At 42.7% G+C, this 143,141-nt stretch overlaps 8 protein-coding genes across 13 annotated transcripts in view; 3 read left to right on the top strand and 5 right to left on the bottom strand.

Moving 5' to 3' along the window:
* Positions 1–4,953: 4,953 nt before the first annotated feature.
* desmb (desmin b) lies at positions 4,954–20,529 on the top strand. The gene is made up of 9 exons (XM_033615962.2): positions 4,954–5,594; positions 10,029–10,089; positions 10,239–10,334; positions 12,637–12,798; positions 14,517–14,642; positions 14,730–14,950; positions 15,154–15,197; positions 15,494–15,582; positions 19,151–20,529. The coding sequence occupies exons 1-9, from the start codon at positions 5,017–5,019 to the stop codon at positions 19,190–19,192; spliced, it is 1,419 nt and encodes a 472-aa protein (XP_033471853.1). The 5' UTR covers positions 4,954–5,016; the 3' UTR covers positions 19,193–20,529.
* Positions 20,530–22,285: 1,756 nt separating this feature from the next.
* Positions 22,286–63,189, bottom strand: tmem198ab (transmembrane protein 198ab). 3 transcript variants are annotated; one of them, XM_033616084.2, is made up of 5 exons: positions 62,772–63,189; positions 29,129–29,392; positions 28,470–29,051; positions 27,370–27,569; positions 22,286–26,358 (listed from the first exon to the last, which is right to left on the bottom strand). In XM_033616084.2, exons 2-5 carry the CDS (start codon positions 29,283–29,285, stop codon positions 26,206–26,208), a joined length of 1,092 nt encoding a protein of 363 aa, XP_033471975.1. In that variant the 5' UTR covers positions 29,286–29,392; positions 62,772–63,189; the 3' UTR covers positions 22,286–26,205. The 3 variants fall into 3 exon arrangements, with proteins under 3 accessions (XP_033471975.1, XP_033471977.1, XP_033471976.1); XM_033616086.2 differs by lacking the exon at positions 62,772–63,189 and adding an exon at positions 52,557–52,632; XM_033616085.2 differs by lacking the exon at positions 62,772–63,189 and adding an exon at positions 50,345–51,169.
* A 2,174-nt stretch (positions 63,190–65,363) lies between these two features.
* On the bottom strand, positions 65,364–77,660 carry cyp27a2 (cytochrome P450 family 27 subfamily A member 2). Its single transcript, XM_033615678.2, has 9 exons — positions 77,391–77,660; positions 73,978–74,168; positions 73,490–73,689; positions 73,220–73,417; positions 72,960–73,123; positions 68,205–68,371; positions 67,928–68,009; positions 65,958–66,194; positions 65,364–65,766 (listed from the first exon to the last, which is right to left on the bottom strand). The coding sequence occupies exons 1-9, from the start codon at positions 77,628–77,630 to the stop codon at positions 65,650–65,652; spliced, it is 1,596 nt and encodes a 531-aa protein (XP_033471569.1). The 5' UTR covers positions 77,631–77,660; the 3' UTR covers positions 65,364–65,649.
* Positions 77,661–77,872: 212 nt separating this feature from the next.
* Positions 77,873–92,227, bottom strand: map3k2 (mitogen-activated protein kinase kinase kinase 2). Its single transcript, XM_033615676.2, has 17 exons — positions 91,880–92,227; positions 88,468–88,540; positions 88,057–88,169; positions 85,949–85,989; positions 85,711–85,810; positions 85,510–85,623; positions 85,329–85,425; positions 85,096–85,226; positions 84,899–84,978; positions 84,708–84,772; positions 84,312–84,404; positions 83,988–84,227; positions 83,746–83,894; positions 83,517–83,648; positions 83,258–83,387; positions 82,939–83,116; positions 77,873–82,714 (listed from the first exon to the last, which is right to left on the bottom strand). The coding sequence occupies exons 2-17, from the start codon at positions 88,520–88,522 to the stop codon at positions 82,495–82,497; spliced, it is 1,938 nt and encodes a 645-aa protein (XP_033471567.1). The 5' UTR covers positions 88,523–88,540; positions 91,880–92,227; the 3' UTR covers positions 77,873–82,494.
* Positions 92,228–94,683: 2,456 nt separating this feature from the next.
* sumo1 (small ubiquitin like modifier 1) lies at positions 94,684–99,869 on the top strand. The gene is made up of 5 exons (XM_033616100.2): positions 94,684–94,810; positions 95,184–95,258; positions 96,745–96,822; positions 97,016–97,087; positions 97,236–99,869. The coding sequence occupies exons 1-5, from the start codon at positions 94,799–94,801 to the stop codon at positions 97,302–97,304; spliced, it is 306 nt and encodes a 101-aa protein (XP_033471991.1). The 5' UTR covers positions 94,684–94,798; the 3' UTR covers positions 97,305–99,869.
* Positions 99,870–100,702: 833 nt separating this feature from the next.
* LOC117250092 (claudin-34-like) lies at positions 100,703–101,707 on the bottom strand. The gene has a single exon (XM_033616099.2). It carries the CDS (start codon positions 101,573–101,575, stop codon positions 100,838–100,840), a length of 738 nt encoding a protein of 245 aa, XP_033471990.1. The 5' UTR covers positions 101,576–101,707; the 3' UTR covers positions 100,703–100,837.
* Positions 101,708–107,446: 5,739 nt separating this feature from the next.
* On the bottom strand, positions 107,447–133,629 carry LOC117250071 (protein Shroom2-like). 3 transcript variants are annotated; one of them, XM_078165809.1, is made up of 9 exons: positions 133,266–133,629; positions 121,791–121,913; positions 118,970–121,244; positions 118,154–118,203; positions 116,205–116,780; positions 113,576–114,082; positions 111,829–112,003; positions 111,457–111,729; positions 107,447–111,375 (listed from the first exon to the last, which is right to left on the bottom strand). In XM_078165809.1, exons 3-9 carry the CDS (start codon positions 121,166–121,168, stop codon positions 111,103–111,105), a joined length of 4,053 nt encoding a protein of 1,350 aa, XP_078021935.1. In that variant the 5' UTR covers positions 121,169–121,244; positions 121,791–121,913; positions 133,266–133,629; the 3' UTR covers positions 107,447–111,102. The 3 variants fall into 3 exon arrangements, with proteins under 3 accessions (XP_078021935.1, XP_078021934.1, XP_078021936.1); XM_078165808.1 differs by lacking the exon at positions 133,266–133,629 and adding an exon at positions 127,445–127,617; XM_078165810.1 differs by lacking the exon at positions 133,266–133,629 and adding an exon at positions 122,953–122,966.
* A 6,804-nt stretch (positions 133,630–140,433) lies between these two features.
* The window catches only part of LOC117250072 (H(+)/Cl(-) exchange transporter 4), a 14,875-nt gene continuing 12,167 nt past the window's right edge, over positions 140,434–143,141 (top strand). For both annotated transcript variants that reach the window (XR_013490529.1, XM_033616052.2), the window contains exons 1-4: positions 140,434–140,623; positions 141,287–141,441; positions 141,536–141,635; positions 142,787–142,974. Coding sequence is in view for 1 of the 2 variants with exons in the window: in XM_033616052.2 (XP_033471943.2) it covers positions 140,608–140,623; positions 141,287–141,441; positions 141,536–141,635; positions 142,787–142,974 (459 nt within the window). In the remaining variant the exon portion in view is untranslated. The remainder of the gene's footprint in view (positions 140,624–141,286; positions 141,442–141,535; positions 141,636–142,786; positions 142,975–143,141) is intronic.

Here is a 143,141-nt window from a genome sequence, read left to right as displayed (position 1 = left end):
CAGGACATGGCTACAAAGAGGCATGAAATGGCTACAAAGACACATGAAATGACTACAAAAATACAAAACAACTACAAAGAGACACAAAACAACAAGAGGCATGAAATGACTACAAAGATACAAAACAACTACAAAGACATACAAAACAACTACGAAGACGCAGGAAATGGCTACAAAGACACAAAATGACTACAAAGAGACACAAAACAACTACAAAAAATACAAAATGATGATAAAGAAACACAAAATGACTACAAAGAGACACAAAACGACTACAAAGAGACACAAAACAACAACAAAGAGGCAGGACATGGCTACAAAGAGACACAAAACAACAACAAAGAGGCATGAAATGGCTACAAAGACACATGAAATGACTACAAAAATACAAAACAACTACAAAGAGACACAAAACAACAACAAAGAGGCATGAAATGACTACAAAGATACAAAACAACTACAAAGACATACAAAACAATTACGAAGAGGCAGGAAATGGCTACAAAGACACATAAAATGACTACAAAGAGACACAAAACAACAACAAAGAGGCATGAAATAGTACAAAGATACAAAACAACTACAAAGACATACAAAACAACTACGAAGACACAGGAAATGGCTACAAAGACACAAAATGACTACAAAGAGACACAAAATGACTACAAAGGGACACAAAACAACAACAAAGAAGCAGGAAATGGCTACAAAGACACATAAAATGACTACAAAGAGACACAAAACAACTACAAAAAATACAAAATGATGATAAAGAAACACAAAATGACTACAAAGAGACACAAAACAACTACGAAGAGACACAAAACAACAACAAAGAGGCAGGACATGGCTACAAAGAGACACAAAACAACAACAAAGAGGCATGAAATGACTACAAAGATACAAAACAACTACAAAGACATACAAAACAACAACAAAGAGGCAGGAAATGGCTACAAAGACACATGAAATGACTACAAAGAGACAAAACAACTACAAAAAATACAAAATGATGATACCAGGGCCACGTAGTCTGCACATAAAGACTTGCTGGAGGTGCTGCAGCTGAGAGTCAGTGTTATTCACGTTCACAGATCTGTCTGTCTGTGTGTCTGTTATTACAGTAAGAAAACACAGACCTCGATTCTCTCTGAATGAGTTTTAAACAGAATGTGTTTTAAAATGATTCTTGAAAATGCAGGTCAGCTGTTTTCCCTTTAAATATATGACTCAGAGCATATCTGAGACCAGTGTGTGTGTGTGTGAGTGTGTGTGTGTGTTTTGGCAGAGGGAAACCTCCCTTTAAATCCTGCTCACTGTCACACACTGGTCTCCTGATATCGTCATTAATGACACATATTGTTTGGCAATGTGGGCTTTCTCCTGCTCACGGAGCGCCTGCAGGGACACACTGTGCGTCTCCCACGATGGGATACTTTTCCTTTTTAAGGCAGGTTGGTCAGAGCTGCTCCACCCATCAGGCGCCGTCATTAACAACCTGCTCTGCCTCGCCATGTGAGGACGACGTCTCCAAGCCACCGTCCTCACATCCTCACATCGTTATGTCATGAGATCACAGGCGCAGGGGAAGCAGCTCTCTTCAACAAGTCTCCAAACTTAATGACTTTATAGGTCATTAGTCATCACCTCCCAGCACCGCCCTTATGAGTGCTCACTGCGGTCATGATGTGGTTATTAAAACACTACTTGTTCAGTTTAATTAGAGGCTCCAGTACACAAAAGTTAGAGCTGGATGCAATGTGAGGTGCCACAGCATGGAGGACAGACAATGACTGAAGCATCAATAAATAAATGTATAAATGTATAAATGAATACAGATGTACGGCTGGCATCACATCATTTCTATGTCTTTCCATCCTCGCTCTGTCTTCCTCTCTCCACCTCCCTATGTTCATTTTTCTAAACAAAAAACTACAGAGACACAAAATGATGAAAAAACACAAACATACTTCACAAAATGAATTCTTTCTGTTGTGTTACTTTATACCCCTCTGAATATCTTAGCTGTCTGTGATGATGATGATTTGTACACAGACTAATAGAAATGGTTGAAACAAAATACAGATCAGTGTGCCTAAAAATAACAATGTTAACCTGTCTTTGAGGTTGTGTTGTGTCTCTTTGTAGCCATGTTGTGTATCTTTGTAGTCATTTTGTGTTTGTTTGTGAAAGTTTTGTGTCTCTTTTTAGTTTCTACATCTCTTTGTATTCATTTGTGTCTCTTTGTAGTTTCGTGTCTCTTTGTAGACATCTTGTGTCTCTTTGTAGTTGTTTTGTGTCTCTTTGTTGTTGTTTTGTGTCTCTTTGTAGTTGTTTTGTGTCTCTTTGAGGTAGTTTTGTGTCTCCTTGTTGTTGTTTTGTGTCTCCTTGTAGACATTTGTGTCTCTTTGTTGTTGTTTTGTGTCTCTTTGTGGTTGTTTTGTGTCTCTTAGTTGTTGTTTTGTGTCTCTTTGAGGTTGTTTTGTATCCCTTTGAAGTTGCTTTGTGTCTCTTGGAGGTTGTTTTCTGTTTCCTTGTTGTTGTTTTGTGTCTCTTTGAAGTTGTTTTATGTCTCTTTGAAGTTGTTTTGTATCTCTTGGAAGTTGCCTTGTGTCTCTTTGAGGTTGTTTTGTGTGTATTTGAGGTTGTTTTGTGTCTCCTTGTTGTTGTTTTGTGTCTCTTTGAAGTTGCCTTGTGTCTCTTTGAGGTTGTTTTGTATCTCTTTGAAGTTGCCTTGTGTCTCTTTGAGGTTGTTTTGTGTCGCCTTGTTGTTTTGTATCTCTTTGAAGTTGCCTTGTGTCTCTTTGAGGTTGTTTTGTGTCTCCTTGTTGTTGTTTTGTGTCTCTTTGAAGTTGTTTTGTCTCTTTGAAGTTGTTTTGTATCTCTTTGAAGTTGCCTTGTGTCTCTTTGAGGTTGTTTTGTGTCTCCTTGTTGTTGTTTTGTGTCTCTTTGAAGTTGTTTTGTCTCTTTGAGGTTGTTTTGTGTCTCCTTGTTGTTTTGTGTCTCTTTGTTGTTGTTTTGTGTCTCTTTGAGGTTGTTTTGTGTCTCCTTGTTGTTGTTTTGTGTCTCTTTGTAGACATTTGTGTCTCTTTGTTGTTGTTTTGTGTCTCTTTGTGGTTGTTTTGTGTCTCTTTGAGGTTGTTTTGTGTCTCCTTGTTGTTGTTTTGTGTCTCTTTGTAGACATGTGTCTCTTTGTTGTTGTTTTGTGTCTCTTTGTGGTTGTTTTGTGTCTCTTTGTTGTTGTTTTGTGTCTCTTTGAGGTTGTTTTGTATCTCTTTGAAGTTGCCTTGTGTCTCTTTGAGGTTGTTTTGTGTCTATTTGAGGTTGTTTTGTGTTTCCTTGTTGTTGTTTTGTGTCTCTTTGAAGTTGCCTTGTGTCTCTTTGAGGTTGTTTTGTGTCTCCTTGTTGTTGTTTTGTGTCTCTTTGTATTCATTTGTGTCTCCTTGTTGTTTTGTGTCTCTTTGAGGTCATTTTGTGTCTCTTTGGGGTCATTTTGTGTCTTTTAGGGTCATGTTGTGTCTCTTTGAGGTCATTTTGTGTCTTTTAGGGTCTTTTGTGTCTCTTTGAGTCTTTGTGTCTTTTAGGGTCTTTTGTGTCTCTTTGAGGTCATTTTGTGTCTTTTAGGGTCTTTTGTGTCTCTTTGAGGTCATTTTTTGTCTTTTAGGGTCTTTTGTGTCTTTTAGGGTCTTTTGTGTCTCTTTGAGGTCATTTTGTGTCTCTTTGGGGTCATTTTGTGTCTTTTAGGGTCTTGTGTGTCTCTTTGGGGTCATTTTGTCTCTTTAAGGGAATTTAGTGTCTCTTTGGGGTCATTTTGTGTCTCTTTGGGGTCATTTTGTCTCTTTTAGGGTCTTTTGTGTCTCTTTGAGGTCATTTTGTGTCTCTTTGGGGTCATTTTGTGTCTTTTAGGGTCTTTTGTGTCTCTTTGGGGTCATTTTGTCTCTTTTAGGGTCTTTTGTGTCTCTTTGAGGTCATTTTGTGTCTCTTTGGGGTCATTTTGTGTCTTTTAGGGTCTTGTGTGTCTCTTTGGGGTCATTTTGTCTCTTTAAGGGAATTTAGTGTCTCTTTGGGGTCATTTTGTGTCTCTTTGGGGTCATTTTGTCTCTTTTAGGGTCTTTTGTGTCTCTTTGAGGTCATTTTGTGTCTCTTTGGGGTCATTTTGTCTCTTTAAGGGAATTTAGTGTCTCTTTGGGTCATTTTGTGTCTCTTTGAGGTCATTTTGTGTCTTTTAGGGTCATGTTGTGTGTCTTTGAAGTCATTTTGTGTCTTTTAGGGTCTTTTGTGTCTCTTTGTTGTTGTTTTGTGTCTCTTTGTTGTTGTTTTGCGTCTCTTTGTGGTTCTTTTGTCTCTTTGTGGTTGTTTTGTGTCTCTTTGTTGTTGTTTTGTGTCTCTTTGTGTTTTTTTGTGTCTCTGTTGTTGCTTTGTGTCTCTTTGTGGTTGTTCCTTTGTCTCTTTGTTGTTGTTTTGTGTCTCTCCAAGGTTGTTTTGTATGTCTTTGAAGTTGCCTTGTGTCTCTTTGTAGTTGTTTTGTGTCTCTGTTGTTGTTTTGTGTCTTTTTGTGGTGCTTTTGTCTCTTTGTTGTTTTTTGTGTCTCTTTAAGGTTGTTCTGTGTCTTTGTGGTTATTTTGTGTCTCTGTTGTTGTTTTGTGTCTCTTTAAGGTTGTTTTGTGTCTCTTTGCAGTCATTTTGAGTCTTTGAGGTCATTGTGTGTTCATTGGGAGGGTACATTTGTGTCATATTTGGTCATTGTTTGTCTCTTTGTTGTTGTTTTGTGTCTCTTTGAGTAAGGGAGGCAGAGAGAGATATGTGATATGTGGGGTTAGAGAGAGAGAATAAGGGAGTAGATGAAGGGGAGGAGGTAGGAAAGGAGAAAAGGAAGGTGACAGAGAGAGGGAGAGACACAGGGAGGAGGGGGTAAAAAGCGAGGGAGGGGGTAACTACAAATAGCCGGAGGCAGTAAGTTCTTCCTCAGTGCTCCCTTCTGCTGCAGCCCTCATCAGCCTCTCTGTGTCTTCCAACATGGCCTCCTACAGCTCCTCCGCCCAGTCCGCCTCCTCCTACCGCCGCCACTTCGGCCACGGCACCTACGCCTCGCCCTCCCTCAACCGCTCGCTGCTGGGCCACAGTGGCGGCGGCGGCGGGGGCCATGTCTCCTCCAGGGTCTATGAGGTGACCCGAACCAGCTCCACGCCGGCCTACCGGGTCTCCTCCAGCTACTACGGCAAGCCCCTGATGACCTCCCGGGCTTCCGTCGGCCGCTCCTACGCCGGCATGGGCGAGACGCTGGACTTCAGCCTGGCCGACGCCCTCAACCAGGAGTTCCTGACCACGCGGACCAATGAGAAGGCGGAGCTGCAGCACCTGAACGACCGCTTCGCCAGCTACATCGAGAAGGTCCGCTTCCTGGAGCAGCAGAACCAGGCGCTGGCGGTGGAGGTGGAGCGGCTGCGCGGCCGCGAGCCCACGCGCATCGCCGACCTGTACGAGGAGGAGATGAGCGAGCTGAGGAGGCAGGTGGAGATCCTGACCAATCAGAGGTCGCGCATAGAGGTGGAGCGGGACAACCTGGCCGACGACCTGGACAAGCTCAAACTCAGGTGGGAGGGGCGACACGGCGTGTGTGTGTCTCTTTAAGAGGAGGTGGATGAATGTGTGGATGGAGAGGTGGATAAACGTGTGGATAGAGAGGTGGATGAACGTGTGGATGGAGAGGTGGATGAATGTGTGGATGGAGAGGTGGATGAATGTGTGGATGGAGAGATGGATGAACGTGTGGATGGAGAGACGGATGAATGTGTGGATGGAGAGGTGGATGAATGTGTGGATGGAGAGACGGATGAATGTGTGGATGGAGAGGTGGATGAATGTGTGGATGGAGAGGTGGATGAATGTGTGGATGGAGAGGTGGATGAACGTGTGGATGGAGAGGTGGATAAACGTGTGGATAGAGAGGTGGATGAACGTGTGGATAGAGAGGTGGATGAACGTGTGGATAGAGAGGTGGATGAACGTGTGGATGGAGAGGTGGATGAACACTGTATGTAACCAGTCGTTTGTTAGCTGAGTGAGTTTCAGCTGTTTGTTGAGGAAACAGGAAGTATTTTTAAATCCTGTCTTTAAAGGAGCATGTCACTGTCTCTACATGTCTCTACATGTCTCTACACGTGTAATTTACATCACAGTTAAAGAGTCTGCTGCCTCAGTAAACTTATATCACAGTAATTTTGTGTCTTTTTGTTCCTCTTTGAGGAGGTTTGCAATATGTTAGTTCAGTTCATGTTTTTTTGTGGGGGATTGGTAATTTTTTTGGTCATTTTTTGTCTCTTTTAGGGGTTTTTGGAGGTCTTTTTGGTCACTGTGTGTCTCTTTGAGGTGGTTTGCACTCTATGAGGTCATTTTATGGTTTTTGGAATTGTTGCTCATTTTGTGACTCTTTTGGGGTCATTTTGTGTCTTTTAGGGTCTTTTGTGTCTCTTTGGGGTCATTTTGTGTCTTTTAGGGTCTTTTGTGACTCTTTGGGGTCATTTTGTGTCTCTTTGGGGTCATTTTGTGTCTTTTAGGGTCTTTTGTGTCTCTTTGGGGTCATTTTGTCTCTTTAAGGGAATTTAGTGTCTCTTTGGGGTCATTTTGTGTCTCTTTGGGGTCATTTTGTGTCTTTTAGGGTCTTTTGTGTCTCTTTGAGGTCATTTTGTGTCTCTTTGGGGTCATTTTGTCTCTTTAAGGGAATTTAGTGTCTCTTTGGGTCATTTTGTGTCTCTTTGGGGTCATTTTGTGTCTCTTTGAGGTCATTTTGTGTCTTTTAGGGTCTTTTGTGTCTCTTTGAGTCTTTGTGTCTTTTAGGGTCTTTTGTGTCTCTTTGAGGTCATTTTGTGTCTTTTAGGGTCTTTTGTGTCTCTTTGAGATCATTTTGTGTCTCTTTGGGGTCATTTTGTGTCTCTTTGAGGTCATTTTTTGTCTTTTAGGGTCTTTTGTGTCTCTTTGAGGTCATTTTGTCTCTTTAAGGGAATTTAGTGTCTCTGGGTCATTTTGTGTCTCTTTGAGGTCATTTTGTGTCTCTTTGGGGTCATTTTATCTCTTTTGGATCATTTTGTGTCTCTTTGGGGTCATTTTGTGACTGTTTGGGATCGTTTTGTGTCTTTTAGGGTCTTTTGTGTCTCTTTGGGTCATTTTGTGTCTCTTTGAGGTCATTTTGTGTCTCTTTGGGGTCATTTTGTCTCTTTTGGATCATTTTGTGCCTCTTTGGGGTCATTTTGTGACTGTTTGGGATCGTTTTGTGTCTTTTAGGGTCTTTTGTGTCTCTTTAGGGTCATTTTGTGTCTCTCTGAGGTCAGTTAGTTTTTTAGGGGCAATTTTGTGTCTTAGTTATTTTGTCCTCTTTGAGGTGGTGATATTTTGCAGGTGAAGGCCAGGCAGGCCCCTGATGCTCTGGGCTCCTGTTCAGTAATCCATCCATGCTTTATTGTTTCGTCATGATGCAGGAAGTTCGACTTTTTTATGATGAACACAGTTTCACACAGTGTCTTCAGCCTGTTTCTTGGGAGAGTTTGTGAACTGGTTTAGGTCCTAATTTTGGAGTTTGTGTCCAGCTGTCGCTCATCATGAAAAAGATCTTAAAAATAATTTGCACAGATTGAGGATGAGTCACTGTTGATGCAGCGACAGCAAACAACAGAAGTTTAACTCGCTCACTGACTCAGCGACTGAACAACACGCTTCATACAGTTTATTTTGGGACGGACGGAGAGACAAGGGACCAGAGGAGCATCACAGCTACCTGACATATAAACCTCAGACTGAGGACGAGAGGCAGAATGTGAAACACACGTTACAGTGACCTGTTTGAGTGTGTGACAGCAGGAGTGTGGAGGTGTTGGGCTGCTGCATAACGATGGAGGAGACTCCTACCAACACTGAGCATTAGATAGAGCATTAATGTGACATTACAGATGTGAGGTGTGTGAGTGTGTGAGCGAGACGCTGAATCCCAACTGACCTCATCAGCCCAACTCCAAAAACAGAAATGTCAGTGACAACAACACAAAGTCAAACAGTCTGTTTCTAATCTGGAATAATCTCTTAAAGATGATGGATGACTGTGTGTGTGTGTGTGTTACTGTCCAAGCCTGACCAAAGTTAGAGCTCATCACACACACACACACACACACACACACACACACACGGTGTTTACACTGCCGTCTTCTATAAAAGGAGAGGAAAGAGCTGCCACATATCTGCAGCAGCTCTGACGCTCTGTCCTTCCTCCGTCTCTCTCTGCGTTTACATTTAACTGCCACCTTCACACAGAGCTGCTGCAGCTCACATTAAAGGTCCTTACAGGGATTTAAGGGGTTTTCACTCAGCGAAATAAAAACAAAGCTTTTATCTGTTTTTTTGTTGCTGTCAGAGGCTGTTCTTTGTTCTGGAACATGAACTGACTCTGAATGTCCAGGCTGAATAAATGAAAAATAAATAAATACATACATACATACATACATACATACATACATACATACATACATAAATAAATAAATAAATAAATAAATAAATAAATAAATAAATAAATAAGGTAATTGGACCAGTCTGTAGTAAAGACAATAAAAGCTGTAAAAATAATCTTTAAAAAATAAAAACAAAAAGGTAATTAGGACCTGTCCATAGACAAGGCAATAAAAATGTATTTAATTAATTTGTTATTTTTTTTAATTAATGAAATACATTTTTAAGATAATAATTGGGACTGGTTTATAATAAAGATGATACAAGTAAATAAATAAATAAAATTTATTTATTTATTTATTGAGTTATTCTTAAGGGAATCAGAACCAGTTTATATTAAAGGCAAAAATGCCTCATTTTTATTTATTAATTTTCTATTTATATAATTTTTATTTTTTCATCTTATCTTTTTATCTAATTAGGACCTATTTATCATAAAGGAAATAAAAGCCCCATACAATATTTTTTTTTTTACAATCAATGAATAAATAAATAAATAAATAAATAAATAAATAAATAAGGTAATTGGACCTGCCAAAACAAAGGCAATAAAAGCCCCAAAAAATTATCTTAAAAATGTATTTAATTAATTTAAAAAAATGATAAATGGGACTGGTTTATAATAAAGATGATACAAGTAAAATAAATAATAAATAAAGACATAAATAAATAAATAAAAATATTTTGAAATGTATTTATTTATTTATTCTTAAGGGAATCAGGACCAGTTTATATTAAAGGCAAAAACATTTTCATTTATTTTTTTCTATTTACTGTATGTGTTTTTTATTCTTTATCTAAAGGTAATTAGGACCTGTTTATCATAAAGGCAATAAAAGCCCCACAAAAATATCTTTGCAATAAATAAATAAATAAGATATTTGGACCTACCAAAACAAAGGCAATAAATATACTGTATATCTTTAAATATCTTAAAAATGAATTTAATTAATTTAAAACAAATGATAATTGGGACTGGTTTATAATAAAGATGATACAAGTAAAATAAATAAATACAAATAAAATAAAATAAAATAAAATAAACATTTTTAAATGTGTTTATTTATTTTTAAAAGGAATCAGGACCAGTTTATGTTAAAGGCAAAAAAAAGTGTCTTTATTTTATTTTATTATATTTTCTTTTTGTTTATTTTCTTTTATTTATGTATTTTTTTTATTTTTGTTTAAAGGTAAGAAAATAAAAGAAAAGGTAATTAGGACAAGTTTATAAAAAAGGCAATAAAAAAAAACCTAAAAAATTATATTTAAATTTTTTTTTTCGGATCTAGGGTAATTAGGATCTGCATATATTAAATATATTATCAGGACCCAACATTTGTATTTCTTATTTTTTTTTTTGTGTGAATATTGTGTTTGAGCAGAGGTGGGGAATTTTACATTTGACAGCTGAGTATTTTTTAGACTCAGCATATTTACATTTGACGACCTCTGGGTCAATAAAACTATTTTCTAACAATCCTCTTGAAATGTTCGTGGACAGTGATGATGTCATTGTGTGTCATCACCTCCTCCAGACTCCAGGAAGAGATCCTCCAAAAAGAGGAAGCAGAGAACAACCTGGCTGCGTTCAGGGCGGTGAGTCCTCCATGCCTTACTGTGTGCACAAGTGTCTATAAGTGCTCTGGTTCTTCTCTCACGTTAACATGAGGTCACTGGTTTGACCTCTGACCTGTTGACTGAACTGTGTGCTGTGAAACCATCCTTGACTGTCCAACCTGTCGCAGGACGTGGACGCTGCCACTCTGGCCCGTCTGGACCTGGAGAGACGCATCGAGACGCTGCAGGAGGAGATCGCCTTCCTCAAGAAGATCCATGAAGAGGTTCGCTCCTCCTCCTCCTCCTCCTCCTCCTCCTCCTCTTCCTCTGTCTCTCTGATCATTTTCAGCTGCAATAAGCACAAATATTATAATCTATCAGTCATGTTGGGGCACAGATTTTGATTTGAGGGAATTTGTTGAGTAATTTAAGGCTAAATGTTCCTGATGTGCAGCTACACAAAGATCTGAGAGATTGTTTTGATTTGTTCCTGTGTGTCTGTTAGCATCTGTTGCTAGGTGTGTCTCTATGTGTGTGTGTGTGTGTGTGTGAGGTCGTCCCAGCGTACAGTTTGACACACACAGCTTGTACGCTGGCAGCAGGCCTGAGCAGCACTGCAGCAGAGCTCTGAAATCTCCCACAGCAGATGTACGACTAAAATTACTCTGTGTGACAGCAGTGGATGCAAGCTTACAGCTCTGTGTGTGTGTGTGTGTGTGTGTGTGTGTGCGTGCTCCCCTGACTCCTGGCTACATGATGCCAAAGCTAAGTGGACGCCACAATGGAGTCAGCAGTGTGATGATAGTGGGTTTAGATGCTGGTGTCAGGTGACACAGGATGAACACACACACACACACACACACACACACACACACACACTGCTGGGAGGTGACGCCTGGGTCAAAGTGTCTCATGGCCAAGGGCGGATGATGAGACAATAGGGCCCCTGGGCACAGACAAGGGCCCCACCACCTCTCCTACACAGGAGCAAGAGATTCACTCTTGGTGGTAGTTTTGCATCTTTATTATTGTTGTTTTGTGTCTCCCAGATGTCCCTTTGTGTGTTTGCAGATAATTTTGTGTCTTTTTTTTGATAATTTTGTGTCTTTTTTAGGTAATTTTGTGTCTTTTTTTATAATTTTGTGTCTTTTTTATAATTTTGTGTCTTTTTTTGATAATTTTGTGTCTTTTTTATAATTTTGTGTCTTTTTTTGATAATTTTGTGTCTTTTTTAGGTAATTTTGTGTCTTTCTTTATAATTTTGTGTCTTTTTTGATAATTTTGTGTCTTTTTTAGGTAATTTTGTGTCTTTTTTTGGATAATTTTGTGTCTTTTTTGATAATTTTGTGTCTTTTTTTATAATTTTGTGTCTTTTTGGATAACTTTGTGTCTTTTTTTTACAATTTTGTGTCTTTTTTAGGTAATTTTATGTCTTTTTTTATAATTTTGTCTTTTTTTTATAATTTTGTGTCCTTTTTATAATTTTGTGTCTTTTTAGATAATTTTGTGTCTTTTTTATAATTTTTTGTCTTTTTTTATAATTTTGTGTCTTTTTAGATAATTTTGTGTCTTTTTTATAATTTTGTGTCTTTTTTTATAATTTTGTGTCTTTTTTAGGTAATTTTGTGTCTTTTTTTTGATAATTTTGTGTCTTTTTTGATAATTTTGTGTCTTTTTGATAATTTTGTGTCTTTTTTTGATAATTTTGTGCCTTTTTAGGGTTCTTTTGTCTTTTTTTAGATAATTTTTTGTCTTTTTAAAGTAATTTTGTGTCTTTTTTTAGGATTTTTTTTGTCTTTTTTTGATAATTTTGCATCTTTTTTTGATAATTTTGTGTCTTTTTTTGATAATTTTGTGTCTTTTTTAGATAATTTTTTGTCTTTTTAAAGTAATTTTGTGTCTTTTTTTAGGATTTTTTTTGTCTTTTTTTGATAATTTTGCATCTTTTTTTGATAATTTTGTGTCTTTTTTAGATATTTTTTTTGTCCATTTTAAAAGTAATTTTGTGTCTTTTTTTTAGGATTTTTTGTTTTTTTTAAGGCAATTTTGCATCTTTTTTGATAATTTTGTGTCTTTTTTTAGGATTTTTTTTGTCTTTTTTAGGCAGTTTTGCATCTTTTTTGATAATTTTATGTCTTTTTAGGTAATTTTGAGCGACATTTTGCAGGTGAGGGCCTCGGGGGCCGCGGGCACTTTGGGACACTGGGCCTGTGTCTGGCAGGCCTGTTTCATAATCCATCCGTGCCCGTGGCCGCTGGGTCCTAGAATAGTGTTGCTGTACTTCAGACTAAAGATTGAGACGTTCAACTGATTCAGAAAATGTTTACTGAGAAGTGAGAAGTCTCATTTTCACATTGACTTCTGTTTGCACCCAGTGGAGATGATTGCTGCTCCCAGTCCCACTTGGACACGTGCACACACACACACACACACACACACACACACACACACTCTGTATGCAAACCTAATCCCTTTAATCTCCTCTGTGCTCTACAGACAAATGTACACAAAATCAACCACCCAAACCCCTGAGCCACCTCTCTAACCTCACCTTCCTCTCTCCTCCTCCTCCTCCTCCTCCTGCAGGAGATCCGTGAGCTGCAGATGCAGATGCAGGAGAGTCAGGTGCAGATCCAGATGGACATGTCCAAGCCCGACCTGACGGCAGCTCTGCGAGACATCAGAGCTCAGTACGAGGGCATCGCCGCCAAGAACATCGCCGAGGCTGAGGACTGGTACAAGTCAAAGGTGAGAGGGAGGTGGTCAACATCATTACACCATGCTGAGAAATGGAAATAGACGAGTGTTTGTCTTTAACTGGTCACTCTGGAGTAAATGATGCTGCACAGTGTGATGTCTGTAGAATAATTGTGATTGGGTTGTTGGATTGTTAATGACATTAATACATAGTGGACGCACTGAAACTTGTGGTTAGGTTTAGGTACATGTTCTAGCTTAAATTAAGTGGTTTTGGGGGCAAATCCCAGCTGGAAACGTAGTGATGTCCTGGTTTATGGCACATGCCCAGGGGAAAACAGAAACGGGTCGCTTAAAGACACCCCTGTTTGGGGGTTGGAAGGCCGCTGGAAACACAGTAACAGGTCACCGAAAAACACCTTCATTTTGGGGCTGAAAAGCTGCTGGAAAAACAGTGACAGATCCCTAAATATGTGCCCATGTTTGGGGACTAAAAACACCAACGTTTGGGGGGTGCAAAGCCGCTGGAAAAACAGCCATGGGTCCTTAAAAATTACTCACGTTTTGAGGGCTAAAAAGCCGCAAGAAAACACAGCAATGGTTCGTGAAAAAGCATCCATGTTTTTGGGCTAAAAAGCTGCTGGAAATACAGTGACAGATCCCTAAATACACCCATGTTTGGGGACTAAAAACACCAAGGTTTTGGGGATGCAAAGCCGCTGGAAAAACAGCCACAGGTCCTTAAAAATTACTCACGTTTTGAGGGCTAAAAAGCCGCAAGAAAACACAGCAATGGCTCGTGAAAAAACATTCATGTTTTTGGGCTGATAAGGTGCTGGAAACACAGTAACAGGTCACTAAAAAACACCTTCATTTTGGGGCTGAAAAGCTGCTGGAAAAACAGTGACAGATCCCTAAATATGTTGCCCATGTTTGGGGACTAAAAACACCAACGTTTGGGGGGTGCAAAGCCGCTGGAAAAACAGCCACGGGTCCTTAAAAATTATTCATGTTTTGGAGCTTAAAAGCAGCTTGAAAAACAGCCACTGGTCACTAAAAAACACCCACATTTTGAGGGCTAAAAAGCCGCAAGAAAACACAGCAATGGTTTGTGAAAAAACATCCATGTTTTGGGGCTGATAAGGCGCTGGAAACACAGTAAGAGGTCCATAAACAACACCTTCATTTTGGGGCTGAAAAGCTGCTGGAAAAACAGTGACAGATCCCTAAATATGTTGCCCATGTTTGGCGACTAAAAACACCAACATTTGGGGGGTGCAAAGCCGCTGGAAACACAGCAACAGTTCCATAACAAGCACCTAAGTTTGGTTATTAAAAAGCTGCTGGAAACACAGTGATAGGTTCCTAAATACACCAACATTTGGGGGCTAAAAAGCCGCTGGAAACACAGCAACAGTTTCATAACAAGCACCTACATTTTGGGGCTGAAAAGCTGCTGGAAACATAGTGACAAGTCCCTAAAAAACACGTATGTTTGGGGACCGACAAGCTGCTAGAAATACAGCGACAGGTCTTGAACTGTGGTCTGCAGCTTGGCAGACGTCACGCCAACCTCCATCCCCTCCGCCTCCTGATGACAAAGTCAGCTCAGATACTGCGTCACTTTAGAAACGGTGACACGACACATATGAAACGTGCAAACGTATTCGTGGTTGCAGAAACACACAATGGCAACATTTTCTTACAGTGTCTGGCTGTATTGGCAGCACCAATAGCATCAGTGTGACCTTTGACCTTTGTCTCTGCAGGTGTCCGACCTGAACCAGGCAGTGAGTAAAAACAACGAGGCGCTGAAGCAGGCCCGGCAGGAGACCATGGAGTTCAGGCACCAGATCCAGTCCTACACCTGCGAGATCGACTCGCTCAAAGGCACCGTACGTCTCACACACACACACACACACACACACGCTATACCTCTGTCCGAGCGCTGTCTCACCTCAGACCTGTCTCTCTGAGTCCAGAATGAGTCCCTGATGAGGCAGATGAGGGACATGGAGGACCGCCACGGACGCGAGGCCAGCGGCTTCCAGGACACCATCGCCCGGCTGGAGGCGGAGATCGCCAACATGAAGGACGAGATGGCGCGCCACCTCCGCGAGTACCAGGACCTGCTCAACGTCAAGATGGCGCTGGACGTGGAGATCGCCACCTACAGGAAGCTGCTGGAAGGCGAGGAGAGCAGGTGACGCTGGAGCCCAGAAGACAAGATTAAACTTTATATTCTGATTTGGTTTCAGGAGACTTGTTGTGCGTATAACGTCTGTACAAAGAGTTTTAATGTTAAATTATGTTATTTAAATAATTTACCAAATAAAATAAATTAATTACAGAACTATAAGTTAAGATTAAATACATTATTTAACACTTTAATTTCTGTGTTTGCAGGATCACTTTGCCTGTGCAGAGCTACTCCACCCTGAGCTTCAGAGGTACAAACACACCTGCTGTGACCTGAACTCACCACTAGAGGGCGCACATCTCTGTAACCAGCACAGCAGCTGAGAGTCTGAACTGACCCACAATGCAGTTCACCTGCAGATGGAGCTTTTACACCTGATTTATGACACACACATGAACAATATAAGAAAATATCACTGGTTATTTTAAGAGAATTTTTTTTATTATTATTTAATTGATTTATATTTGTTTTAGACAGATGATTAAACCTCTGCAGGATCTTCTGATCTTCTGTCATGATGATGAGACTTTCTTGGTGTTTCAACAGAGACCAGCCCTGAGCACCCGCAGCGCTCCGCTGAGATGCATTCAAAGAAAACTGTCCTCATCAAGACCATCGAGACCCGTGATGGAGAGGTAAAGACACAGCAGGAAATAAAGACGTGATATTTAAAAAATCCTTCTTTTCATCCCTTTTTTCTGTTGTTATAAACATATATAAAGTAAAGTGCCTCTAAAGAATCATCTATTATGTGACAAACAGCTCGCCATCTTTTCTGTTTCTTCTATCATCGACAAAACAAATGGAAAAAAATCCACAAAATTAACCTTATGAGGAAAATCTGTGATAAAAAAAATCTAAAATAAAAACTTTAAAGGACTCAGTGTGGATCGACACGTGCAGGGCCATAGCCATGGAGTCGACATTAGGGGGGACCAAATCTGGAGGTTTAACACTGTTTAGCCAAATATTATTGATTTCCACAATTAGCCTATAGTAACCTTTTCATGCACGTCTTAAAGGCGCTGTATGTAAGAATGTGGCCAAAACGGTTACTGCACTCAAATTCAAAATACTGCCGCGAGTCGTGTCCGCCCCCCCCCTCCCCTACAGATTCGAGGTTGCTGGACAGCGGCACGCTGGAGACTGATTTGTTTGCCCACGGGCGGCTGCCGTGGCAGGGCCGCGTCGCCGCGTCCTTGATCTTCAGTTTTCCAGCGGACCGTTGGAGCAAGTCCGGCTTCTCTGCTGCTAACGCTGCTGCCGGGATACAGCTGAGGAGGAGCCGGCTGCTAATGCTACGTACCGGGACACTGCTAACGCTGCTTGCCGTGCTGCGCAACAGACCAAAACACAAATTCAAAATATAAACATGATTTGCGGACTGTAAAAATGTGTTTTAAATGCGAATATTCTGGCTGTACTATTGTTGTCGGTGAGATCAGTATGTTATATGAACATTATTCCTTAGTCTCTGTGACATATTAGGAGGATTTTACGACTATTTGCTTTAGATTTCTTACATATAGCCCCTTTAACATGAGGTATTATTATTGGTATGTCACTAAACTAACTACGGGTCCTCAAATACAGCCACAGGTTGCTAAAAAGACTCATGTTTGGGGATGAAAACGCTGCTAGAAACACAGTGACAGGTCCCTTAAAGTCACCCATGTTTGGGAGCATAAGATCTGCGAGAAAAACAGCCACAGGTCACTAAAAAACACCTACGTTCGGAGGGCTCAGAAGCCACAGGATGAACAGTGTTGGGTCGCTATAAACACCAATGACGAGAAATCACCTACATTTGGGGGCTGAAAAGCCACTGGAAACACTGGGACAGATCCCGAAAATGCACCAACGTCTAGGAGCTAAAAGGCTGCTGGAAAAACAGCAACAGGTCCTTAAAAATCACCCATGTTTAGGAGCTTAAAATGCGCTAGAAAAACAGCCACAGGTCGCTAAAAAGCACCTACGTTTTAAGAGCTTAAAAAACCGCTGGAAACACAGTGACAGGTCCCTTAAAAATCACCCATGTTTAGGAGCTTAAAATCCGCTAGAAAAACAGCCACAGGTCGCTAAAAAGCACCTAAATTATTAGGGCTAATAAGCCGCAGGAAAAACAGTGTTGGGTCGCTAACAATACCCACATTTTGGGATTAAGTATCACCTTTATTTTGGGGCCTTGGACATTTTAAACACTCCATTTGTCCCGTATCGACTCAGTTAGTCTCCGTCACTTCTAAACTAATGGGCCTACATTCCTATTGATCAGTGTGAGACCAGGTCACTGCTCACTCTGAGTTAATGCTGCACTCAAGAGCCAAAGTGCTACATTCTCTGCACTGACACTGAACACACACTCCGTCACCTCCGCACAGAGCGACAGTGGGTTAAATACAAGCTGAACTCTCACTCGTGACCTTTGACCTCAACAAAACAGAATCAGTTTTCTAACTCATGTGAAAGATTAACGACCTGTCAGCACGCCACCGTGACGTGTGTTCATGTTGCTCAGGAGGCACTCGTGTTGCTTCCAGGAAAACACACCTACACACACACACACACACACACACACACACACACACACACACACATGTAGCGACAGGTTCAGCCCCAGACTGCCATCCACACATCCGGTCCCACCCGGGGGGAAACACGCTACACCCGCAGCCTCCTGGGAAAACACACATCACAGGCGTGTTGGGACACGTCGCGGCCGCTCTTGTTCTGTTTTCAACTATAGGCCTTGTGTCTCGTCGTCACATGCAGCTCTGCTGGAGGACGGGAGTCACTTATGTTTGTGTCTCTAAAAACAAGTCGTACACTGAGAGGTGTTCAACCAGTGTCCAACAGAAATCAACTTTAAAAAAATATTCTGGATATTAGAGAGACACAAGCTGCTCACTGGGTGAATATTTTGTAAAAGCAGAGTTGAGGTAGTTGGTAACAATTTTATAATGTTTGATTTTCTCTCTAATCGCCAAGCCTGAAAACAAATGATCTGATAAATAAATTAAAAAATGCATTTTGGAGAAAAAACATAAAAATAAACATATAAATAAATTAAAGAATAAATCAATAAATAAAAATAAAATAAATACACATTAACTGAAAAATTGATTAAAAAAAAAATAAATGTCTTGATGAATAAATTTAAAACAAATAAAACATAAATTCAAAATAAATACATTAATTGAAAAATTAATAAAAAATAAACTACAAAATGAATCAATTAATTAATAATATACAAACAAAAAAATTTAAAAAAAAATGAAATGAAATGAAATGAAAATAATTTAAAATTAATTACAAAAAATAAATCAAAAAATAATTTAAAATTAATTACAAAAATAAATCAAAAAAATAATTTAAAATTAATTACAAAAATAAAAATAAAAAATAATTTAAAATTATTACAAAATAAATCGAAAAAAATAATTGAAAATTAATTACAAAATAATAATAATAATAATTGAAAATTAATTACAAAAACAAAAAAAATATTTTTTTTAAAAATGAATTACAAAAAATAAATGTCTTGAATACATTTACAAATGCAGATACATTTCAAAATAAATTAAAAAAAACAACAAAAAGAATTAAAAAATGATTAATAAATACAGAAATATCTTGATGAATACATTCTAAGATACATTATTTTAATAAATCTAAAGCAAAGAAATAAAAATAAAAATAATTCAAATAATTAATTTAAATATCTAAATAAAAGAAACAAGAGAATTAATACAAAGGTGAATAAAGAAGCAAATTAAAACAAAATCATGAATCTATGTCACATTTTATTCATTAATTAATACCTACATATTTTTCATTATTATTTTGGTACCTTACCAGCATATTCATTTATTATTTATTTATAATTTTGACAGCTCTTGTCCTCCACATTGGCTGCACCGGAATAAAATATATATATATATATATAAATTTCGATATACTTCTGTCTAGTAGATTTTGTCCTTTATAGTTTTTGCAATTTACTTTTACAGAGTTAAATACTTAAAAATCATCTCATCAAACGTTGTTTCTCTCCTTCATTTTTTATACACTGAGAAACCCAACCGAACATGAACGTCACACACTAAAACACGAGACGTGCTGACCCTCACACACACTGTCTCTTCATCTCTCTGTTTTCATATCTCTGAACGTCGTCTCACTGTTTGTGTTTCTGCCCTCCAGGTCGTCAGCGAGTCGACACAGCACCAGCAGGACATCATGTAACCATCTGCAGAGGAGACGAAGAAACAAGAAACAACAACACATCTGCCCGAGTCTGAGTCGGACAGATGAAGAAAAGATGCGCAAATAAAACTAAAAGTAAAAAGACTTGAGTCGTGATTATGGCCTGTACTGTGCTGGTGTTAAAGCTCATATGTGAATTTGAAGCAGGGTGGTGTTTCATTAACTTTATCAGGGTTTATTTCTCTCTGCTTTGTGGTGTGTTTTAGCCAAAAGCAACGTATATGTGCAGCGAACACAACCCAGTCACCAGAAGACAATGTTGGCGCTGTACGTTTCTGCACACCATGAATACCTTTGCACGTTTCATATGTATCGCATCAGTGTTTTTAAAGTGACGTAGTATGTGAGCTGACCGTCATCAGGAGGTGAAGGGGATGGTGGATGGTGTGACACCTGCCAAGCTGCAGACCACTGTTCAAGACCAACAAACATCATCGGGTGTGATTTGGTGCCACTGCTGCGTTTCCAGCAGATTTTCAGGCACCAAATGTGGGTGTTTAGAAGCGACCCATCATCTGTATTTCCAGCAATGATGATGCCTCGAAAAGCAGCAGAATTTTACCCAGACGTCGCCACATTACTGGCCTCATGGTGCCTCAAAAAGCATTCATTTTTAGCTGCATTTCCAGCTGGGATAGCGCTACGAAAAGATGTTGTTTTATACCGAAACATTTCTATGTTTCCAGTGAGGCTAGTACCACAAAATGTGGTTGCTCTTTAATGAGACATCCCTGCATTTCCAGTGTAGATCTTGCTACAAAACAGTGGCTATTTTTTACCTAAACATCACTAGTGTCACGAAAAGCAGGTTTTTCTTAACAAGACATAGCTGCATTTCCAGCTGGGATATTGCCAAAAAGATGATTGTTTTTTTTTTACGTAAACATTACTGTGTTTCCAGCGGGAATAGTGCCACAAAAAGCAACAGTTTTTTACCAAGACATCGCCACATTACTGGCAGGGATAGTGCCTCAAATAGCATTTATTTTTAACTAAACACTGCTGCATTTCCAGCTGGGATGGTGGCACGAAAAGCAGTTGTTTTTTACTGAGGCATCATTACATTTCCAGCCGGAATTGTGCCTCCAAAAACTGTTGTTTTATACTGAAACATTTCTGTGTTTCCAGTGGGGCTAGTATCACAAAATGTGGTTGCTTTTTAACAAGACTTCCCTGCATTTCCAGCGGAGATCTTGCTACAAAACAGTGGCTATTTTTAACCTAAACATCACTAGTGTCACAAAAAGCGGGTGTGTCTTAAGAAGACATAGCTGCATTTCCAGCTGGGATATTGCCAAAAAGATGATTGTTTTTTTTTTAAACATAAACATTACTGTGTTTCCAGCGGGAATAGTGCCACAAAAAAGCAACAGTTGTTTACCAAGACATCGCTCCAATTTCAGCAGGGATAGTGCAACAAAAAATGGTTGTTTTTTACTGAGACATTGCTGCATTTCCAGTGGAGATCATGCCATGAAAAGTAGTTGTTTCTTACAAGACATCAATGCATTTCCAGCAGGGATATTGCCAAGAAAATTATTGTTTTTTTACCTAAACATTTCTGTGTTTCCAGAGGGGCAATTACCACAAAAGGTGGTTGCTTTTTAACGAGACTTCCCTGCATTTCCAGCGGATTTCTTGCTACAAAAACTGACTATTTTTTACCCAAAAATTACTAGTGTCATGAAAAGCGGATGTTTCTTAACAAGACATAGCTGCATTTCCAGCAGGGATATTGCCAAAAAGATGATTGTTTTTTTACCTAAACATAACTGTGTTTCCAGCGGGAATAGTGCCACAGAGAGGGTTTGTTATCTACTGAGACACTGCTGCTGTATTTCAAATCAAAACATGATCTTTTCCTACAATGCTGCATTTCCAGCAGAGATCGCGCCACCAAAATGGCTGTTTTCTAAAAAGACATCACTGCATTTCCAACACAGACACTGCCCTGAAAAGCAGTTGTTTTTTTAATGAGACCACTGCATTTCTAGCGAGGATTGTGCCACAAAAAGTGGCTGTTTTCCACCTAGACATCATGACATTACTAGCTGGAATTGCGCCTTGAAAAGCGTATGCCTTTTACGGAAACACTGCTGCGTTTCCTGCTGGAGTAGTGCCACAAATAGTGGTTGTTTTTTAACCCAGATGTAAACATTGCTGCTTTTCTCGCAGAAATTGTGCCCTCAAATTCAGGCGTTTTAAGCCAAAACATGATTTTTTCCAAACAATAACCAAATGATTTTTGTACCTAAACATAACCACACATCAACCACAGCGTTTTTGAAACAGAAAGTTGTGATATAATAACGTGCAAATGTATCTATGGTTTGCAGAAATGCCAACATTTCTCAACAAAAACGCCATCATTACGGTGGAGGTGGGTCAACAAGGTCTCGATAACAGATAAAAGATGGAGATTTTTTGTGGTCTAGTGGCAAAATATTAAAATCACAACATGCAAAACAGCATATTTGCATCTGAAAGAGGCTGCAAAGTGTAAAAGCATTTCAGACAGCCTGCTAAATAAAATATTCTGGTGCTGCATTCACTTCCTGCTCTGCAATCTAACTTAAATATCACAGATGTGCTGTTGTTTCACATCAACTGAGCTAATTTGCTTTCGCATCTCATTTTTTTTTAACCACTTCAGTTGTGCAGATGGCTTTACTCCCACTCTGAACATGCACTGCTGCCTTTTTCAAACTGTGTTATGATTCTGCTTCTGGTTTCTTCCTCAAGGTCAGAGTCACTTTTTTGTGCAATCAGGAGCTCTGAGGAGGACGAAGTGAACTGTATGTGCGAGTGCTTATCAGTGAGGGGACGCAGAGAGGACAGATAACAAGGAGGAGATGGAGGGGGAGATTAAAGGGTGTCTGGAGATGAAGGCAGAGATAGGAGGCTGTGTGAGGTAGAGAGGAGGAGGAGGAGGAGGAGGAAGAGGAGGAGGAGGAGGAGGGATAATCTCTTGTGACTTTCAAATATTATTTGCTAATAAAAGTAAAGTGTATTTCATGTTCCAGCTGCTTGATGTCTGCATGTCCTTGAGCGAACAGACGAGTCACACAGATGGATGGTGTACAGGCCCATAGGAACACATGCTTTAATAATCATAGTCATAATTCAATCTTTAAAAAAAAAAGCATGGAGTTACTGGCCTACAGTGATGACATTGCACTCTCCTTTACACAACGGCTCCAGAAATAAATAAATCAGCAAATAAATACATCCCACTGGAAAAGAACAATTAAATTAGAGTCCTAAGAAAAAGAAAAAAAACAGTTTAAATGAAATGATAAAATGGTAAAAATAAGAAAAGAAAGAAAGTTAGTAAGTGCTGTGTTTTATGTACAAATTTCACATCGATGCACATGGAAGGGGCGGAGGGTGTCTGGTGGGAGCCAAAACGAAGCCACGCAGGGCGGAGCGGGGACGGGACGGGACGGAGGGGTGAGATCATGCATTGTCCGTTTCCAACGGATGAATAAAAACATACATTCCCCCCCTGCCCCCCCCCCCCCCCCCCCCCCCCACATTTGTTTGCTTTTCCTTTAAAAAAGGTAAAGACAGTAACAAAGTATTCACATTTTCACTGGTGACAGAAACGTTATGTTGTCCCAAAAAAAGAAAATCAATGCACATGATGGAAGAAGTTGTTGGTCTAAGTACAAGTTGGTATGGCCACGAGTCCGAGTCTTTCATCCGCACGCTCTGAGCCTTGTTTACACTGACGTCTCAGCCTGGAGTCACTGTTTTAATATCAATAAACTATTAGCATTTTGATTACACACATCTACAGAGCCCCGGAAGTTCCTCAAGTTATTATCACGTGGGAACAAGTCATCATGTGCGCTCTTGTTCCCTCAAGATAATACTTCTGAGGGAACATGTAGTTATTTGAGGGAACAAGTTATTACCTTGTGTGTACACGTTATTATTGTGTGGGAACAAGTTATCTTGTGCACACAAGATAGTAACTTTTATCTTGTGGGAAATGTTATTACTTTGGGGGAACAAATTATTATCATGTGGGAACAAGTTATCTTGTGCGCTCTTGTTCCCTCAAGATTATAACTTAATGTTGTGGGAACAAGTTACTATCTTGTGAGAACAACTTATTTGTGCACACAAGTTATTACCGCATGGGAGCAAGTTACCCTGTACACACTTGTTCCCTCAAGATTACAACTTGTTCTCTCTAGATTAGAACTTTTATCTTGTGCGCACAAGTTACTATCTCGATGGAACAAGTTACTATTATGTAGGAACAATTTGTCTTGTGTGTACAAGATGACCTTTATCTTGTGTGAACCAATAACTATCTTGTAAAAACAAGCTATCATTCTGAGGGAACATGTAATTATTTGAGGGAACAAGTTATTACCTTGTGCGTACACGTTATTATTGCTATTATTGCTATTATAAGCTATCTTGCATGCACTTGTTTCCACTAGGAATAACTTAATGTTGTGGGAACAAGTTATATTGTGAGAACAAGTCATCTCATGTGCGCAAGTTATTATCTTGTGGGAACAAGTTATCTTGTGCACACTTGTTCCCACTAGATAATAACTTTACATTGTGGGAACAAGTTACTATCTTGTGAGAACCAGCAATTGTCTTGTAGGAACAAATTACTATCTCGTGGGAATTATCTTGTGTGCACAAGAGAATAACTTTTATATGGTGGGAAAAGTTATTCTCTTGAGATAACAAATTGTTATCATGTGGGAACACCTTATCTTGTGTGCACTTGTTCCCACAAGAAAATAACTTTTATCTTGCAGAAAAAATATTTTCTTGTGGGAACAAGATGATGTTGTGCACATTTTTCCTGAAGGTAATGACTTGTTCCCACTAGATATTATCTTTAATCTTGTGTGCACAAATTATTACCTTGTGGGAACAAGTTATCTTGTGCACACTTGTCACCTCAAGATAATAACTCGTTCCCACTAGATAATAATTTGTATGTTTTGTGAACAAGTTATTATCAAGTGAGAACAAGTCATCTTGTGTGCACTTATTCTCTCAAGATACTACCTTGTTCATACAATTTAAAAAATTACATCTAGTGGGAACAAGTTGTTATCTTGAGGGAACAAGTGCACACAAGTTGACTTGTTCCCACATGATAATAACTTGTTCCCACAACATAAAATTATGATCTAGTGGGAATAAGTTATTATCATGTGGGGAAAAAGTTTTCTTGTGCGCACTTGTTCCCTCAAGATAACAACTTGTTCCCACTGAATAATAACGTATGTTTTGTGAACAAGTTATTATCTTGTGAGAACAAGTTATCTTGTACACACTGTTCCCTCAATAATAACTTGTTCCCACTAAATAATAACTTTTATGTTGTGGGAACAAGTTGTTATCTTGAGGTAAAAGTGTGTACAAGATAAATTGTTCCCACATGATAATAACTTGTTCTCATGCGATAAGAACAAGTTATTATCTTGAGGGAACAAGTGCGCACAAGAAAACTTTTTCCCCTCAAGATAATAACTTGTTCCCACTAGATAATAACTTTTATGTTGTGGAAACAAGTTATGTTGAGCACGCAAGTTTTTACCTCATTACTTTGTATGCAGAAGATATCAACATTTTAAAACTTTAACTTTAACAAGAAAAATATCTTGTACGCCCAAAATAAAAATATATAATATTTTGGGACGTTAGGGGCTCCGTACAAATCTGCTCATCCCGGAGAAGATTTTAAACTTTCACCTGCTTCTTCTGCTCGTTTTGAAACGGCTCAGATTTTGATTGCTCTGCAGCAGGAAACAGGAAGAAAGTGAAACATAACTTTCACTATCACTTCTCGGCTCAGCAGCATAAATAATCTCTTGGAGGATGAACACTTTGCACTGCAGCAGGAACGACACTCAGGTTGTAAAATAATCAGATTGTTGTTTCCTTTTTTCTGCGTTGCGTGAAACCTCAGATGAGGTGCCAGTGTAAACGCGGCTCTCTTGCTGTCGGTTTAAAGCAAATCCTCCTCGTATGTCCAGGCATCTGTTAAGACAAGAAGCCAACTCCACTCCAACAAGATTTTTTTTTTACCCTGCTTGTTGTAGCTCCATGGCTGAGAAATCCTTCTGTGATCACATTTAATGCAAAAACAAGCCATCGATGGGAGATCTGCCAGTAACCCCCCTCCTGTTGCTGAGTGGTACAGTCCACAGAGGGGCAAGGCACCCATTTAAACAGATTCCCCGGCTGTCAGAGAACAGTTTGACGCTTGAAGATCGTCCAGCACCAAGGGTGACGAAGGGTTTCCCCCTTTAAACATTAAAGACGTCTCTCCCCGTTTCAGGGACGGTTGTTGTAGTCCGCATGGCACAGAAAGCAAATAAAAGATCCCGGCTTGCATTTAAGGGCCCTTACTTCCCTTTAGAGATGGTCTTTGTTGGACTTTTAAGACGCCTACAGGCTGAGGAACGAGTTCCTTCTGCACCATGAGTTGAAAATCGGCGGCAGCGGTAGAAACCAGGGTTGATTTTGATTTTTGGGTTTGAACCTGAGGCGTGTTTGCGCTGAAACTGAGATCCCTGATGTGGTTTGACTGGAGACGGTGACAAACAGGCCGGGGTCGGGTACAGCGGGCTGTTCTAGGTTTCCACGTCGATCCTGGAGATTGTAGCTGCAGTGTGTGTTTGTGTGAGTGCGTGCATGTGTTTGTGCATTTGAAAGACAGTGAAAAGAGGTCGAGCCTCTGCACCACACTGACGGAGCCTTAAGATCCAAAATTTAATTAGTAAAAGGGTTAAACATGATTTGCATTGTGGGTAAATCCAGCCCTAGATATATTTCATCCTGTTAGGGACGTGGCTGAACCCAGATTATGTTTAAACCCTTTGCATTGAAACCCAATGGCGTTTTGTTCTAGCACAGGTGTGGTTCCACCCGGGTGGAGTAGTGATTGCAGAGTCACGCATCTCTCAGGTGGCGTGGTGTGTTCAGGCCTCTGGGAGGTGAAGGAGTGTTCAGACACGCAGTGCAGGTGCTGCAGCTCCGGTGAGGGGCGTCGTGGAGCCGCAGTCGTAACCAACGTCCACCACGGTGTGAGGGCCGCCGACCAGCCGGCTCGGGATGGGCTGCGCCTGGACCTGCCGGTCTCGGAAACTCTGGATGTAGCTCTGGATGGTGCAGAGAAAGGAAAGGCATTCAAAGAAACATTAACAAATGAGAGTAGATAATAAAACATGAAGAGAAATGCCAAGTTAAGCAGCAGCTGAGATATCGGACAGGGTGGGTCTTCAAAGTCCAGTATCATTTTTGCACTGGGTGACATCAGTGTGTAGGTATTGCAACATCCCAGGAAAGCTGTATAACCCATCATTCCAGGCCCACGATCAAGTTATACCGAATTAGACTACTATGGCTGTTTTTGGCCATTTGGAGGCGCTAGACCAGACCCAATGGATCCACACTGTCAGTAGAAGCCTAGAGTGTCACTATAGCCTGTTTCCACCAAACACTTTCGGTGTGGTACCTTTGGAACCAGAAGTAACCCTTCAGACATGGTTCCTCGACTGTCTGTGGTGGAAACACTAAACAGACCGTGGGTCTAGGAACCATGTCTGAAGGGTTACTTCTGGTTCCAAAGGTACCACACCGAAAGTGTTTGGTGGAAACAGGGCTTTAGAGATAGGGTAAGGAGCTCAGACATCTGGAGGGAGCTTGGGGTAGAGCCGCTGCTCCTTCATGTTGAAAGGGGTCAGTTGAGGTGTCCCACACACCCCCGACTGGTAGGAGGCCCTGGGGCAGACCCAGAACACACCGGCTGGATTACATATCTGGCCTGGGAACACCGTGGGGTTGTCTGGGGACCTTTGTTTGTCTGCTGCCCCTGCAACCCGACCCCGGATCAGCGGATGAAAATGGATGGATGGATTTCCCGCAGCTATTACGGTTAAATTCAAGCGCAATTCTGGTGACATACTGTGTTTGCACGGCATGAAAGGTACGGTAACATAAGGTGATGACAGAAAGACAGAAGCCTTAGCTTTCTGCTGTAAAAAGAATGACTGCTCTATCTGTAATTTTCAAAACCCGACACAATGATACAAAGAAACGACCAATCACACAGCAGGAAGTATAAAAAAGACAAACAACACAACCATAGATAAGGAAAATAAGTTCCTCACTGGTGAGAGGACGTCCGTGTCGTAGCGGCGGATAGGGTTGGGTTTGCGGCGGTAGGCGGGCTCAGTGTGAAGCTGCTTGGCCTGGTGGTGATGGTGGGAGGAGCCGTGCTGCTGCTTCTTCTTCTTCTTGTTGCGATAGCGATCGTCCCGCTGACGAATCCGCATCACCTGCATCCTCCTCTGCTGCCGGCTGATGATCACTGAGGAGAAGAGGGAGGCCCGTGAGGAGGAGCCTTGTTTTCCTCCATCAAAGCTTCAGACAGATGTTAGCTAGCGTATGCTAATAGAACTGTAAAGGTTTTGGTGTAGCTGAAGGTGGAGCTAGACACATAGCTACTTGCTTTAACTAGACACCAAAGTCTAATCAGTTCATTCCTGAGTGCAAGTGAACGTTTGTGCCACATAAAAGAAATTTCCTCAAGGTGCTCTCGAGATATCATTTTCACAAGAATGCAACGAACGAGGTCACAGTAACCTTGATGTTTGTGCCAAATTTAGAGAAATTCCCTTCCCGAGATGTCACGTTCACGAAATGAGAGGGACACAAATCACAGTGACTTTGCTGTTTGACCATCAAATCAATACACATTTAGTCTAAGTGGATGTTTGGGCCTTATTTTAGGAAATTTCTCCAGTGTTCTTGAGAGGCTGTATTCATGAGAATGCGACAAACGAGGTCACAGTGACCTTGACCTGGGTCACACACAGTTACTTGCTTTAATAGACATCAAATTTTAATTAGTTCATTCTTGAGTTCCAGGTGAACGTTTGTGCCAAATTTAAAGAAATTCCCTCAAGGTGTTCCTGACCCGTCACATTCAAGAAATGAAACGGATGCCACGTCACAGTGACGTTAACCTTTGACCACCAAATTCTAATCCATTGATTTGTGAGTCCAAGTGGACGTTTGTGCCAAAATTGAGGAAATTCCTTCACCGCCTTCTTCGTGTTCATGGGAATGACACAACGCAAGGTGACAGTGACTTGACCTTTGGCCACCAAAATCAAATCAGTTCATCCTTGAATGGAAGTCGATGTTTGTGCCAAATTTAAAGAACTTCCCTACAGGTGTACTAATAGTTTTAGAGACCCGTCCTCACCCTTGGTATGGGAGTATCCTTCAGCGGTCACCTTCCACTGGACCATGACACCCAGCAGGGTGAGGGCAGGCCACACCCCGAGCACCACCCACGTCAGCCAGCACACAGGCTTCCCAGGCACCGCTTTCATCCGCTCATACATGTACAGCACGAGGGCGAAGAGCTCCACGAAGTAGTCTAACGCCACAGTGATGACCGCTGCGCCGAACACCGCCGTGGACAGCGTGGTAAAGAGACGCTGCCACTGCAGGGTGAGCACGGCGAACAGCATGCCCAGGCCAAGCAGCACGCCCAGGGGCACCCAGACGGAGCGCGGCGGGCTGTTGGAAAGCTCCTCCATGCCCACTAGGGTGGCCACGGCCACCAGCAGGCCCAGCAGCAGGCCCACCATGAAGAGGCCCACGCTGCGAACCAGCATGGTGACCAGGCCGCAGAGCGTGCCGATGCCGAGGCCGATGCCCACTGAGGCCTCCACGCTCAGCTGGGTGTCCAGAACGCGCTCCTTGTAGCAGAGCATAAAGATGACGACGGAGCCGAACATCAGGCCCGTCAGGAACATCACCGCTTTGAAGCAGCGATAGCCTGAAATACGCAGAGAAAAAACACGTTAACAGCGCCGTGACTTGGCGAGCAAATTAATCACATCGATCAGGACTCACCGAAGAAGCAGTAAATGATGCCGAAGAGGCAGCACATGGAGCAGACCACGGAGGGCACCACCTTGTAGCGCCCGGCGATGTCCTCGCAGCCGTCCAGCCGCTCGTGGCTCAGCTCCTGGTCGGGCTGAGCCAGCAGCATCTCCAGGGGGGTCGTCATGGTGAGCAGGAGGACAAAGGAGGAAGAGGGGGGTGGAGGAGGAGAGATCAGGTGGGAGGCGAGGGACAGGGGAGGCTAGGGAGCACCACACAGCCGCATGGTTTCACCTGTGGAGGGAGGGCAGGAGAGAGGAGACGGTTAGACGAAGCTAAAGAAGAGAGGAGGAGGAGCGATGAAGAGGCTCATATGTTTTATACACTAATTTATGAAGAGAGAGGAACCTTCAGTCACCTTCATCTAAACACTTTCTGCAGGCTATGGCACGAACAGCTGCTGTTTGTAGTTTACTTTCACTAGAGTTAATGAGCGTATGTTAATATCAAGATAAGACGTAGCGTGAAACTTGTCGGGTCATTTGGTGCATTCAAGGACACTCTGACAAACAAGTATCCAGTTTCACCCTTAGATTTCACGCTCTTCCTTCATAATGCTACAAAAACAAAACAAAAAGACAAACAGTTGTTTTCACGGATGCTCGAAGGCTTCGTTCACATTACAAGCAAATGTGGACCAAATTTTATTTTGTTTTAGTGTGGACACATACATCTGATTTTTCAGTTTAGTGTGGACACAAAAATCTGTGTGTGTGTGTGTTTTTTTTTCATTTCAGTGTGTACATAGAAAGCCATTTTTTTTTCAATCTAGTGCGGACACAGAAATCTGATATTTTCAGTTTAGTGTGGATGCAAAAAGCTGTTTGTTTTACCCAGAGAAGTGTGGACACACCGGAATTTTTCAGTTTAGCGTGGACACGTACATCTGATATTTTCAGTTTAGTGTGGACACAGAAATCAGATTTTTTTTAGTTCAGTGTGGACACAGAAAACATTTTTTTTTCCAATATAGTATAGACAGAGAAATCTGAATTTTTAGGACAGTGTGGAGATAGAAATCTGATTTCTTCACTTTAGTGTGGAAAAAAATCAGATTTCTGTCTCCACACTGTCCTAAAAATTCAGATTTCTCTGTCTATACTATTTTGGGAAAAAAAAAAATTTTCTGTGTCCACACTGAACTAAAAAAAATCTGATTTCTGTCTCCACACTAAGGCCTAGTCCACACGAGCACGGGTATTTTTCAAACCGAACTTTTTTGGCCTCCAGTTTTTAAAAAATCTGCGTCCATACGAGTGGTGTAATAAAAATACCTCCGTCCACATGACACCGCAAATTCCACTATCAAGCAATGTAATACACATGCCAAAGCAGTAGGTGGCGATATAACTCCTAACTGTAAGGCCATTGTAGCCAATCAGAAGGCAGTAAAACGTCATCACCGGAAAAACAACAAGCAAACAAAAATCAACAACGGCGAATCGAGGCAGGGTGGAATCTCTGTGGACTGACAGTTAGCTGTATGATACAGCCACAAAGTGCTGATATGCTGCTAATTAGCAGCAGTATTTTGTTTAGGTCCATCCTCAAATCGTCTCTCGCACACACTGGATCGGGTAATAACACAGCTGTTTTCTGTTTACGTCGCACACTGTGACGTCATACAATGGAGGCGAGACAAAATAACTGTGGTTATCCTGTCCACACGACTGCTGACGCTGGACTTTTCCAAAAAGTTCACCATGGACTCCGGTTACAAATAACTCCGGTTACAGGGGCCCAAAACTGCGGTTATGTGTGGATGAAAGGACAAACCGTGAGCAAAGAGTCACGGTTTTATAAATACCTGTGTTGGTGTGGACAGCCCCTAATATGGAAAAAATTCTGAGTAGAGTGGACGCAGAATGTTTTTTCAGTTTAGTGTGGACACAGAAATCAGATGTTTTTTTATATTAATGTGGACACATAAATCTGATTTTTTTTATATTAATGTGGACACATAAATCTGATGTTTTTTTATATTAATGTGGACACATAAATCTGATTTTTTTTATATTAATGTGGACACATAAATCTGATGTTTTTTTATATTAATGTGGACACATAAATCAGATGTTTTTTTATATTAATGTGGACACATAAATCTGATGTTTTTTTATATTAATGTGGACACATAAATCAGATTTTTTTTATATTAATGTGGACACATAAATCTGATGTTTTTTTATATTAATGTGGACACATAAATCTGATTTTTTTTATATTAATGTGGACACATAAATCAGATGTTTTTTTATATTAATGTGGACACATAAATCTGATGTTTTTTTATATTAATGTGGACACATAAATCAGATTTTTTTTATATTAATGTGGACACATAAATCTGATTTTTTTTATATTAATGTGGACACATAAATCTGATGTTTTTTTATATTAATGTGGACACATAAATCTGATTTTTTTTATATTAATGTGGACACATAAATCAGATGTTTTTTTATATTAATGTGGACACATAAATCTGATGTTTTTTTATATTAATGTGGACACATAAATCAGATTTTTTTTATATTAATGTGGACACATAAATCTGATGTTTTTTTATATTAATGTGGACACATAAATCTGATTTTTTTTATATTAATGTGGACACATAAATCAGATGTTTTTTTATATTAATGTGGACACATAAATCTGATTTTTTTTATATTAATGTGGACACATAAATCTGATTTTTTTTATATTAATGTGGACACATAAATCTGATGTTTTTTTATATTAATGTGGACACATAAATCTGATGTTTTTTTATATTAATGTGGACACATAAATCAGATTTTTTTTATATTAATGTGGACACATAAATCTGATGTTTTTTTATATTAATGTGGACACATAAATCTGATTTTTTTTATATTAATGTGGACACATAAATCAGATGTTTTTTTATATTAATGTGGACACATAAATCTGATGTTTTTTTATATTAATGTGGACACATAAATCAGATTTTTTTTATATTAATGTGGACACATAAATCTGATTTTTTTTATATTAATGTGGACACATAAATCTGATGTTTTTTTATATTAATGTGGACACATAAATCTGATTTTTTTTATATTAATGTGGACACATAAATCAGATGTTTTTTTATATTAATGTGGACACATAAATCAGATTTTTTTTATATTAATGTGGACACATAAATCTGATGTTTTTTTATATTAATGTGGACACATAAATCTGATTTTTTTTATATTAATGTGGACACATAAATCAGATGTTTTTTTATATTAATGTGGACACATAAATCTGATTTTTTTTATATTAATGTGGACACATAAATCTGATTTTTTTTATATTAATGTGGACACATAAATCTGATGTTTTTTTATATTAATGTGGACACATAAATCTGATTTTTTTTATATTAATGTGGACACATAAATCAGATGTTTTTTTATATTAATGTGGACACATAAATCTGATGTTTTTTTATATTAATGTGGACACATAAATCAGATTTTTTTTATATTAATGTGGACACATAAATCAGATTTTTTTTTATATTAATGTGGACACATAAATCTGATGTTTTTTTATATTAATGTGGACACATAAATCTGATTTTTTTTATATTAATGTGGACACATAAATCTGATGTTTTTTTATATTAATGTGGACACATAAATCAGATGTTTTTTTATATTAATGTGGACACATAAATCTGATTTTTTTTATATTAATGTGGACACATAAATCTGATGTTTTTTTATATTAATGTGGACACATAAATCTGATTTTTTTTATATTAATGTGGACACATAAATCAGATGTTTTTTTATATTAATGTGGACACATAAATCTGATGTTTTTTTATATTAATGTGGACACATAAATCAGATTTTTTTTATATTAATGTGGACACATAAATCTGATGTTTTTTTATATTAATGTGGACACATAAATCAGATGTTTTTTTATATTAATGTGGACACATAAATCAGATGTTTTTTTATATTAATGTGGACACATAAATCTGATTTTTTTTCAGAACAGTATAGACAGAGAAATCTGAATTTTTAGGAACAGTGTAGAGACAGAAATCTGATTTCTTCACTTTAGTGTGGACACTGAAAAAAAAAGATTTCTGTCTCCACACTAAAATGAAAAAAGTTCTGAGTAGTGTGGACACAGAAATCTATTTTTTTTTCTACATATAACTTACTGGCCATGCGACGGCTGTGAAAACGGACATATTGGACTTTAAGTGTGTTTTTCCACATCACACTTCACTGCCAGGTACAGATCTCTCACTATACAGTGTCAGAGCGCTGCGTTGAAACTGCAGAGGGCTGCTGTGATGTGACCGTAGCCTGTGGCAGAGCTCTCTCCAATCCTGGATGAAGGAGAGTCCTTGAATGCACCACTCTGAAAAGTTTTCATAACATTTAATACTTCCATCTTGTTGGAGTCTGAAGAAAAATAAATCTCAGGAAATGTTTGCTATCATCGATCTCGACCTGTTTTAAACTCTGTCACTGAAGCAACTGAGACCACAGGTCGCCTGCACGGTTAGTAACCAATCATAAAACTGTTTTTCCATCAGCTCTGAGTGATTTAAACCTAATGGGCTAAACCATAAAAACACAGCAGCATGATCCAGAGGATCAGCCACACCGGCAGTAACCCAAACCCCTGTTACCCTGTTAATAAAGTGGCTTTCAAATCTGCAGCAGCGTAAAACAGATTTTGTGTCCGCACACACACAAAAGCACACGCACAGGCACACAGTTTGGCATCCCCCCCCCGATGGCGGAAACGGCGGATAATAATAGCTCAGATAACAGCGGGTGTCGGAGCCGGGCGCACGAGGGCAATCAAAGCCTCTTGCTCTCTCTGTGTTTGATCAGGAGGCGTTTAAGGCGAACAAGAAGCGGCGTCCTTCAGCACAAAGCAAACACATTTCTCTAACAGCTCTTTTCTCAGCAGTTCAGTCTTTCATCAATCACGCTGTCATTCAGGCTCCTCTCCCTCTGCGGCGAGCTCAGTGTATTCTGATGTATCAAATAAATTATCTAATAGATGTGGGGTTCGTTTAGTCCTCATGCTCTCCTCAACAAAGAAACTTTGTGAGCTGATATTGCCTTTCACTCGGAACCTCGAGGACCCTGTTTTCACAGAGCAGTCGCCAGGAGAAAATGTTGTACGTTGAACTGAAACTGTTTTCTAACAGACGTAGTATACAGCTCCTGCACTGTCTCCTTATCTGACCTGCTGCCTCGAGTGTCCTCACACGCTTTGTCTTCTCCCTCAGCCCTTCCTTTCCTTTTGTTTCTCTTCCTGCGGCCTCATCTGTATTCCACTAACGTCCTCTGTCAACAGCTCTGGGTAAATAAAGTTGCCTCGACTCTTCTTATATGCACCCAGACTTGTTTGGCTTTCTAACGTCCGCCTGTGCACACCTGTCAGGGACCTGCTACATCTCACCTCGTCTTCACCTCGTTTCCTGCTGCCTCTGCTCGCCGTCCTCCTTCACATCCTGTCTAACTGTTCAACACTCGTGTTTCACACTTCAGACCAAGAACAAAGGACTCTCACTCTCACTCCCACGAATACATAAACAAAAAACTCTGTCTGGACAGAAGGAGGGCACATTGGGACCGGACACAGGGAAACGGAGACCAGTGTGGGAGCATGAGACCCTCAGAGAGAAGAGTAATCACAGGGAGTATGAGGATGAGTCGTGGACAGTTTGACAATTTGCCGTCAATCGTCGTGCCTAATTACTGTTGGTTAAATGTTAAAAAGTCAGGACAACTTTAGTCAAACAAATCTATCAGTATTATATTTGGCGGTATGGCTCTGTTCTGGGGCCTCTCTGGCTTTACTAGACCTACGCAGAAAGCCTAAGGTGGCGAGAGCTCACCTCCCTGCCCTTCCACTCGCAAACAAGGAAAGCCTAAAAGCCAAAATACACCGGCAGCGTCATATGACGCGAGTCAAATGCCGTCCCCAACACACACAAAAAGCGTCGCGCTGCGGGGCGTCAACCGGATTTCTACTGCACAGTCCGCTAGGCGGCGGTACTGGTTGCCAACCGCCAATTAGAACAAAAGACGAGGAAGAAGACGGGGCGCAAAAAGAAAACACACAACACAGGACGACCACGACAACTACACAATGACAGTACGTTGCTACTGCTACTACGGGAGCTGGGAAGTACAAAATAGTGCTTTTTCAAGTGTGGTGATGCTGGAAAAATAGGACAATAGCGTAAAGTGCCCGGGTGTGGCACGTCAACACGCGTCGAACCGCCAGCGGTGTGGGTTTGTAAATAGAAAATAATGGGGGCAGGTGTTTTGACGCGCGTCATACGGCACCGGTGAGTTTTGGCCTTAAGGCAGAGAGAGAGCACACCTCCCTGCCCTTCCATGCGCCTACATGGAAAGCCTAAAGCAAGGTTTATGCGTCTGCTTAGCTATGACGCAGGGGGCTTTGTGGAGGCGTTGCATCCCTCTGCGACTGACGCAGAGACGCGACGTGCTTCTCCAAAAAATTGTAACCACGCGTCGAGGCAACGCAGACCCAACGCAGACTGCAAGAGTTATGACTGGTCCTTCATACGACATAATTTCCGGTATTTCTTAAGGTTTCACTTCCTGCTGCAGTACCACAACACCGCCAAAGTCGCCATTGTGATCAGTTGGTTGAGCCATTCAACGGGCTTACAGATCGTTGGCGCAGTTGCCTCACTCTTCGTCGTCGCAAAGCAAACAATGGCAGGTATATAAAAGAACACTGTGCCCCTAAGCACTTTGGCGGGGAATTGCATAGCGACACAGACCAACAGGACACAGAACTACGATAGACACACAGCAACTGCGTGCATGTTGTGTCGAGTGTACGCAGAAGCATAAAGAAACTTTAAGGCAGGGAGAGCAGCAGCATCAATGACAAACAGAAATTACGTAAGTCCGACACAGCTTGCAAAAGGAGGAGCTGGGGTGGAGGCAGGTTGCAAAGCAGCTTGCAGAGGAAGCAGCAACAGTAGGCAGACCAGAGCAGTTTAAATAGGGCGCCCTGAATAAGATTTGCTGATTGGTTGCATAGAAAAGAATCATGTGATCTATCAGGTCTCGCTTGGTCAAGGGGGAGATGTCTACGGTGGCTGAGAGAGCTCACAACACACGCAAACTCCTGTTTTTTGTTGAATACCGCGGCCATTCGCTCGCGACTTGCGCAAAAAAATCGACGTCTCTTTTATTTTCGAGCTTAATCGCAAATGCATCGCTTGCGGTGTGACTCGGGCAACCATGAAAGGGAGCTTACGTTGGCTTCACAAGAAACACGTACGCTGCCGCTTGTTGTCATCGCCACCGCAGAAGGCCCACCTCTCAACTTTTCTGGTTGGCATTTCACTCTGACGTACGGACAACTTGTTGCCGGCGCAGGGGCATGACAATTCCAAAAAGCCGCCCCGGATGTGATCGGGTTATGCGGTGTGTTAACTGAAGATGAAGAGAACTTCAACGTCCACTGTGAAGACAACAGTAGCGCAAAACAACGAGGTGGTCAGTGCCTCCAGTGAACCAAACCAGGCAGCTACAGGGTGAATATGATTTGGTCCAACGACTGCGGGACATGGATGACGAGATGCACTTTCGGTATGTTCGGATGTCTGCCAAACGTTTTAAGGATCTCGCCAACCGGATCTGGGTCTCATTCGTAAGACAAAGCGTAGGATCCATGCTATAAATGTACGTACGAACAAAAGCCTAAATTAGCATGCGCCAAAAAGTACTGGACGATCCCTACAATCACAAATGTCTTCCACCTCTCCATCACAATCTTCGTAAGCATGGGTCGAAGTTTCTTCCAAGCGTAAAAACTGCATATTCGATGAACTGATGAGAAAGAAGCAGAACTGCAGAATTGGAGGACACTAACTCTCTCTGCCTTTCAATCCTTTCCTCTTTCACTTCCTTCCCACGCCTCCTCCCTCCTCCCCCTCCGGCTGTGTTTGTTCCCTCCATCTCGGGGTGAGCCAGTCCGACTGTGGAGGGTTTCTGGGTCAGAGGTGCTTATGCAACTCCTGTCTGGGGAACTTTGCTCTGATATTCATGAGCTCCCTCATCCCTCCTCAACGCTCCTCTCTCCTCTTTTGTTTCCTTCTCACTCACATCCTACTTCCTCAGCACCTTCTTCTTCTCTTAATCACCTCCTTCTTGTCGCTGACTCAGACGCCACTCCTTCTCTACCTCCACTCATCCCTTTCTTCAGTCGCCACTTTCATTAGTCACTCTCCTTTTTCTCATGGTCTGTGGTTAATACTTCCCTGAGGGTCATGGAGGGGTGGCAGAGGATTTGTTTGCGTCACGTTTGGAGGTTGAAACCGGTCCGACAAGTTTGATGATGTGTGAGGAAACAGACAAAAGTGCTAAAAGTGCTTCTCTGTGGTCGTGGTTTATTATAGTACAAGTTACAGAGGAAACATCATCTCAAAAAGCATTAAAACCTTTTTTTGAATTAAAAATAAAGCAGCAGGTGTTTTGCTGAGACATCGCTGCGTGTCCTCTTGGAACAGTGTCATGAAAAGCAGTTTTCAGTCCCTCCAGGATCTCGTGGCAAAAGAACCTTGAATTTGTCAAAAAATCACATAAAAATTGTCATTTTTATGTGATTTTTTGCAGGATTTACTACTGCCTCCAAAAAATAAGTCATGTGATCACTTGCTATAATAATCTTACTATATATTGACGATAACTCTGTGTGTGTGTGTCTGTTCCACGTTTTTCTCCTCACTGACTTGGTCAATCCATGTGAAATTTGGCACAGTGGTAGAGGGTCATGGGAGGATGCCAATGAAGCAATATTACATCAATTGGCCAAAGGGGGGCGCTATAGCAACCCATTGAAATGTCAAACTTTGAATGGGCATATCTCATGCCCCGTATGTGGTAGAGACATGAAACTTTGCACAGAGATGCCTCTCCTCATGAGGAACACATTTGCCTCAAGAACCCATAACTTCCACTTATATAGATTTTCCACCATTTTGAATGTTTTGAAAAACACTTCAAATGGATCTCTTCCTAGGAAGTTTGAGCGATCTGCATGAAACTGGGTGAACATAATCTAGGGACCAATATCTAAAGTTCCCTCTTGGCAAAAGTTGGAAAACTTACTAAAACTGAGCTTCTATAAGGCAATGAATATTGCGGAGGGCGTGGCTCATCACATAAAGGTGTATAACATCTCAAGGGTTTCACCCATCACCACGCAACTTTGTAGGCATATGACCACACATAATCTGAGGGGACCCCTCCATTATTGACCCCATCAAACAAAATGGGGGCGCTAGAGAGCTCATTTCTTATCTAGGCCTAACCGCCATATGGATTTTTACTAAACTTGGTAGATATGTAGAACAGGACGCCTCAAGGTGACTGGAGAAATTTAACTCTAATTGGCAACTGGGTGGCGCTATAACAACAGAAAAATGCTTCAAAATGGCTAAAATGCGACCGATCGCTGTGGCTCCCCCTGTGGACCAATGTTGGTGTAAACACTTTAACTATCTGCCTTTCAACGTGCTGCCTCAACTACTAATGTACAGTTTTAGCCCACTAACTATCCCACTATTGGCAATGGTACTACTGTACTATCAACTTCACAAAAACTCCATGTGAAACTGTGTGTGGGTAACTGTGCACTCAGTGGGTACGGACTAGTCATACTGAATATTACAAATATAGCTGCAAATGTTTTTTTTTTATAGTTCCCTTCTTTATCTAATTAGTTTCAAAACATGGACTCCAATAATGTTGCAAAAAATCCTGAGTGAATATTGTATCTCTCAAATCAGACAGTGTGACTGTACAACAACATGTAAGATACATCTTCTGTAAACATAACATTTGAATACATTCAACACATATTGTCTGCATTTACAAAGTGCATATTCTTATGTCAATACAGAGCGTTTCTCCATACTGCAATGCCATTAGCGCATTTGATGACGTGTCTGATGACGTTTCAAATGACATCACATGTGCGACGACTTCCGGTCTTTCGTTGAATTTGCGTTAATTTTCTGGAGGGACTGAGTTTTCTTTTCTGTATTTCCTGCCTGGATAGTGCCATGAAATTTATTTGGTTTTTCTTGAGACATGGCTGCACTTTTTTCCTAGAATAATAGCATGAAAATTGCCGCAAATTTTTATTTTTTATTTTTTTCAAGACATGGCTGCACTTTTTGCCGAAATAGTGGCATGAAAAGCGCCTGGGTCTTCTAGGAGTCATTACTGTTTCCAGCTGCTTGTTTTTCACCAGGTTGTTGCTGCTTTTCCTGGCGGGATAGTGGCACAAAATTAGTTGTGTATATCAAGATGGCTGCATTTTCTGCAGGAATAGTGGCGTGAAGAGTGGTTGTTTTTTTGTAAAGATATAGCTGTGTTCTCTCCTGAGATAGTGTCACGAAAAGCAGTTTTCTTGACCAAGACACTGCTGTTTCAGCGTGGATTGTTCCCCCAGAATCAGATATTTTAACCCAAATTGTGAACTTTTCCTCGCCATAATTAAGTGTTTTTTTACGCCTAAATGTAGCCACACATTAACCACCATGAAACTGGAAAGAAATATGCGACTGGAACACATCCAGGGTTTGCAGAAAGCTACGATGCAACATCTGGTGACTTTGTGGGTACTGGAGCTACCTCAGCTCTCACTCTTTGAGTCGTCCCTGCAGCCTGTGTCTGAGTGACCTTAAATCATCTTCGTCTCATTTATTCTCACAGACTGTGTTTCCATGCTATCAAATTCAGAATGTTGTCTGTAATTGTGCTCCCTCAGCTCCTGCACTGTCTCCTTATCTGACCTGCTACCTCAAGTGTCCTCACACTCTTTGTTGCAGTCTAACAAAGCTTCGTCTCCTGCCTCAGCTCTCACTTCCAGCCTCCTTACACCCATTTATACAGACAGATATTTGTGGCGTGTAAAAAAAAACCCCAACTGTCCCATAATCCCACTCACATGCAGACTGATGGCGTCTCTGAGTCGCCTCACTTGACTTGGAAATGCAGGAAAAATAACAAACACAGTCGTCTGTACATCAGCTGTTGTTTCAATATGAGCGAGCGTCTGAATAGAGTCATAACAGGACGGGCGGGAAGAGGCTGGCTGACACACACACACACACACACACACACACACACGCACACGCACACACACACACACACACACGGGGTCACTCGGCAGCGACCTGCTAATCCTCCACCAAAAGATGATTATTAATATGACATGTCTGGATGAAAATAGGGATGAAAATGTACAAAGAGTACACATGTGTGTGTGTGTGTGTGTGTGTGTGTGTGTGTGTGTGTGTGTGTGTGTGAGCATTAAGCCGTTCTGTACCGCAGATCAGAAACGTGCAGTTTTTATGTTTGCAGACGGATCATCCTCTGCAGGAAAAAAAAGGAGAGATAAAATAAACAACAGAGTTTCTTCTTCTACTGTCTGAATCAGCAACAACAACAACAGTCCTCTTCCTCCTCCTCCTCCTCCTTTCGCCCTGCTTCCTGTCTGTTGCCACGACGACGGAGGGATGCTGACAAACCAGCCGGCAGTCGGCCCTGGTCTGGAGCCTGACCAATGAAAGAGCAGCTTAAACTCCCATAGCAACAGCAGGAGAGCCAATCAGTGGCCCCGACTGTTCCCTCTGAACGTGTTCGTATACATCAGTGTGTGTGTGTGTGTGTGTGTGTGTGTGTGAAAGCCGGTTCTGCTCCTATATAAAGCACCAAATTAAAATGCTCCTATTTTCATGATCAATTTATTATTTTAGTTTATATATTAATTCCTTTATAAGATGGAAACATCTCTGTCTCTAAGTTGCCAGAACGATGTCTTCAAATTGCTCATTTGTCTCCACACAAACAACAGCTGAGTCTTGAATATATAAAACACAGAAAAGCGCCTCAGCAGCACTTTAACAACGGGACGACAGAGCAGGACTGTTGTTGAGTGATTACAGTGCAAACAATGCAGGTTTACATTTTTAAGAACAATTGGCATTGCTACTGTTCTGTGAGAGAGGAAGTACATTCAACATGTCTGCTGCAAGACAGACACAATGCACTTTGAGAAGAACGCCGAATGTGAAATTAAACTTTGTCATTTCCTGTACGATCAGCTGTTCAATAAAAGCTTTGACCTTTTGACCTTCATTATTTTATCCTGTGAGACATTTGTGTCAAGTTTTGTCATAATTAGTGTCCGAATTCTTCACTTATGGCCAAAAACATGTGTTGTGAGGTCACACTGACCTTTAACCACCAAATTCCAATCAGTTTGTTCTTCAGTCCAAGTGGGCGTTTGTGCCAAATTTAAAGCAATTCCCTATAGGTGCTTTTGAGATATTACGTCCATGAGAATGAGACAGACAAGGTCACACTGATCTTTGACCTGTAACCACCAAAATCTAATCAGGTCATCGTTGAGTCCACATGAACGTTTGTGCCAAAATTGAGGAATTAGACATGATTATATGGACAGTAGGTGTCTTGATTTCCATTAAAGGAGAACAGTTTTACTGACAATAGGTAGAGTGACAAGAAAAGATGTTTTGCATTTTATTAATTAATTTCTTCTAATCAGTTCATCATTGAGTCAAGTGAACATTTGTGCCAAATTTAAAGAAATTCCCTGTAGGTGCTTTTGAGATATCACGTCCATGGAGAATGAGACAGACAAGGTCACACTGATCTTTGACCTGTAACCACCAAATTCTAATCAGGTCATCGTTGATTCCACATGAACGTTTGTGCCAAAATTGAGGAAATTCCCTCAAGGTCGGTTAGATATTCCTGACAATGAGTAGTGCAAGAAGTAAAGATGTTTTGCATTTTATTTATTCTTTTTTTTTTTTTTTCTTTTTTGTCACAGTGACCTTTGAACACCAAAATCTAATCAGTCCACTTAGTCCAAGTGAACGTTTGTGCCAAATTTGAAGGAACTCCCTCAAGGCAAGATGTTGCATTCTCAAGAATGAGACAGACGAGGTCACACTGATCTTTGACTTATATGACCAAAATATAATCAGGTCATTGTTGAGTCCACCGCGTCTTCACGTAATAAAAAGATTTTTGTATCCATGTCGTCTCTAAACCCTCTCTCTCCCGTCACTGCCTCAGTATCGACAACCCCCCAAACACAGCGATCGATCTCTGGTATAAACTCACAGACAAAAAGAACCTGCAGTTTATTGTGTTTCAAACTGTTAGCGGATGAGTCGATACGACCCAGACACACTGACACAGAAGTGCAGCCGTCTCCACCGCTGACATCATCAGTCTGAACTCGACAGCAGCGCCGGCTGGAGAAGAGACAAAGTGTTTCCATGAATAAGGAAACAGGTTCCTATTAATAGTCAGAGTGCAGCAGGTCTGAGCTGCATGTTAAAGTCCACCACACTGCTCAGATCTGAAAGAACAATCAGCTCAGAAACATCTTAACAAACATACAGAGACACTGGTTTTGTCCTTGTGAGACAAATTCAACGTTGATGCATTCAGGCGTTTGCAGGAAGCTCTGACATCTGAGACTTGAGAGTCGTGGTTTACAGAAACGCAGAGCGCCAACTTTTCTCCTGGCGACAGTGTTGAATATTCAGTTTATTGACTAATCTCTGCAGCCGTACTTAAAGGTACTTTCTGCCTCTGTGATCCTGTTTCACAAGATTAAAACAGACTTTTGTTCCTGCTGAACAACATGAGCAGCGGAGGGAGACACGATTCACTCTGCATTCATGCATCCTAACGAGCTGCGTCGCAGACAGAGAGACGTGTGCAGAGGTAAACTGTCAGCACCTCATTTGACTCCGCTCTTTGCTCTGCTTCACCCTCAAACTTTAATCCACTGTCTGTGTGTCTGATGTCATTTCCTGTGTCACCAACACATCTCTGTGTCTTGATCATTTTCCCAACATGCTCAGGGGTGAAGTCACTGACAGGCTGTGCTGCTGGTGCTGCCACTACACCTGCACACAGAGGACACAAAGAGAAGCTGTGCGGTACTCAAAGTATCTGCAAACAGTGAAACACCTCCACCTCCACTGCTCTGCCAGGCACACAGCGCCTCCCTGCTCCTGTGCTATCAGCACATATTATAATCAGGTAGGATGCGTATATTTAGTACAAATTTAGCCACTTTCTATGCAGATGAGTATTGCTGAAAAAAAAAAAGTTTATAAAGATCAGCACTGCAGTCACACACTAAAAGGCAGACTGCACTCTGCTGCAGTGCAAAGCTTTATGTGTGTGTTTGCCATGGACTGATTACTGAACAGACTGACAGGGCAAAGGCCCAGGGGCCCAAACAATCAGGGGCCACCTGGACTTCACCTGCAAAATGTCACTAAATAAACACACAGAGAGACACAAAACAACCTCAAAGAGACACAAAACTACCTCAAAGAGACACAAAACAACCACAAAGAGAAACAAAACTACCTCAGAGACACAAAACTACCCCAAAGAGACACAAAAACAACCACAAAGAGACACAAAACTACCACAAAGAGATACAAAAGAACCACAAAGAGACACAAAACAACCACAAAGAGACACAAAACTACCTCAAAGAGACACAAACCTACCACAAAGAGACACAAAATAACCACAAAGAGACACAAAAACAACCTCAGACACAAAACTACCTCAAAGAGACACAAACCTACCACAAAGAGACACAAAACTACCACAAAGAGACACAAAAACAACCTCAGACACAAAACAACCTCATAGAGACACAAACCTACCACAAAGAGACACAAAACTACCACAAAGAGACACAAAACAACCACAAAGAGAAACAAAACTACCTCAGAGACACAAAACTACCCCAAAGAGACACAAAAACAACCTCAAAGAGACACAAAACAACCTCAAAGAGACACAAAACAACCACAAAGAGACACAAAACAACCACAAAGAGATACAAAACAACCCCAAAGAGAAACAAAACTACCACAAAGAGAAACAAAACTACCACAAAGAGAGACAAAACAACCACAAAGAGACACAAAACAACCTCAAAGAGAAACAAAACTACCTCAAAGAGACACAAAACAACCACAAAGAGACACAAAATAACCACAAAGAGACACAAAACAACCACAAAGAGACACAAAACAACCTCAAAGAGAAACAAAACTACCTCAAAGAGACACAAAACAACCACAAAGAGAAACAAAACTACCTCAGAGACACAAAACTACCCCAAAGAGACACAAAAACAACCACAAAGAGACACAAAACTACCACAAAGAGATACAAAAGAACCACAAAGAGACACAAAACAACCACAAAGAGACACAAAACTACCTCAAAGAGACACAAACCTACCACAAAGAGACACAAAATAACCACAAAGAGACACAAAAACAACCTCAGACACAAAACTACCTCAAAGAGACACAAACCTACCACAAAGAGACACAAAACTACCACAAAGAGACACAAAAACAACCTCAGACACAAAACAACCTCATAGAGACACAAACCTACCACAAAGAGACACAAAACTACCACAAAGAGACACAAAACAACCACAAAGAGAAACAAAACTACCTCAGAGACACAAAACTACCCCAAAGAGACACAAAAACAACCTCAAAGAGACACAAAACAACCTCAAAGAGACACAAAACAACCACAAAGAGACACAAAACAACCACAAAGAGATACAAAACAACCCCAAAGAGAAACAAAACTACCACAAAGAGAAACAAAACTACCACAAAGAGAGACAAAACAACCACAAAGAGACACAAAACAACCTCAAAGAGAAACAAAACTACCTCAAAGAGACACAAAACAACCACAAAGAGACACAAAATAACCACAAAGAGACACAAAACAACCACAAAGAGACACAAAACTACCTCAAAGAGAAACAAAACTACCACAAAGAGACACAAAACTACCACAAAGAGACACAAAACAACCTCAAAGAGACACAAAACAACCACAAAGAGACACAAAACTACCACAAAGAGACACAAAACAACCACAAAGAGAAACAAAACTACCACAAAGAGACACAAAACAACCTCAAAGAGACACAAAACAAACACAAAGAGACACAAAACAACCTCAAAGAGACACAAAACAACCTCAAAGAGACACAAAACAAACACAAAGAGACACAAAACTACCTCAAAGAGACACAAAACAACCTCAAAGAGAAACAAAACTACCACAAAGAGACACAAAATAACCACAAAGAGACACAAAACAACCACAAAGAGACACAAAACAACCTCAAAGAGAAACAAACCTACCACAAAGAGACACAAAATAACCACAAAGAGACACAAAATAACCACAAAGAGACACAAAACAATCTCAAAGAGACACAAAACTACCACAAAGAGACACAAAACAACAAAAGAAGACAGAACCAGCCCACACTCAGTGTGTCATTGTGTATGGAGGGGTGATGGGGCCTCTAACACGTCTGTGCCCGGGGCCCCAGTGTCTCAGTGTGAGGCCCTGGTGTCTCATCTACAGAGAGCAGCTGATGCTCAGTTCACGGTGCAGTCCGGTCTCTGTAATCTGGGCCATCAGTGTGTAGTGTCTGTGAGAGTGTGTGTTGGTGCACAGACGGCTGTGGAGGTTTCATCACCCTGTGACTCAGCAAATCTGCTCATCATGCATTCGTTTAAAGATTCTGCTCGTCTCTTTTGTTTGGTGATAAAAGCTCCTGTGTGGTGCCCGAGAAACAAAACCAGCAGAGAGAACATATTCAGCACAAGCACAACACTCGTCCTCCATGACTGAGAGAGAGAGAGAGAGAGAGAGAGAGAGAGAGAGAGAGAGAGAGAGAGAGAGTGTGTTCACTGTAGCACTAAAGTTTAGCTTCATGACTCTGGTCACAAACAAGCTTCCAGTTATAAACCACTTAATAAGATTTAAAGACGACACAACTTATCAGGACGCATTTCAGCTGTGTGTGTGTGTGTGTGTGTGTGTGTGTGAGACACCCAGCTGTGTTAATCCCTTACACCAGGCCCCCTGGTCCCTGGTAGAGGGTCAGACACCGGGCGATGCTCTCTGACTGAAAAAGCAGTTGCTTTCACCAAGCCATCACAGTGTTTCCTGCCACAACAGTGCCACAGAAAGCAGTTGTTTTTGACCAAGACATTGCCACGTTTCCTGCCGGGATAGTGCAACGAAAATAAGTTGCCCTCTAAAAAGACATCATTGTGTTTCCTGCCACTATAGTGCCACAAAGAGCGGTTGTTTTTAACCCTAGACGCTGCTGTGCGTCCTGCTGGAACACTGACACTAGAAGAATTTTTCTACAAAGACATCGCTGTGTTACCTGCCAGTAAAATGCCACATAAAAGTGGTTCCTACCACTGAGCTCTGGATGTTACCTCTGACGTTGCCTCATTGACTGTTTCCCAAAGTTGAGAACTATCTGTGCGGCAGGGTTTCAAATCAAAATGTAAAGACACGACTGCAGAATGAGCGACAAAGACTCGTCACACTATAAATACAGAGGATTGCGTAACTGAAACAAAAACTGCAGAGTTAAAAAAAAAAAACCTCCACATACGACCATCTGCAGGGAGCAACAAGTGTCTCATCTGTTGACGCGTCACACAGCAGATTCCTCCGACATGAAAACGACAACAACGTGACAGCATGTGTGTGTCTATGTGTGTGTGTGTGTGTGTCGGTGACAGTGAGTAACAGCGCGACGAGGAGTGATATGACACAACTGACCAGCATGACTGTTCCTGGACCTGCTGCTGGGACAGGATCCAGTTGTGCCAAGAATAAGTTTGAAACAGAACGGCAGGTTCTGAACACGACGTTCCTCAAGCTGATTTTCTGTAACCGCTGATCCTGTTGGCGGTCGCAGGTGGACTGGAGCTTATTATAAACCTGCAGCTAAATACGACGACTGAAACAATCAACATAACCATGTAACCTCAACAATGTTTAGACTTAATTATTTAACTTCAAATATTAGGAGTTCAGAGACATTCGGGGAATCTGTTATGCCCCGCAAACACACACTGACACTGTCTCCCAAACACGCAGTGATGAAATCAGGCCTTGTTTCATCTGACGGAGGTTTTTGTTGGTGAGAGCAGAAAGAGGGAGGTGAAGTGAAAGAGGGAGAGAGAAGACGAAGAAAAAGCACCAGTGGCCTTCCCACCATGTTGTGTTACATAACGGCCTCATAATGCATTACTCACTGAGCTGCAGCTGCTCTCCAAACCTCTTTGCATTGGCAAACATTCCCATGACTCAAAACAAGGACAAATACAAACATCCCCATGTTCGGAATATTTCTGTGCAGGCAGGAAAAAACACCACATTCATAAAATCGTACCGACTGTTCCTCTACAGCTCCTTCCTCCTGACATGATGCGGGGCCGCAACTAACGAGTACATGCCTATACACTGATCAATCTCACAGCTTGTCCTCCATCAGTGGTTCAATCTATAAAAACTTCCATCAATCCATTTTCATCCACTTATCCGGGGCCGGGTCAGACGTCCCTCTCCTCAGCAACACTTCCCAGCTCCTCCTGGGGGACCCTGAGGTGCTCCCAGGCCAGATGAGATATGTAATCCCTCCAGTGTGTTCTGGGTCTGCCCCGGGGCCTCCTACCAGAGGAACGTGCCCAGAACACCTCCACCGGGAGAAGGATCCTGATCAGATGTTGAACCACCTCAACATGAAGGAGCAGCGGCTCTACTCCGAGCTCCCTCCAGATGTCTGACTCCTCCCCCTATCTCTAAGGCTGAGCCCAGACACCCTACAGAGGAAACTCATTTCAGACGCTTGTATCTGCGTTCTCATTCTTTCAGTCACTACCCAGAGTTCATGACCATAGGTGAGGGTTGGGACGTAGATGGACCACTAAATCGAAAACTTTGCCTTCTGGCCCAGCTCCCTCTTCACGACAGCACCTCAGAGCCAAACCGCCGATCCATCTCATGCTCCGTTCTACCCTCATTGTGAACAAGACCTCCTCCGAGAATCGTCACCTTAACGTGGTCGAGGGGTTTGCATGTCCCTTTGATCCTGGGAGCTGTGTTGTCCAGGGCTAACAGCCCCTGGTTGGGTCTCCCAAGGCACAGTGGTCCCAGAGTAGGGGCCAGACTAAGGCCCAATCCAAATACCTCCCCTTGTCCACTACCCCTAGCCCTTGGCCCTACTCCTAGTCCTTGGCCCTACCCCCTTAGCCCTTGGCCCTACTCCTAAGCCATTGACCCTACCCCTAGCCCTTGGCCCTACCCCTAGTCCTTGGCCCTACCCCCTTAGCCCTTGGCCCTACCCCCTTAGCCCTTGGCCCTACCCCCTTAGACCTTGGCCCTACCCCCTTAGACCTTGGCCCTACCCCTTAGGCACTGGCCCTACCCCCCTTAGCCATTGGCCCTACCCCTTAGGCACTGGCCCTACCCCCCTTAGCCATTGGCCCTACCCCTTGGCCCTCGTCCACTACCCCTTGGCCCTCGAAATGAAGCAACGAGGGGTAGGGGTTGAAATCTTTCCCTAGGAATTGGGACACCACTCACTACGTCACCGCATCAGTTACGTTCACGCATACGTAACTATTTTAAACAGGAAGTTGCGAGCCATCTACATTTCCAACCAGCATCTACAATGGAGTCTCGACAGGGGACTTCTGCTAGCTAGACAGCTAGCTAACCAGCTAACATTACGAGGCAGCATAGTTTTACTAGCTGGCGTGTTATCGTAATGTGAAAAATCTGACAATTTTGCAGAACAAGACAGATGACAGACGCCAGATAGTGCGAGCTAGCTAGCTAGCTAACAAGCAACCTGACGACAGTAACGTTAGCTATGTATGAACTTTTTTCCCCGTCTCTTGCTCGTTGGTAGCCAAGTCAGCATCTCTCGCTCCGAAGCAAGTTTCATACCCACTAGCCCTCGTTATGCCCCCTACCCCTACACGCAAAAAGGAATTGGGACACCCCTACCCCTCACAGGAACACAGAAATGTAGGAGTAAGTTATAATCAATTAATCAACTAGTTAATTGACAGAAAACAAAGTGGCATCTGTTGTCTATTGATTATCAATTGAAAAACATCAAATATTCTCTTGTTCCAGCTTCTAAACTTTGAGAATTCGCTTCTTTTCTTCATTGTATGTGATAATAAACAATATTTGGGGGTTTTGGACATGTGAAGACGTTACGCTCTGATTCTGGCAAACTGTGGCAAGCTTTTATCACCATTTATCAGCAGGAATTACTTGCTGCATCCCTGAATTGTGAATGACTAATGTTAAATATTTTGTTGAGTTACAATATTCAAACCCAGAGAACATGTAATTTTAATCAAGGTCAGTGTCCGTGTCATTTGGCCGTCATTGCCTGTCAGTGGCGTCATGCGTCAGCGTTGTGGGTGTCTGCCAGAAGCTTCATAAATTGACTTTTTATCCAGTTTACACCACATTGTTTGGTCGTTTTTAACTCTGTCTTAACCAGGAGAAGGATTTTAGTCATCAGACGTCTGGATCTGAAGTTATCAGAGAACAAGCAGAGCAAACTTTAGCGTCCTGCCATGCAGAACCACATTAAAGAAACACTGATTTTTAACATTCAACGTCTTTATTCAGTGTTTTTACCAGTTTTAACCAAACAATCCATTTGTTTTACAGAAGAAGAGACCTCTGTGGATAATTCGGCTCACTGTAAAGACCTCCTGAACATCTGGATTTTAAGTTATCAGAGAAACAAGCAGAGCAACAATAGCTGCAGCTCAGCTCCAGCCCCTGGTGTGCCAAACTGCTTTTGAGAAACACTGATTTTTAACACAACCTGCTTTATTCAGTGTTTCTACTGGTTTAAATCATCAGGTCTGTTTGTTTTACAGAGAAAGAGACCTCTGTGGATAATTTGGCTCCTGGCAAAAACCTCCTGAACAATGAACCATGAAGGAATCTCCACCAGGACAAAAGACATGGGACCCTGAGCAGCGAACACATCACACATTATAAGTTTAAAACACATTAAAACCTGTCTTAAAATCATTAATTTGGACGAATGAACTTTGTAAAATAACTGATGTTCCACTATGCTGAGTTACTGCTCAGCCCATCTTAAAGACTCAGCAACAAGCGCACAGTCTGATCTGAAGTCATATCTGCTCCTCTCTCCTTCACTGACCTGAGAAATCTGCCCATTCAGCCGAGGCTGCAGCATGTCCTCATCCGACAACTTCCTCTCCGCTGTGCCTGAACGCCGGCAGTTGGATGAGAGAATGAGCCGGAGCGCACGGTGCAGACAGACCTCTCTCTGTCTCTCAGTGTTGTTCACGTGCCATCCAAGGTAACAGGCTGGTGGGTGAGCTGCCAACAACAGGCCTGTTCATGACGAGATCAGAGCGAGGTGCCAGCGTCCCGCCGCTCGCAGCGGAAGACCGAGTGTGTCACCGGTTTACATGTCAGCTTCCGGGAAGTGAGAGGTTGTTGTCGTCAATCGTCCTGCCGATAACCTGGCACGCCAGCCTGCCGTCCCTCTGCACATGTCAATCAATACGGGCCGGGGATGAGGGGGAAACGTGACCGTGTGCAGGGCAGCGTGAGGCCGGTGGCGGCAGGATCATTGCATGTTCGTATGTGTGTCATCACGTGTCTCCGTCAGACAGACACATGGACACGGTGAGGACATGACAGCAGCAGCAGCATGACACCGCTGGAGAGGTGGCGGAGGAACACTGATCTGTGAAGGAGGTGAAGTCAGGTCTTACTCTCACCTCACTGCAATTTGTGCAGCTTACCTTGCGTCTAGAGCTGTGGAGGCAGAAGTCTGGAGTCGCTCCGTTCTTAGCCCCACCCACCAGACGACCACATACACGTGCTGCATACAGTTACCCAGTGTTCCGCATATATTGATTTATTTGATCTGATTTCATTGTGGAGCTCTCTTTTATCAGAATGCAAATGAGACAAAAATTAGCTAGCTAACGACCCCACGGTCCCTCCGCCTCACTCCCCGTCACTGTGGACTGTTTCCCTGGGAGGAGACGGACGTTCAGTCGGCATCTGTCGCAGCTCAAATTCAGCCAGCACAAACCCCCCTGCACAAGATGTCACAGCAGGCTGGTAGGCGGCAGCACCATGGGGTCTAACCTGTGTAACGGCAGCAACAGAAAGTTTGCTGAACCTGCCGGAGGTGGTCTGCAGCGGTGGGGAGTGAGGCGGAGAACACCGTGATCCGAGGCTCTAGCTAACGTTTGCTACATAAACATGAACTTGAGGCCACAGCCGTGAGCCTTCAGCTCCGATTTGCAGAAGGCTAACAACATTTTCTCTCCATTACTGAAACACTTCACTGATATTCAGGGTTCTGACACATTTTCATGGACAAAATTTAAAAACTTTTAAATGACTTCTCTAATGTCTCTAATGAAAATGAATTAAAAAAAACATGGTAAAAAGCTTGAGGAAAACTATATCTATAATTATCACTATTATTACATTTTTAAATTATGTTACAGAATTATTAGAATTTTTAAACACTCTTTCCAGGTCTTTTACTTGATTGTTTTTAACTTTTTTAGCTAATGTTCTTGTTTTTAATTTTCTCTTTTTACTGATTTTTTAATGTCTAATTTTTTGGCTCATTCCTTCTTTTGTCATGTTTTAGCCAATTTGCTCAGGTGTCAACGGATTAACTAAATAAGTATTTTATTTGATTTGATTTTCTGTTATTTTATTTTCCATTATTTTATTCTATTTTATGTTATTTTATTTCATTTTATTTGATTTTCTGTTATTTGATTTTATTTGATTTTCTGTTACTTCATTTTTTTGTTAATTTATTTATTTTCTGTCATTTTATTTCATTTAATTTTTCTTAATTTACTACATTTTGCCACCAAATTTCTCCATGTTCAGTTCTGCAGCATCACTGCTAGATGCCACTAAATTCTATAGACCTTAAACATGTCAGAAATCATTACTAAAGCTAATTATCTAATTGCTCAGAGCCTTCAGAGAGCAGTATAAGAGCATTATGTAATCTTGTTTTTGCTGCATTTTCAAAATGATTATCTTCCCCATAGAAACAGGGAGATTTTGGATCTTCCTTCAAATCTTCATCTCACTTTGGGCCTAAATCCAGAGGCAACAGGTCATGACGTCTGCTCGGGGCAAATTATCAGCACCAAGAACTGAACAAAAGCTCTGTGTCAGAAAATCTCTGCTGAGATCTGAACCAGTCAAATGAAACCAAACCATCAGAGAAATTATTAGTTCTCCAAAAAAAAAGGCAGCACTTCAGTGGAAGAAGGTGACTCACAGGTGACTCACATGACTTCATAACAGAACAAAAACAACATTACTCGATCGTTTGCGCAGTGGTTGACGGCTCTCACCCACAAACACCCACGCCACTCCGAGGGATGAGGCACGACCGGCGGCCGCCGAGAGGCCGAGGCGTTCTCACACCTCCTCAGACACTCAGTGAGCAGGTTACGTAAGGCGAAGAGTGAATCTGCTGCTCCAGTTAGGAAAACCACGTGTGGCTGCTGGCTGTCATTTCCTCTGATTGGACAGAATGTGGAGAATCTGCTGATGGGGGAGCAGTGAGGAGGAGGAGGAGGAGGAGGAGGAGGAGGAGGAGGAAGACACTGAGGTCTTTGTCCATGTTAGACTGTGTTTTCACCTCAACAGTCTGCTGAGAGGGCGGCATCGAACACGCGCCTCCAGACAAACTATTTTAGTCTATAAAAAAATCAATAATCCCAAGATCCCTCAGAGTGCGACCAACAGTCCAAAACCCAAAAATAATCTGTTTAAAATGATGTAAAACAGAAAATCCTCACGACTGAGCAGCTGGAAGTGTGTTTCACATCTTTGCTTCATAAATGACTTAAATTCCAACTGATTTTGATAAATACTGATAATAATATCTACGTTTGACTAAATTTTGTTAAAAAGTGGAAGTTTTCTTTCAGCTGTTCGTCAGATATCGTGTTCACAAGAAAAAAAAAAAAAGCACAAACATTGGTGCCTAAAAAGCAGCTGGAAAAACAGCCACTAATCACAACAAAAATACCCACATTTGGTGCAGAAACAGCTGCTGGGTAAAAACAGCTACAAGTCGCTACAAAAACCATCAGCATTTAGTGTGTAAAAATCACCTGGATAAACAGTCACTGGTTACTACAAACACCCACATTTAGGGCCTGAAAAGACACTGGAAACACAGTCACTAGTTGCTACAACCACCCTCGTTTGGTGCCTAAACAGCTGCTGGAAAAACAGCCACTTGTCATTACACAACATACCCACATTTAGTGCCTAAAAAGCAGCTGGAAATGCAGCCACAAGTTGCTACAAAACACCCACGTCTGGTGCCTAAAAAGATGCTGGAAAACAGCTACTAGTCGCTACAAAATATACCCACATTTAGTGCCTAAAAAGCAGCTGTAAAAACAGCCACTAGCTGTTACAATAAAAAAACCACCCACGTTTGACATCCATAAAGCTGCTGAAAAAACTGCCATGACTCGCTACAAAACACCCACGTCTGGTGCCTAAAAAGACACTGGAAAACAGCTACAAGTCGCTACAAAATTTACCCATATTCAGTGCCTAAAAAGCAGCTGGAAAATCAGTCACAAGTTGCTACAAAAAGCACCCATGTTTAATACCTAAACAGCAGCTGGAAAAACACCCACTGGTCGCTATAAAACACCCACATTGGTGCCTAAAAAGCAGCTGGAAAATCAGTCACAAGTTGCTACAAAAAGCACCCATGTTTAATACCTAAACAGCAGCTGGAAAAACACCCACTGGTCGCTATAAAACACCCACATTGGTGCCTGAAAAGCAGCTGGAAAATCAGCCACAAATTGCCACGAAAAGCACCCATGTTTGATACCTAAAAATCCCCTGGAAAAACAGCCACTGGTTGCTACAAAACATCCACATTTAGTGCATAAAAAGCAGCTGGAAAATCAGCCACGAGTTGCTACAAAAAACAGCCACGTTTGGTGCCTAAAAAGCTGCTGGAAAAACAGCCACTAGCTGTTTAAAAAAAAAACACCCACGTTTGACACCTATAAAGCTGCTGAAAAAACTGCCATGACTCGCTACAAAACACCCACATTGGTGCCTAAAAATCAGCTGGAAATGCAGCCACAAGTTGCTACAAAACACCCACGTCTGGTGCCTAAAAAGACACTGGAAAACAACTACTAGTCGCTACAAAATTTACCCATATTCAGTGCCTAAAAAGCAGCTGGAAAATCAGCCACAAGTTGCTACAAAAAGCACCCATGTTTGATACCTAAACAGCTGCTGGAAAAACACCCACTAGTCGCTACAAAACACCCACATTGGTGCCTAAAAAGCAGCTGGAAAATCAGCCACAAGTTGCTACGAAAAGCACCCATGTTTGATACCTAAAAATCCCCTGGAAAAACAGCCACTGGTTACTACAAAACTTACCCACCTTTAGTGCCTACAAAGCAGCTGGAAAAACAGTCACATGTTGCTACAAAACACCCATGTTTGGTGAAGTTTATTCGAACCATGCAGTAGAAATGAAACATTGGTCTTTAGAATGGGTCGAAGTTACAAACCACTGTATCCCACATTTCCCATGATGCATCGTGGCACATCTTTCATTTCGGACTTCATATTTCAGACTTTAGAAACCTCCCTTCAGAACTGCAGAAGAAGTTAAACAACTGTTTCACAGCAGCTCTGTTGTTCTAAACTTCTCAACTCGCTGGAAAATCTCTTGTTAATGAACTTAAGGAATTCTGAAAAATATTAAACGTCTAAATCCATTTGTTTTTTTTCTCTTCACCTCTTTACTCATTTGCCAAATATTCTGTCTTAACCAGGATGAAGGATAAAAGGCGCTTTAATCGTCCTCACGCTGATCACTTGTTAACAGTCTCAGCTCCCATCGATAATCCCTGTTTGTATCTGTGTGGTCTGCTCGCCACAGACACACACACACACACACACATAATGAGATTCGACCGACTGTTGTGCAGCCGGAGTCGAGATCAGGATTAACATCAGCCTCGACAAACACACAGGACCGTCACTAACATTATCCTCATCATCATTCCTCATCTGCAGGTCCCTCTCAGGTGTCTCCAGACCTGCAGCAGCATGTCTGAATACATTCTTACATAACGCCAGCCTCCACAATGACGGCTCCTCTCTTTCACACCGTCTTAATCCTGCTGCTCTGTATGACTGAACAGCCCCCAACCAGCTCGCTGTTTTCCCCGGCTGCCGGCGCCCTGAGGGAGCCGCTCAGGAATATCAATGATGTTTGTTCCAGTGGAGGAGAAACTAAACGCAGGGTTGGAGCTGCGATGGAGGATCAACACAGAAAATCACCTCAGCACTTCTATATTTGAGGTGTGATGTCAGGAAATGTGTCAAGTTTACACCAAAGGTTCAAGACAGGAAGAAAGACAGCGCCTGTGAACGAGAATGCTGTTCATTTTTAACACTTTCAGGTCTTCAGGACTGAACTGTCAAGATTAGTGTTTTCAAATGGCTATTTCATTTCCAGTTCTGCCCTTCCTATGAGCAGACACGACCTCAGAGATTAATTTTGGCCAATTTAAAGCCCCGGTCGGGTGGAGGATGGGACACATGTCTCCCTTTCCATCTGTCGCAGCCTCATTCTGTGATTTAGTCGAACAAACAGCTCTTTTCCCCGCAGCAGAACGCTGGTCTGCAAACAATGTACATCAAACTAACTTCTTTTTCAGTGTGGAAAGACACGTTTTGGTTCCAGGTGCAAAAAAAGTGTTGTTGGTGAAAACCAACTGGCAGAAACAATGTTGGCCCTGTATGTTTCTGCAAACCATGGATACTTTATATTTGCACATTATAATGTTAGAGTGAAAATTTATGTTTCAACACTGTGGTGTAATGTGGGGGGGTTTTTTTAGGCACAAAAGTCATTTGGTTATTGTCAGGAAAAGATCATGTTTTGGCTTAAAATACTCACACAATCCCAGCAGGAAAAGCAGTGATGTCTTGGGGGGAAAAACAACTGCTTTTTGTACTGTTATCCCCAGTGGAAAAAATGATTAGGCCCTATGAAGCAACCATGATTAGTGCCTAAAAAGCAGCTGGAAACACAGTGATGGGTCATCAAAATCACCCACATTTGGTGCCTCAAATGCCGCTAGAAAAACAGTGCGTGGTCACTAGAAACACCTCCATTTGATGCCTAAAAAGCAGCTGGAAAAACAGCCACTAGTCGCTAGAAAAACACGCACATTTGGTGCCCCAAAAATCTGCTGTAAAAACAGCCACTGGTCACTATAAAACACCCACATTTGATGCCTAAAAAAGCTGCTGTGAAAAAACAAAACACCTACGATTGGTGTCTAAAAAGAAGCTGGAAACAGCCACAAGTTGCAAACAAAAAACAAAAAAAACCCCAGCTAATTTGGTGCTTAGAAAGCAGCTGGAAAAACAGCTGTAAGTTACTACAAAACACCCACATTTGGTGCCTAAAAAGCTGCTAGAAAAACAGCCACTAGTTGCTATAAAACACCCACATTTGGTGCCTAAAAAGCTGCTAGAAAAACAGCCACTAGTTGCTATAAAACACCCACATTTGGTGCCTAAAAAGCTGCTAGAAAAACAGCCACTAGTTGCTATAAAACACCCACATTTGGTGCCTAAAAAAGCTGTAAAAACAGCCATAAGTTACTTCAAAAATCCACATTTGGTGCCCCCAAAAAACGCTGGAAAAACAGCCACGATTTGCTAAAAAACACCCCATTTGTTGCCTAATATGCAGCTGTGAAAAAACAAAACACCTACGATTGGTGCCTAAAAAGAAGCTGGAAACAGCCACAAGTTGCAAAAAAAAAAAAAAACCCAGCTAATTTGGTGCTTAGAAAGCAGCTGGAAAAACAACCACCAGTCGCTACAAAACATCCATGTTTGTTCTCAAATGAAGCTGCTGGAAAATCATTAATGCTGCTACAAAACACCCACATTTGGTGCCCCAAAACGCGCAGTCATTGTTTGATGGTTCAAGGCTGTGAAATGTGAGAACTTTCTACTTCTCATGGTCTTATATGGTAGTTAAGTTTTGTAGCATCAGTCAGACAAAAAATGACATTTGAAGACGTTACCGTACGATGCTATGTCGTCCAAATAGTCCAAAATAAAAAAATTGAAGAGGAAATTTAAGTAATAGAAAATGATAGAGACTCCTCCAATAAGAAGTCAGAGTCCTCAGAGATACTGTTTGCCTGTGTGTGTGGTGACTTTCACGACATTTCTGGATTCAGGCTCTCAGCTCCGACAGTTTGAAAGGACACGAACAGAGGAACCCAAACCCAGCCAGAAGATGATGAAAACACACCGACACAACAAAGACAGGACGCCGCCGACAACCAGTCTGTAACAACAACCTCAAACCCATCAGCCGTCACCACCACTTCATTATTATACACACTGTGGATGAATTATTTATTTGATTCACATTATGTGTCAGAAACAAACATGTTTTCCTGATTTACGGCTCCTGAGGAACCCAAATGAAACCGATCAAACAACACGTGCAGGAACGACCCATGATCCTCTCTGCTCGCCCTTAAATGCCACGTCCAATAACAGCACGGCCCCAGTGATCACGCAGCAGGAGGGTCGAACCAATTATTTCCAGCTTCAGTGCTTCAGAGAATAATGAGCTGCAGGAGTTTGTGCGCTGCAACCTTTGTGTTGCACTCCACAGAAGATGTTTTTAACCTCTGCGCTCTCGGAGGTCGTAAAGGTGAGGACGGTTTTATTATCTTTACTCGACTGGTGCTTTTATTTGCAGCAGCAGATATAAAGCAGAACCATCGAGCTGTCCCTGAACCTCACACTACAGTGAGCAACAGTTTTCACTCCCTGTGCCTCTCTGCACCTGTCGGCTCCCACAACAAGCTGTGGTGCTGTGAACATCTGGCCCTCAGCAGCCTGCAGGTCTCCGCTCACCGCCTGACACTGTGCACTAATTAACCCACGCCGCTGCTCCTATCATCACTGCTGGACCCTGAACGCCTCGCAGGAAACTCTGACACGCTTCCTGCAGATTCTCAGACATGGAAAATGAAACTGTATGTTTCTACAAACCATGAACACCTCACATCTGTGTTTCATATGTATCATATCAACTTATCTGAAGTGACGCAGTGTATGAGCTGACTGTCCTCTGGAGGAGGAGGAGGGGATGGTGGATGGCGAGAAGCCTGCCAAGCTGCAGAGCACTGATAAAGACCGACAATCAGCCAAACAGGTTTAGCGAGTCATCACTGTGTTTCCAGCTGCTTTTTACGCACAGTCTGTAGCACTTTTCCCTGCTGGGAAAGTGCCATGAAAAGCAGTGGTTATTTACCAAGACATCACCGTGTTTCCTGCGGGGATAGTGCCACAAAATGGCACCTGATTTTTACCAACACGTCACTGCATTTCTTGCGGAGGTAAAGGCACAAAAAGTGGCTGCATTTACCGAGATGTCACCGCATTTCTTGCGGAGGTGAAGGCACAAAAAGTGGCTGCATTTACCGAGACGTCAGCGCATTTCTTGCGGAGGTAAAGGCACAAAAAGTGGCTGCATTTACCGAGACGTCACCGCATTTCTTGCGGAGGTAAAGGCACAAAAACATTGTTGTTTTTACCGAGATGTCACCGCATTTCTTGCGGAGGTAAAGGCACAAAAAGTGGTTGTATTTACAGAGACGTCACCGCATTTCTTGCGGAGGTAAAGGCACAAAAAGTGGTTGTATTTACAGAGACGTCACCGCATTTCTTGCAGAGGTAAAGGCACAAAAAGTGGCTGCATTTACCGAGACGTCACCGCATTTCTTGCGGAGGTGAAGGCACAAAAAGTGGCTGCATTTACCGAGACGTCACCGCATTTCTTGCGGAGGTAAAGGCACAAAAACATTGTTGTTTTTACCGAGATGTCACCGCATTTCTTGCGGAGGTAAAGGCACAAAAAGTGGTTGTTTTTACCGAGACGTCACCGCATTTCTTGCGGAGGTAAAGGCACAAAAAGTGGTTGTATTTACAGAGACGTCACCGCATTTCTTGCAGAGGTAAAGGCACAAAAAGTGGCTGCATTTACCGAGACGTCACCGCATTTCTTGCGGAGGTGAAGGCACAAAAAGTGGCTGCATTTACCGAGACGTCATCGCATTTCTTGCGGAGGTAAAGGCACAAAAAGTGGTTGTTTTTACCGAGACGTCACCGCATTTCTTGCGGAGGTAAAGGCACAAAAACATTGTTTTTACCGAGACGTCACCGCATTTCTTGCGGAGGTAAAGGCACAAAAAGTGGTTGCATTTACCGAGACGTCACCGCATTTGTTGCAGAGGTAAAGGCACATTGCTGAGTTTCCTGCCAAAATAAAGGCACAAAAAAGGGGGTTGTTTTTTACTGAGATGTCACTGCATTTCCAGCTGGGATAGTGCCACAAAACATATTTTAAGCCAAAACATGATCTTTTCCAAACAGTTACCAAGTGTTTTCGTGCCGAAACACAGCCACGTGTTCACCACAGCCTTGTTGAAACAAGGAAAACAACAATATTTGCAGTATAAAAATGTACAAATGTTACGTATCTGTGGTTTGCAGAAACGTACAGTGTCAACATTTTACTGGCGACTGTGTTGAGTGAGAATTAATATTCTTAATATTCTTCCTGTTTGTGTCCAGGACGACTCTTTGACAACAGAGTTGAGGAACATCCTGAGGCACAAAGTGTGTTGGGACCTGCAGCCTGGATGTCTCTGACACCTCAGTGAAGCTGCAGCAACAGCCGGAGAATAAACACTTCCTTGCTCACAAGGGGGGGGGGGAGGGCATGCAGAACCACGCCGGAGATGTTGACCCACTGGCGGATCCGAAGCGACGTGTTGTGGCATTTTCATTCCCCCGGCGGGCTGCGGCGCGCGAGCCGTGCCGCCTGACTGCGCTGATAAGACGGCGGCCTGACGCACAGTGAATACACAAAGAGCTGGCTGAAGGTCTGCAGGGTTTTTATCAGGCAGCAGAACATCCTGTCACTGCTCTATCACTTCAAGCTCAGCACACATCAGGAGCTATTTCTGAGACGGAATGCTCCTACATTTCCCAGGATGCCTTTCAGTGACCTCCAGGGAGCAGGAAGCTACAACAAACAGAGTTTTAAAATTCAGTTCTTGTCTGGTGGGTGTGTCCGTAGTCAGGGTCCAAATGAAAAGACACATCTGCATTATGGGAAACGTAGGATCCAGTCCTGTAGTAAAATTGAGTCCCAGTTTAAAGGGACAGTTCATTGCAGTTTGAGTCATGATGCACACACACAGATGCAGAGAGATTACGTGAGCAACCTGAAAGCGTACAAACAACACATTAAAGACCAACTCCTCCATCGTCCTCTCACTGTCCTCGCCTCACATTAATAGAGCTGAAATCAAACTCATCATGCGAGGGAGGACCCCTGGGTGTCTCCAACCTCCACACATCTCCAGCAACCAAATATAGAAACACATTAGACTTAAAGTTCATCCGAGGCCTTTTTGTAGTTATCTAAGATATTCAGTTTATTAAGATGTGACACAGAGGAAGGAGCGAATCTGAATATCAACGTTTGACACTTTAGACTCACTCCCAGATTAAAACTGAGTTATGAGCAAAGCAAATTATTTTTTATCAGGAGCCGAATTATCCACAGAGGTCTCTTCCTCTCCGAAACAAACAGACCAGCTGATTTAAACCGTTAAAAACGCCAAATAAATTAGCTTCACTTTAAAAATCAGTGTTTTTCTGACACTGTTTGGCACAGCAGGGGCTGGAGCAGCTGATGATTGCTCAGCTTTTTTGTCTGATAACTTCAGATCCAGATGTTCAGGAAGTTTTTACCAGAAGCCGAATTATCCACAGAGGTCTCTTCCTCTCCAAAACAAATGGACTCAGTGATTTAAACTGGTAGAAACACTGAAGAAAGTGGTTTCATGTTAAAAATGAGTGTTTTTCAGATGCTTTTCGGCTTGTCGCTTTTTTGTCTGATAAACTAAAACATCCAAACATTCAGGAGGTTTTTACCACGAGCCGAATTATCCACAGAGGTCTCTTTTTCTCCGAAACAAACACACCAGCTTATTTAAACTGGTAAAAACGCCAAATAAATTAGCTTCACTTTAAAAATCAGTGTTTTTCTGGCAGTGTTTGGGCTGGAGAAGAGTTGCAGCTGATGTTTGCTCAGCTTGTTTGTCTGATCACTTCAGATCCAGATGTTCAGGAGGTTTTTACCAGAAGCCGAATTATCCACAGAGGTCTCTTCTTCTCTGAAACAAACAAACCAGCTGATTTAAAACAGTAAAAACGCCAAATAAAGTAGCTTCACGTTAAAACTCAGTGTTTTTCATTCTAGTTTTCAGCCCTTTGTTTTCTCCTCTGTCATGTTTTCTTACCGGCTGTGTTTGTTTCTTCAGACAGAAGGCACCAAACTGCAGAAAGACCATGATCAAACATTATGAATACATTACAGCAGCTTCTTGCACCAGATGTTTAGATAAATAGGGCCATTTGCATTTTCACATTGGCCACAAAACACTGATTTCTAACATAAAATGTCTTTATTCAGTGTTTTTATTGATTTAAATCACCTGGTCTGTTTATTTTGGAGAGGAAGTGACCTCTGTGGATAATTCGGCTCTTGGTAAAAACCTCCTGAACATCTGGCTTTTAAGTTATCAGAGAAAAAAGCAACAAGCCGAACAGCATCTGAGAAACACTGATTTTTAAAGGAAAACGGCCTGCTTATGTATGTTTACATGTTAAAATCACTAAGTCTGTTTCTTTCAGAGAGGAGGAGACCTCTGTGGATAATTCAGCTCCTGGGAAAAACCTCCTGAACATCTGGATCTGAAGATCTTAGAGAAAAAGAGATGAGCACGCATAGAAGGCGCCCTTCTCCAACGTGCCAAACAGCGTCGGAAAAACGCCGATTTGTAACTTGAAACTGCTTCAGTCAGTATTTTTTTACGGTTTTAATCAGCTGGTCTGTTTCTTTAAGAGAGTAACAGGCCTCTGTGAATAATTCGGCTCACAGTAAAAACCTCCTGAACACTGACGGAATTCTAACCAGGTGAAATTACCCAGAGTTATGAGAGGAAAACAACCGCACACATGACTTGAATTATTCCTCCTGCATTGTGCCATAAAGAGATTAAACCTTCAGAGAGCCCTTCAGGGACATCTGGGAGAACTCCAGACACAGTGATAAACACAACTCTCTCTGGTAAACACATGATTTATTCATCCATCCATCCACAGATGTGCTGGGCTGAGACGCAGCTGAGTCTGACAGGATGATCGACCCTGATGCGGCCATCCGGGTCACACATCCCCGACCTCAGCATCCATCACACGCAGCCGGCTGACCTCAATTACTCTGCGTTCAACACACCGCTGTTGCGTTCAGGGGCTCCTCTCCTGCTGAATGTACATGTAAAGCTCCCTTCATGGTGTGTGACAGCAGGTGTGTGTGTATGTGTGTGTGTGTGTGTGAGAGAGAGACAAAAGAGACGCACCGTGCGCGTCAATCGGCCACTGACCATCATCCCCGGCAGGTTGACGCGCCTCGTCCGCGCTCACATCACGGCGAAAGGAGCCTCCGGAGCCAGAAACAGCGACCATTTCAACAGCTTCTTCCCCGACTGTGGTGCTCGCTCCCCGGCAGGCTGCAGGGCGGTGGATCCCGACCTGACTACTCCTCCATGGGGGGAAATACCGCACATACACCGGGCTGAATACGAGCGATGGCCCGGGATGGAGCGCGGAGGTGTGTGCGCAGACTGGGGGTGAGGTGCTGGAGCATCCAGGCTCCGGTGCGGAGGGATGGATGGAGGATCTGGGGCCGCTCACATGAACGTCGGCTGAAGACGGTGGCCTCCTCCGCTGCAAAAAATGACGAGTCCAGACTTGTCAAAGAGCTGCATCGCGTTGGCTCAGTGTGCTGGAGACGAGTCAGGAAATCACGCAGCGGCTCCTAGAGGCTGGGATTGAAAATACACCCCCAAATATTTACTAATATATTGTTTGTTTATTAAAAAACAAACACATGACAAATTTCCACAAATATAATGTTCAGAACTGGAATAAAAATATTATATTTCTTATTTTTCCCTGCGTAATGTGAGCAGATGTGATGTCTCCTCTCCTCTCTGTCTGTCTTTGTCCTTCTTTAAATGACAGAGGGGACCTGGCGTGAACTCTTCTGTGTTTCCACTCCGTTTTGGCACAAACGTCCACTTAGAGTTTGGTGGTCACATGTTTTTGGCCATAACTCAACAATTCAGACACCAGTTATGACCAAACTTCACACACATGTTGAACAGGATGAAATAATGAAGTGATGACATTTTTATATCCAAAAGGTCAAAAGGTCAGCTTCACTGTGACGTCATGCTCCCCAAAAAACACTTTTCTGTCCATTACTCAGCGTCATACCTCAGGAACACAAGATGTTAATTAAAGAAGCTAAATGAAGTGCATGCAGCACAGAGATGAGCTAATCTGAGGAAATGTTTGTCCAGACACACCACACGTTTCAGACACCAGACATTTATTACTCAACTTTATCTCTCTGAAAATCCTGCAAAATTCTCATCAGTTTATTCTTCAGTGCAAGTGGACGTTTGTGCCAAATTGGGGAAATTACCCAAAGGCCTTCTTGAGATATCATGTTCAGGACAATGCAACAGATGAAGTCACAGTGACCTTTGTCCTTCAACCACCAAATTTTAATCACCTCATCATTGAGTCCAAGTGGACGTTTGTGCCAAATCTGAGAAAACATCCAGGGTGTTCTTTGACTCTAGATAGAAATGTGATTTCTGATGTGATCTAAAAATTTCGAAGTTGTACTGTTACATGTTTTTCCAATCAGAACAATTGTGTCCCCAAAACCGGGTATTTTCAGCCCAAACATCTGAACCAGCTGAACCATTACCAAGTGGTGTTTGTGCCTAAACCTAACCACACATCAACCACAGTATTGCTGAAAAGTTTAAATGTGTCCTGTTAGACATTTGTGTGAAGTTTTGTCATGATTAGTGTATTAAAGTGCATATGATTCATACCACCTATCTTGAGATATCACGTTCAGGAAAATGCAACAGATAAAGCCACAGTGACCTTTGTCCTTCAACCACCAAATTTTAATCACCTGATCATTGAGTCCAAGTGGACGTTTGTGCCAAATCTGAGGAAAATATCCCCAGGGTGTTCTTTGACCCTTGATCAAAGTGTGAATGATGTGATCTAAAAAAAAAAGATGTTTTTCCAATCGGAACAATTGTGTCCCCAAAACCTACTATTTTAAGCCCAAACATGATCTTTTCTGAACCATTACCAAGTGGTGTTTGTGCCTAAACCTAACCACACATTAACCATTTGTGTAAAAAATGTCATGATTAGTGTATGAATTCTTGAGTTATGGCCAAAAACATCTTTGACCTTTGACCTTCGACTGCAAAATTCTCATCAGTTTATTCTTCAGTTCAAGTGGACGTTTGTGCCAAATCTGAGAAAATATCCCCAGGGTGTTCATTGACTCTCGATCAGAGTGTGATTTATGATGTGATCTAAAAATTCAGATGTTTGTCCAATCTGAAAAACGTGAAACCAAAACATGATCTTTTCATAACCATAACTAAGTGGTGTTTGTGCCTAAACATGTCAACCACAGTGTTGTTGAAAAGTGTAAACATGCACATAACCTGTAAATGTATCCATGGTTTGCTGAACCAGCAGCTTCTACACTCAGGACTCTGAACCCGTCATGTGCAGCAGCTCAAACACTGAATGAAGAGGCTTTCCTTTACAGTAACCGTACTGACATGTGTCCAGCAGGTGGCGGCAGAGGAACACGCTTCAGTTTACAACTGTTGACCCAGTTTTAGTTTCCATTGACCTCAACTGATGTATTGATTTATTGGTTTATTGGCCTGTGTCAAAGCTCTGTGTATCTGTAGTCTGTGGCATGGAGATAAATAAAAGCACTTCAGGGTAGAAATAGAAATAAACAGCATGAGCCTGACATGGCTGATTTGGCACAAACAAACCCTAAAAATAACCTGTTTGAATTCCATATTGAAACTTGATATAGCTGCAGAGTGTACGCAGCGAGAGACGAGGCAGAAATACGTTAAAAATATATATATTTTATTTGTGTCGCAGCATTTTTAGCAGAGCATCACACAAAAGTGCTGTTGCAGAGAGCACAGCTGAACAGAGGATATTTTACTGTGTTCCCCATTCACCTCCTCTGATATTAGTATGTACAAGTGACCGTGAACCTGCCGTCAAAGCAGCAGATGTGTCACAGCTCTTCTCTGCACCGCTTTCTCCACAGAGCAGAGCCAGGTGGCGCTCACACTAAACTGTCCACAGCGTGGTTACTATGACCACCTGTGCTGCTGTGGAGCGCCCTCAGGCTCTGGACAGGAAGCGCAGGTTGATGGGCTTCGCCGGGATGAGCAGGGTCCGAGTTTTCGGCTCCACGACCGGCGCGCCGGGTTCAGGCTGGACCTCAAAGTGCTGCATCAGCTGCAAGACAACACAGAGCAATCACTGAGCTGCTCAAACAATAACAATCATGACTTCATACAAGACTGATTGGCAGAGATGGCGGCCATCTTGTTTTCATTAGTGTATTGTGCTCTTTCCACCACTAGATGGCACAAAAGTGTCCACAAACGAGGACACATGGTCTCAGGAGGACATAAAAGACGACTCACCCTGGACAGAGCAAAGTGCATCTCCATCTCCGCCACCCTCTTCCCCAAACAGGCTCGCACCCCAACACCAAAGGGGATGTAGCTGTACGGGTGGTGCTGGTAGCAGCCTGCCGCCGCCCTGCCACAGATACTGCCGGGCATCTCGGCACGGAGCCACCGCTCCGGGATGAAGAGCTCCGGGTCAACGAACTCCGCTTTGTCGTGACAGGCTGCGTAGTGACACAGGTGGAACTGAGTCTGGAGAGAAAATGAGAATCATGTCTGACCTCAGCTGAGCAACTTTAAAGGGTGACGTCGGCATTTTTCAGCCTGGACCCTGTGATCTCATGATTAAATGTTGAAGTGACTCACGGGAACAACGAGTTTTAAAATTGGTTCAGTGTCAAGAGAGAGCGCTGCAGCTAGCAGTCGTGCAACGCCCGCAATGTAACCAGATGGGGCAATTGTGCACTGTCACTGCGCCCAAACATACATCCAAATTTGCCCCGCTGGGCAACGCAATGGGCAGAACGCGAAATGCATGAATTAAGCGGCGTGAATGAATCAAGAAGCGCAATTTCACATCATACGCTTATTCGAGTTGAAAAATCTGAATGTTAGCAACAAATTTGTGCCACGATAGCCAATCAGCATTGAGATCCTCCGGGACGTATGACGCTGAGGACATACCTGCGGAAATTCATTCATTAATTCAGTGATTGCAAATGTGTATGATGGAGTTATTCACGTGAATTAAATATTCTAGCATTCAAGCTAGTGCAAGTAACGCGACGCGAAAATTCGCATTGCCTTTAGCGTGAACACGACATAAAGATGCAATTAGACATGAATTCCCACTGGGCGGCGCAATGGACGTGATGCAAATGATGCAAAATACGCAAATTAGGCATGCAAGTTATTTGTGCATATAAAGTGAGTCAACACAAAATATTCTAGTATTCAAACTCGCACATCGCGTTTGGTGTGAACACGACATAAAGATGCAGTAAGAAGTGAAATCCCACCAAGTGGCGCGATGGCAGCAGCACAAATGAAGCGATTAGCGTGATTTCGCATCATATGCTTATTCACGAGAGTTGAAAAATCTGAACTTTAGCAACCAATTTGCGCCCTGATAGCCAATCATCATTGAGATCCTCCAGGGACGTATGACGGCGAGGACATACCGACGGAAATTCATTCATTAATTCAGTGATCGCAAATGCGTATAATAGAGTTATTCACGTGAATTAAATATTCTAGCATTCAAACTAGCGCAAGTAACACGACGCGAAAATTCGCATTACGACATAGACGTGAATTCCCGCCAAGCGGTGCAATGGATGCGACACAAATGAAGCCAGTTAAGCAGGCAAATGAGTAGCGAGTTGCAAGATTTCGTATCATACGCCTTTTAACAAGAATTGAAAAATCTGAACTTCAGCGATACTTTTGCGCCACAATAGCCAATCAGCATCGAGATCCTCTGGGGACGTATGACACAAGTTCATTTAGCGTTCAAACACGCAAATAACATGATGTGAAAATTTGAATCGCGTTTGGTATGAACACAACATAAGGATGTGATGAGACACGAATTCCCGCCGGGAGGCACAATGGACGTGACGCGAATCAAGCAAGTGGTGCGATTTCGTGTCATGCACCTTTTCGCAAGGGTTGAAAAATCTGAACTTGCTGTGAATGTTTGTAGCTTACTTGTTTTGTTTTTTTGATGGAACCTTTGACGAATTTAAAAATCCGATAATCACACTTGTTTAAAAGAAATGCTGTCAGACACTTGGAACAACAATCTGAGCCTGTCAGAGGCAAAAACACTTCTAGTGGGTGTACAGTGACGGCGCCAAATGCTCCAGGTGGTTACACTGCAGTGTGTCCTGCTGCTCTCTCAGTACCAGACGTGTTCCAAAATGACCCATCAGACAGTCAGACATGAGGTCATGAAACCGAGATTCTTGGTTCTACTTTCCTACCTTCTTTGGCAACCAGTAGTTCCCCACAATGACCTCATTCTCTGAAATAAAGCGTCCGTTTCCAGGCACCACAGGATAGAGGCTGGAGGGGAAGAGACACACAGACGACTATCAGGCTCTAGATCAGAGGTAAATGTGGCCTGAAGCCTGTGTCAGGTTGTTCTGGTGTTCTGATGGCTCATTCACGCAGGTCACACCAGATTATACAGATAATAAGAGAAAGGAAACAGGTTTGGATTCTGTGATATGGATATGAATATAACGGCTGTCAGCTCACCGTAACGTCTCCTTGATGACGGCCTTCAGGTAGGGCATCCTGCTCAGGTCGTCTGTGGTCGGCTCCCGTCTGTCCGGACACACGGCGTTCACCTCTCTGTACAGGCGATCCTGAGCCCTGCTGTCCCTCGCCAAGTGGTACATCGCCCACGACAGAGTGTTGGAGGTCTGAGGTCAGGCAGGAGGAACAGGAAGGAGAAATCATGAAGGTGTCAACCAAATACTAGCCATCCAGTGGTTGTTGAAATATTTAAACATACAATATGTAATTTTCTGCAGCTACAGGAATCTCAATCAGTTTCTCTCGGTTCATATTCCTTCAAAGTTCATCGTTCAGGAGCCAAATTATCCACAGAGGTCTCTTCCTCTCCAGGACAAACAGACCAGCTGATTAAAACCAGTAAAAACACTGAATAAAAAAGTTTTATGTTGAAAATCAGTGTTTTTCAGATGCTGTTTGGTACAACAGGGGCTGGAGCCGAGCTGCCGCTAACGTTTGCTCAGCTTGTTTCTCTGATAACTTCAGATCCAGACGTTCAGGAGGTTTTTACTAGAAGCCGAATTATCCACAGAGGTCTCTTCCTCTCTGAAACAAACACACCAGCTGAGTTAAACCAGCAAAAACACTTAATAAAACAGTTTCACGTTTAAAATCAGTGTTTCTCTGATGCTGTTTGGCACGGTAGGGGCTGGGCACAGGCTGACACTAACGTTTGCTTCACATGTTTCTCTGATAACTTAGGACTGTGGGTCTCATTTATAAACATTGCATAGGCACAAAACAAGGCCTGGAAGACGCAAAACATGCAAAAGTTGTGATGTATAAAAATAGACGTGATGGGAGAAACTTTGACCCATGCTTACGAACACTTTGGAGACAGGAAATTGGTGACGCAGACGGTGAGGTGCAGCCTGGTTGCAGAAACTGTCAAACATTTGTAGCATGGATCCTATGTGTTGTTGTATAAACGAGGCCCCTGGTGATTTAAACTGATAAATGAAGCAGTTTCAGATTTTCTCTGGGTTTAACAGTGACTTAAATATCTTTACTGAAGGTTTCAAGTATGGACCTTTTTGTGCAGAAGTCACTGTGCAGAGAAAAAGACAGGTCATTTCAGTTTCAACGGCATCATGTAGAGGAGGCAAAGCAGTGTGGGCAGAGCAGAGTAAAAACAGATGATAAATCCACTGACAAAATTCCACTCAAGATATACTGTGCAAGAGCTTGTTTGTCAGTGTTGGCAACCCTTTCCCCAGAGAATGTGTGGTGTTTAGGTTTTTCCATGTCCCAAGTTGCCATTATCTCCCAAGCAACTCTTTACAACAAACATTTTTACTTTTGTCCTAGCTCGCAGCGAAAACAAGCCTCAACGTTGCCTGTGAATGCAACCAAACGAGCTCCGCGACCACTCGAGCGTGACCCAACACCGCGGTATGTGTGTGTGTGTTGTTGCAGGTTTTGACTCCCTCGGGCCAAGCTGAATAGATTAACCTTTGAGGAACTGTTGGTGAACAAAGAACAAGAGTTTTCATGGCTGTGAATCTTTCACTGAGTGGTTTATTTTGTCAGCTTGTGGGGAAATCCTGTCATCGCTGTGTGTTTTGTGTGGATGTGGTTTTGCCCACACCTTTGTGATACAGGCTTTGCGATACAGGCCTCAGTCAGAGAGACAAATGAACATCTTTCTCCCCATTTTTTATCTTATTCTGTGAAGCGACCACTGCCCAGTGGGCTGCGTTAGAAACTGTAAAACCAAAAGATCGGGACCTGACAGTAGGAGAGGAGTATTTTCAGGCAGTAGAGATAGAGTATAGTCGACCTATGCCTGCACTGCATTTGTGAAGCCCCTACGAGTGAGAGACCCCTGCTTGAACAACTGCAGATTGAGCTGAAAGACTATACGATTCAGCTAACTGCCGTCCATAGATCGATCTATCTGCAGGACAAAAGGAGAGAACCAAGACTCGAACGAATGGTTGACTTGTACATCAAAGTCTTCCGGAGAAAGTGGCCCGAGCCAAGGCGAGAGGGACCCTACACGGTGGTGCGAGGAACTCCCACAGCGGTCCAGGCCAAAGGAAGCACAACGTGGTATCACTGTTAATGAGTCTGGCTGTTCTGGCTTTAAGAGAGCGGTATCTCTTTCCAGAGGGGAGGGGGGAGAATAGGGAATGTCCGGGGTGAGTGGGGTCTGTGCTCATGTTTCTGGCCTTCCTGAGAAGTCGGCCAGTGTTGGCTGAAATGTGGAGACCAAGGAATTTAAAGCTCTCTACCCTCCCAACTTGGGCTCAGTCTTTTTGGATTTTCCACAATAATTTCCTTGGTTTTGGCTGTGCTGAGGTCCAGGTTGTTATGGAGGCACCAGTCTGTCAGGCGTTCGACCTCCTCCCTGTAGACTGACTCATCGTTGTTCTTAATCAGTCCTACAATGGTGGTGTTGTCAGCGAACTTGACGATGGTGTTTGTGGGGTGGATGGTGGAGCAGTCGTGGGTGAAGAGGGAGAAGAGGAGGGGGCTGAGGACACACCCCTGTGGTGTTCCGGTGTTCAGGATGACGTGCCAAGTCCAAACACATAGACGAGGGTGGAGCTAAGGGAGAGTGCTTGTAAGGGGGGCTTGTCTTGGTTATAACTCGACCAAATTTAAGGGAAACGGGGAGCCATTTTGGCTACAGCAGGAATCAGTGCATTGAGTTCTAATACTTCCTTTTTGGCATGTTGCATCATTACAATGCTGACGTGGCAGCGCCAGAGGGCTCTGGACAAACAAATGACCCTCGTGACTTGTCTCCAACGGGCTCATGTGTTGAACGAGATGACGCCCCGACAAGTAGTGCAAATCCACCTCGATCAGAAGAAGGAGGCAGAGAATGGGGAGAGACATCCAGATTAGTTCCTACATGGAAGATTCTGAGAGGCGGGATTTGAGAGGCGGGCCTTCTGTGGTGGTCACGACAACAAGTTTACAGTTGGTAAACGATGGAGAAGAAACTAGTGGTAGTGGTTGCTGGATACCTGACGATAGACAGCAGGTTGTCAAACTGCCCCTGAGTCATCCTAACATATACCTGGAAAGGAATATGTTAGGATGGAGGAGAAGCTCCTGGACCAACTGGTGGTACTCCCCATGATCCAGCCTCTTTTTTAGGGTCTCATGTACCCACACAGATCTCTGTTTATCTGCTGACAGCCTCTCACCCTCAACCAGAGCTACAGACAGCACCCTCTGCCTCAACATGTCAGCAGCTACACACTGATTACTGGAGGATAGATTAAAGCCTGCAAAACACGTCCTGTGTGATCAGGGCCTTGTGCGGCATCAATAGAGGAAGCTGTGTCAAACCTTCAGTGTGCAGGAATCCTTAAGTGGTTTTAAACGAACCCCAAACTTCCCAGTTCTCTTTGTTTTATTAGTGGGGATGGTTTTAGTTGCTTGGGAAGCTCCCCTTCTCCCTCTCTGCCCTTTTAAAAAAACAAATATGAACTCAGGGCATTGCTGTAAAGGAGCCTCAGTTAATAAACAACGGTTGATGATCATCATCATGATCAGATGGGCTGCAAAGGCGACACAGTGATTCTGTAGATGAGAAGAAAAAGTGAAGCAAAATACAACTGAGTCTCAGAACAACAGGAAATTTCATCATGGTTAAGACCTGCAAGAACTGGGCACACACACACACACACACCCCGTGTGACTACATATTTCAGTGTTGCAGCTCCAGTGATGGGAGGTATGAATATGTGATATATGTATGTAAGTGACAACAGAGGCAATGGAGAGGTAAACAGGAAATGGTTTTACATGTGGTGTCCACAGACAGTTGCTCTCTCCTTATCCTTCCTGACTGATTCTTCTCTAGTTTGGTCTTCTGCTAGTGTCCTTGGCACTACTGGTAGCATGAGGCGGCACCTGCAGCCCAATCAGGTTGAGACCAGACACCAGGAGATCGGCCGTTACACCGGGAGAGCTGGACAGGGCCGTAGAAGGGCATCAACCCAGCAGCAGGACCGCTATCTGCTCCTTTGTGTGAGGAGGAACAGGAGGAGCACTGCCAGAGCCCTACAACATGACCTCCAGCAGGCTACTGGTGTGCATGTTTGATCTTGTTTGATCATAACTTTCACATTTCATATGGCTTTATTTGGTGATATTTTATGGTGTTTCTGTGTCATAAACAACATCAGCTATCATAATCACACCTGATTTCAATAAGGTACAATGTTTGAAGCTGGCTGAGTGTTGTTTGATCACTGATAGGACTGTTTTGAAGCCGAGTGACCGACTTGACATTTGGAGCTCCGCCTGGATCTTTTCATGGTAAAAACACTGTAGAATGGTCATACTTTGAGCAGTCTTCCTCAAATTTGAAACAAGTGTTCATTGATAGTGTGCCTACAGCCCCACAGTGTCATTTACCTGCTCAGATGAAGCCACAGACAGTTATTCATCCTGAAACACATTTTTTATTTTATTTTAGGCAAAATCTTCAACTTTTTACTGACTTCAGAGGCCCATTACTCTGTCTCTGTATCACCTAGAGTGTTTCTGACACTTTCACAAGAAACTTCAGGGAGTTTTCTTTCTGGCAAGACCTCATGCATGCATGTAGTCAGAGCGGTTCAGAAGCTACAGTCATTTTAATTTGGGTATGTCATTTTAGGTGTTTTTGCTACAAAATGGGGTGGAGTGCAAGAAAACTAGATCAAGTACAGCTGCCTGGGAAGAAACCAGTATGAACTGGTACCAGGTTCTCACCGTGTCAACGCCTCCCAGCAGCAGCTCCATGATGGTGACGTAGACCTCGGCTTTGCTCAGCCTGTCAGAGGACAGCAGGTGGGTCAGGTACATGCCCTCCACCACCTCACCACTGTTAACTTGCGCCTCAATTTCTGCAATCCTCCTGTTGATGAGGGTCTGAGCTGAAAACATAAAAAACAGAACAGTTTACCGACTCATAGGTGAATCCAACATTGGAACCCTGAATTTTCTTTTTTGTTGTTTCTTTTGACGCGTACCTACGTCAGAGATGTCGTCCCAGGCCTGGACAAAGCGTTTCCAGAAGGGGAGGATGCCGCGGCTCCAGCGAGGAAACAGGACCACAGTCTCGGACATCGTCAGCATGTCGTTGATGGCGTGGATGAAGCGCAGCGTGTCTTGGGGAATCTCCTCCTGCAGGCAGCCTAACCTGGTCTCAAACAAGATGGAGGAGATACCTGCAGGAGGTCAGAAGAATCAGACACCGCCCCCTTAACCTCCACCTCTGGTACTTCTGGAATAATCCCCACCTTCAAAGCCGAACTTGTAGAGCTCAGCAGCGATATCCGAAACTGTGGCCTGGTCCCGGCTGCGACTTCGGAGGAGCTCGATGCGACACAGCAGATCGCTGACTACCTGGTGGATGATGGGGGCGTAGGCCGACACCTCCCGCAGCTTCAGCATCTTGGGGTTCAGGGCGCTGCGGATTCGGTAGCCCTGCGGTCCCGTGCTAGAAAGTAAAAGAGCTTCCTAAGATTACAAACTCAAGGGGCTTGGGGATGGAGCCCTGAGGAACTCCTTCACAATGACTTCCTTAGTTTAAAGGGTTTCTTAAGGGACTTTTTAAGGGTGATTTATCCATTGCCCTGCTCACGAGCACATTAGCATGATAGAAACTTGTTACAGGAGATTTAATCCAAACTTTTATGTAAAAATTAAAGGATGTCTAAAGATTAAGGACCACACTTTTAGCCGTCATTGTGGACATCTCCTCTTTAAATTTTTTGTCTCCACTCACTCCACATGCAGACCATAGGCCTGTCCTCTCAGGTCCCGGTACTCCTTCCAGTGAGGCAGCTCGGCTCGGATCGGGTACATGCCCTCCTGTTGGATCACCTGAGCTATCAGCTCCGGAGTCGCCACATTGACGATGTCGTACGGGCCGAACCTGGAGCGCCAGATGGGCCCGTAAATGTTCTTCTGTAAATCCTGGAAAATGATGTCAGCGTGTAAAATTAAAAGCATAAAGTTGAGTTTAAAGTACATTTACACGTGGTGCATTTTAAGACAAATTGTGATATGTATTGGGGGTCAACACAAATGTCATCCAAACTCTAAGAACCCCTGATAAAAGACTTTTGTTTCAAGCTGCTTTAAAATGGTCAGTTTAGCTGTGACGTTTCCAAACATTTCACCTGTGGGAGTCCCCCTCAGACCCCTCCTGCAAAAGGTGATGATTAAAAATAGTCCCCCAAATGACGCATTACTGAACGGACTGACTGGACACAGGCAAAAAGTTGCTCATTATTAACACGTACTGACCAGGAAGAGACACGAAATGACCACAAACAGACAAAAAAAAAAATATAGAGATGGCGGGTCCTTTGCATGTTTGTGCTCATTGTCTCATAATGTGCTCATGGTCCCCCACCTCCAAATGTTAAGGTGATTACGGCCCTGTAGGAGGCTACTACTGCTAAGATAAAGACACAGGGGGTAAAAAACAAAGAAAAGATGTCAGAGACACAAAGTGACTATGAAGACACATGATTATCTAAAAACAGTCTCAAAGACAATGAAACCTACAACAAAGGGACACAGATGACCAAAGGGACGCACATTTACCTAAAAAGGAGATCTCAGAGATTAAATGACTACAAAGACACACAAAATGACAACAACAACACAAATCTACCTAAAAAAAAGAACTGAGACTACAAAGACACAAAATTATCTAAAAACAAAACAAACACAAAAAACTACATAAAATAAAAACTAAGAGACAAAAAATGACCAAAAAAGACACAAAATAATCTAAAAAAAAAACAAAACAAAAAAGACTACAAAGAGACAAAACGACCAAAAAAGGCAAAAAAAACCCTAAAAAAAAAGTCTCAGACACACAAAATGACTAAAAACGGCAAAAAAGAAAAACTCTCAGAGACACAAAACAACTTAAAGACACAAAATTATATAACAAAAAAGATGACAAAGACACAAAATTATCAAAAAACAAAACAAAACAAACACAAAAAACTACACAAAATAAAAACTAAGAGTAACCTAAGTAGTAACCTAAAAAATGTCTCAAAGAAAAAGAAAAATCTCAGACACACAAAATGATTAAAAAAGGCAAAAAAGAAAATAAAAACTCAGACACACAAAACAACTAAAAGACATAAAAATTATACAACAAAAAATGACTACAAAGACACAAATTACCAAAAACACCCCCCCAAAAAAAAAAATTAAAAAAAATCTCACAGAGACACAAAACGACGACAAAGACACAAAAAAAAATGTCTCAAAGACACAAAATGACAAAATAAGACACTAAATTACCTAAAAAAGAGATCTCAGAGATGACAAAGACACAAAATTATCTCAAAACAAAACAAACACAAAAAACTATACAAAATAAATACTAAGAGACAAAAAATGACCAAAAAAAAGAGACAAAAAATAATCTAAAAATGTCTCGAAGGAAAAAAAAAATCAGGGACACAAAATTATCTAAAAAAAACAAAAAAACAAAAAAAAACTACAAAGAGACAAAATTATCTACCCTCCTAGATAGACTCCTCTCGATTGGCATCACCCCCCCACCCCCTCAACTGGTTCAAGTTGTAACTGGTTCCACTCCCAGTCACCATTTACTTACTCCCCATTGGCTACATCTTCCGGAAACATCATATCCACTTCCACTATGACGCGGATGACACCCAGCTCCATATTTCCACCAAACCCGACTCCACCCTCCCACCTTCCTCCCTCACTGACTGTCTCCTTGAAATAAAATCCTGGTTTTCATCCAACTTCCTCTAATTAAACAGCGACAAAACAGAAATTCTACTCATTGGCACAAAAACCACCCTATCCAAATCCCCCAGTTTCACATTATCTATTGACAACTCTAACATTTCTCCTTCCCCACAGGTCAAGAGCCTGGGTGTCATCCTCGACAGCACACTCTCTTACACTTCTCATATCAACCACATAACCCGGTCAGCCTACTTCCATCTCCGCAACATCAACCGCCTCCGCCCCTCTCTCACACCTCACACAGCTGCCATCCTGGTCCACAGTCTCGTCACCTCCCAGCTTGACTACTGCAACTCCCTCCTGTTTGGTCTCCATAAACTACAACTGGCACAGAATTCAGCAGCTCGTATCATCACAAGGACCCCATCCACTCACCACATCACACCGGTCCTCCAGCAGCTCCACTGGCTCCCTATCACACACCGTATCCAATACAAGATTTTACTGCTCACCTTCAAGGCCATTCACACCCTTGCCCCTCCATACCTGTCTGATCTCCTCCACATTGCCACACCCGCTTGCGCACTCAGATCCTCTTCCTCCACCCACCTCTCTGTTCCCCCTGCTCGCCTGGCAACCATGGGAGAGAGCATTCAGCCGCTGTGGAATTCACTCCCCCTTGACCTCCACAACACCACATCTGTCAGTCTGTTCAAATCAAAACTCAGAACACATCTGTTCAGACTTGCCCATTCCATTCCATTGTTCTTACACAGTCTTACTGTCTTCCGCTCTGTTTTAATGTATTTATATGATGTATGCTTTATCTTTGCTGTAAGGCGACCTTGAGTGGCTTGAAAGGCGCCCTAACAAATAAAATGTATTATTATTATTATTATTATTGTTATTATAATAAAAAAAAATGTAGCACTCAGTGATGAGAGGGACACAACACGACTAAAAAGACACAAAATGACCAACAAAAGGCAAAAAGAAATAAACTAAAACAATCTCAGAGACAAAAAATGACCAAATAAGACCAAATTACCGGAAAAAAAGTAAAAACCCTCGACAAAATAAATACCAATAGACAAAAGAAAAAACGCCCCCCCCCAAAAAAAAACAACATAAAATGACCAAAAAGTAGAGTAAAAAAAATGAAATGACTACAAAGACTAAAAGATATCTCAAAGACAGAAAATGAACAAAAAATAAAAATAACTCGGATACCCTAAAAAGACACAAACCCCCCCGAAACAACTACAAACAGACAAAACAACAACAACCAAAAGCCATGGTAAATAATAAATAATTAAGTAATTTTCCCTCGGGGATCAATAAAGTATTTCTGATTCTGATTCTGATTCTGAAGACACGAAACTAACTAACTAACTAGATGTTGGGTTTCTCCTGTCAGACACGGACCAGGTGTGGACATGTGGTGCCTACCTGCAGGAGGTGACTCTTGTCTGCGTATCCTTTGATGAACAACCAGTACAGAGTGGTGGATAAACTGGGTCCAGGCAGCTCATCGATGCTCTTCAGCTTCCCCGCCTCAGAGGTGCTGGTGGCCGCCTGGACGTTCAGCTTCCTCCGGGACACACAGGCCGTGTGACCGGCCGCCGACAGTGACCCGGAGAGGAGCGCAGAGAGCCGCAGAGAACTGGCTGCAGCCGCCGAGGAGCCCATGCTGGAGGGTTGTGTGTGACGGAGGGTGTTTGTGCCAGAGTTTTACTTGTTAGAGTTAGTGTGTGGTGCAGCGCCCCCTGCAGGCGGCTGGCAGTACTGCAGCTAACCTGTGATGCTACAGCGACATCTAGTGGCCACATGGAGCACAGGGATCAGTGCACACTGGATGTTTGTTCCACTTTAGATTATATATTCTGTTTACTCATTGCATGACACAAAAACACACGCCAACTAAAACAAAGTGAAATAAATATCTTTTATTGTTTTTCATTGTCATAATTGTCGTAATTATGAACACAGAGCTGTCGCAATACTCCAGAGAATTTTGCCAAAAAACAGCAACCATTCGACGGCACCGCTGCGTCTCTCAGGACCCAACCATGCATAAAATCTCCCATTTAAAAAAAAGAAAAATAAAAAATATATATTAAAAAATTATGCGTACCACTGATATACAGATCTGATATAAACAGGCGTATTGGTCACAAACCAATTAGAATTATAAACATGGCTTCTTTTACAATACACACAGACCAAACAGGTGGGATATAAGTGGACTGGTCTTTTTTTAAAAAAGGGTACATTTCTCATTTTATACATTTGTACAGTTTTTTATTTATTTTTAATTATTATTTTAATGTTCTCCCCTCCTACAGTCAGAATGCTCAAGGCATTTCGGGCGCAGTGTCCAAAGAGCACAAATTGCAGTAAATGCACGTTCACAAACTCACACACACACACTCTCACACACACTTACACACAGGAGTGGCAGCAGTGGCTTTAGACACTAGAGAGAGAACTACAGGTGTATCTTGGCGTCTGCAGGTGACAAATACTGGTACCGAGGAGTTCATCCGCGGCGGTGAACGAGGCCATCTGACGGTGAAAAAGAGAGACGTTACATTCATGTGTTGAGTCTTTGCTTCCACACACACACACACACACACACGCTCACAGTCACACTTGTGTAAAAATAAAAAAATCGTCTTTAAAATGTGCAAAGAAAAGGTCGCTGAACGGAGCTGCGCCGCGCGGCATCCGGCGAGGAGTCGTGGGAAAGCATCAGTGAATCAAAGATAGTGCATAATGGTAGTGCGTATCAAGGTTTAACCAGTGCTGGCGGCGTTTGCGACAGTTTGCTGCCGGCCGCCTCGAACTCAATACAACCACTAATGTTTGCAAAAAATCTAAAATGTCGTCTTTTCTGCAGCTTCGTGTGGATGCGTACCGTTCTGAGAATGCATAAATCAAGTGGAGGAGTTTGTGTCAGTTTCCACATCCTGCGAGGATCCATCGGCTGATCGCTGACGCACGACATGACGAATCTTTACAATAAATCTAACGAGTACCTTGAGAGGAAATCACGAGTTCTGTGAGACATTAAATCACGATCAAACCGACCTTCATGAATCAGTAAAGACCTGATGAGTGCTTTAAAAAAGGTGCAATCAGTAAAATATGGTTCTTTACTACCATCTGGTGGCCGCTGCAGGGAACTACAACAAGAGACAGGAATTTCCATTTTTAAAAAAGTGCTCTATTTGAACCAAAGTGCACATCAGTTGACCTTAGGACGAATGCAGAGAGCAGACGAACAAGTATAAATCCCGCTTTACTCTCCCTTCAAGCCATATCTGTCCTACTAGTCTAAATTTAAACTTCTTTTTAAAACGGCAGAGAAATTAGTCGCAAGGAACATCCATGATATCGAGCAGTGATCGAATCACGTGAGGTGACGCCAGCTGAGACAACAGTTCAGAGCGACTCATAACAAAGCAACTGATATTACGGATTAAATTGTGCCGTTAAAACTTTACTGACTGCACCTTTAAAAAGCAGAAACACAACTTCCTGTCAGATTTTAGCTTCGTACATCCGACAGCAAAGTGTTCGGTACCGTCTGTTAAAGTCTTGACGTCTGTTTGATCTGTGATTGATCATGTTGACGAGTATCGATCAGGTTAATCAGAGTCATCAGTGCGTGTCGCTGCTCTAACATCAGCCGAGGAGTCGCTGGTTGCAGAAGCCGACGAACATCTTACTGGTGCATAGTTATGGAGCCAGTGCTATGAACAGCGAGTCGTACTCAACAGACAGACGTCACGATGGAAGCTCGGCCCCGGGGAGGAAACGCAGAGCGACACATGTTGAACGGAGTGTTTGTGGTTTGGCTAAAGTGACGAGTTAATATCTGATTTGGCGACGCCGATCGCTGCGAAGGAACAAAAGCTGTGAGATACTGTAAACGTCTTCGAGTGTGAGTCAAATCTGTCGGAGTGCATGTAAATAAACAACAACAAACAACAACAAGAGCACTGGGATATGGCACAGTGAAGCCTTGGCTGGAGGAACACAGGTACCGACTGCAGCAGAGGAAATGAAGTTACCTGTAAATGTACCTGTGGGTGAAATGACGAGCAGATAGAAATGTCCGGGTGCATCAATCCACCCGCTAGTTTGAAATACAACCGACGACAGCGTCATGCAGCCAGAACCTCTGGCCAATCAGCTGTGAGCTTCTCGCCTTGCAATGGCGCCTCCCTCCTGCTCCGAGGGAAAGAGTGATGTCATGGCAGACCTACAAAACCTCCAGGGCAGTCAGATTCTTAGCCTCTTTCCTTGAGAAGATATTTCCTGACTGGAATAATCATATCGCTGATATCAGGGCTGCAACTATCGATCGCTTTCATTGATCATTTTCTGGATTAATAAAATAAAACAGTCAGAGACGGAGGCTCTGTATCAGTGCTCCAAACCTTTAACGTATCGACCCATATACCCAGTCTTTATCCGAACGTCTCTGCTCAAATGATACCTGGATTCCCGGATCATCCCGATGCCCCTCATGATCAGCGAACTTTCTGTTGCTGCCATCTCTGGAGGCATTGTCCTCCCACTTTGCTAACGAGCTAACACAGTAGCAGCGGCTAACATCCAACACCGAACTATTAAACAGTCTAAATAAACACAGACCAGCACCGAAAGTCGTCAGATAATGTTAGCCATGTGATACTAAGAGCCTTGACACACCAAGCCGATGATCGGCCACGATATTCAACATTTTCATGATCATCCGAATCCTTTGTTCATAATCCGATAGCTTATAAAATAAATCAACTATCTACTACTGGTTATCTCATTGGTTACACGTCATGAGTCTATCAACACTAAAGGCTGCCGAACACAGACTGTAGCTGCGTCTCAAACCTAAGGCGCAATCTGTCCTATCAGTCTTCCGGTTTCCCCTTTTGAAAGATGAATACAGACGACCGCCACCTGCTGCTGTGGAGAATTATTTCCTCTCACGCAGATGCCAAACGTACGTAGTTGTTGGCGGTCGGCTGTGGTCTTTGTGCTGTGAGAGACACAGACACAGGCAACGTGACGGTCAGCCTTCGTCGCCGTGAATTCTCTGATATCCTGTCACTGTGTGCATAAGGGCGGATTCTCACAAGTGTCCCTGGTGCGGCGCTCACACTCCCATACAATCTGTGTTGTTCTGACAGAGTCTGCAGTTCAGTGTGCCGAGATGCCAGGGAAATGTTTATGGCCATACTTCACACCACTTTGCATCGAGTGAGGTATTCCTTTCACTTTAAGGGCGCTGGTATCATAACTTTTTAAACGATACTCAGCCGTACAATCAACTGACCTACTTATAGTTTTAGATCTAATCTAGCCTGTATTTTATTTAGGTTAATAAATGCCAGCGAGTTCATGTAGCAGTTAATATACCAACAGCTCATCCACCTCTGATCTGCCATGACAACAGCTCGACCCAGCCGATGAGTGAATACTTATCGAAGCCGAGGAGAGAAGGGGGCGTTTGAAGAGAAAAAGCAGGAGTACCGATCCTTGTCCGAGTACCAGTTCGCTGGTACGTCCCAGAATTCACCAGCAACGTTTCATTATTAATCCAGCACGGCAAGTTTTACAAACAGAGTCTGAAGGATATTTGGTTACCAGCCGGAGCAGGCAGGTAGAGCAGGTGGGATCAGGGCGCTCCCTGATCGACACCACGAGTCCCCGTTACAGAAAAGGCAGAAACGGACGTTACAGCTGAAGTGAGATCAGCTGGATTTGGGCTAACGGTGCGAAGGCAGTTTATCCGGGAGGCAAAACAACACTGAGAAACCTTTGAGAACGACGGAGGTTATCCATGACGTCACTCCTACACTGCGTTTAAAAAACAGAAAAGGCACAAGGCGAAGAACGAAGATGAAGAGGAGGGAAGGTAGATTACAGACAGTGAAGCAGAGAGACAAAACATCAGAGAGGAAGAGGACGAGGGATGAAGGCAGGTGAGCGGAAACTGTTTTCGGGGAGTGTTCTCTGCGTTGAGGGGGGTTTAGTTTCGTCTATAGCAGCGGGCCCAGGTCATCACCATCGCTCTGGGTTTTGGCAGGAGACTACATTCTGGGGTCGGGTCAGCGAGATGGGGGGGCGGGGCCACTCGAGAGCCAGGCATCACCTCCTGTAGGTCCACAACACCGACGCTATCCCACTCCAAAACGTTTGAAGAGAGAAACCGTACAAACATGAAAAAGGTTCCAAAGAGTCAGGAGGAAGTGCTCCACCCCGGCGGGTTCGACAAATTAAGGTGCAACTTGCGGAGAAAAACAAAATAAAAACCCATGTCCTCTATGGCAGTCTCATACAAACAGAGACAGGAGGAGCAGGTACACGCCCCCTCCTCCCCGCCGCCACACCCCACCTTCTTCCAGCCTCTTCCTCCTGGTCCAGTATGGTTTCAGCGTGGAGGTGGAGGGGGCGGGGTCAGAGACAAGGACGCCCCGTCAGGTAAGGCCGTATCTGGCAGTTCGGCAGGCAGGCGGGGGGGTGGAGGGGGTTAAAGGTTCAGGGGTTAATGTACAAAGATGTGCCTCAGTAGCTCATCGGCAGACGGCCGCTGCTTCGTCTCTACAAAGATCCGTTTGAGGAACTCTCGGCAGTGGTCCGACACGTGGGCGGGCAGCACGGGGTTGGTGGGCTGGGTGGCGATCTTAAAGATGGCTGCCATGGCCTCGAACTCCGCCCACGGGGGTCGCTGCGTCAGCATCTCCACTACGGTGCAGCCGACACTCCTGAGGGCGGAATAACACAAATCAGAGAGACGAGATGTGCTTTTGTCAAATAGTTCCTTCATTCTTATGTGAAGTCTGTCATTTACTCACTAACTTGACCAGGACAGTTTTGGGACAGCGTGTCTCCAGGTATCAGACAGTTAACGACAATTTAAAGACTTAAAAGACCTTATATTTACAGACTTATATTCTAAAGAAAGGCCAGGACTCGTGTGTGTTCTCACCAGATGTCGGCCTTCCTGCCGTAGCCCTCTCCACTGATCACTTCTGGGCTCATCCAGTACGGCGTGCCGGTCACAGACATGATGCCTGTTCCTGACAGACAGATGGTCTGAAGCCGCCGGCTGGCCCCGAAGTCTCCCAGCTTCACGTTACCCACCGAGTCACGAAGGATGTTGGCCCCTGAGCACAAACGAGACAGAGTCACCCGGCTGCATCTTCCTCTCGTCGTAGCTTTACACCTTCGTATTCCTGACCATGACTTGATTTGTGTTGGTTGTTGTAAGTGTGAGAATTCTGAATACAGTAAGTCGTCCTCCTCACCTTTGATGTCTCTGTGGACGATCATGTTGCTGTGCAGGTAGGAAACTCCCTCCAGGATCTGCCGGGTGTAGCGGCGCGTCACGTTTTCCGTCAGCGCTCCGTACGACTTCAGCTGGTCCTTAATGGAGCCCTGAGGGACGCAGAGTGACAGACAAGTGTCAGATTTTGTCCAATCACAGGTCAGTTCAGAGAGAGGGGGTTCCTACTGGTACATCGGCATCTACAAATGCATAGGCTCCAGCTTTAAAGTAGCACTCACCCCGGGCATGTACTCCATGAAGATGGAGAGCGTCCGCTCCATGGTGTCTCTCAGACAGCCGTAGTACTGGACGATCCGCTCGTTGCACAGATTCTTCAGGAGCTGGATTTCACACTCCAACGCGCTCACCTCCTGAACGACCGAAAAACATCACAAACTTTTATCGTTTCCTGCTTGACTGTTTTTCAACGTGCACACTGTCTGACAACAAACATCAGACTCTTCTCACCTTGCTGGTCTCTGGACTTTCCGGGTCAAACTGGACCTGTTTGACCGCCAGTTCCCGCCCAGTATCGGCATCATAACAGAGAAACACCCGTCCGAAGGCGCCCTGGCCCAGGAGCTTCCCCAGCCGCCAGTTTGTCGGGGCGCGTGGGGCTGCACACAAACACATCAGATACAATCAAACCGCTGCGGAGAAAAAAAAAAAACAGCTGCTGTACAGACAGATGAAATCAACGTGCAGCTCACAGCGGCTAGGCGGGCTGATGTCCATCACAGACAGCGTCGGCGCCGTGGTCGGGTTGGGGTTGGGTTCAATGTCGCTGCCCCTCCGTGGCCTCCTGGCGGGGCCTGGGGCCTCCTCCAGGTCCGGGGTGAAGACGCTGCTGCCGCTGCTGGTGCTGGGCGACTGCTCCGTCGGGCTGAAGCTGACCGGCGAGCGGAAGCCGTGGACCTGTGTTCGCCGGGCCCGAGGGAAGGTCTTCCTCCCTGTGGAGCAGAGGAAGAGGACGTTGTAGTGCAAAGTGACGCTGATGTTCACATGTCAGGAGTCATGAGGAGAAAATGACCCACCGTCGCTGTAATCCTGAAGGCCGAAGGGAATGCCGTATCGTCGAGGGTACGTTCCACCTTTGCCCGACTTCTCAAACACTGGGATGTCGTACTCTGGGGAGGAAGAGGAGGATAATGATGCTGCAGCGACTTTAATTTCACAGATAAGACACAATAAATTGTGAAAGACAGTAAAGCCTCCACAAAAATAGCATTTTAAGTCCAGTGTGTGATTTATCCTGCTTCATATGAGCAGAAGAAAAGTCTGCTAGCCGCTAGGCTAATTTATACAATGTAAAATGTCATAGGCTTGTGCTAATAACGTTAGCATGTTGTATTTGTGAGGAAAATGTGTCCAGATAAAGACAAGTGTTTGTCTGTGAATGCTGCGAGTTACAGTGAAGCTGATTTGTGTACCTGGAAAGTCCTGGTGGTTGTCGGGGTAGCTCTGTGCTCGGGGCATCCTGGATTTTGGGTAGTCACTGCAAAACAAACAAAAAACAAAACCAAGACAGGATATTACTACAGAGTGCAGTTTGTTCTTCAGGCTGAGTCTCTGACCTCCACTCAGTAAACTGTTGTATGAATAAAATATCCAGCGTCCTGACCTGTCCAGTGGGCTGTCTAAAGAAGGACAACTTCCGGATGCAGAGTTTTCTGGACTGCTCATGGACAGCGGGTCCAGCATCTGAAAAAAAGACACAAACTCTTACAAGCCTGCCGACTGCTTAAACACGCCCATGTACCCAAACACTGGGGGTAGTATGTACAGAACCACACAACACAAGGTCAACACTGGTCGTACCTGGTCCATGCTCTCAGGGATGAACTCCCCCTCGCTGTTGATGCTGGTGAAGGAGCCGTTCCTCGCCACCTGCTGGAGCGCGTCAGGAATGTATCCTGGAGGAGGGGAGCTGCGGTCCGTCGAATGGGAGCCTGAGGTCGGTTGAAGAAAGGTCGGTTTATTTTGGGGGCATTATGACGTCCAAATTTCTGAGGTCCTGTCATGTCTGTGCGTCTCTACAAGATGACACTCACCTATCAAAGCCAGCATACTCTTCTTGTCAGCGACCCTGAATCCCGTGTTGTCCAGCTCCTCGTGGGACGGCAGCAGGTCCATGTTGGAGGAAGAGTTCTGGGCAGACAGAGAGAGAACAGGCTGTGATTTATGGTCACTACTGAAGATTAAAAAACTGGTCGACATTTCTCTACTGCTCACCTGAGAGGAGCTCTGGAGCACCAGGAGGATCTTCAGGCTCTTCATGTGAACGCTGCGATCCAGCAGCTCCACGGCCTTGTCCAGGTCGTCCTGAGTCGTCAGTGGAATCACCAACTGCAACAACAAGAACAAGAAACAGCTTTAGTGTCGATAGATTCAGCGTCATTATCAAAAACGTGCAGGCCTGAGAAGGCTTCACACCTCGTTGTTGGTGTAGTGAAGGTCCATCGTCTGACCGAAAGCCACCTTAGCTTTCGCCTTCAGGTCGTCCAGCTTGACGGGTCGAGGGAACTGCAAGATCCTGCAGAGAAGAGGAGAGGTCAGAGGACAACATAGCTGCGTTTCCACCTAACTCTTTCTGTACAGTGCCCTCAGAACCTGTTTGTAACCCGTACGGACATGTAGGCTCATGAAAATGGTGAACCTGGTGAAGCCTCACCTCTTCTCCCCTTTGAACTCGAACTTGACTCTGACGTCGTTCTGTTGGAGAGAGAGTCACGTTAAAATCACATCAGAGGCTTTTTGTTTCCTAATGTTTCCTTCACTGGCACTGTGTGTGACATTCTTGCCTTATTTAGACAAGTATCACACACCAAGTGTTTCAGTGCGGTGCTGATTACTGGCACTAGACTCAAAGTGGGAAACCAGTGTCACGCACTCCGGCTCCATGTACATTTCTCCTTTAATCAGATGACGTTTCAGCCCTCAGATCTTCTATACGATCAATTATCATTGTTCTAGAAGAAGGCCTAAAAGACAAAACATAGTCTGGGGTGGGAACTGAACCCGGGACTCTTAAGGGAAACCAAAGGAGTACCAATTCATATTAAGGTGCTGACACACCAAACTGACATCAAAGAACTAGCAGCGACAAAAGCCAACTGTTCGTCGTCTACGTCGCCTCACGTCGCCCTGTGTCAGTTGCACCACACGGACTACATCCGACGGCCAAGTAGCATGTACGTTCTGCGCCTGCGTGAGAGAGAGCGGAGTGAGAGAGTGGTACATCCTGTCAGCCGAGGGGTTTCCTATCTGTGCAGCTGAGCACCGCAGCACCTCCACGGACTATTACATCCAGACGGTCCCGGTGTTTCCTCCGCAGGCTCCACTTCACTCAGCTGCCCGATAAACCCGCTGCTTCTTCCCACTTTAACCTGAATAACAAACCAGGGCTCGGTGCTCCGGTTGGATCCAAACGGAGAGCCGGGGCTAGCTCAGAGACTAGCGGAGGCTAACTGGCTGTGCTTCCCTCCGGTCATGCTGCGGCTAACGCTCTGCTAGCCTCCCAGCTAGCTCCGGTTTGTTATTCAGGTTAAAGTGTGAAGAAGCAGCGGGTCTGTGGGGCAGCTGAGTGAAGTGGAGCCTGAGGAGGAAGCACCGGTTAGCCCCGGTTTCACTACAGGCAGATTCACTCGCTACAGGGGCGAGGAAATAAAACCTGAACAGCCAATCAGAGTGATCTCTCTCACCGACAAGCTCCGCCGCCAATTCAACATGCTCAATCGGCCGAAAAGTGCCAACGGTGCGGGACACACCGCAAAAACTAGGCCAACAGACGCTCACCGACGGCCCAAATTTGGTCGACAGCCAACCGTCGGCTTGGTGTGTCAGGGCCTTTCAATCCATCTGTGCCTGGTGCATCAAAGTGAGAACGCTGGGTTTAGACAAGAGGTCGAAGTGCTGCTCAGCACCCTGAAGCTTGGAAACCAGCCATGGACGTCTAAGGCCAGGGTTCAACTTCAGACAGGAAGCAGAAGCAACTAAATGCTGGGAGGCCGACTACAGAGCTCCACAGCCGCTCTGTCAGCTTCAGCAGCACCGATCAGATGCGACAGTTTGAGCGTCTGGTCATTTTTCTTTTCTGTATTATCAGAGTAATAACTAGGGATGTAATGGTTCACAAAATTCACGTTACGGTAGGCTTTTGATGCGGCAAATAAGTAGAAATGTGAGTTTTTCTTTCTTGTAGACAAATTAGCTCGATGTGCGATTAGAAAACAGCAGACAAACAGAATTGTGTTTTAAGGCCGCGACACACCAAGCCGAAGGTCAAAGCTGGGCAACTGGTGAGCGTCTGCCTCGTCGGTGCGGTGTGTCCCGCACCACTGACCCTTGTCTGCACGAGTTGGCCTTCTTTTCGCTGATTCAGCATGTTGGATCAGTGACGCCAAAGCAATTGAAATCACTCTGAGGTTAGATTATCTTTCTTTAGCCAACGAGCTCTTCAGCAGAAACGTGTCCTGATGGTTCGAGTTACAGTTCACTGGCGCACGGTAAATCTGTCCTGCTCTTTCAACACTGGACTGTGTTGCTAATGTAATAACTGGCTAACTGCAACTTTCTGGCTGAAACAAGGCAACGAGAGGCAACACAGCGTTGGGCTCTCATCACCGCTAGTTCTCGGATGTCAGTTTGGTGTGTCTGGGCCTTCAGTCGACTACATCACGCCTGCAGCTTGTTCAAAATGACATTTTTGTTATTACTGAAAGAGTAAAGCACCAAATTTGAGGCACCAGAACTGGTAGCGGTTTAAATGTGAACGGTTACCTGGTTCTTGGGTGAGGAGGCTTTGGTCAGGTCCGACAGGAACATGGCAGGACGGCTGGAGCGGTGCAGTTCGGCCAAGTCCTGCATGATCGAGTTCAGCGCCTCCTGCTCATCTGAGGGATGACAAGAGGCGGGTTCATTTCACAGACTATGTCGATAAAAGTTGAATGAACAGAGCATCTCGTGCTTCAACCTAACACAGACAAAAACACCTTCTTATCTGCAGCACTCTCGCAAACCTTTAACATCTCAAGACTTAAAAAATGTTTTAAATTACTTTATCTTTCCAGACCTGCAGCAGTGACACGTTACATGCCACTTACATTAAAGGACATAACACAAGAGGAGCATTATTCACTGAGGGCCGGCAGCCAAACAGTAACAGTATCTTAAACACACACACATACATACCCATCATTGTGGCACGGCGATTGACCCAGGAGGCCAGGAAAGAGGATTCTCCCATCAAAGGGATTCCTTTCTCCTGCAACAGCAGAGGGACAACATAAATCCTAATGTGTGGCTGATGTGGACTCGAGTTAGAGTCTGAAGCTGCCGACTCATCAGCACATCTCTGCTACACACACATGGAAACATTACGGCCACAACAATACTGATAAAGCCAGAGGAAAGAGTCAGGATGAAAGCGGTGTTCAATCTGATTTAGTACTTTATTACTTAAACACATTCTTAATGAGACTTTTATTTGTGTAAATGTCTTAGTTTATGTTTGTCTTGTTGTGTGTGGACTCCAGGAAGAGTTCAGGCCTCCCTCTGAGGGTAAGGTAGCTTAAACTTTGATAAGCAATAACAGCATTATCTTAAATGATAACGTACATAATCATCTGTTGCAGCCATTCCTGTGAGATTGTGATCAAATCATAAATTCCCCAGCGTTTCTCCTGCCCAGTCGACACAAGCTGTCACAATATGTTTACGTGTTGCGAGTGGGAAGTGGTGATGTTACCATGCGACACTACAAACACAGGATCTGTGTCAGTCTGGAAGTGACAGTCAACATGGCGTCTGCTGATCAGAGTCTGCCATCACCACTGACTGATCATCACACTGATGAGACGTGACATTAACGTCTGCTTAGCTTTTAACATTTTCCTGACAAATATCGTATATGGTGAGTCACTGCACTGATGTCACAGGACCCTGAGAAGTTGACGGCAACAATCCTGGCATTATTGTGGGCTGCTGTGGTAGATAATTAGCTTTCAGATAAGATAAAGCTTTATTGATCCTCAGAGGGACGGGACAGGACGAGTTCAGATAAACAGGGAAAGTAGAAGAGTCACTGATATCAGGTATTTATTCACTACACTAAAATATGATAACAAAGCCAATATCGGCCAGTGTCGATGACGTGCGAATATTACCGTGCATCCCTACTAAATATAAATATTTACCATTGTTAATACTATAACAACGCACGTTTAAAATCGCAGTAATATCGTATCATGACTGAAGTATCGCGATAACATCGCATCGTGGAGCCTCAGGTGATTCCCAGCCCGCCTTATTCCACGGTATAACATCCAAACTTTTTTTCTTCTGGGTCTATTAAGGCTACGAATGTCGTCCAGACCATAATGCAAAAATAAGACACCATAACATTTTAACATTAGTGCTGCAACTAACAATTATTTTCATTGTCGACTATTTCTTCGATTAGTCGACAAATCATTTTACCAAAAAATGTGTTAAAATGTTGAAAATGTCGCTCTGTCTCTCCCAAACCCCAAAATGATGTCATCTAATGTCTTGTGTCGTACTCACGCCAAAGGGTTTTAGTTAACCGTCACGGGAGAGTGTGTAAAGCTGCCAATATTTGAACGTAAGAAGCTGCAATAAGAGTATTTTGGGGTATTTTTATAGTACTTTTCTATGAAAAATGACTCAAACTGGTCAGACGACTACTAAAATAGTCATTGATTACTTCAATAGTCGATTAGTCATTTAATATATAACGTAATATTTCTAATTATTAGAGGTGGGAATCACCAGAGGATCCACTATACGATACTCTACACTATTATTGCGATTTGCAAATTATGTCGCTAAAGTGAACGTCAACATCAACAGTTTTTATCGAATAAAATAATGTCTGTTCATTTCACTTCATTTTTACTGCAGCAAATACGTATGTAGTAAACCGAAAAAGCAACGGATTATATTATTTTAGTAGGCTACCAAATGTTTCATTTGTATTTGTAATAATAATAGTTTATATGATAAAACAAATTGATTCGATATTGTCACACAAAAATATTGTGACACTATGCTGTATTGATTTTTCCCCCTCCCCCAATATTTTGTGAACAAGACCGACCCCAAATCCTAAACAAGGGACTTGTTATATTTATATATATATATATATATATATATATATATATATATTAAAAAATAAATAAAATAATTACATTTCTGAGAAAAAAAATTGTATCCCAATTACTATCGTATGACAAATAACATAATAAATAATAAAAAAAAAAAAACCAGAGGCTCCGCAATACGATATTATCGCAATACATACATCACGGTACAATATTATTACTATTTCAAACTTAGCGATGTGCTACGTGTTCAACAGCTTTAATGAATAAAGAAAGAAGTTGGTTTTTATTGCAGCAAAATGTATCTAGTAAACGGAAAAGGCAAGTGATTATATGCCTTAGTTTAATTTGTATTTGTCATTTCAATTATTTATCTAATTTTTAAAAAATCGATATGATATTGTCACACAAAAATATTGTGATACGATGTGATTTTTCCCCTTCCCTAATATTTTGTGGAAAAGACCGACCCCACGTCCAAAACAAGGGACTTGTTATACATATATATACATATATATATATATATATATATATACATATATATATATACATATACACATATATATATATATATATATATATATATATATATATATATATATATATATATATACGTATGTATGTATAAAAAATATATAATAATTACATTTCTGAGAAAAAAATCCTGATTACTATCGTGTAAAAACTAAAAAATAAAATGACATAAAATTAAAAATGAAAAAAAACGGAGGCTCTGCGATACGATACATACGTCATGATACGATATTATTATGATTTTAAACTTGTTGCGAGGTGCTACATGTTCAGCAGTTTCAATGAATAAATAAAGAGGTTGGTTTTTATTGCAGCTAAATGTATCTAGTAAACGGAAAAGGCAAGTGACTATATTATTCTAGTAGGCTACCAAAAGTTTAATTTGTTTATGTCATATCAATTATTTATCTAATTTTGAAGTAATCAATATAATACTGCCACACAAAAATATACACCCCAACTTATTAAGATGGTGCAGGACATTATATATAAGGTGTAAGGAGGTGACATAATATCACATAATGTGTAGTTCAGCAGTGTAACGCAGGATAATGTGTAATATATGGGATCTAATTTAATTCAACTTGCTAGCGTTAGCTTGGTAGCCCCGCATGCTAATATTGACTAACAACTGTTGCTAGCTAATGTGGCCTCACGAGCTGCACCACAATGTGCTCCATTAATGACCTGGCATGTTTAAATATATTCATAACACACAATTAGCTGCATGTTTGTAGCTTGTGGAAGAAGCTAAGTGGCTAATGCTAACCAACAGTTCCTAGTAACGTTATGGCTAGCTGTCAGGCCAGGGAAGTTGTCATGCTAAGCTAATGCTAACTAGCCGCATAGCTACTGAAGGCTCTCCCGCACCGCACGACCGCAAAAAGCGACCATTAAGCGAGGTAGTGAGAGGTACGTAGCGGGCAGGTTCATCGTTAGCATCTTACCTGGTGGTCGGTTCGGTTTGTGGTCACTTTCTCCTCCACAGGGCCGGTGACAGGAGCCCCGGGCCCCGCGGAGAGCCGCTGGAGGAAGCAGAAGTTTGGCAGTCCGCTCCCAACTTCACTCGAGTCCTGCTGGGCCACGACGACGAGGCCCGACGGTTGTCCGTTCAGCCCGCGGATCTTTCCAGGCAGCAAAATGACACGACGACGGTTTGTCCGACAGAGTATCTCCGTGTCCGCGCGGGAATCAAAAAGCAAAGTTAACCGACAGCTTTCATTTTGTTGCACTTTCCAGGCTGCTGACGGGAGCTCCGCTCGCTGCCTCGGATGGTTAAGCTAACGGGTAGCGAACTAACGGCTAGCGGAAGTGAAGGGATTTCCCTGCCAAAATAAAAGCACAAATGTTTCTAATAGGGGAAAAAACACTACTACACAAGTCGTATTTCATACTGACAGTTCACAACCGGAAATCATAACTTTTATTCTGGGTTACTTGACCGGTCTTTAGCCCTCAACCTCGTTGGAAGAATCCAACAAAAACACAAGCTGTGATGTCACAGACATGTATTGGCTTCCTGTCAAATAAATACATCTGATAACAGCTGTGCGGAAATATAATCTGGTTTCATCCAGTTAATGATCCTGATTTATTCTCTGTTACTCCACACGAGCCTCCAGTAGCTATAATAAATTCTTAAGGAAAGGTCTCCGTCACCCTTAAAGGGTAACTTAAGTATTTCTCAACTTGGACCCAGTTTTCCCACTTATCTGTGTCTAAGTGACGAACGGGAACAAGTTTTTAAACTGGTCCAGTGTTGAGCAAGACGGCTGCAGTTGGCAGCAGCTAATCAGGCTGCAGTGTAACCAAGTGGGGCAATTGTGCAACCTCAATTTACATCCGCTTAAAGTGTGTTGCTGACAGGCTCAGATTATTATTACAGATAGGACAAACATTTGTGTTACAGAGTAAGATCCATTTTGGATGTTAAAAACAGCCCTGACATCACCATCACCAAACCCACAAGACTCCATGTAAAAAAGCGGTAATTTTAACGTGGGTAGAGGCAGCATGTTGTCACATCTAACTGGGTGATTAAAGGTTTAATATCAACCAAACCAGAGCTGGTGATTGTTGGAACAGTAGAAAGATGAACGGAGATGATTTCTGTGAGTTTTATTTTGTGTTTGTCAACTTTATATAAAGCAGGTTTTACAGGGATAAAATTACTGATTTTTTAAATGGAGTCTGGTGGGTTTGGTGACGGTGATTTCAGGGCTGTTTCTGGTCAAACAAAAAGGTCTATCTGTGTAGGGATCCTCTCCATAATGCTGTCTGACACTGATAGTAACAACCTGAGCCTGTCAGCGACAACAACAAACACAGTTTAGTGGACGCACATTGAGGGTGCACAATTGCCCCATTTGATTATACTTAGACACAAATATGGGTCTCTTAGCCCTCCTCCAGTCCACCTACCAGCCCCGACTGAGAGTCCCGGTGCCATCATTTACCTGCAAAACTGTGGTGGATCTGAGGAGGTCAAAGGCGCCGGTGACCCCTGTTTCCATCCCTGGGGTCAGTGTGGACATTGTGAAGGACTACAGGTACCTGGGAGTGCATGTGGACAATGAACTGAAGCCCTCTACAAGAAGGGCCAGAGCCATCTTTGTTTCTGAGAAGGCTGAGGTCAGGAGCACTCTCAGTGACAGACTCAGTCCCCCATGATGCACCACAGAGCGCAACAGGAAGTGGTTCCTACATTACATTTATAGTTCATAAGTATACATTGAGTGCAATAATTCATCTGCGCAATATTTCTCTGTATACGACTTTATCATGCACATAACTGTACGTATTCCATATGTTTACTTTTATTCTATTCTTGTTTATTATATCAAAGTATATATTGTAGTTAAATTTCACACTTATAGCCTCAAAATATATCAAAAAATATATATTTTATTTTTAATAATTTAATATCTTAAGTACCAGTGATAAACATTGTAGCATAATGCACATTTTCTTTTTACTTTTTATTTTAACATACATTTCTTTTTTAAAAAATGTATTTTATTGCTTTTATATTTACATACTGATTATCTATCTATCTATTCTTTACATCAGAGCAACTGTAACGAATCATAATTTCCACTCGGGGATCAATAAAGTATTTCTGATTCTGATTCTGACTCTTAGATTGTTCTGCATAAAACAATTAACTGTGTAAAATTGTAAATAAGTGTACCCTTATTCCTGAATGACCGCTTTTATTTTGTTTTTTATTTCATGTCTGTTTTAACCCTTCATTATCATTTATTGATGCTTTGCACTTTAGCTCAGCTATAGTAATATTATATAATATGATCTGTATTTAAATGTCATATGATGTGCCTTTTTGACTGTAAATACGATTCTTGACAAATGATAAAGATTTTGTATTCTATAAAATTATACACTTAATATATCCAACAAATCTTTTTTTAATACAGTAATAATAATAATAATAATTTATTATTATTATTACTATTATTATTATTATCATATTTTCATTATTATCATTAACCTTATTATTATTATTTTATTGTATTTTTTACCGTTCAGTTCTAGGGGAAAAAAAGTAAAACTTCCGGAAGTGACAGAGAATTTCTTTTTTATTTAGAATTTAAAATAACAAAATTAATTAGATATCAAAGAGCACTATTAGCTGGAGTATCATAATAACAAATAATAACTCTGACGTTTAAAAGAAGTGAGATTCCAGTTGCGATATCGAAACATTCTTATTTTGACAGAAACCACCAGCATACGTCACTTCCCATCACTTCCGGTTCGGTTGTATTCCATAACAGAGCTGCGACTGGACGCTAACGTTAGCTGCACCTATTGTCGGGATATTTTAACCACAGAAACAGAGGGGAAACATGTCGGACACGGTGAGACACAACCTGTAAAGACTTTTTATTCTCCACAGTCTGGAGGAAACGCAACAGGAGGCTCGGCGGTGGTTTTAATGGCGGCTGCCTCGTTTGTGATAATTGAACATGCTAACTGTTAGCTCGCTTAGCTTCAGGCCCAGAGCTCACAGCTTGCTTATATAGCTGCTTAGCTTCGCGGCTAGCTTTGGTTTTACTTCATATCCAGAGCTGAGCAGCGGTACACACATCATGTTGAAACCGAAACACACACATCAGGAGTATTAGTGTTGTATCAGCGATATTGAGCCCCGGGCCTGTTCTCTAATGTGTGTGTGAGTGTGTGAGGCGTTTACATGTTGTATGACGCTTGTATGTTGTTTATGATTATTAGGAGACGAAACCGTCCAGCGGAGACGGAGGGGACAAGAAGGACGGAGAGTACATCAAGTTAAAAGTGATCGGGCAGGTGTGTATGGGTGATGGAGGGGTGAATATGAAGCCATGAACATCAGCTATTGATGTCCATTCACATTTTGGTGCTTACCTGGGCCATGAAGAGATTAAAATATAATTAATCCAAGTGAATACATTCCCATTAATGCAGTTTGGGTAGTTATATGATTATATGATGTAACACAAGCTTAAGAAGTTCATCTTTAACCAGTGTAAGTAAGTCAAATAAATGAAACTAAAGTACTTGAAACTGTATTTTACAGCATAATTGCCAGCGAGAGATCAGGTTTTTATTGCATCAATAATGATAATAAACTTTGTGTATAGCGCAGTCACAAAATAGTAACAAATAACAACATTGAACGTAGGGTGAGACGAGGCAAAACAGAGTGTGTAATAAAAGGTGTACTGTAAAAACACCTCCCTGAGAGTTTGCTAACCTGAGTTGCACAGCTGCGGGGAAACTATGGAAAACACCGGGTTTCCTTTTGCAACGAGGGTTATGAGGGTTCGACCTGAGGAGCGCAGACATGTAGGGCTTTAAAAGTTATAAGTAAAGGGTTAAAATCTGTTTTATACCTAACAGGGTTAGCGTCCCAGGGGTGGCAGTGATGTGGTCTTGTCTCTTGGGATTTGTCAAAAGTGTGGCAGCTGAGTTTTGAGCGAGCCACATCAGACAGGAAGTGGCCTTTTGGTTGAGCCCAGAATCTAGATGTGACAAGATGAAAGCATGGATGACTTCTTCAAGGTCCACTTGAGATAAAAAAATGTTTTACTTTTGCGGTGTTTCTAATTTGAAGAAAGCAAGATTGAACAATGTTGGTTATTTGTGTGTTGAAACAGAACTCAGAGTCAAAGGTGACGCTCACATTGCGGGGACAGGTTCCCAGAGTTCTTTCTTAAGTCACAGGTCAGGTTTTGGGGTCCAAAAAAGGACCTCAGATTTGAACTCATTGAGCCGGAGGAAGTTTTGTGACATCCAGCACTTAATATCTGAGAGGCAAGACATAACATTCAAGAGACTGTCAGGGTTACAACCAGTCAGTGGAACATAAATATTATACCTACAGATCATCTGACCCAGAGGAAGCATATAAAGAGAAAACAGGAGAGGATCCAGCACTGACCCCTGAGGAACACCACAGGACAGGAGGGCGGGGGATAAGGGATATTCTCCCATTACAACAGAGAACGTTTTAGCAAAACCAGGCAAGAGCACTGTCCTTAATCCTTAAACATAGTTTTTAGGGTGGTTATAAGGACACCGGGTTCGACCATATCAGCTCGTATGAACTCCGATCAAACCAAATTAAAGTTGAACAAGCCCTGAATTTGGCGGCAAGCTGGGTACGAAATCCTGATTGATGTTGATTGGGAGGCAACAGACTTTTCTACTTTCTACAACTCGCTTGTTGTTCCTTTCTTTTAACGTCCCACAGCAATAATGACGTTGTTTTGTAATCGACAAAAAAATCATCACTTTCTCTCTCCGCCCACAGGACAGCAGTGAAATCCACTTTAAGGTCAAAATGACGACACATCTGAAGAAGCTGAAGGAGTCTTACAGCCAGAGACAGGTATGAGGAAAGAGGGAAATAACCGTCAGCCACTTCCTGTTATGAAATCACACAAGTTTGATTCACCTTGATAAATTTGAATGACTTTAAAGTCAAGATTTCGCTTCTGGGGATTCCCGGGCTAACTCTTGATGAAGAGCACTAGAGACCATTATTCCAGATTACATTGAGTTGTGTGTTTTTTTTTTTTCAGGGTGTTCCAGCAAGCACGCTAAGGTTTCTGTTTGAAGGACAGAGAATCGCAGACAACCAAACTCCGAAAGAGGTGAACTTGTGTCTCCTGACTTGAGCATCCCTTCGCCAATATTGTGAATAATCTGGACAAGTACACCAACTAGTTTACTTTTAAAGGAATAAAAAACATATTAAAGTGTGACACTAAAACACATCTCTCCTCTGTTTGTCCACGTCAGCTGGGGATGGAGGACGAGGACGTCATCGAGGTTTATCAAGAACAGACTGGCGGACTTTGGAATGATTAAACTCTTCTGCATTTCTAAATCTTTTTTTTCCCTTTATTTTGTATTTTATTTTGTATGTATGTACGTATAATTTTGTTTAGTTTCAAACCATCTGGATCAAAAGCGACTCTTATCAGGGCTTCCATGTGTGAGGGCAGACAGGTGAACAGACTGAGGTAAGGACGGGGAGAAGGGCAGCGGCTCACGTTGTCGACTCTGGCAATAGCATTCAACGTGAGTGTTACACCCAAATTTACATAGGCAGACATTTTGGTTTTGTTTGGGTTCTTTTTGTCCCGTCTTGTTTTGGGGTGTCAGCAGAAGCATATAATGTCATCAAGGAACAATATGCATTAAAGGAATAGTTCACCCAAAACGGAAAATGTTGTCATCTAATTACGTTGTCCATCTTTATGCACAGTCTGTGGTAATAACCAATCCTCACAGCCAAAAAACGAACACGTGGACTCTGCAGCAAAAAACACTTTGTCATGGCAGCTTTTCAAAAACAATTGCGATGCATGTTGCGACGTTTCGAGACATTTTTTGGTAGTGAAGATCGCAAAAGTAGTTGTGATGCTGTCTCGGATTCGGACCAAAATGGCTCAACTTTGTCTGTAAACCTGTTAATAAGCATTAGGTTACGTTAGCCATGTGATGCTAACAGTTAGCCCTGTCACTGTGTGACTGTCCCTGGTGCAGCAACAGAAAAAAAGAGGCGCTGAGCAAATCAATACGCTGCACGCAGCTCCATAATTAGATGAGGTGTTACTCGTTTTAATTAGTCACAATTGTGGTAAAGATGTGATTGCAGGGTCGCTCAGAATTCAGGGATTGGCTGACATTAGTTGTGAAATCCTGGAGCGACTCTGGGGACAGACGGAGCAGCAGAACGCCAGTGAAATTGAAACTTAACAGTTCACAAGTTTGCTTTCACTCACAAACAGCTGCTCCTGTCTTCCATCAACTGATGGGTTATCAACCAGGCGACTCAAACTGCTGCTTAGAAAAAAGGAAGCGCTCCGCCTGCGTTGCGTTCAAGGACCTGCAAAAACCTCAGAATTTCAAGATGTGACACAAACGGATATAAGGACACACAGTCAAGGAAAAAGACGGGGCACGCCGCTTTACGACAGCGTTAAATTTGTGGCAGCCTGCCACGATTAAATCATTTACCGCCACCGTTTTGATTCACTGTTTTTGAAGCTGAATCCTGTTGAAATATATGTATTTCGTTCGGTTGTTTGTAGCACCACGTTCTCGCAGCGCAGAGCGACTCTGGGCACAGACGGAGCAGCAGCACGCCAGTGAAAGTGAAACCTATTTTCGCTCACAAACAGCTGCTCTCATCATTCCATCTGATCCGATCAGCGCCTGTGCTGCATTCACAGACCCAAGAAATCTGCTCGCGATACGATATTATCACGATACAATATATTGCGATATTTTTACCTTAATTCAGCAGCGAATTATGTGCCCAAAGGAAACTTGGTTGTCATCAGCAGGTTTATCGAATAAAATGTTCTAGTAGGCTCCCAAGAGTTCAGTTTGTCTTTGTCGTATCGATAATTTATACAATAAAAAAACGATACCTGGTGTCCGATATGATATTGCCACACAAAAATATCGTGATACTGTGCCGTATTGATTTTCCCCCCCCAGCTGCGCTGAATCAACTCAAAGGTCTGGAGCTGGTGATTTTGGGTGCACTTTTCCTTTAACTCTGTGATTATAAACACTGGTATCATCTTGTATTTCCTTTGAGGCGCAGATGCAGGTGTTTGTACACACACACACGTCCCCTGTGTGACGTTCAGGACCACGCTCTGTCTCTGTGGCTCCATCTCTGTGACTCCTCCCACTTTGTCTCTGATTTGAATAGAAAGAGCTGCACCCGTCATAAAATTGTAAAATGACCACAGTAACCGACTGATGCAGAAATATCTGAGATTTTAAAGACATTTTTAATGATCCTTGTGCTTTACTTGTATATGTTGTATTCAGTATTAGAGTGTTTGAATGATATGCCATGTGTATCTCCAGTGTCGTCTGTTTATTTATACCTGAGGGAATCATTCTGTATATCTAAATATGTACCCGCTATGGAAATATTTTCGCTGGCTGACGGTCACGCAGTCGGTGTGGCGTCAGCGCTTGTTTTATAGCTTCTCTTTGTGTTCTTTTGGAATGAAGCTCTTCTTCTGTGTACTGTATGAAGTTCCTCAAGAAGGTTGGAATCATGAGCAGCCCCGAGCGGTGCGCGAGCAGATGATGCATGCTGGGAGGTGAAGTAACTACTCCTTAAAATTCGAATTGCCTGATTAAAGCTGCAGTGGGTGATGGTTCAACTCAGATTCTCAGTACCCACAAATGTTGAATTAAGCGACGCAGCATTTCCCAGAGGTGTCCCTCAAGGAAAAAAACCACCAACATTGGATTTTCTCGACCCCGACCGACTGTTCATCATCCTCTCCATGAGGTGAGGGGACTGTTCATCATTAGAGGAACATTGATACAGATGGTTTGAAATTCTGGAGATGAGCTTTTTTTTTTCCTTTTTTTTTGAATAAAATATTTAAGAAAATACGACGATGTTTTTCAATTCAATTCAATAGAACTTTATTTATCCCAAAGACAATTCTTGTGCCAGAGAATGCTTCAAGTACAGTAACAACAATCATCGTAGCGACCAGAACACTAGCCACACTAGCATTTCTTTCATGCCTGAACGTAAACAAGGTGCCACAGTTTATTAGAAAGTACCAAAGTGAAGCTTAGAAGGAAAATCCAATTAACAACATGCTCTGTGACTAATTCATCTCAAGTAAGTCACAAATATCAACTTTGCTGTTTTAAAATCAGTTCAAGTTCATGTTGTCAGATGTGTCGAAGTAAAGCTGCTGGATTGTCCTCGACCACCCAAACTGGTCTGCAGTCCACTTTGTAAGGGAGTCAGTGAGTCAGTCACGGGTAGACTGACTGAGTCCCCCAATCCCAAATGGATCCCTTACAGACTCATTGACTCAAGCCCTAAGCCCTTACAGACATAGGACCAATTCCATTTCTTCCCCTCAGGCCTTGTCTTGGCCCTTCCCCTTGGTTTTGCTAGTTCACGTGAGGGGAAGTGGTGTCCCAGTTGGGCCAAGGGCCAAGACAAGGGCTAAGGGGAAGAAATGGAATTGGTCCTAGGTCTGTAAGGGCTTAGGGAGTCTGAACACCTGGTCCAGTGTGGGTTGACGAGCCTGAGTGCTAGCGTTAGCATCAGAGGCTGTGCTAGCTCGGACCTCAGGGTTCTCTGCTACTTTGTGTTGAGGTGATATTTCAGGCGTGAAGTACTCCGATGGTACGAAAACTGGACGGTGCTCTCGTCGTCGTTTCCATGTGAGGACCCTTGACTGGAAGCTGATTTGTGATCGCTTTCAGTCGTTTTTTCGATAGCAGCCGACACAGTTTAACCTGATACACAGGGTTCACTTGACGCCACAAGATCAGCGTAGCTCCTCAGAGTGCTGTCCGACATTTAGGAGTTCGTGTTAAACGTCCGAACAGACCGATCACAAGCGTTCGTGAGACTCAAACGCTGGGTTGTGTTTTCCCTGCGCTCCCCCGCTGTCAGTCCCTGGCTGTGACCCGTCCAGGTGCTGTGACCTCACTGGTAACCTGTACATACAGAAGATGACCCCAGAGACGACCATCAGGACTGCCCCCACCATCCCCACCACGATGCCGCACCCCACGTGTTGAGAGTCAGGCGTCTGCGGCATTTTGAACTCCGGGGGGAACTTGATGGTCTGATTGGTCACCACCGAGCTCAGGTTCCACAGGAGAGGTACAAGTGACATCACTGCAGCTATCAGGCACAGCACACCCGTGGTGACGAACGCCAGGCGTGTTGGAGAGTCCTTCGCCATCCCAAAGTAGACGTTCCTCATGGCATAAACGCCGCCAGCGTTCCCACAGAGCCCCACGATTAATGACAGGAACATGAGCACCTGACCTGCTGTGATCTCCGGTGGCGTGAAGGCCTCGGTCAGGCTCATGTACCTGCAGTGCATGACCACGAAGCCGGGGGTCACCGTGTGGTGGCTGTTGAAGCAGGCCCGCCACAAGCCCACCCACGCCACTCCGGAGCTGATGACCTCCCTGTCGGACACCAGCCAGACCCTCCACTGGATGAGCCCCAGAGCCACAGCGGTGAGCGTCCAGCCGACGCAGCCCATCCAGAGGGCGCCGAGCTGGGAGTGGGCGGTGTGAGCCAGGTAGGGCATAGCGGCGGGGCCACGATGGAACATCAGGTGACCAAGAAAGACCCAGACCCGCCCAGACTGAGCGTCATCAGGAGGTCAAACACAGGAGGAAGGTGTGACCTCGGAGTCAGACTTCATATCCAGCAGGATGTGTCTCTCTCTCCTCCTCCTCTTTACTCCCTCTCTGCCTCGCAGGTCTGATGCTCCTCCGTCTCCTGGGTTACCGGGCTGGCAAACAACACCTGCAACTCCCTCTGAGAGCACACACACACACACACAAGGGTTCAAGAACAAAACAAAACATCTCCTCAGGATAGCAGTGAAACACAAATTTGTCTCAAAGGTGCAGATGTTATAGAGCTCTGTTCATTTGGATATCAGTGTACCTTAAAGGGACGGTTCACCCCCAAATTAAAAACACGTATTCTTCCTCTCACCCGTGGCGCTATTAATCAGTCTAGATAGTTTTTAAGGACCCTTTCCGGCATTTCATCGTGGCATTGACCACCACACCTGGCTATGTCTACTGGCCTTTTCTGGTATATCTCAGTGGCGTTTGAGCCAAAGATCACAGGTACTTTTACCGACCCTTCCTGGCATTTCCCAGTAACGTTCGAGCCATCAAACTTGGGTGTTTTTACCAAACCTTCTCGGCATTTCTCAGTGGCGCTTGAGCCAAAGATCACAGGTGTTTTTACCGAACCTTTCTGGTGTTTCTCAGCGGTGTTTAAGCTACTGATAGTAGGTATTTTTTCTGGCATTTCTCAGCAGCGTTTGAGCCAAAGATCACAGCTGTTTTTACCAATCCTTCCTGGCATTTCTCAGTAACGTTTGAGCCACCAAACTTGGCTGTTATACCAACTGTTCCAGCATATCTCAGTCGCATTTGAGCCATTTTTTCTGACCCTTTATGGCATTTCTCAGTGGCGTTTGTGCCAAAGATCACCGGTGATTTTACCAAACCTTTCTGGTGTTTCTCAGTGGTGTTTGAGCTACTGATAGTAGGTATTTTTTCTGAGCCTTTATGGCATTTCTCAGCAGTGTTTGAGCCAAAGAAAAAAACAGCTGTTTTTGCCGATGCTTTCTGCCGTATCTCAGTGGCGTTTGAGCCACGAACTTGGGTGTTTTTACCGAACCTGTCCGGCATTTCTCAGCAGTGTTTAAGCGATTAATCCCAGGTGTTTTTATCAACCCTTCCTGGCATTTTCAGTAATGTTTGAGCCACCAGACTTGGGTATTTTTACCAACCCTTCTCGGCATTTCTCAGTGACGTTTGAGCCAAAGATCACAGCTGTTTTTGCCGGTCCTTTCTGGCGTATCTCAGTGGTGTTTGAGCCACACACTTGGGTGTTTTTACTGTCCCTTTCCAGTATTTCCCAACAACGGTTAAGCCATCAATCCTGGATGGTTTTACCGACCCGTCGTGACTTTTGAGCCACTATATCCAGGTTGTTTTCACCAGTCTGTCCCTGCTTTTGCAGCGACATTTATCCGACCAAACGTGGGTATTTTAAACCAAAACATGATCTTTCCAAACCATAACTGAACTGTTTCCGTGCCTGAATTTAAACACACATTAACCAAAGCGTTGTTGACGATTGTAACGTATCCATGGTTTACAGAAATGGTAAAAATCTTGTGACCCGCAGTGGTGGACAAACACCTCTGTAGCCTGCGGCGTTTATTAGACGTGGTCAAAATCAAACTCACATCACGGCTGGTTTGTTTGTGTCAGCGCAGAGCGTCCATATTTGTTTATCACCTTCTGTTGTTTGATTTTCATAAAAGTCCGAGCTGTTAAATCCCCAAATAAATGAGCAATATGAGCCGTCGTCCGTCTCTTAGTTTGGTCTCTCTGCTTTTTGTGCTTCAGATTAAACGATTTATTTTGTACGTTCATCTTCAGGAGAAAATACTACAGACTAACTTTATGATGTTAACTGCGTCAAAGAGCAACGTACATTTGAATAATCAAAGGCTTTATGTCATAAAGGAGACTTGCATTAAATATGATAAGGATTTTATTGTCTTAATTATTATAACTGATTGATACAACATCTTAATTCATTATCAGTTATTCACCTGAAAGCAGCAATACAGATTTTAATCTCGTACCTGTTGTGCTGAGCTCCTTCTGAGACGCCTTCAAACGCTGAGACAGAACACAGACTGAAAGCCTCCAACAGGAAGGTGGTGTTTTCACTCACACACTCAGCACCACACTTCCTCATCGTCCTGTACCAATAACCTAGATACAGTTTCCCGTCATGTCGTGAGCTGTAAATGATCGACAGAATATGAGCTCAGATGGAGAGGTGCGGTGTTGTCGTTACTGTCATTTAGTTTTACAGTTCTCCCTCTGACAATATTCTTTTATTGCACTTATGTTTGTACCTGGAGCCTGGAGCTGACCCTGCTTTTGCTCCTCCTGCTGCTGAGACATTTACAGGCTGAAATCTGGAGATGAGTTCAGACATTTAACAATAATATCGCTCCAAAAGAGAGAAAAATAAATTTAAGAAAGGCGCCGTTCAAGAACAAAGAAGCAGCTGTTTTTTTAACCGACCCTTTCTGGTGTTTCTCAGCTGCATTTAAGGCAACAAACTTGGGTGTTTCATCTGACCCTTTCTGGTGTTTCTCAGCTGCATTTAAGACAACAAACTTGGGTGTTTCATCTGACCCTTTCTGGTGTTTCTCAGCTGCATTTAAGGCAACAAACTTGGGTGTTTCATCTGACCCTTTCTGGTGTTTCTCGGTTGCATTTAAGGCAACAAACTTGGGTGTTTCATCTGACCCTTTCTGGTGTTTCTCGGTTGCATTTAAGGCAACAAACTTGGGTGTTTCATCTGACCCTTTCTGGTGTTTCTCAGCTGCATTTAAGACAACAAACTTGGGTGTTTCATCTGACCCTTTCTGGTGTTTCTCAGCTGCATTTAAGGCAACAAACTTGGGTGTTTCATCTGACCCTTTCTTGTGTTTCTCGGTTGCATTTAAGGCAACAAACTTGGGTGTTTCATCTGACCCTTTCTGGTGTTTCTCAGCTGCATTTAAGGCAACAAACTTGGGTGTTTCATCTGACCCTTTCTGGTGTTTCTCGGTTGCATTTAAGGCAACAAACTTGGGTGTTTCATCTGACCCTTTCTGGTGTTTCTCAGCTGCATTTAAGACAACAAACTTGGGTGTTTCATCTGACCCTTTCTGGTGTTTCTCAGCTGCATTTAAGGCAACAAACTTGGGTGTTTCATCTGACCCTTTCTGGTGTTTCTCGGTTGCATTTAAGGCAACAAACTTGGGTGTTTCATCTGACCCTTTCTGGTGTTTCTCAGCTGCATTTAAGGCAACAAACTTGGGTGTTTCATCTGACCCTTTCTGGTGTTTCTCGGTTGCATTTAAGGCAACAAACTTGGGTGTTTCATCTGACCCTTTCTGGTGTTTCTCAGTTGCATTTAAGGCAACAAACTTGGGTGTTTCATCTGACCCTTTCTGGTTTTTCTCAGTGACATTTAAGACAACAAACTTGGGTGTTTCATCTGACCCTTTCTGGTTTTTCTCAGTGGCCTTTAAGACAACAAACTTGGGTGTTTCATCTGACCCTTTCTGGTGTTTCTTGGTGGCATTTAAGGCAACAGACTTGGGTGTTTCAGCTGACCCTTTCTGGTGTTTCTCAGTTGCATTTAAGGCAACAAACTTGGGTGTTTCATCTGACCCTTTCTGGTTTTTCTCAGGTGCATTTAAGGCAACAAGCTTGGGTGTTTCATCTGACCCTTTCTGGTGTTTCTCAGTTGCATTTAAGACAACAAACTTGGGTGTTTCATCTGACCCTTTCTTGTGTTTCTCAGTTGCATTTAAGGCAACAAACTTGGGTGTTTCATCTGACCCTTTCTGGTGTTTCTCAGTTGCATTTAAGGCAACAAACACGGGTGTTTCAACAGACCCTTTCAGGCATTCTCAGTGGTGTTTGAGCCACCAAACTTGGGTATTTTTTCCCGATCCTTTTCGGCAACGGTTGAGCCACCGATCACAGGTGTTCTTACCAACCCTTTCTGGCACTGGTCAGTATCTCTCCAGGTCAGATACCCACCCACAGAGGCACCCTTTAGCAGTGGTATGAGATGCAATGGGCGACAGCATTTTCATCGCTCTGAGCAAGACCAAGAAAGGCCGCAGAGATGGATCGGTCAAACAAACTCTGGACATTCACCTGGGAGATCACTCATACTGGAGTTCTCAACAGGCTGAAAAAACTGAACCGAACCGAACCCTGTGAGCTGAAGCCCGAACCTGGCCTGTCCTGAGATCATCAGATAAAATACTAAGCATGAGTCCAACCAAGCCTGACAGCCCCAAAAGTGCTAGGCGGCTTCTAATGTCTGGGACACAGCAGCTGTGTAGCAGCGAGAGCCACTTTCCACACTGTATTTCCCCGCCACATTTTTGGTCTGAACCCATTGTTGTCCAATCTTTTGGGCTCAGGTTGAGATTGAGAACTCTTGCTCACATGGAAGACATTTCAGTTGGTTGTAATCTGCAACCTCACCACTAGATGCCACCAAATCCTACACACCACACAGATAAAGTGTATCATGTCCAACTTGTCAACCCAGCTGAGGTTTCACTGAAATAAAACATCAACATCTCTGAATAATGACGACCTACCTAAATCAAATCCTAATCCAGCGCCTCAGAAGTATATTTTAGTCGACCTCTGTGTCCATGACCTAAAATCATGGCTGAGTGAGGTCGATGAACTTGGGATAAAAGCGTGTTAAGATATTCTGTGTGTTTAAGGTGGAGTCTGAAACAAAGCCAGACATATTTCCTCAGACCTGTGGGGGATTGGCAGGGAAATCGATTTTCACCACATTCCAGATAAAACTCCTGCTGCTCCTTTATCCAGCAGGTGCAGTAAAAGTCCTGAATGACGGTAAGAGCTGGAAAAAGTCCCGGCATGGGGTTGTAAATGTGTGAGAGGATGTTGAGCAACAGATCAGGAGACGTCAGAGATCATAAACAACAGGAAACTCGCTCTGCATCTGTTTTTTACGTGATCATGAAGACTGAAAACTTTCTTCTTTAAGTAGACACTTAAGTTTACATTAGTGCTCTTAGTGATGACTTCTTATTGTGTTGCTGTCCTGGGTTCAGATCTGACAATAATCTCTTTCCTCGCCCACCATCCCAACCAAAGCAAATAGTACGAACAGTAACGACTCTCAGAGGTCGCAGCAGGGTCACTCTGATTCTGAGACCTGGCTTTGTTCTTCAGATATGACCATTTTCATGTCAATAATTACCAGCAGGTAATTTAAGGTGAGGCAGAAAAGCCTAAAATAGTGTCCATCAATTTTCACCCATTCTTCCCGCAAAAGGCTTCTTGGATTCTTGGGCCGTCTTCATGCTCTGTTCTTTGAGCTCTATCCTCAGATGTTTAATGATGTTTAGGTCGGGACTGGAAGCAGCTGTCAGGCAAGTGTCGTCTCTGGAATGGACGAAATAGTCTTTCCAACAGGTCCAAAGCTTCCCATGAACTCTTTGTGTTTTGGGTTTTGAACTCTGTTATTAAATTAAATTAAATAAATAAAAAAAAAAATCATGGCTCCGGGTTGATGTACACCCTAAAAAACAATTTACTGGGTTAGTGGATAATGCTTAAAATGAAAAGTGCAGCTGAAACTGTTAATCAGTTAATAAGAATATTCATTGGCAACAAATTTCGTAATCATTTTTCATGCAAAAAATAATAATTGAAAAAAAAAAAAAACATTTCCTCAAGGCGTTCTTGAGATATCGCGTTCATAAGAATGGGACAGAATGTGTATTGATGGATGTACAGACAACCTGAACCCATATTGCCTTCAGTCACAGATGTTTCCGGCACAGAGGCATAACAACAAAAAAAACAAACAAGACAATCTCTCAGCTTTATGATTTTATTGCTTTGAAAGTTGGTGACAGAGTGCACTGCATACAGGTAGTGAGTGTGGGCCGCACACAGCACCCAGGGGTACGCCCACGTCAGTCCATGAGGTTCACAGTGGTGGGAGGCTACAGTAGGCACGTCTTCAAATAAATATAGATATATATTCATGTTCATATATGTCGAGAGTAAAGTGCTAACTTTCAGATGAACCTCCACAGCTGTGCCTCGGTGCGTTCACTCAGAGGGAAGTAGAAAAGATCCGTCAGTCAGGAGTTCGGAGGTGATGAGAGCGCTTCAGCTAAAAGCACCAAGTGTGATGAAAACCAGCAGAATAATATTGTGTAGAAAACAACAAGGAGAGTCAACATCGTCTTCTTCTAGCTTCAATTAAAGAGTTTCACTCCAATATGAAAAGTGTAAAAGTGACGTCCACCCTCAGAGAATAATAAACTACACAGAGAGGTTTGTTGTTAAAGCAGGAGAGCTAAATTATATCTGACAAGAGGAAACAAACTCTTCATTTCAGTTCATTAGAAAACAAACGTGATGTCATGAGTGAAAATAAATTACTGGGGAAACGTTTCCCCGTTCTCCATTTAAGTTTTCAAAAAGGCTACAATAAATTACTATAAAACAAAACTGATAACACACCTGATGGTGATTAATGACACGCCGGCCACACGCAGCTCGACATGCAGCTTCAACACAACAGTTCAGACACACAGATAACAAAGGGAGACTGGGAACACTAAAGAGATGAGGGAATAAACGCTGAGCAGACATTGAAACGCAACACTTTTGCTTACATCTTTTCACATGTTTAAGTTAAAGATTTAAGACTTTTTTTTGCACTCAGCAGATACTTTTCTCTCAAATGTTTGTCCCAAATCTGTGTCAGTGAGCTCTTCTCCTTTTCCAACATCCATCTGACAGGTGTGTCTGATCAGCTGCTGATTACACAGCATCATTACCTCACAGGTGTGTCGGGATGGTCACGATTAAAGGACACTCTTTTAAGCAAACTTTTAAGTTTCGTGCAGCGACACTGTGCATCATGGATCTGATAAACTAGGAGATGAAATTAAATGTGATGTCTGCAGACTGTACGATGACAGCGCCGACTGAATCACAGGCTACGATGTACTATGCAACAGCTTTGCATGCTGCAGTGCTGCTGCACAGGTTATTACTTCTCATAACTGTGAAGCCCAACATAGAGGCTCACATTAATAATATTAATACAATTATTATCACTATAAAAATCTATTTTTTTTTATTTTTTAAAAAAAGTTGACAAAATGTCAAAAAAATATTATTGACAAATATTAAAGCGTCCAAAAAAGTATAAAAAAGCTCCAAAAAATGTTGATAAAATGCTTGAAAAATATCAAATTGTCTGGAAAAAAATGTTTAAAAAATTTCCAAAAAAATGTCTGAACAAATGTTGATAAAATGTCTGAAAAACAAAAGTATAACAAAGGTTAATGAAATGTCAAATTATATTCTTAAATGGTCCAATTTTTTTTTTTAAACGTCTGAAAAAAAAGTAAAAAAAAATAATGTTCATGAAAAAATGTTAGTCCAAAAAATATCAAAAGTCCCAAAAAATGTTGATGAAATGTCCAAAAAATATTATCTGAATGTCGAAAAAAATGTTTTTATTGTGTCCAAAAAAATGTCAAAAAAGTTCCAAAAAATGTTGATAAAATGTCTGAACAATATTAGTACACTGTCCAAAAAAGTTAATAAAATGCCCAATATAATTAATAAAATTAAAACTGTGGATACAATATTCTAAAAATATGTTAATAAAATGTCCAAAACAAAAAGTTATTAAAAGGTCCAAAAATGTTAACATAATCTCAGGAATAATGTCGATAAAATGTCAGAAAACTATTATTAAATGGTCCAAAAAATATTAATAAACTGTCGAAAAATATGTTGATAAATTATCCAAAAAATATTATTGAATTGTCTGAAAAAATGTCGAAAAAATGTTGATTAAATATCCATATATATGTGTTAATAAAATGTCCTACAGTCCCACACATGTCTCTTAGCGTGTTTTGCTTCCATGTCGAGCTGCTATCTGTCTGTTTGTTTGGGTTTAGCGCCAGTGCGTCATTTCATGCTGCATTTCTATTGGTTGGTTAGTAGACGAAGGTGCTAACAGCAGTCGACCATCTTAAAGATAATGCCATGTTTCTTTCATGGTGGTCGTCTTTTTCGTCTGGGACAGCCTGAAGTCACACAGGGCTTCAATCTGACACATTTGTGACAAAAGTTTGAGAGAAATTAATCTGTCGAGAGCATAAAAAAGTCTCAGATCTTAAACTTAAACTTGTAAAAACAAAAGTGTTGTGTTTAAATTTTTGTTCAGTTTAATCGCTGCACTTCATTTTCGCATTGTCGTCTCCAGTGGGTGTGAATACAATCAGATATGATTCTAAATTAAAGTTTCATGACTACGTTTACATTCACACTAATATTAGTCTGCACGTAAACGTAGTCAGGGACCACAGGTTGGATGTTTCTGGAGAGTGAAGGCTCAGCTTGGAGTCTTTGGTGATACAAACCCCTCCAATAGTGACCAGTTTACGCTTTAGCATTGACTGTGTTTGATACTAGAAAAAGTTTCTGTGTTGAACTCAGGAACTTCACCTGCAAGTCTCTGCGAACTAAAGCAGGAGAATGAATCAGAGAACACGATATCTTCTGTACAGTATCCATTTAAACATCACAGACGTGAATTATCCATTTTCATCTGCTTATCCGAAGCCGGGTCGCAGGGCAGCAGGCTTAGCAAGGTAGCCCAGATGTCCCTCTCCTCAGCAACACTTCCCAGCTCCTCCTGGAGGACCCCGAGGTGTTCCCAGACCAGATGAGATCTATAATCCCTCCAGTGTGTTCTGGGTCTGCCCCGGGGCCTCCAATCAATCAGACGTACCCAGAACACCTCTAACAGGAGGCGCCCAGGAGGATCCTGATCAGATGCCCGAACCACCACACCTTTAGACTCAAAGGCGCAGCAGCTCTACTCTGAGCTCCTCCCCCTATCTCTAAGGCTGAGCCCAGACACCCTTTGGAGGAAACAAATTTCGGCGCTTGTATCCGCGATCTCATCCTTTCGGTCACTACCCAGAGCTCATGACCATAGGTGAGGGTTGGGGCGTAGATGGACCGGTAAGCCTAAAGCTTCGACTTCCAGCTCAGCTCCCTCTTCACCATGATGGTCCGGCGGAGTGCCCACATCACAGCAGACACCGCACCAAACCACCGATCCATCTCACGCTTCATTCTACCCTCACTCGTGAACAAGACCCCGAGATACTTGAACTCCTCAGCCTCAGATTTGACGGGAATAAGACGATGTCTCTGTGTTGTTGTCTCATTGTTGTGCAAAAATTAGGCCTCAAAGAAGCTGTCGTTTTCGAACCAATCATCAGCCTAACTGACCTAATTTAGTTCCCGAGGCTCTTCAGTTCCCAGAACTATTCGATGAAGAGCCCCATGGGAAATGTAGTTTTGCATGGAATCCTCTCAGCCATGACCTCAAACACGATTTAACGTTAATATCAAAATGCTACATGTAGCCCCCTCAAATGAAGAAACTGTCCACGACCTGGTGCCTCCATCTTGATCCCGAGCAGTATCAGAGCAGCGGCCTCTGCTCCAGCGGCAGACTGTCCACCAGGCACTTGAGCTGCTCCTCGCCCAGCTTGATCTTGTCCTCCAGCTTGCGCTGCTCGATGATGAGGGCCGACTTCATCTTCACAAAGTGGCGGTAGTCGTCCAGGCTCTCCGCGTCCAGGTGGGCCTCCATGATGCTGGAAACCAGCCGCTCCCGACGGTCCAGGTTCTCCTTCAGCTCCTTGGCGTCCTCGTGCTGCTGCATCAGCAGCTTACGCTTCTCTGTCAGGGTCCGCTGATGGAGGACGGACATCAGGGATTAATCAGTGGACAGTTTTGTTATCTGCACATCATCTGAACAGATTTAAGATGTTACCTTCTCCTCCGGCGACGCCTCGTCCTCCAGGGTGTTGAGAGCGTTCTCCACGCGGGCGAGCCGCCCCGACAGCGACAGCAGCAGGCTCACCACCTTGTCCAGGTCGCCCACAAACATGCAGAACTTGTCGAGCTGGTTGGCCTGACAGAGGCGCTGCACGGTGGCCTCCACCTCCCGGCCCAGTGCCTCGTTGTCCTCCACGTCCTCCTGCAGGCTCTGCCGCGCCTCCCGCAGCACCTCCAGCTTCTTCGCCAGGCTGGAGATCAGCTCTTGCTGCAGAGCACGAAGAAAAGGAGTAAAACACATTCAGTACAGAGCATCAGAACAAGAAGCATGTGTTACACTGTCTGTGTCTCTGAGGGTGAGTTCTACCTTTTTACTGGCGAGGTCGACGTCCAGCTCGTCCTCAGAGTCCTGCTCCTCCAGCTGCTCCTGCATGTCCTTCATCTTGATGAGGAGCTCGGCTTTGGGAGCTGATGTGTTGTAGTAGGAGGAGCTGGGGACCAGGGAGGTGGTGGCTGATACGGACAGGTCCTCCTCCTCCCTCCTGACAAGGAAACACAGATAGTGATGTGTTTTAAAATCTACCTGCAACCAGCAGATGAAAACTGCCCACACCTTAATAAACTGTAATGAGACATGTGTCCACCAGAGGGCAGCATGACTGAAGCTGAAACAGGCTGTAAAACATCAGCTCTCTCATTCTGAGCTGTTGAACAAAAACATTTGGTTTCATTTGTAAATTTAATTCATTAATGTCCTTGACTGTGCATTTATATATGTAGTTCTCATAGAGTATTAGAAAGAAGAAGGGCCACGTTGACTACATATGCAGTGAATAAACAAACAGGCAACAGAGTACACACATGTAAACAGACAAACAACAACTACTACAAGTGTGGTGTTGTGCAATGTAGTGAGACTCAGAAAGTTTGATCTCGTTCCAAAAACTTGCATTTATTTAACAACATTTAAAAAATGTTAATAATGTGTCAGAAGAAAATGTTGATTAAGTGTGCAAAAAAAGTGTTTTTTTTTTTAAAAAGTCTGGGGAAAATGCTAATAAAATGCCCAAAAAATATTAATAAAAAAATCTGAAAAAAAGGTTAAAAAATGTCCAAAATATATAAATGATGTGTCAGAAAAAATATGATAAAATGTCCAAAAAAAAAACTGTGAATAAAATGTCTAAAAGATATTAATAAAGTGTACAAAAATAAATATAAAATATCTGAAAAAAATATTTATACAATGTCCAAATAAAGTGTAATAAAGTGTCAGAAAAAAATATGATAAAATGTCCAAAAATATCAATAAAATGTCTGAAAAAAATCAATAAAATGCCTTAAGAGAAATAGTAATAAAATGTCTGAAAATAATGTGAATAAAATGTCTGAAATATATTAATAATGTGTCCAAAAGATATTTATAAAATGTCTGAAAAAAATGAATAGTGTCTGAAAAAAAATATGAAAAAAATGTTGATAAAGTGTGCAAAAAAGTGTTGTTAAATGTCTGGAATAAATGCTCATAAAATGCCCAAAAAATATGAATAAAGTTTGTGCTAAAATGTCAGAAAAAATATGAATAAAAAGTCTGAAAAAAAGGTTAAAAAATGTCCAAAATATATTTATGATGTGTCAGAAAAAATATGATAAAATGTCCAAAGATAATGTGAATAAAATGTCAGAAAGATATCAATAATGTGTCCAAACAATATTTATAAAATGACTGAAAATAATGAATCGTGTCCGAAAAAAATGAAAAAAAAAATGATGATGGAGGGTGCAAAAAAATATTAATCAAGTGTCCAAAAGAAATCAATAAAATGTCTGAAAATGTTAATACAATGTCCAAATAAAGTGTAATAAAGTGTCAGAAAAAATATGATAAAATGTCCAAAAAATATTAATGAGCTGTCTGAAGTGTACAAAAAAATGAAAAAAAAAAAAAGATGATAAAGTGTCCAAAAAATGTTGAAGTGTCTAAAATATATTAATAAAATATCTGAAAAACATTTAAACAAATGCAGTTTGTATTTTCTGATTAAGCAAATGTTATTTAGCGAGAGTTTAGCTTCAAACTGCTGCTCCACACCTGTACCTATAAACTGACCCACCTGTCCAGGCTCCTGGGGGAAGAGGTGGGGAGTCTGGAGCCAGACGAGGCCCTCCTGCGCTGAAGCGCCCCCTCCAGGATCTGCTCCTCTGTGGGGAAGAGTCCCTCCATCAGGTCCATGGTGGTCATCCTGCCGCTCTGGTCCAAGATGTCCACCAGCGTCTTGTCTTTCCCCATGATGTCTCTGGCCAGCTCCTCTCTCTTGGCGTCCTCCTCTGAGTGTCGAGCCTCGGATGAACTCGACTCAGGGACTGACTCCTGGAGCTGATCCTGAGCGGCCTGGCGGGTGTAGGCGCTGAACAGGGATGAGACCGGCCGCTCCGAGGTGCTCAGGGAGGGGATGTTGGCCGGCGGCTGGAAGGCGCTGCAGGTGTCGCTGCTGCTCTGAAGCAGGTAGGTCCTGCCCTGTCGCTCCAGGCTGCTCTCAGCATGGACGATCCTCACAGGGACTTTCCTCACCGGACTGCTCACGTCCATCTCAGCTGACGAATTCAGATCATTGTCTGACCTGGACAGGAAACAGATTTTACAATTAAAGCCTGAAGTTAATCTTTTATAACTGATATCAGTCTTACTGAGGGGACTGAGGATGCATGGCATCAGCATCAGGTCACAGTGACCTTTGAACACCAAATTCTAATCAGTTCACTCTTGACTCAAGATGGACGTTTCTGCCAAATTTGAGGAAATTCCTTCAAGGTGCTCTTGAGATATCGCATTCCCAGTGACCTTTGACCACCAAAATAGAATTACTTCATCGTTGAGTACAGGTGGACGTTTGTGCCGAATCTGAAGAAATTGCCTTGACATGTCCTTGACGTATAATGTTCACAAGAATGAGTGGGACACAAATTCACGGTAACCTTGACCTCTGACAACAAAATCGTAACCGGTTTGTGCCAAATTTGAAGAGATTCCCTTGAGATATCACATTCATAAGAATAAGATAGACAAGGTCACACTGACCTTTGACCACCTAAACCTAATCTGTTTTACTTGGCTCAAAGTGGACGTTTGTGCCAAATCTAAAGAAATTCCCCCAAGGCCCTCTAGAGATATTGCATTGATGAGAATGAGACAGACAGGGTAACATTGACCTTGACCTTCAACTGCCAAATTGTATTAATTAAATTCTTGACTCAAGGTGGTTGTTTGTGCCAAATGTGAGGAAATTCCCTCAAGGCTGTCTTGAGCTATCGCATCCCTGAGAAATGAAATGGACGCAAGGTCACAGTGACTTTTACTTTGACAACCAAATTGTAACCAGTTCATCATTAAGTCCAAGTCGATGTTTGTGCCACATTTAAAGAAATTCCTTCAAAGCCTTCATGACATATCACATTCATAAGAATCAGATAGACAAGGTCACACTGACCTTGACTTTTATCCACCAAATCCTAATTAGTTTTACTCAGCTCAAAATGGACGTTTGTGCCAAATGTGAAAACATTCTCTCAAAGTATTCTTGAAATATCGCATGTCCATTTTATCTCATTAGATAACTGTATGAAGTTTTGTCATAATTAGTGCATGAATTCTTGAGTTGTGGCCAAAAACATATTTTGTGAGGTCACACTGACTTTGACCTTTGACCACTACCTAATCAGTTTTACTCAGCTCAAAGTGGACATTTGTGCCAAATTCAAAATCATATTCTTGAAATATCGCATGTCCATTTTATCTCATTAGATAACTGTATGAAGTTTTGTCATAATTAATGCATGAATTCTTGAGTTGTAGCCAAAAACATATTTTGTGAGGTCACACTGACCTTGACCTTTGACCGTCGACCACAAAAGGTGTTCACGAGAATGAGACAGACGAGGTCAGAGTGACCTTGACTTTGGTCACCAAAACCTAATCAGTTCATCGTTGAGTCCAGGTGGACATTTGTGCTGAATTTGAAGAAATTCCCTCAAGGCCTTTTTGAGACATTGCATTAACAAGAAGAAGTCGAACGTCAGGTCACAGTGACCTTGACCTTCGACTGCCAAAACCTCATCTGTTGGCTTAAAGTGGACGTTTGTGCCAAATTTGAAAGAAGCACCTTAAGGTGTGTTTTCACAAGAATGAGACAGACAGACTGAAAATATGATGCCTCTGGTTGAGTCATAAAAAGATGCGTTCACTCAAAGTAAATCAGGTTTGGATAAAAACATTTTGTTGTCTCGACTTTACATCTAAACAAACATCCATCCTGAGAATGACTCAAAGACGCTGGAAACATTTTTAATAAACGTCAGAGCTGCAGTTTCTAATTACAGGACGGGTCGTAAAGTAGAGCAGCGATGGAAAACAAAGCAGCCGTGTGGCTTCAGCTAAATTACAGCCTCCAGTCTGATTCGCCTCGGGCTGCGGAGGAACTGTACGACAGGCACAATCAGACTGTGATCGTTCTCTGTGTGGACACATGTTACTCTACAGGCTTCTTCATCATCTTCCTCCTCTTCAGTTAACTCCTCTTAGTGCTGTTTGAGTTCAGTCCCATCACACGTGTTATTTACAGAATGAGAATGAACCTGTTATTGTTTTGTTTACTGCCTGACTCCACTTGTTTACCCTAAGCCTCCCCTGCTGGAACAGAAAGACTTTATGTAACGAGGGTCGCCGAGGAGACCTAAGCTGCTTACCTGAGCGTCAACTCATCCTGCACGATCACCACCGGCGGCTTGTCGGTCAGTCTCAGCGGTGCAAACTGTGGCGAGGGAGACCGCGCTCCATCTGCGGGTAGAGTCAGAGATGGTGTCAAGGAGGGCGGCTGCTCCCTCTCCACCTCGCCGTCTACACCTCCTCTGCTCATATCTGCTGTGGACGTCCCGCCGAGGTGAGGGGAGCTGGCCGGGGCGGGGCCGGCGGAGGAGTTCTGGGCAGCGGCGTGGTGCTGGGTGTCAGAGCTGCAGCTGGACAGAGGCTGGTGCGCTGCCTGGGCGCCAGCGAGGAATTCCTGGGAGGAGGATGTGGTTTCTGGGCCTAAATGGGGCCTGGGCGGCGGCGGCAGGAGGCCCTGGGTTTGTGGACGCTGGAAGCCGGGGTTGGGGCTGAGGCTGCGAGGGCCTGAGCAGTGTGTAGTGTGAGAGGGATTGGCAGCGTCTGGTTTGGGCCTGTGGTCAGCGAGGCCTGGGACCAGGCCCTCGTTTCTGGGGACTGACGGGGCCGGCTGTGGGCTGTGGTCGGGCTGGTAGCGCTGCCTGCTCTCTGTTTTTCCTCTGGAGGTCAAAGCAAAGACAAACGACATCAGTACCTGAGGGGAAAGACTCATTTTATCTTCTGTACAAACAATTCCAACAACTAGAAGAAGAAGTTTGTGCTTTTTCCTTCTTTCGACACATCTTTCAAAGACGTTCAGTATACTGACATCTCTGAAAATGTGTTAAAGTAAAGTCTGTTGACACTCAGGCACTTGTGGATGCGTTCCATGCGTACTGTGTATTTTTCAGTGGTACTGGTTAGAAATTGGGCATCGACTCAAACTCCATCAAGACAGCATGAATTACCAGTAGTTTCCTGGCTGGTTAAACCACAGCTCTGTGTAGAAAACAAGGCTGTGACTCCAGTGGTAGTAGTGTGGACTCTAGGTGTAAGCACATGGGCGGATCATAAGACAATGGGCCCCTGGGCACAGACATGCAAAAGGCCCCACCACCTCTCCTACACAGGAGCAAGACACGCAGACTGTGTGCTGGTTTTGTGTCCCTTTGTTCTCATTTGTTTCTCTTTGTGGTCATTTTCAGTCTCGTCCTGGTCAGCGGGGGGCCCCCCGACACTTTAGGCCCCTGGTAGGCCTGTTCAGTAATCCATGCATGTGTAAACGTAGCATCAGTGAGCTGTTTTAAAACAATGTGTGGTCGAAGCCTCGGAGGCTTTAGAGGGGTGTTACCTGCTCACAGTGAGTGTGTGTTACAGTTCAGGAAACCTGAGCCACGAGTGTGAAAACCAGACACAGAGGTCAGGTAACACCTGAGCAGAGACAGAGACGGGGCGGGTCTGACTTTATCTAAAAATATGTTTTTATTACACCAATATTTGCGTTATTATCATGTATACTATATAGTGTCAGGTTTGCTGACACTCGTGGTCGAACGTCGTATTTCCTGACAGGTGTTTATGTCACACAAAGGAGCAAACCCTGTGGATTCATTTCACCGTTTAGCCAAGGAAGCGATCGTGTACGCAACAGATAAGTGTTCATTACCAAAAGCAGCTCAAGCATCAAATGATACAGTCTCCACCCGCCGTAAATCACCTGTAAGTGCGCAGCCACTTTTGTAAATGTGGGTGTAGTTGACGACAGGAATCCAGAGTCGCCTCAACGTGAGCTGCGACAGCTGGAGATAAAGTTGGGAGGAGAGCTAGTGTGACGGAAAATGATATTTCTCTTTCACCTCGGGAAACTGAGATGCGTTCTGTCTCCGTCCTGAAATCTCACCACTCACATACATTTCACATTTATATGAAACTTTGTGTGCTTTTCTTCTTGGTGAATGTTCCAGAGACGGACAGGAAGTGCAGTGATCAGCACTGCTATTGAGCTTGTTGGATATATATATATATATATATATATATATATATAAAATCTCACCTGTAAGTGCTCTGCTGGCTGTGAGGGTCTCTCCATGCTGAAGGAATGTTCTGCAAAACAAAGGTAAAGGGCTTCTTAGCCTCATACTGCAAATCCAGTTATGAGCTCATAGACTAAAACATCCATCATTACTAAGCATCTCATGTTAGTAGAACAGACTCACTTGGTCATCTGCCTCTTTAACTCTTTGAACAACAGAAATGATCCGCCAGTGCCTACATCAGTATTTTTGCTTATTGTGATGTCACTTCCTGGAGTATCTTGAAAAGCTTCACATCCCTACAATCTGTACAACCTGAGCTAAAAGGTTATGTCGTCAATAAACCATAACAAGTGATAAATGTATTGGAATTGCGTCATTAAAAAAAAAACAAAGATCGGACATGTTTTTTCCCCTTGGGTTTTGGCAACAAAAGCATGTGTTGGTCCGCCCGCCCCACTCGGACTTTCGCCACCTTAACTTTGGTCCTTGTCTGGCTGCATTTCCCCCTGACACCGCCAGGTGCTGTTAAACTATAACGGCAACCGGCTGCGTATCATGCTGACGTTAAAGAACGCCTTTTTTCATTGGTTTCTGACGCCCTAAGTCACTGCCCAATTACCGGATTTCAACAACTTCAGAGTGGGACCGTGGTCAAAAACACCATGTTTGCACGATGATGTTTGTAAGGGAAGATAACGTAAGGAAACTTTCTGCTGCATAAAGAATGAATGCTCTAGCTATTATGGACTTTATTCTAGAGCTATTTAAATAGGATCATGCAAACGATCTCTTAAAGGGTTAAAAATAGACTCGTCTGCATCAGGGTTAATCACCTGTGTATAGAAGTCTGCAGAGGGGGAAGATCGGGACCTCTCATGGATGCACACAGCCTTCTCCTCGGCATCTGCGTCCAAGATGTTCTCTGCTGAATGATACCTCCCTTGCGTCTTGGCCTCTGATGACTTCTTCTGTTTGTTCCACGTGGCCTGGTACTCAGCGAAGGTCCCAAGCCTCTGCTGCTCTAGTAGGACCTGCTTATGTCCGGGACTGAGGTGTTTGGGGTCTGCAGAGGGGTGAACTCCCTCTGGCTCTCCAGAGGGAGTTCTCTCTTTGGGTTTCTCACCAAGGTCTGCGTTCAAGTTTGTACCCTGACTGGACTTCAGCACAGGCCTGGAAAATGCCGGTTTGGCCTCAAAGAACTTTCTGCGCTCTCCGAAAGACCCGGTCTGAGGTTCTCCCTCCACTCCCACTTTGTCTATCTTGTCAGGCTCTGAGAAGGAGTGCATCCTTTTGGCCAGGGGGAAGCGCTTACGTCCTCTGATGCGTCCATTGGAGGTTTTAACTACCGGCACCTCTGGTCCAAGAGGCTCAAGGTCTCGTCTTTGGAAGGAGGTGGCCTGAAGGACCCTTGCCTGCGCCTCTTTGAGGTGGTCCTTGTAGGTGCTGGAGAAAGAGACACCAGAGGAAGTTTTTGTAGATCTCCACTCCTCGGCCTCCTCGTCCTCGGCTTCGCATGTCAGGGTTGCAGCGCTGCGGCTCTTTTGCAGCTGGGCTCGCTTCTGCTGGATCTCATTGCGGAGAGTGGTGGCGTAACGGTCACTGCGGCGGTTAGATTTTCCCCCACTGGCGGCCATGGTGTCACTGGCATCCTGGGTGGTCATAGCTGCTGGTTGCCTCACAGCCAGACTCCTACTCTCCTGGGCCAGGGAGTGGAGAAGTGGGGTTTTCAGACGGGATATTCGGTGATCATCTTGTGGCACCCATGGGTCTTGGTGCCTTATGGCCTTATGATCATTACTCTGATGTGTTGGGAAGTGACTTTTTAGGTCATTAGCGTGTCCTTCACCTCTCTTTGCAGCATCTTCCAGGCCTCGAACACAAACTTCAGAGGTTTGGTGGTCATAATGTAAACCATTCCCCAGCTGGGAATGGCCACTGCGCTCCTTATCTTCACTATAAGGCAGCTGGGACTGAGGTAGAGAGTATTTTGCCTTCACGTTTGTCTTAAGGGAACTTGGGAAGCCTGGTTCATTGCTGTTTACCCAGTGAGGTTTCTCTGTGTCCCCCCTCAGACCCTCTGCTTTGCCCTGCCTGGCCTGGAGGTCAGCATTCTGAACCGTATGCTTCCCTGCCAAAGCGTAGTATCTGTTGTGCCCTCCATTCTCCGGATTAGCAGCAGAGCTTGCAACAGATGCTGTAGAGTGCCGGACCTGTTTGCGGCCGAAGCCGTTTGTGGGCAGATCCTGGAGGCTGCGGTAGTAGCTTCCTACACTCTGAATCTTGGTTGGAGGAGCTGTCCTGGTCTGCAGGTAGAGGGGGCTTTCGTCACTGTACTGCCTCTGGTGGGCAGGTAGTTTGGTGTAATGAGGCTGTCTGACATCATTGCTGGACAAGGAGAAGAGTTTGTTGGGGTGCAGCTGGTTGTGGTTGTGGTCAGCTGCCATGTTGGGATGGAGGAAGTCTTTGGTGGGCAAGGGGTTGAAGCTACGTCTGGCCTCTGAGGTTTTCTCCTGATGAGATCTGAGGCCATTCTGGTTATTTTCTGTAAGCTTTTCAACTGATCTGCCATGGCTCTTTGCTGGACCACCAGGCCCTTCAGAGTAAGGGAACACCTTTGTGGCAGCAAAGCTGTCACTGCGCAGGGGAGGGGGTGGGGGAGGAGGAGACTGGGACTTCTTCTTCTCTGGTACCTGCCACACTGGGCTGATACTGGGCCTCCCTGCAACGGAGACCCGAGAGGCAGGTTGCTCATCCCAGCTCCCGTTCCCCAGCATCGGCTGCAGGTACCTGGGCCTCTCTGCCTGCTGAGGCCCTTCACTCTGGGGGCCCTTGAAGAAAATGTTTTCAGCGCTGGTTCCCTTCCTATCAGATGTGCTGAGGTCATGACCAGGAGGGCTGGTGCTGGTGAAACAGCTGAACCCAGAGTCTCTTTTGCCTCCTGGTCCACAGTGTGGCTCGGCACTGCTGATGTATTTGGTCGGGGAGAGATGACCTGGTGAGAAGGGATGCGAGGGACGCTCCAGTCTCTCCATGTTGTTCGCTGAGGTGAACTGGCTGGTTAGCTGACGCTGGGTGCTCTGGTCCTCTTGATTTGATGAGTCTTTGGGCCTGGTGTGTAACATCAGAAAAAAAAGTTGACTTTGATAGATTGAATTAAGTCACAAAGCTACCTTTATTACTTTACACTTGAGACCACCAAATTCAAATCAGTTCATGCCTGAGTCCAAGCTGATGTTTGTGCCAAATGTGAAGAAATTCCCTCAAGGTGATCTTGAAATGCCACATTTGCAATAAAGGGATGGACGAGGTCACATCGACCTTGACCTTGGACCACCAAATTCTGATCAGTTCATCCTTGACTCAAAGTGGACGTTTGTGCCAAATTTGAGGAAAGTCCCTCAATGAGTTTTTGTTATGTTATGGGAACAATTACCTTTGACCACCAAAATCTAATCAGTTCATCCTTGAGTCCAGGTGGACTCAAGGATGAACTCTTTCCCTCAAGGTGATTTTGAGAAATTGCAGTAACAAGAATGGGAAAAAACGATGGACAACCCAAAAACATAATGCCGCCAGCCACGGCTGTCGCTAACGTGGAGGCATGTCAATATTTTCTGCCCCAGGAGAAGCACAAAGAGAACCTAGAAAGCTCACCTCGCTTCATGCTTTGGCCGCCAGACTGGTGCTGGGGCGGCCTCTCGCCTGGCGCGCTCGGACTCCTCTTCTGTCAGCTTGGAGGAGTGCCAGGAATGTGGCCGTGAGCCTGGATCATTCTTTCTGCAAAGCAGAGAGGCAAACAAGCACTTTACACAGGGGAGTATTTCATATTTCAGAGTGCAATGGTTAAACATTTTTTCAGGCATTTGGCACCCTCATCATTTTCCTCCAGGAGCCCACTGTGCACTCTATCACTCAGGGATGAGGTGTTTCCCCCTTTGATGGCATATGATGCCCGAAATCTAAGTCCAGCAGCAAAGTTGCTGCACTTGTTACCACTCCTCTAATATCAGTTCAGACTGGGAAGGTTGGAGCATGGGTTGCCTGGTACTGCAGCAGTGTTCTTATCTATTTAACGACCTGTGTGATTGATTGATTGAAACACAAGTTGTGAGCATCCTGACGACACAAAAGGAGGCCTTTAGCCCACACAAGAGAAATCACCAGAGCAGCGGATGGTATATTTGCAATGTCTGTCAACGCTTGTCACGTCTGTTTACATAAACACCACTGACAACTATGTCATGGTCTTGAAGGGTTGTCCCATTTCATAGAGGAAGATTTAAACCACTACCCCTTGTGACTCTGTTCCAAGGAGAAAGGTTGCACTTGAAAATGAGGGGTAGGGGTAAAAAAAAATAGAAATGGGATTGAGCCTAAATGTTCCAACAAACAAAAGCCCCGTTTCCACCAAACCCTTTCAGTCCAGTCCCTTTGGAACCAGCAGTAAGCCTTCAGACATGGTACCTAGACCCTTGGTGTGTTCAGACAGTCCTCTTAAATGTGGGCGGGGTTGTTGTCACTCACTGCTCCGTCCAGCACTCGCTGTATTTCCTCATCAGCGGTGACACAGATGGAAGTCTGCACCTGGTTTATCGTCCACAGAACGAGGCTGCACGCCCACATTTTCACAACAAAACAGAACAGGCTGCAGTGAGAGTCTGGCGTATGGAGAGAGACTGTCCGAAGGGTTACGTTTGGTTCCAGAGGTACTATACCGAAAGTGTTTGGTGGAAACGGGGCTTTGTTAGAACCCTAGAAAGCTAAACTGATAACATTACTATACTACGCGCTCTACTTAAACCAAATGAGCACATACCCTTTGAAGCGGTTTTTCCTGGAGAGCATGTTGGAAAAGAAAAGAATTATTCACACAACATATTCAACAGATTAAACCAGAGATAGTCTACTTCATGACATGTACATACGACAGACCAACTGATAGCTATGAGGAGGCCGAACGTCACTGGGCTGGGTACAACTTAAGGACTAGCACCACACAAAATACAAAGGAAGGAGCAGAGAACACAACGTACACACACGACGACCAAACTACCATCAAACACAATGGCTGGCCGATGGTACCTCATAGAGCTCCGCAAAATCTTGGTGAGAAAGCTCCTCGCCACGTGAACCTCGGTTTCTGACGGCATTGTGCGTGGTGACACAACATCAACCATCTTAGCTCTGATAGGCAGCGAGTGAAGGAAGCAGGAAAAGAGACATAGAATATTATCAAATACAGTCTTTCTTCTTTCTGAAGCAGAACAAGGTGAGACGAGCCACCGCTCTGCGCTGCGTCACAGTTGGACTAATGATGTCTGAGATTTCATGTAATTACAGCTGCCTGTGCCCAAGGAAACATCACACGACCCTCTCTTATTGTGGAGGGCTTGGACAACAGGAGCAGGGGACAGACCTGTCACAGCCATATGGCCCAGACGGAGATTAGCTGCTTAGCTTTTAGAAAACTTAGACGGATGTGATTCACAGGTCGCCCCCTGACCACCATGACCTCCCTTTAGATTCAAGTTTTACTGTGCCGCTAACAAGGACAGAATATGCTCTGACATTTGTGGAGGTTGTTTCCCAAGTTCAAACGTCAGAGCGATGTGAAATATCTCATCCCGATGAGACTTCAGCGGTGATGACTGAAACCTTAACCCTGCCAGGTCACGATGGAGATGCTGCATTCTTTCAGCGAAGGAATGCAGGGAGAGATACCTTCGCTTCAAGTGGGACATCTGTGTCAACCATCTCATCCCAGGAGTCTGAGAGTCTCCCTGCAGTGGAATAAAGAGTGTGTGGCGCCTTCTTTCGAACAATACTTCATCTCTGATTTCTTTACTGACGCTGGATTGTTGCGTATAATCCCACCAGGGACACAAGAGGTGACTCATCCTGTCAACACGTTGTTTTACTCTTAGTTTGGATAATTACAAGAAGCAATGGGAAAGAAAGGAAAGAAAGGAAAGGTCAAAGTCTTCCAATACAACCGGTGTTTGCTGAGGAATTTTCTCTGGAGATTAATAATCCATTTAAATCTGACTAAATATTTATTCAGGACCGGAATTAATTGGACGCTCATTGTTAAGTCCAAGTGGACATTTGTGCCAAATCTGAATGCGGAAATGCGACAGTTGGGGTCACAGTGACCTTTGACCCTTTAATTTTATTCAGTTAATGCTTCACTCAAAGTGGACGTTGGTGACAAATTTGTGGAAACTCCCTTAAGGCCTTCTTAAGATATCGCATTCATGAGAATGAGACGAACACAAGGTTGCAGAAACCTTTAACCCATTGCCACCAAATTCTAATCAGTTCATTGTTAAGTCCAAGTGGACGTTTGTGCCAAATCTGAATACGGAAATGCGACGGTTGGGGTCACAGTGACCTTTGACCCTTTAGTTAATGCTTCAGTCAAAGTGGACATTGGTGACAAATTTGTGGAAACTCCTTTAAGGCCTTTTTGGATAAAAATAATCACTTAAAAACCAAAGGCTGCTAAAGTCTGAGTCTCTAGTCGAGAGCAGAGGTTTGTTTTTCCATCTCCAGCTGACTGAGCATCAGTTTTCTAAACCAAAGCAGAGAATCTACACATCTCTTCTTCTTCTGTTTATTCCACACAAACCAAACTGTTCCTCTGACTTCAACGCCCCCCCCCCCCGCTCCATGTGACGCACAGTGTTGCCTCAAAACCAACTGCTGCACAATGGAAATGCAAATGTCACTGTTTCTAAAGCGCAGAGGGCCTATTGTCAGGGGACACAGCTGCTCTGTCACACATATTCCACCGCTCACTGCCTGGATATACGAGCCCGACCGAGGCCGAGGTCATTCAGGAAGGAAACACACAACATGAAACTGAAACACAGCTGACCCACTTGGCCACAAGTACGTCTGTCATCAGGAGAATCTGAACACTTTGTGTTTAAATCTGAACTTCACCAACAGTGATTTTTGCTCTGCACTCCGCGAACACACAGGAGAGATTACATCAGCTGTGTCACACAATATTAGCTTGCTTCACCTCAACTGTGGCTATCTTTTGGTAGCTTGAGGCTGTTTTCCAGCTGCTTTCATGGCTCCAAATGTGGGTGTTTTTTTAGGACCCACTGGCTGGATTTCCAGAGTTTTTTAGGCACTAGACCTGAGCGGTTTTAAGGAAACCCTCGTTTTTCCAGCAGCTTTTTAGGCCCCAAACATGGGTGTTTCCTAACAACCTGTGGGTGTTTTTTCAGCAGCTTTTTAGAAACTAAATAAGGTGTTTTATAGGGACACATTCCTGTTCTTGCAGCAGCTTTTAAGGCTCCAATCATGGGTGTTTTTAGGGACCCACTGCTGTTTGTTCTGCTGCTTTTTAGGCCCCAAACATGGATGTTTTCTAATTACCCGTACCTGTTTTTGCAGCAGCTTTTAAGGCCCCAAATGTGGCTGTTATTTATGGACACATTCCTGTTTTTCCAGCAGCTTTTTAGGCCCAAAACATGTGTGTTTCCTAACAAGCTATGGGTGTTTTTCCAGCAGATTTTTAGAAACTAAATAAGGTTTTCTATAGGGACACATTCCTGTTTTTGCAACAGCTTTTAAGGCTCCAATCATGGCTGTTTTTAGCAACTCGTGACTGTTTTTCCAGCTGCTTCTATGGCACCAAATATGAATGTTACTTTTCCAGCGGATTTTTAGAAACTAAATAAGGTGTTTTATAGGGACACATTCCTGTTTTTGCAGCTGCTTTTATGGCACTACACATGGGTTTTCTATAGAGACCCATGGCTGTTTTTTTCAGCGGCTTTTAAGGTTCCAAACATGGATATTTTCTAATGATCCGTACCTGTTTTTGCAGCAGCTTTTTAGTCACCAAATGTGGGTGTTTCCTAACGACCTGCGAGTATTTTTCGAGCAGCTTTTAACAAACTAAATAAGGTGTCTTCTATGGCACCAAATGTGAATGTTTCTATAGGGATCCATTGCTGTTTTTGCAGCAGCTTGTCAGGCCCCAAACATGTTTCCTAACAACCTGTGGGTGTTTTTCCAGCAGATGTTTAGAAACTAAATAAGGTGTTTTATAGGGACACATTCCTGTTTTTCCAGTGGATTTTTAGGCTCCAATCATGGGTGTTTTTAGCAACTCATGCCTGTTTTTCCAGCTGCTTTTATGGCACTACAGGTGGTTTTTTTATAGGGACCCATTGCTGTTTTTGCAGCAAGTTTTATGGCTTCAAACATGGCTGGTTTTGCAACTAATTTTATGGCACCAAAGGTGGGTGGTTTTTAGGGACCCATGGATATTTTTCCAGCAGCTTTTTGGGGCACCAAACGTGGGTGTTTTTTGTGGGTGCAGTAGCTGTTTTTCCAGCAGGTTTTTAGGCCCCAAACATGGGTGTTTCCTAACAACCTTTTTAGAAACTAAATAAGGTCAAGGACACATTCCTGTTTTTCCAGTAGATTTTTAGGCTCCAATCATGGGTGTTTTTAGCAACTCATGCCATGTTTCTCCAGCTGCTTTTATGGCACAAAATGTGGATGTTGTTTTAGGGATCCGTGGCTGTTTTTTTTTAGCAGCCGTTTAGGCCCCAAATGCAGGTTTTTGGGTGTTTTGTGCCAACCTGTTGCTGTTTTCCCGCCAATTTTAAGGCACCAATTTTGGGTGTTATTTTAGCAACTTGTGGCTGTTTTTCCAGCAGGTTTTTAGGCCATAAACGTAGGTGCTTTTTAGTGACCCATTGCTGTTTTTTCTGCTGCTTTTTAGCCACAAGGGTGTTTTTTAGGGAGCTGTCACTATTTTTCCACGATCCTTTCCTTACCATAACCAAGTGATGTTTGTGCCTAAACCTAATCAAATATTAACCAGGACATTGTTGCAATGTGAAGTTTGAAAGTATCCGCTACATAACAGTGTGCATCAACATATTTTCAGGTAAAATTAATCTTCAAAGATTCGGATAAAAAATTCCGAGCGATTAAGTGATTCATGAAGCAACAAAGTCACGCATACTCTATAATAACAGCTTCTCAAATGTGCAAGATTTGTTGCTTTAACTGTTTGTTTTCATTTTAAACTGATTATCTGAGTTTTGAACTAATGGTCGAACAAAGGAAGACATTTAAAGGTATCACGTTGGGTTAGGGGAACTTGTTCTGGGCATTTTTCGGACTAAATGATTAATTAATGAATAAAAAACTGCCACTGTAGTGAGAATATTTCAGCCTGTGAGTATTAATACTTGAAGAAGACGTACACAGTGTAAACCAGCTGCTTGCGTGTCTCTTAATAGAATGAATCGAAATGAGAAAACATGGTGACTTACCAGCTACCTCCAACTGTTTAAAGTTTGTGTGTAAATTCAAAGAGGACGCCTCCACCTCACTCTGCACCAGCCGACTCTTTCCAAAAAATGCAGGTCAGAAAGAAAGACGCGCTCTGACGCTACAGCTCCCTCTGGTCTCACAGAGACGAGCGCTGAGGAATCTGGGAGCTCCATGACAGAAGATCTGCCTCCTCCTCCTCCTCCTCCCAGTATGAACACAAACACACTCCACCTTGTGCTGCGGAGGAGATTTCCTCAGGGATTATAAAGGGGGATTTGAGTTGAGGGGGAGGAGTCATTGTCCTGCGCGGCGTCCTTGCTGTGATCTAGTGTTTGGGCTCTAAGTTGCTGCCTGCAGAGCCGCCGGGGCTGCTGGGAAAGTAAAATGAACGGGACTGGAAAACAACAACAGCTCCCAGTTTGTTACACGGTACACAGATAAAAGATTCGGGTCAAAAGTGCAGCACGACCATTTTCTGCTGCCAGAGACCAGTGTGCCTGGAAACAAGGCTGGACTGTTGGAGACAGCTGTGATGTAGCGAGTCATCACCGTGTTTCCAGCTGATTTATAGTCCCCAGATGTGAGTGTTTTTAGGGACGTGTTGCTGCAGGGATGGTGCCATGAAAAGTGTTTGATTTCTACTGAGTCATCGCTGCGTTTCCTGCCAGATAATTTTTTTTTTACCAAGATATCGTTACTTTTCCTTCCAGTATAGTGCCACGAAAAGCACTTGTTTCTACCGAGACATTGCTGCGTTTCCTACAGTGCCACAAAAAGCACTTGGATTTTCCTGAGACATCCTGCTGGCATAGCCGCATGAAAAGCGGTTGTTTTTTATACATCAATCGCTGTGTTTTCCGCTGTGATAGTGGCAGGAAAAGTGGTTGTTTTTTGGCGAGACATTGCTGCGTTTCCTGTCAGGATAGTCCCACAAAAAACGTTTCTTTTTACCCATGACATCACTGCCAGGACAGAAGCATGAAAAGCGGTTGTCTTTAACTGAGACATCGATGCATTTCCAAGAAAGCGGCATGAAAAGCAGTTGTTTGTTACTGAGACATTGCTGTGTTTCCTGCCAGGATAGTGCCACAAAAAATCTTTCTTTTTACCCAACACATCACTGTGTTTCCTGCTGGAATTGTGGCATGAAAAGCAGTTGTTTTTGGGCGACACATTGCAGCATTTCCTGCCAGGACAGAAGCATGAAAAGCCGTTGTCTTTGACTGAGACATCGATGCGTTTCCTGCCAGAGGAGCAGCATGAAAAGCAACTGTTTGTTACGAAGACATTACAGCATTTCCAAGAAAGCAGCATGAAAAGCAGTTGTTTGTTACTGAGATATTGCTGCGTTTCCTGCCTGGAAAATGCCACAAAAAACGTTTCTTTTTACCCAACACGTCACTGTGTTTCCTGCTGGAATTATGGCATGAAAAGCAGTTGTTTTGTACGAACACATTGTTGCATTTCCTGCTGTGATAGTGGCATGAAAAGCAGTTTTTTTTTTTACAGATCGATCGCTGGGTTTCCTGTCAGGATAGTGCCACAAAAAACGTTTCTTTTTACCCAACACGTCACTGTGTTTCCTGCTGGCATAGCCGCATGAAAAGCAGTTGTTTCTTACAGATCGAAGGCTCTGTTTTCCTGCTATGATAGTGGCACGAAAAGCGGTTGTTCCTACCGAGACATTGCTGCGTTTCCTATAGTGCCACAAAAAGCAACTGGATTTTGCTGAGACATCCCTGTGTTTCCTGCTGGCATAGCCGCATGAAAAGCAGTTGTTTTTTACAGAGACATTGCTGCGTTTCCTGCCAGGACAGAAGCACGAAAAGCGTTTGTCTTTAACTGAGACATCGATGGATTTCCTGCCAAGGGGAGCGGCATGAAAAGCAGTTATTTTTTACAGATCAATGGCTGTGTTTCCTGCCAGGATAGTGACATGAAAATCTGTGTCTCTTACTTAGATATCACTGTGTTTCCTGCTGGCATAGCTGCATGAAAAGCAGTTGTTTGTTACTGAGATATTTTTGCATTTGCTGCTGGAATAGCAGCATGAAAAGCGGTTGTTTTTTACAGATCGAACGCTCTGTTTTCCGGCAGGATAGTGACATGAAAATCTGTGTCTCTTACTTAGACATCGCTGTGTTTCCCTCTGAGATACTGCCACAAATGTGGCTGTTTCTACCGAGACATTGCTGCGTTTCCTATAGTGCCACAAAAAGCAACTGGATTTTGCTGAGACATCCCTGTGTTTCCTGCTGGCATAGCCGCATGAAAAGCAGTTGTTTTTTACAGATCGAACGCTCTGTTTTCTGGCAGGATAGTGGCATGAAAAGCAGTTGTTTGTTACTGAGATATTGTTGCATTTCCTGCTGGCATAGCTGCATGAAAAGCGGTTGTTTGTTACTGAGATATTGTTGCATTTCCTGCTGGCATAGCTGCATGAAAAGCGGTTGTTTCTACTGAGACATTGCTGCGTTTCCGGCCAGGATAGTGCCACAAAAAGCAATTATTTTGTACAAACACATTAATGTGGTTCCTGCCCACACAGTTGTTTTCTTAAACAAGATACTGCTGCATTTCCAGGAGGGATTGTGCCCCGAAAACTTGGCATTTTCAGCCGAAACATGAACCTTTCCAGCAATAACCAAGTCGTTTTTGTGCCTAAACATAATCACAAATCACACAGTGTTGCTGAAATATGAAGTTTTGAGGTTTATGTGCAGAAATGCGCTCGTTTTTCACTGAGTCATCGCGGCGTTTACTGCTGGCATAGCAGCATGAAATGCTTTTCCTTATCGAGACACTGCTGTGTTTCCAGCAGGTATTTCAAGCCGAAACATTATTATTTTCTAACCTAAACATAAGTTCACCAGCTAACATTTGGTACGCTGGGAATCTTTGGTCACTGAGAGTTGACTCAACAATCTGCCCGTATCAAAGTGTGCTGCCAGTTTGGTTCCGACTAAAAAAAAGGTGCTGATCTTGGTCTCAGGAGGAAAAACAGAGAGAGGATATTAAAGTTTTAACTTCCTTTAAAGTCGGACTTTGCAGCCAAATCTCAACCTCGATGTCTCAGTGTCTGTTTCAGAGATCTGATGTCACATTTTGTCTTCTCACACTTGGTTCAGGAGCCACAGTTACTGGTTTGGCCCTGTTATCAGCCTGGTATCTGATCCTTCTGTTCTCCGCACATTCCATCACGACTCCACGTTTCACAATCCTGTTTTTCTGCTGAAGATCGACTTCAGTGTCCTTGTCAGGAAACACAGCGCAGACAGGAATGTTTGGCGCGGGCCCACGTCTGTTTTGAGAGATACCAGCCAACGTCAGGCCGACAGGGGAGGAGGAGGGAGGCCGGCACGGAGAGGTGAAACTCCTCCGCCAGGGAGGAGATGCTGCTGACTGTTTAAATATAAATCATGTGTGTTTGAAGAGGAGTCACTGAGTCAAGGCGTGACTTCACTCCTCCGTTAACTGACTTTAAATCACCTTAAATGTTCACTGAGGAACTCTCAACAACGCAAACAAACCACCGTCCTGCAGAACACAAGTGATGTCAGCACCAAACTCAGATGGGAGAAACCCAACCAGCAGCAGCAGCTGAGGGGCCGACGTGACCCTGCCGAGCTCCAAACACGAGCACACAATAGAAAGTGCCGGCGTCATCACAGCTGGGCTTATCGGTGCGTCACCGCTGCACCGGCGACAAAAAACACCCCGAGAGGAGGAGAGGAAAATGTGTCACACCTAAGGCCTCACAAATTCATACTTAAGACGACTAAGTGACTTTAGAGACCTGGGGCCAGTTGCATAAAACACCTTAAGTTAAAAGTCCTTGTTAAGGTTTCCTCGAAATAAAGTAAGTCTTAAGTCTTCTTCTTAAGGTTTCCGTAAAGTATTTCTGGTTTTCTCCTTGTCTTAGTCTTATACTTAAGGAATCCTTAGACCACTGCACAAAAGACCTTATGTTAAAAGTCCTTGTTAAGGTTCCCTCAAAATAAAATAAGTCCTCTTCTTAAGGTTTCCTTCAAGTGTTCACTTAAGTATTTATGGTATTCTCCTTGTCTTGGTCTTATACTTAAGGAATCCTTAGACCGTTGCACAAAACACCTTAAGTTACAAGTCCTTGTTAAGGTTCCCTCGAAATAAAATAAGTCCTCTTCTTAAGGTTTCCTTAAAGTGTTCACTTAAGTATTTATGGTATTCTCCTTGTCTTGGTCTTATACTTAAGGAATCCTTAGACCACTGCACAAAAGACCTTAAGTTACAAGTCCTTGTTAAGGTTCCCTCAAAATAAAATAAGTCCTCTTCTTAAGGTTTCCTTAAAGTGTTCACTTAAGTATTTATGGTATTCTCCTTGTCTTGGTCTTATACTTAAGGAATCCTTAGACCACTGCACAAAAGACCTTAAGTTACAAGTCCTTGTTAAGGTTCCCTCAAAATAAAATAAGTCCACTTCTTAAGGTTTCCTTAAAGTGTTCACTTAAGTATTTATGGTATTCTCCTTGTCTTGGTCTTATACTTAAGGAATCCTTAGACCACGGCACAAAAGACCTTAAGTTACAAGTCCTTGTTAAGGTTCCCTCAAAATAAAATAAGTCCTCTTCTTAAGGTTTCCTTAAAGTGTTCACTTAAGTATTTATGGTATTCTCCTTGTCTTGGTCTTATACTTAAGGAATCCTTAGACCACTGCACAAAACACCTTAAGTTACAAGTCCTTGTTAAGGTTCCCTCAAAATAAAATAAGTCCTCTTCTTAAGGTTTCCTTAAAGTGTTCACTTAAGTATTTATGGTATTCTCCTTGTCTTGGTCTTATACTTAAGGAATCCTTAGACCACTGCACAAAAGACCTTAAGTTACAAGTCCTTGTTAAGGTTCCCTCAAAATAAAATAAGTCCACTTCTTAAGGTTTCCTTAAAGTGTTCACTTAAGTATTTATGGTATTCTCCTTGTCTTGGTCTTATACTTAAGGAATCCTTAGACCACGGCACAAAAGACCTTAGCAACCAAAGCAAGGTAAAGGTTAAAAAAAACAAACGTAAGGTCCCTCTGACTCTGTCTTAACTGCAACATGACCAAGTTTATGGTGATGAATGAAAAACTAAGACTAAAACCCCTCAGCTAAGGGGAAATTAATCCTTAAGTGTCATAGTTAAGGAGAAAATTGATTTTTGTGGTGATGATGTGATCTAAGGGCAGATTTTAAGATTTTTAAAGGGTTTCTCAGGATTGTGACACAGCAACAATATTCAAAAAATGCTTATTTTCCCATTAAAAGCTGCTTTAACTTTAAGGGGAAAAATCTTGCACATATATCTCATGACTCAAAGTGAGTTTTGATGCCTTTTTGAGTCTAGATGCCAAAAACAATGAAGATTTAAGACATTTAAAATAATTCTCTTCATGCTTTCTCGCCTATGAATCTTTGTTCTCGGGCACAAATGTCGGTCATGCATCTTAAAAACTTAACAAAGGGTTAAATAACACTTGTTGCTTGTGGACGCTGACATGAATCACTGCGGGAACCTGTGACAAAGCATCTCCAAAGACTTCACTTTACCTGCTCTAACGTCCGCACATCCACGCTCAGGCTCCAGAAACTCCTCAGGACTTGAACAACAGTGTCTTTGCACATTTACAGCTCGTCCTTTATGAAACATAAAGTGTCTCTGAACCTGTGTGAGTCATCCTGATGAAGGAAACCTGCCGTTATCTCAGACTCTCCTGATCTAATCCCACCGGTCAGGACACCAAATGATTGAATCAGAGGTAAAGAGAGGAAGACAGACAGAGGAAGAGGAGGAGGGAAACAGGAAGTACCTGAGAGTGTAAATCTTCTCTTGTCTCCTCTACAAGTCAAACATGTCCAGAGCGAGGCAGCAGCAGCAGCAGGAGCGCCCACTCTGTCTCCAAAGCCCCTGCAAACAATGAGCTCTGCTGATACGGCCTATCCCACTAAGCACTGTGGACTCACCTAGGCAACATGGGCCGTACCACTCCTCCTGCAAACAGGGGAGGGCGCCTGAGCTGAGGCAACTCTGAAGGCGACTCAGCGACCTCTCAGAGCTGCTGTTCAGTTGTCCTCTCTCAGCGGGACCCTGGTGTTCGCTCTGTGGAGCCCTCAGACGAACAGTCCCCCAGCAGCAGCAGCAGCAGGTCGCTGAAACACACGGTGCGCTCCACCTCTCCCTCCTGGTGACTCGACCCACTCTGCAAAGCTTAGCCCACGCCTGTGGCTTTGCAGCTAGTAATTGGATTCAGGCTCTAAGACTCGGTTGCCATTTGTCAGTGAGCATGTAATTCTGACAGGACAGGACATCAGTGACACATGTAGTGCGACAACAGGTTGTTCCTGCGCAGAGGCCCGAGATAAACAAACAACAAACTTTGTTTACGATCTGTCCTCCTGGTTAAAGCTCGAGTTGATGAGTTTATATCATTGGACTGGAGAGAATGTGTTGATGATTCTGTTTTTATTTAACCTCAATGTAAAAATGTGAAAGTGTGAATATATCTTGTTACAACATGAATATATCTCGTAAAAATGTTAAATTATCTTGTTACAACATGAATATATCTCATATAAATGTAAAACTATCTTGTTACAACATGAATATATCTCGTAAAAATGTAAAACTGTCTCGTTAAAGCGTGAATATATCTCGTATAAATGTAAAATTATCTTGTTACAACATGAATATATCTCATATAAATGTAAAACTATCTTGTTACAACATGAATATATCTCGTAAAAATGTAAAACTGTCTCGTTAAAGCGTGAATATATCTTGTATAAATGTAAAATTATCTTGTTACAACATGAATATATCATAAAAATGTAAAAATGTCTTGTTAAAGCGTGAATATATCTCGTAAAAATGTAAAATTATCTTGTTACAACATGAATATATCGTAAAAATGTAAAACTGTCTCCTTAAAGCATGAATATATCTCGTATAAATGTAACATTATCTTGTTACAACATGAATATATCATAAAAATGTAAAAATGTCTCCTTAAAGCATGAATGTATCTCGTATAAATGTGAAATTATCTTGTTACAACATGAATATATCATAAAAATGTAAAATTATCTTGTTACAACATGAATATATCGTAAAAATGTAAAACTGTCTCCTTAAAGCATGAATATATCTCGTATAAATGTAAAATTATCTTGTTACAACATGAATATATCATAAAAATGTAAAAATGTCTCGTTAAAGTGTGAATACATCTCGTATAAATGTAAAATAATCTTGTTACAACATGAATACATCTCGTATAAATGTAAAAAATATCTCATAACAACATGAATATATATCGCAAAAATGTAAAAATGTCTCGTCTGGTTAAAGCTCGAGTTGATGAGTTTATATCAATGGATTGGAGAGAATGTGTTGATGGTTCTGTCTTTATTTAACCTCTTAAAACTCTTAATTTTCCCCTTAATTGCTGTGAATCATTTAAGGGCCCTGACACTTCAAGCCTAAGGTCGTTGGCCTGGCTAACTAGCGTCAAGACGTTCTTCCTGTTTCCCTGTTTGAGGCGCAGGTCAGGTACTCATGTTCCTGTCTCTAATCGTGGGGCCCTCTATATGCCATGAGGAACGTCTACTTTGGGGTGACGAAGGACTCTCCAATCCGCCCGGCGTTGGTCACCACTGGAACGCTCTGCCTGACAGCCGCAGTGATGTCACTCGTATCTCTCCTGTGGAGCCTGAGCTCGGTGGTGACCAATCAGACCATCAAGTTCCCGACAAAGATCTCCTCACTAAGAGTCTGTTACAGTTGAGTGTAACGGTGAGAATATTTGGTCCCACAGGACACAGACAGATAAACAGTAGGCCCAGGTGTCCACCAGGTGGAGCTACATCCACCAGAGGATCATGATGTGGACACACTGCTACAACATGTTTCAGATGACTAACACTGACATGCTGCTGCACATGGTGATACTCTAAAGGTTTATATGTATATATTCCTGTCTCCCAGTAGCACCAGTAGAGTGCTGCTGGCTGGAGGTGCTGGTGAGGTTTGGTGTGTCAGTGTGAGACCAGCTGACAGAGGGGACTCCTCGTGTCTCATTTAGGGCTCGTTATCTGCGCTCTGAAACAACAGTGTTGGCTGCAGCGCCACAATACAGCCTTTTGTTTCAGCCTGAGGGGCAAACAAGCAGCGAGGGGCCCCTGTGAGGCCATCAGCCTGGCCCCGCCTCAGAGGAGACACACACTTGGACTCAAAGATGAACCGCTCTCTGTTGCTAAATGACAAAAGGTAAAGTGTTCTGTACCTTCGGACCACCAGGGTCAGGGTCTTGTGGGAGCTCTTCACCAGGCAGATGGCCTCCTGACGGGAGCCGCTGAGGGGGACGGTGTTCACGCTCACCATTTCATCACCGGCCTGGAGACACACTGCCGCCGCCACACTGCCCTCCTCCACCTGAACACACACACACACACACACACACACACACACACACATCACAACCAAGTCACCACACACACAAAGTGCCTCCAGCTGCAGGAGATCTAATGGCCACTAGATGGCGTCTCCTGCCTCTACGCCAGGGCTTCATTTGTCTTTGATGACTGCTGTTTGTTGGAGGGTTATTTGTGTATGTGTGGACGTTCAGAGTCACAGCAAATCTTCTGCTGTTTTTCTAACGCCTGTTATAAAGTAGTGACAAATTATTTTCTTGCAGCAGCCTCTAAGTACAACAAGTACAACAGTGGTTTATGGTAAATAGATGAATAAAATAAAGAAATAGATAAATAAAATAAAATAAAATAAAATAACATAACATAAAACAAAATGAAATACAATAAAATAAAATAAAACAAAACAAAATAAAAATACAATAAAATGAAATGAAATGAAATAAAACAAAATTAAATTAAATCAAATATGATAAAAATGAAATAAAATGAAATAAAGCAAAAATAAAAATGAAATAAATAAATTGACATGAAATAAAATGAAATAAAATAAAATGAAATGGAATACAATAAAATAAAACAAAACAAAATAAAATGACATGAAATGTTAAAAAATAAAATGAAATATAAAAATAAAATAAAGTAAAAATAAAATAGAATAAAATAAAAAATACAATAAAATGAAATGAAATAAAATAAAATAAAACAAAATAAAATTAAATTAAATATGATAAAAAATGAAATAAAGTAAAATAAAAAAGAAATAAAATGAAATAGTATGAAATAAAATAAAGTGGAAAAAGAAATAAAATGAAATAAATAAACTGACATGAAATATTAAGAAATGAAATGAAATAAAGTAAAATAAAATGAAATATAATAAAACAAAACAGAATAAAAATGACATGAAATATTAAAAAATAAAATGAAATAAAATGAAATAAATAAAATGAAATGAAATAAGATAAAATAAAATGCAATGTAAAAATAAAATAAAGTAAAAATAAAATAGAATAGAATAAAATAAAATGAAATGAAACGAAATACATTAAAATAAAATAAAACAAAATAATATTCTCTGAGATTATAAAGTCATAAATTTGCAAGAAAAAACAGAAATGTTTTGTGAGTGTGTGTGTGCCAAGGAACCAAATCGCTTTACTTTGCAATGTTGGATCAAGTCCTTGTAAAAAAAAAAAAATTCTCGTTAATGTTTAAATTTCATCACAGAAATGATGATTATTTTTTAGCGTAAATTTATGGCTTTAATCTCAGACACTGAATTTTTTTTCTTGTAAATTTGTAAATACATGTGCAGTGAAGAAAAGAACCTTTACACTACAGTATGCTGTTAAAGTACACAAGTACATGGCACTATAATCAGATTCAAGTTTACTGCCTCGTGGGCTCTCACAGGCGTCAGGCGAGTATTTGTCCTGGTGTTTTGGTGCATGAACACAGACAGGGAAGAGAAAAAGCCGATAAAACAAACCAAACCACTGAGAGATAAAATATTCCCATAAAGGAGGAACAACAACAGTTTCTATCAGCCATCCTTTCAGGTGGGTGCTATTTCATCCTCAGGTGGTGGCTGCAACCTGAGAGCTCTGATTAATATTTAAAGCCTGTAACCTGAGGTAGATGGAGGTGCACTGCTCCATGTGAGAGTCCGCACTGACAGGAGGTGGAGGAGGCTGCAGGTACACACTGAATACACAGGGTCGAACCCTTGAGTTCTCTTGACCTTTAACCTTGCCGCTGCAGCTGACTGACCCAACTGGAGCGATGATATTAGAGTCCAAACTTTTACCCTCAAGTGTAAAACCTTGCACACTGGTGACGTCCAGTTTAAAAGCAGAGCTGCAGGGATGATTTGTTTCTCTGGGCCGTCCAATGATGCATTTAATACTTAAGTTTCCAACTGGTTCATTTCACTATTTTTCCAACATGAAAGCAGATGTTCTCTGCTCCCAGCTCCTGTAACGTGAGGCTCTGAAGCTTCTCTTTATGTGACAGTAAATGGTGCTGGCATGAAACCATGTCTCACCTTGGTGATGACCAGAGGCTCTCTGTGCTCGCTGCCTCCCCTCAGGGTGAAGCCCCAGGGTGCTTTGCCTCGGAGCAGCACCTCCACCAGCTCCTCCTCCTCTCCCTCTCTCCTCTGCTGCTCGCTGCCTGTCCACATGTCCACCTCCCTCCACCACCTCATCCTTCCTGCTGACACTCTCAGGTGCTGTCTGCAGTCCATGGCGTCCATGTTGCCTCCTGGTCAGTGGGCTCCATCAACATCAGCTCACTATGAAACAGTCAATAATATAACAATAATTATAATATAGTTTATTTTGTTGTACAAAAATTCTTGCTTTAAAGTGAAAACATCCTGTTATAACATGAAAATATCTCGTAAAAATGGGGAAGTGTCTCATTAAAGCGTGAATATATCTCGCCAAAATGTAAAAATATCTCATTATAACATGAATATATCTCGTAAAACTGTCAGAATGTCTCTTTAAAGCGTGAATATATTCATGTTGTAATGAGATATTTTTACAAGATATATTCATGTTAAAATAAGATATTTTTACATTTTGTCGAGATATATTCACGCTTTAACGAGACATTTTTACATTTTTACAAGATCTCATAAAAAAATTCAAAAATGTCTTGTAAAAGCATGAATATATCTTGTAAAAATGTAAAAAAAAATAATCTCATTATAACATGGATATATCTTGTACAAATGTGAAAATGTCTCATTAAAGCGTGAATATATCTCGACAAAATGAAAAAAAAAAATCTCATTATAACATGAATATATCTTGTACAAATGTAAAAACGTCTCATTAAAGCGTGAATATATCTCGACACAATGGAAAAAAATCTCATTAAAACATGAATATATCTTGTACAAATGTAAAAATGTCTCATTAAAGTGTGAATATATCTCGACAAAATGAAAAAATATCTCATTATAACATGAATATATCTAGTACAAATGTAAAAATGTCTCGTTAAAGCGCGAATATATCTCGACAAAATAAAAAAAATCTCATTATAACATGAATATATCTTGTAAAAATGTAAACATCTCATTACAACATGAATATATCTTGTACAAATGTAAAAATGATCTTGTTACAACATTAACATATATTGCAAAAATGAAAAAATATCTCATTATAACATGAATATATCTTATAAAAAATGTCAGAATGTCTCTTTAAAGTGTGAATATATTCATGTTGTAATAAGATATATTTTTTTAAAAAAATTACGAGATATATTCATGTTATAATGAGATATTTATACATTTTGTCGAGATATATTCACGCATTAACGAGACATTTTTAAATCATTAAAGCGTGAATATATCTCGACAAAATCTAAAAATATCTCATTAAAACATGAATATATCTTGCAAAAATGTAAAAATATTTTCACAAAATATCTTTAGCTTTTGGACTGTTGGTTGGACAATAAATTCTATCTGAATATTTCAACTTTTAATATTTTATCATTTTTAATAGATAAAAAAAGAAAAAAGATATTAAGCAAGAAAATAATTGAAAGATAATGAATAATGAAAACAATCTTTAGCTACAGAGGCATTTAACATGCATAAGAGAAGATCTTCTTTTAATTTGGCTTTTAATAATTCATTTATTTGTTTAGTATGTAATTATTGTTGTATCCAGCCTGAAGAATTACAACTTATTTAAATTCACCTGAAACACTTTCAAATTAAGTTAAATTAACTTTATGAGGCTGTAAAATACAAACAACATCATGTAGCTGTCACAGAACATGCGGCAGATAATTATAACTCCTCAGCTCCTCTTACTGACCTGAAGACGCTCCTCGAACAGGACAAACACACGGTGACGTGTCTCCAGCAGGTGTCTCGCGCTCTGTCTTAATTGATATGTTAATCATAATAACTTAATTTACCTCGTGTCTCTGACGGTCCAACAGCACCCTGCAGCTCCCTGACACCTCTGTCTGTTCTCCACCTTCATCACTTCATCACTTCGTCATCTCGTCTGCAATCAGTGATGTCACCGCGCCACCTGGCGGCCACGTGCGGCGCCGCTGAGTGGGCTATGTGGTGCCTTTCTTTCTTTCTTTCTTTCTTCCCTCAGCTGTGATATTGGGCTTTATAAATAATATTGATTGATTGAAACACTGCATGTTTGCATGTTTAGGTGCAGAAGAAAAGACCAGAAGGTAAATAATGTGTTTTATGTCTCTGCAGGGGCGAATATTGTCTATTGTGTATTGTCATTGTCTTTTTGGTGGTTGTAAGACATCAAGGAGTGTTCGTAAGCTTCTATTTAATTATTTTATAGTATCAGGAATAATAGAGAGAAATTATTCTATTTTTATTTTATTTTTTAATTTAATTTAATTTAATTTAATTTAATTTAATTTAATTTAATTTAATTTAATTTAATTTAATAATTGTTGTGCCTGCTGCTCCACATCCAGCACGCTAGGTAGCGGTAACGCGCCTGAAAGCCGGTTTGCCAGCCGCCATTCAACTCAAAGGAGAAGCGCGGTGCATTGTGGGGGGGATCCTCTCTGACGCTCTCTGCTGTTTATTTCTTGACAGTTAACGCGTCATTTCTCGTTATCAAAACGCTAAAATGCAAAACAGCGTCGACGTTAAATAAGTTTTCGATTCAAACAGAGACGTTTCCGGCCGCAGCCGTCAGGACGGACTTCAAGATGGAGGCCGGTGAAGGTAACAGACGACTTTATCCAGCTAGCTTAGCCACAGGATGCTAACGCTACAGCTAACAGCTGCTGACGTAAATAAACGTGTGTCTGTGGTCTTTACCGTGACAGCGCTCCTCTGTGGATCCACCCACAGCTATAATGATGTTAGCTAAACCTCAGTCTCCACGAAGACACGAGAAACAAAGCAGACACGCGCGAGCAGCGGAGAGTTTAACCCTCTGAGAGCCGCAGACTGGAGACACATTAGTGTCTGAGGGGAGGGGACACGGGGTCTTTATGGACACACAGCAGGTCCACAGTGTGTGTCACATAGAGGTAGTTACATCACCTGAAAGCTGGACACCTGAGGATTAATTTAAGATGCAGCTCAGTGCTGTGGGTCATTGTTTCCCGTCATGCATCTGTAATAAACACTGTGTTTTGGTGTCAGTGTGTCTCCAGGTTGTGTCTGTAAAGTTTCACACTCATTTCATTCAGGTATCTTGAGGCCCTCTCCAGGAAGCCAGCACAACATGGCTGGGGTGGATGGATTCCTGAGGTCCTCTAGTTTCATGTGATCCCAGTATCTCCTCTGTAGCTTTAAACCTCAGCCACCTACAGCCTCTGAAAGTCAGGGGTGGGACCGGGCAGGTGTTCAGCAGTGTGACCATGTGCTCCTGTCTGCCAGGTGTCAGCAGCGCCACGCCCACCGAGGAGATGAACGGCGCTGGAAACTTGATGGATTTCCTGGACGAGCCTTTTCCTGACGTGGGCACGTACGAAGACTTCCACACCATCGACTGGCTGAGGGAGAAGTCCAGAGACACGGACCGCCACCGCAAGGTTTGACCCGGTTTGACCTGGTTTGATATGAGTGCTGATGTTTGAAGAGTGGTTCATTAAGTCTTTAATTATCTGCTCGTCGTCCGTCCAACAGATCACCAGTAAGAGTAAAGAGTCCATCTGGGAGCTGATCAAGAGTCTGCTGGACGCCTGGTCAGGATGGGTGGTGATGCTGCTCATCGGGCTGCTCTCAGGTCAGTCAGGACCAAACTGATCCACGTCTGATCTCATCACGCTCAAGTTTCATCATTATTCAGCACAAATTAGTTGTTGTCTCATAATGTCGCCTTTTCGTCTGATAATTGTGACGTGTGGTGCGTCCTGCAGGAACACTGGCCGGCGTGAAAATGTAAAAATTTCTGGTTAAAGCGTGAATATATCTCGCCAAAATGTAAAAATATCCCATAATAACATGAATATATTTCACAAAAATGTAGAATATCTTGTCACAACATGAATATATCTCACAAATGTACAAATATTTCTTTATAACATGAATATATCTCACAGATGTAAAAATATTTCGTTATAACATGAATATATCTCGTTAAAATGTAAGAATGTCTTGTTAAAGGGTGAATATATCTTGTAAAAATGTAAAACTATCTCATTATAACATGAATGTATCTTGCAAAAAATGTAAAATATCTTGTCAAAACATGAATATATCTCATACAAATGTAAAAATATTTCGTTATAACATGAATATATCTTGCAAAATGGAAAAATGTATCGTTAAAGTGTGAATATATCTCGTAAAAATGGAAAAAAAAACCCCAAACCTCATAAAATGACTATAAAATAATAAAAAAATAAATAAATCTCATTATAACATGTACATATCTCGGGGGAAAAAAAAGGGAAAAAAAATAATCCCATTATAACATGGATATATCTTGCAAAAAAAGTAAAATATCTCATTATAACATGAATATATCTGGTAAAAAAGTAAAAAAAAACCCAAACAAACATTATAACATGAATATATCTCGTGAAAAAAGTAAAAAAAATATCATTATAACATGAATATATCTTGTAAAAAAAGTTAAAAAAATATCATTATAACATGAATATATCTCGTAAAAAAAGGGTTAAAAAAATTCTCATTATAACATGAATATATCTTGTAAAAAAAGGTAAAAATATCTCATTATAACATGAATAAATCTCGTAAAAAAAGGGGGAAAAAAAATCTCATTATAACATGAATATATCTCGTAAAAGGGGAAAAATATCTCATTATAACATGAATATATCTCGTAAAAATGTAACAACACAAAATGAGTTGTTGTCTCATAATGCCCCCTTTTCGTCTGATAATCGTGACGTGCGGTGCGTCCTGCAGGAACGCTGGCCGGCGTGATCGACCTGGCAGTGGACTGGATGACAGACCTGAAGGAGGGCGTGTGTCTGTCGGCGTTCTGGTACAGCCATGAGCAGTGCTGCTGGACGTCCAACGAGACCACCTTCGACGACCGAGACAAGTGTCCTCAGTGGCAGAAGTGGGCGGAGCTTATGACTGGCCACGCCGAGGTCAGACCAAAATATGACATCATCAGTTTGAGTTGACTTAATTAGTATCCTCTATCCTTCCTCCCTCTGTCCTTCCTCCCTCTGTCCTTCCTCCTCTCAGTTTTGTCCCTCCTTTCCTCCCTTCCTTCTTCCATCCTTCCTTTCTCTATCAATCATCCCTCCCTCCT

This window comes from Epinephelus lanceolatus, chromosome 24 (assembly GCF_041903045.1).
Source record: "Epinephelus lanceolatus isolate andai-2023 chromosome 24, ASM4190304v1, whole genome shotgun sequence".
NCBI classification, from domain to species: Eukaryota; Metazoa; Chordata; class Actinopteri; order Perciformes; family Serranidae; genus Epinephelus; species Epinephelus lanceolatus.
This window is presented reverse-complemented; position numbering and strand designations above follow the sequence as displayed.

Bases quoted from the DNA above. Each gene is read 5' to 3' on its own strand.
- sumo1 (XM_033616100.2), top strand. The intron at 96,823-97,015 runs GTATGAGGAAAG...TTTTTTTTTCAG, and splicing joins AGTCTTACAGCCAGAGACAG to GGTGTTCCAGCAAGCACGCT. The intron at 97,088-97,235 runs GTGAACTTGTGT...TGTCCACGTCAG, and splicing joins ACAACCAAACTCCGAAAGAG to CTGGGGATGGAGGACGAGGA.
- tmem198ab (XM_033616084.2), bottom strand. From the start codon at position 29,285: ATGACGACCCCCCTGGAGATGCTGCTGGCTCAGCCCGACCAGGAGCTG. The intron at 29,052-29,128 runs GTGAGTCCTGAT...TGCGTATTTCAG, and splicing joins CATCATTTACTGCTTCTTCG to GCTATCGCTGCTTCAAAGCG. The intron at 27,570-28,469 runs GTGAGGACGGGT...TCTTCTCCTCAG, and splicing joins AGGATACTCCCATACCAAGG to TGATCATCAGCCGGCAGCAG.
- cyp27a2 (XM_033615678.2), bottom strand. From the start codon at position 77,630: ATGGGCTCCTCGGCGGCTGCAGCCAGTTCTCTGCGGCTCTCTGCGCTC. The intron at 73,124-73,219 runs GTACGCGTCAAA...TTATGTTTTCAG, and splicing joins GGACGACATCTCTGACGTAG to CTCAGACCCTCATCAACAGG. The intron at 68,010-68,204 runs GTGAGCTGACAG...CTTCCCCTCCAG, and splicing joins GTCATCAAGGAGACGTTACG to CCTCTATCCTGTGGTGCCTG.
- LOC117250071 (XM_078165809.1), bottom strand. From the start codon at position 121,168: ATGGAGAGACTGGAGCGTCCCTCGCATCCCTTCTCACCAGGTCATCTC. The intron at 118,204-118,969 runs GTGATTAACCCT...TTTGTTTTGCAG, and splicing joins CTGCAGACTTCTATACACAG to AACATTCCTTCAGCATGGAG. The intron at 116,781-118,153 runs GTGAGATTTTAT...TTTGACCTCCAG, and splicing joins AGCCAGCAGAGCACTTACAG to AGGAAAAACAGAGAGCAGGC.
- desmb (XM_033615962.2), top strand. From the start codon at position 5,017: ATGGCCTCCTACAGCTCCTCCGCCCAGTCCGCCTCCTCCTACCGCCGC. The intron at 12,799-14,516 runs GTGAGAGGGAGG...TTGTCTCTGCAG, and splicing joins AGGACTGGTACAAGTCAAAG to GTGTCCGACCTGAACCAGGC. The intron at 14,643-14,729 runs GTACGTCTCACA...CTCTGAGTCCAG, and splicing joins TCGACTCGCTCAAAGGCACC to AATGAGTCCCTGATGAGGCA.
- LOC117250092 (XM_033616099.2), bottom strand. From the start codon at position 101,575: ATGTTCCATCGTGGCCCCGCCGCTATGCCCTACCTGGCTCACACCGCC.
- map3k2 (XM_033615676.2), bottom strand. From the start codon at position 88,522: ATGGGAGAATCCTCTTTCCTGGCCTCCTGGGTCAATCGCCGTGCCACA. The intron at 85,990-88,056 runs GTAACCGTTCAC...TCTCTCCAACAG, and splicing joins CCTCCTCACCCAAGAACCAG to AACGACGTCAGAGTCAAGTT. The intron at 83,388-83,516 runs GTGAGTGCTACT...TGCGTCCCTCAG, and splicing joins TCATGGAGTACATGCCCGGG to GGCTCCATTAAGGACCAGCT.